The sequence below is a fragment of the Paramisgurnus dabryanus genome, chromosome 12 (assembly GCF_030506205.2).
Source record: "Paramisgurnus dabryanus chromosome 12, PD_genome_1.1, whole genome shotgun sequence".
Taxonomy (NCBI): Eukaryota; Metazoa; Chordata; class Actinopteri; order Cypriniformes; family Cobitidae; genus Paramisgurnus; species Paramisgurnus dabryanus.
In genome coordinates this window covers 22044606-22188784 of record NC_133348.1, presented here as the reverse complement: position 1 = coordinate 22188784, position 144179 = coordinate 22044606, and the positions used below count along the sequence as shown (strand labels likewise).

The following is a 144179-nucleotide window of genomic DNA, read 5'->3' as shown; positions in this document are numbered from 1 at the left end:
GCTGCATGCTAATTTATGTTTATCTGATCATTTCACATTTTATAAAAAGTATAAATTCTGTCAGTCAGAATTTTGCGTACAATGGCTGCTAATATCAGATAACAATTTTCATTAAATACGTGGGTAGCTCTGCTGATAAAAGTACAAATATGCACTTTATCATAAAACCATTTGATAAATATCGGTAGATGTAACACGGGGGGTTTACCATATTGTTGTTGTTATTTTTCATACATAATGATTTAAAGCATTCAAAGTAATTGTTTCATTTAAAGAAACGAGACATGATGAGACACGACAGCTAATCGACTAAGTCATTGAAATAAACAGACCTATTTTCGACTTAACAAAATACCACCCATGAATTATGGAACTGGATCATGGTTTTAACTCTGCTAAGAAAACATTTAGCCACAGGCTGTAGGTGACCTGGCAATAACACTGCAAATGTTACTGTTCATATTTGTGTGCTTGTTAATCTTAGTATTGATGCTGATACATTGTCATTGAGTACAATATTGAAGTTTCATTACAGAAGAGTTAACAAAGCTTGTTTGGTAGCAATTGTTTATTAATAATAGAATTGTCAGTGTGCGGAAATTATGTATTTTTTTCTGTAGCAAATTGGAACTTTTTGTCCTAGTAAGAGCTTTGCTGAAGGGCATACGTTTGATGAGGAATGTCTACCTCATCGAGGGTTTTAAGCAAAAACTTTTTGCATTTTACAAGACTTACTCAAAATACGCGCATTGAGTTATTTTTAAGCATGTTAGATGCATTTTACTGTAAGTGGCGGTAGCCTTGGATGATGATGGATAATGTGCATTGTCAATAAATTGGTTGATTTTTTTTTTCAACTGAAATTACTATGTTGGCTAGTAGTTCTTATATAACCTTAATAATTGTCCCAGTTTTAGACCTTTTTTCTTTACTATGTCTCTGGGCTGTCTTAAACACAAGTGCACTTGGACAAAGTGAAATCTTGGCTTTTTATGAAATAAAGGCATTGCTGTATTGGCACAGACAATACAAGATAAAAATTTTGAATGGGGACTTTGCATAACACAAACCGGGCTGTAAAGTATATCAACCAAAATAAAAAAATAATAATCAAAAGCCTTATCTAACTTAGCCTTCATTAAAGTTGACATAGAATAATTGAACGGGGTATTTATCCTTGTTCTGTGATGTGACATGTAGACAATTAAATTTTGGTTGGGTCTGCAATGTCTTAGAAGCTTCCTAAAAACCTCAATTAAAAAGCTTTATTAGGATGGGGGATTTTAAATGCATGGTTTTGCACCGATTTGGCGTCCCTTCGGGCACTTGACGCTGATTGGCTGCTTTTGCTGCCACTCAAAAGAATGCAAACTTCGCCGTCTTCAGAACACGGACAGACCAAACTTTGACAGATAGAAGAGCACACCTCGGAATGAGACTCGTCAGTTTGCCTTAAATTTGAGAACACTGCTGCAATTTACTTCCTGTTGGAGGCGAGAGGCCAGATGTATGCAAATTATTTTGAAGGGGAGGGAATTGAATGAGAGTGGGGGGGGGGCGAGTGAGATGCATTTTACGTAATATGCATCCGTTTTTCAGATTGGACCATTTTCTGGCGGACATTTCTAAAGGAGAATGTCTATCACTTTTCTTATGTTTGTGAATGCAGGTAGACTACCATTATTCAACTAAGACAATGTAAAACGTTTTTTCATTCTCCGTCACCTTTAAATTCAACTTCAAATAAAATGGTCAACATCTAGGTCCATCAGTGACCTGAACTTCAATATAGTACATATGATCATCACAATCATCTTCATCACTACTACAACTCTCTTTTTTCATTACTCTACAATTTATACAGGTACTCTGTGTACACCTCATGTCCTGTGATCCTTGAACTGCTTGATCCTTGATTCACTATTCTGCTTGATTGCTCCTAATGGCAGTCTGTGATGGCAATTGCCGTATGTGTATTTTGGTGCCTTTAATCTTTCACTACAATGCAGTACTTCCCTGCTGCCATAGCGACGGCCTGGCGTCAACCCTAGTGATGGACAGCTGGCTCTTATCCGCTAGAAGGCAGGTTGTGAATGAGAGATTCTGGGATGCATTCCTGGCACTGGCCTGTTTTAGACCCGTTCAGCTAAAAGTGTTATCATTCCCTTTCCCAAAGAGCTTAGCAGGCCTACTCTAGCATTTGCACCATTGCTATAATTAAGTTGTGAGTGTTTACTCGGTCACAGGTCATGTCGCACCTAGATCTTAACACACACAGCTCTACAGATACACAGTTCACCATCCCTGTCAGTCTTTTGTGCCCGGGATGCCCGTATTATGCTAGTCATCTTTGTGGCTTACAGTATGTGCATACATCCCTCTGTTTGATTGGCTCTCTCTTTCTTTCTTTCTCTCTCTCTCTTTCTTGTGTAGGTGGAAAACCCTCGTGTGGAGCTCACTCTCTCTGAGCTGCAGGAGATGGCCACTCGTCAGCAACAGCAAATTGAAGCCCAGCAACAGATGCTTGTCGCTAAGGTAACGCGCTCAGATGTGTCCTTTTTGATGCCGTTCTTCTTAAAGATCTTTGTTTTTCTTTGTACAAAATGTTTTACTTCTGTGTGCTCCCTAGCAAGTATTTGCTGTTTAAGCAAACATGATTTATTGAAGGTATTAGTTTTTTTTTTTGATTTGGTGCTTTGTAAATGGTATGGTGAATATGTGAGGTTTTCACAACTCAAATAGTGTTCAGCAACTATCTGTAAATATCTTGTTCATTGTTTATAGCTTAACGTTTATTCTTACTTGAGATAAAATGCAACTGAATAATTTTTGCAAAGATATCAGTTGAACAGCAGGACTGCGTCTTTGGCTAAAAGCCGGTATCGGTAACGGTAGTAACTTTACGCTTCGGCTCACTTAGGTTTGTTTTTCAGACGGGTTATGAAATGACACTTGGCTATTTGGTCTCAATTATGTAAAAAATTCCTGATTAACAACTTTTCAGAGATTAACTTTAGTTATGCTTGATCCCATTTACTGTAAACAAGCTAAAGCTGTTGTAGACTTTAATGCTCTTGTCATTTGTATCATAATCTGTATATTTTTGGTCACTCGTTTTTTTTTTATATCTTGTATATACAGTTAGGTAGGCAGCATTCGAAAGTAAAGTGTCACATGTTTGTGTAATTGGTGCTGCCATTTCTGGGTGTTTATTCTGAAATACACCTGGCAACCTTAGTGGTAATTTAGGACAAAACCCTTTATTATCTCAATCTTTGCATGGGTTTCTTAAGGGGGTTGTTAAAAAGAGATCTGTCACTAAAGATGCCATATTTAAACCTGTTTTTGTGGAAAAGTAAACAGTTTGTTTATATAAAAGGCCAGGGTATGTGTTTTTAGTATACATGTAATTAAAGGTACAGTAATTACTAGAATTGCACCAGCATGTCTTTGTTTATGAAGCACCCTAAGCTTTTTATTGTCAGTTGTGCAATGTGTATTATTGTCATTTAACGTAATGCATTACTGATGACATCAGCTTTGTGTTTTCCTCAGTGCCATTTATAGGTTATTACAGTATGTCATAATAACCATTATAGTAATGTCAGTCATGGGAATCACAAACGGGTATCAAGACCTCTTGCTCAAAAATGGCAACTATTTAGCAAACAACATTGTTATGCTTTGTATGTCACGACAGGCATTTCTCATCCACAGTTGCTAAATAGCTTTGTCTCTTCAGTCAACAAAGAGTAAAGTGTGAGATCTGAATTTGCCTAGTGCCCTTTTGATGCTTACAGAGACTCTCTTAAAATGACGAGAATACTGATCTCAGAACTGTCAGGATGAGAGGTCTGTTATTATGTCTGCCTCCAGTCATCGAAAGTCCACCATGTGCTATTTTTAGCTTTCTCACTTACTCAGTTGCTGTTTTCAATTCACTGCATTTGGATGTGTTTGTGCTCCCTGCAGATAGAGAGAGATGAGTTTGAATTTTGTCTGGTTTTCTTAATGTATCAGCGCTGTAAGCATCATTTGTAAAACACTTTTCCCACAGGTACCTGTATTGCTTGTGCAAAGTGCATTTCTTGACATTGACAGTAAATCAGTAGGTGGTCTGTCTTGGTTAAGCGTGATTGGGATCCAATGATAAGGTGGCGTCCTGAATGCACACTATTCTGAACTAAAGATGCCCTAGGGCTTAAACAGACCCTACCCCGCTGAAATGATGGCACTGACCTTATAGAGAATGAAGTACAATTATTAATGTTTCATTGCACACATTGATGATGTACTGCTTGATAGTTTATATGTCAAAAGTGCAGGCTTCTTCTGTTGTCGATGCTAAAATAAGACAATGATAAAAACAATGGTAATAATAATAGAGGCTTTCTGCAATATCAGTAATACCAAGTATGCTTATAAGTTCATGTTCTGTGAAAAGCACTTGGGTACAATATCATGGTGACTGTGCATGTGAAATTGCGAACTGTAAACTTGACAATAATGCTGCGTACAGACCAGAAGCGTATTTAAAGGGACACAAGGCAGCATTTTTATGTTAATAAATCATCTTCGTAAGTCGGTATATGGTTAAATGACTCATTACATGACGAATGAAGACTCTCTCGCCCGCCCCTACCGTCTGTAGGAAGAATACCCCACTTGCAAGTTCGCTGTATCCGACCCGGTGTCCTTCAGTCTCGTATAGTCTTAGATATAGAACGCATTTACTCCCAGACACTAGGGGGAGCTAGTAGAGAAATAATACTCAGACTTGCCTTGTGTGCCTTTAAAGGGATAGTTTCGGCCGAAAATGATATTGAACCCATGATTTATTCACCCCCAAGCTGTCGGAGTTGCATATGTCCATCGTTTTTCAGACAAACACATTTTCAGATATTTTAGAAAATGTTTTAGATCTTTCAGTTGATTAAATGTAATGTTACGGGGTCCACGACCTTCAAGTCCAAAAAAATTGCGTCCATCCTTCACAAAAAAAATCCAAACGGCTCCAGGATGATAAACAAAGATCTTCTGAGGGTAATCCGCACGGTGTTGTTGTAGAAATATCCATATTTAAAACTTTATTAACGTAAATAACTACCTTCCGGTAGCGCCGCCATCTTAGTCGCGTCCGCTTTCAGGATGAGAGCTTACGCAGCCTACGGAAGCTACTCTGCTGCTGCTCTGTGCCCCCGCCCTCCGAATTTGTCATACGTCACTAAGAAAAGTGCATACACTACGCACTAAGCAACACAATTTAGTGGCACTGTAACAACCACAGTACAGGCATAATGACAATATAAATGGTAAGTTGTAATTATTAATATCATAAATTAATTGTACTTTGTCTACGACGATGCCTAGCAGGTTGGTCCTATAAAACTCTGTGGCTATCATGTCTTGCCATATCCAAACATCCTTCTTGGATATGAAATTGTTTAACCGCCAAAAGTGCAGCCCTATGCTGCGTTCCAGAGCCCATCCAAACCATTGGGACGTGGGACTTTTCCTTCCTGAAGTGTTCCAGCTTCTACTTCAAAGCGTTCCAGGCAATTGAAGTGGAACGTAAACAGAAAACATGGACGACCGCCACGCTAAGCTTCATGCTAACAGATAATAACGACAATTTCACGCCATAATATAAAAACAAGTTGTGTTCAAATTACAGTGTCTAAAAAAAACAACAAGCAGAGAAGTACAGTTTATAGCCTATTCGTTGAAGCTTTACCTCTTACGACGCAAGACTCCATGGGCGCCGCCATTATCCCCCGACTTAATTTTGCGAAGTCGGGGTAGGTCGAACTCCCCGAGTTCGCCAGTAGGAGGTTCCACTTCGACAGGCATTCCAGTGCACTTTTCCTAGTTGGAGGTCGAATAAGTCCCATTTCCCACTGGTTTGTATGGGCTTAGGAACACAGCACTAGTATATAGTAGTTGTTAGTTTATAGTATAGTTTTTTCTTGCTGTGGTATCAAACCTGTTAATCCGGTTGTAATTTGCATTTTGCAACTGAAATGTTACCGATGTGACAACTCTATGCATTATTGCCCTAACAATTTACTATTTAACCTTTCTCTATAGTTTGTAATGCATATTGCTTTCTGACATGTGCTTTCTGTATACAGGAGCAGCGCTTGCGATATCTGAAGCAGCAGGAGCGGCGGCAGCAGCAGGCCGTGTCTGAGACAGAGAAGCTGCAGAGGCTAAAGGAGAGGATGGAGAGTCAAGAGGCCAAACTCAAGAAGATCCGAGCTATGAGGGGCCAAGTGGATTACAGCAAAGTCATCAACGGCAACCTGTGTATGTACTTGATCATCCACCTTTAGCCTGAGATGCAACAGACTGTGGCATTTATTTAAAATGTTTCTTTAACTGAGTTGGTACACAATAGGTGGAGGCTATTATGAATAAAGCCTGTTGAATTAGGCTGGCTTACTTCATTTATAAAAAAAATGAGTTTCCAACCTCACATACTTAAATACACATGCCACAGATGCTCTGTGAATTACTGCAGTCTTTTATTTTTTGCTTATTTAGGCTATATTACATTGTTGTCAATAATGATGTTGAGGACTGTATAATATGTCTGTTAATCATGCATGCATTTCATTCTGTTACCTAGCAACAGCTTAAAATCCACTATACAGCGATGCATTTTTTTATTGAACATGTGGAAAAATATATCCCATGTATGCAATCGTAAACCCATGCCTGCATTTGCATGACCCTTTGTGTGTGTGGTCTGTTAGCTGCAGAGATCGAGCACATCAGTGGGCTGTTCCAGGAGAAGCAGGCCGAGCTGCAGGGGGCTGTGCTGAGGGTGGATCAGCTCAGCCAGCAACTGGAGGATCTGAGGAGAGGCAAACTGAATGGCCTGCAGACTCTCGGGGGTCAGGTCACCGGCACCGCTGCACTGGAGCTCCGCAAACTCTACCAGGAGCTGCAGGTAAACACTCTCAACTCATAGTCCGCACAAGTGGATGGTGATTTAATATAGTAGCTAGGGTAGTCACTTAAAACAAATACTTTGAATGGCAATGGCCATTTTATTTACTATTTACAACCAGAGGTCTGAGATTTTACTCCATATTGATGTCATGGCATCACTCATTGCATATTTATTTATGAATGTGGTGACTGTGGAGGCCATTTGTGTCCACCAAACTCATTGTTATGTTCAAGAAACCAGTTTGATACGATCTGAGCTTTGTGACATTTACAAAACCAGCCTGTAAGGCACCAAAACCATGCCACATTCAATGTCACTGAAATCACCTTTCTTCTCTGTTCTGATGCTTGGTTTTAAGCAGATCCTTTTACCCATCTCCCCATGTATCCAAATGAGTTACTGCACCTTGATTGTTATATTACATGTTTGCATTAATGAGCATTTGAATATTTGTATTCCTCTGCTTTTGATATAGAATATGATTGTTTATGTTCATACGTTTTCCTGTCTTATCTCTGTCTTGTGATGCTTGACTTCCCTGTATCACATTTCCAAGGATTGAAATTTTATGGGACGTTTTTTGTCAGATCCGTAACAAGCTGAATCAGGAGCAGAACAGCAAACTGCAGCAGCAGAAGGAGCTGTTGAATAAGAGGAACATGGAGGTGACGCTGATGGACAAACGTATCAATGAACTCCGAGATCGACTGCACAAGAGAAAAGCTGAGGCACGTCAAAAAGAAAACCTTCCTGTAAGGCCAGGAGTGCATCAGTCACTCACAACTATTAGATTGATTCGTTTAGCTTGATTTGTTTAGCAAGCTTGTTCAAAAACCACTCACACACGTGAAGTTGGCAGAAATGTGAGAAATTCTTCAATATGATTCATTTCAGTAAAGCTCATTACTTTTTTACTTTCCATTTTGTCTTGCAGCTGAATCGAGTAAACGGTCCTCCTTCTCCTCAACCAGCTTCTGGAAATAATGGACGTGTGGCTGCTGTAGGACCATACATCCAGGTCCCAGTGCCAGGCAGGCAAGAAGGTTATGTAGTGCCCCCTGAACCCCTCAAACCTCAGTCACTGGGGGTCAACACCCCAGCCAACCATGGTCGTACCAAATCAGGTGAGTCAACAGTGCCAAATTTTATTAGAAATGAAACGCATGTCCTCTGTAGCTGGGTAGTATGTGTAATTTGTATATCCTATCACCTCCTGCTACGGGTTTCCTCTCTTCAGTTTGTTTATACAGTTGATTTCTACTTTTCTTCTAACCTCTTGTTTCATTTCTGCACTGTGATGTGTGTTTCTCTCTTCTCTTCGCTGTCCCTGTTCTTGCTGTTGTGGTTTTTGTGGGTGGGATTAGATGGAGCGAGAAAGCCTCCCGGTCCCTGGAAGGTCTCTGATTTAGACATCACAGTGGACCCCATTGCCCCACCCCCTCCAGAGCCCCGCCCAGGCCATGGGGCTCCAACCCCAGTCTCCTGCTCTCCAGCAGGGTCGAACGGCGCCTCTCGTGAGTGGGAAGGTGTCTGGCAAAGGGTGGGAGGAAAGGCCTCTGAACCTTATTCAGTGTAGTGGGCAGGATCAAAGCACTCTTAGACCCCGTTTAATGTATTCTCCCACTCAGAAATGACTTTGTACCTGCATAATAAATAATAAGAGATTGATGCAATTTACATTGGGGTCTAAAAGTCTAAAAATCTGGAATTTAGGATACTGTATGAAGCATTATCACATAAAATAACAAAGACTTTCAATTACTAGGTTACTGATTATTACACGAACACATTTTCAATGTTGACCACCTTGTTAGTGTTCAGAATGTCAGATTTCCTTGTGTCCATCCCATTGGTCCAGTAAAATGTTTGGTCTCAAAATCATTCTGGAATCAAATCAGGTTTTCCAAAATTATCATCAGTACCAAAGGTTTCAGAATTCATTCAGCTAATATAATTCATAATGATCCTCATTCTGTCTTAAACAGTTATTCCAAGCAAATTGAATATTGCTGTGGGATTTTTTTTCGTTGAGCAGCTGATTCTGTTATAGTTTCCGGACAGAGCTCATGCTCACAACAAGGATTTCATGACATGGATGCCGTACCTTGATAATACATTAGGTCTTACCTAAGATGAACCTGGTCAATTAAATTAAACCTTGTTGGTTTGTTTAATGTGGCACAAAGTCTAAACCTGCTGTTGTTTGTGATATGTGACACTGTCTTTAAAACTAAGGAAGAAATGTGATTTGAAGTGGGTTGTGTCTCACAAGTTAAGATGTGCTGGGATGGAAAAGTCTACTCTGATAAGGTTCAATGGGGTCTCAGCCTCCTCGTCCCTGCTTTGTGCATTAAATGCATTTCCTCAACAGGTCTTATGCACATTTAAAGACTTGATTTGAGCAGGAAGCATTTCGTTTTTCTAACATAGCTCAACTAATTGGGTGATTTAACACATAATGTACAATAATAGCTAATGGCTGGCATTGCTGAATTGAATACTGAAGATTGGTTGCTCTTTTGAAACCTAATCTTCAACTTGGTTTGGCCTGAGGTTTCAAATGAATCATCTTTTAAGGTCTTGCAAACTATCTATGACAGGGGTCTTCTGTCTTTCACAGGGCAATTTGTTTTTTGCTTTGTTATAGTGGATAGAAAAATAACTGTGTATTTTAAACCAATTCATTTGTATATTGTTTATATTGGAATCGAATAGAATAGGTGTATATTTATATCAGCTTCATGATACAATGCTTATAATACTTAACACATTTTTTGATGATCACGTGATGCAAATCCATTAGTATTACTGACTGATTTAAATGGATGTACTTTGTAATACCAATACTAATGTAATTATCAGTAGTTCATGATAAAGGTAATTTAGTACAAAATTTACCATAATTAAACATTTGAGGAATTCTGATGCAAAAGCCTTTAAGTGCATCTGACATGTTTTTTGTTGTTGTTGTTAATGAATGCAATTTGTATCATGCTCCTTCATTCAGATTCAGTAATTTCAATTGAATGGCAATGAAAAGGTTTTCAGACAGTTATTGAAATGCCTTATTTTCACAAAAGTCACTTTAGTAATTTCATTGGAATTTAACAAGTTATTTCACTGCAAAACCCTCTAAGTACACACAAGCTTATTTGGAAAAAAACTACACATCTAAAAAAAAATCCACATCTTTGGACAAAACATTGTAAACAAACTAAACCACACATTAGGGGGCACTGTGATCCATGTGACTGCCACATACAGGTTGTATTTAGGTCCAAAAGCGAACAAAGTTGGAATGTGATCCACGGTTGTTTTGCACGCCGTTGTTCATCCAATTCATCTTTTGTGCATTTAGAGGATTTAGCTGGCATTATATGCTAACCGCTATGTTTATTTTTCAACATAGTTATATTTCTAAATGGCCTAATGCTGGGATTAAGTGAACTTAAAGCGAAGGTATTTGACGCACATATAATACATGTCAAGAGCGATCTCTAAATACCACTAACTAATTTTGACGGAGGTGGAGTTTATCGGCTTTTGCATCTGAGCACCTCATTTGTTGTCCCCCTGCATTACCCCCACATAACCTCTTTTGAAGACCCCTGATTCATGATACTTTACAGTAACCTCCTTTCCATTTTAAAGTGCTGTGTCTTGGTCTTTTAAGAAAACCTGACTTCCATACAGAACAGTGTTATATTACAAGCCTCTTCACTCAAGAAGTTGCATCAATCATGCTTGATGCAAGCATAGGCTCTACCATACATTTATTTATGCGCTGTCTAATATACTAGCATTGATGTTCATCATACTGCCCTAATAAGTAGATTGTAGTTGTAAGGGGCTTTGTCTTGTGTGACCTTGTGTTAATGCATCCACTTTTCCTTAGTGAATGATGCCAGCTGGCCCACCCTTACCAAGGGCAACGCATCGCTCAAACCACCTGACTGGAAAGAATCTGGAACAGACACAACCAGTAAAACAGCATCACCTGCAGGCACTCCCTCAGATAAGGTATACATATTTAAAGCCACTTTTCTATTGTCTGTGAATCAGGAACTGTAGCAGTTTGCCCCCTAGTGGCAGTCCTGTGTATTTTTAATACGATTTTTTGCATCTCCAGTAAGCAAGCATTTACTTTCTGCTGATTGATCATGATAGGACAAATAAACATGCTATTGCTATTGCTATTATACATATTTATATTGTTATTCTTAAATCTTTAACAGTTTTTCCCCCTCTATAAAATTTTTATTCAGATACAAGATTCTAGTAAGTTGGCCCCAGCTCCTCCCAGTAAGCCCCAGCCTCCCCCTTACGGAGCCCACACCAGCAACCACCCGCTCTCATCCGCCAACTCTGGTTCCACCAGCTCTTTGGACCGCCGTAAAGACGTTCCTCTCCGGCCTGTGCCCAGCTTACCCAACAACCCACCTCCACCGGCCTGGCCCCGGGTTCCGCCAGCACCCACTGGCTCATCTTCTCAGCAGATCCAGCAGCGAATTTCTGTCCCCCCTAGTCCCACCTTCCAACACAGTCCACCATTTTTTCCCCCTGGGGAGAGGCCAGACCCTCCTCTGGCTGTAGCTGTAAGGCCCTTCATCCCAGACAAGGGCTCAAGACCTCAGTCACCCAGAAAAGGCCCGGCCACTATGAACTCGAGCTCCATCTATCACATGTACCTACAGCAGGCAGCACCCAAAAGTTTCCCTATGAACAGCAAGCCGGCAGTCAAAGCAGGTAAATTATAAAAAATGTCAATGTACACAAGAATGTTTATTTTTGATGTGTTGGGTTTTTGAGTATAGTTTCTATTCTTTGTCTACAGTATATGGTAAGCCAGTCCTGTCTTCCAGTTCCACTCCCTCCTCTCCTTTACCATTTGGTGGGGCCTTTCCTGCCCTGCAGGGTCCTCCTGGAGACATGTTTGAGAGTGAGCTGGATTTTGAGGGCCTTCCCGAGCCACCCCCGCCCAACGTAGACCACATACCACGTCCTCTCAGCCCCACTAAACTCACACCCATGGTGCACTCTCCTATGCGCTACCAGAGTGATGCTGAACTGGAGGCCTTGCGCAAGAAAATGCTTCACGCTCCACGGCCGCTCAAAAAACGCGGATCTATTACGGAGCCCGAGGGCCCCAACGGGCCCAACATCCAGAAACTGCTGTATCAGCGGTTCAACACCCTGGCTGGAGGGATGGAGGGGGGAATCGGAGGTGTGAACGGAAGTGGAGGAGTCACTCCATTCTACCAGCCATCTGTAACAACGGGTGAAGGTCTCTTTGATCCAGACAATGGAAATCCACCCTCAGATACACAATTTCAGCCTCATGAGGGCGCCGTTGCTGAAGCGGTTGTCCAGCAAGGCGATGCCAACGATAATGAGCCCCTGAAGGAAGCAGCTGAAACCCCTCCGGGACCAGAACCATCAGAAGATAGTAACAATAATCCCGCTGAACCTTCAGCTACCTTGCCGAGCCCAGTAGCTGAGGCCAGCACACCTGAAGAAGCAGACACCTCCTCCGTGCCCATGGTAGGTGTGCCGAAACATACAAACTTTACATACAAATGTAAAGGTCACGTTCTTTCTGTGTTTTAGAAGCTTTGAGTATGTTTATGGTGCGCAATATAGCATGTGTTTCACGTGTAAAAAAAAAAACATTACTTTTCACACATTTGACTTCTCTATACCGCTGTTTTCACTTTCCTAAAAATGGGCTGAAGTCTTCATTGTATGAAGTCCCTCCTTAAAAAATACGTAACGAATTCTGATTGTGTAGTTTGTTTAGTGTGTTGTGATTCGACAGCAGCTTAGCTTAGCAGTGCCGTTTGAGCGATTGACGTATTCCTGTGGGCTTTGAAAGTGGAATTCTGTTAAAGAAAATATATCGCCTGGCAGTGAACTTTGAGCTTTATCATTTTGCAGGTATTATGCTATTATAGCAACATTACACAAAAACTAAAGTTTAAAAAGGGGATCAGGAAGAACGTGACCTTTAAAGGTGCATTGTGTAACTTTCAAAAGGATCTCTTGACAGAAATGCAAGAATACAGATGATCTGATCCACTCGTTTTTTTGTGAACTTCTGAATCTTTCTAGCCTTTTTCACACAGAGATAACGGAAAATACACGGAAGATGGGTCCGGGATTTGTCCGGACCATTTAATTTTTATTTCATTTACACTTCCAATGATTTTCCAGAATCTGTGCGTACATTCTAGGGCTGGGTATCGATTCAGATGATCCAGATCGATCGATTCGATTTCAATTCATAAGCTATCGGATCAATTTGATTCTCGGTTCGATTCGGATTCTCAATTCAACTCAGTGAATATAGATTAAATACAAATACTTTATTTATATTAAAAAGTGGGTAATAAAAAAAAAAATTAAGAGCCACCAACCTGTATATTACACTTTTTTTTATTTTAGGTACACTTGGGTACATTAAAACAGAACCCATCTCTAATTTTCAAATGCATAAAATTATGTTAAATACAATACAATTTTGATGCAAGATGAAAAATCTATGCTGAAAAAAGTCAAAACAGTCGCATTCCTTGATCAAACAGGATCAGGTTTTTTCATTAAAAAATTCGATTTGTGGCCTTTGAGAATCGATTTTTAATCGACCACGTAAAAAAATGATTAATCGGAAAATCTAGTTTTTTGCCCAGCCCTAATACATTCACACACATACCGTAAAGATCCCGTAAAGACACGTGATGTATTTAAAGTCCACAGCGTCTGAAGTTTGCTAATTATCCATGATTTTTCTCTCCCGAGAAACCATGCGTGTGCATTTTAGTTTATAACAAGGTTGTGATACACTGTTCTGTCATGCTGGTAAATGATCTCAGCTTCAGCTCCCTGATCTCTGCCGACATTACTACTACTATGGAAAGAGTTTGCATTCACACAGAAGCCTCTCTGCCAATTTTACGGAAATTTTGTTGTGCTGTGTGGATGGGGTTTCTGAGTTTCTGTGTGTTCAACAGGGTAAGCGGACTAACCTAAAGAAACCAAATTCAGAACGAACCGGTCACGGCCTAAGAGTGAAGTTCAACCCACTCGCCCTGTTGCTGGACGCTTCACTGGAGGGAGAGTTTGACCTGGTGCAACGAATAATTTATGAGGTAAATACCTAACGCCTGCCCCAGGTAAAAAAATAAAAAACAATGTAAAAGTGTACTTTTTACATTTTGTACTATTTTCGTCAAATCTAAGTATAGTTAAGTGTATTCAATTATGTATTAACTTCAAATTAACATCTATTTGACTACACTTCCAAGTGTAAATAGTATACTAAAATGGAACAACTTTTTTTAAACTTCAAGTGCACTGAAATACACTACTGAAAATCAAGATTCATGAGCAATTTAGCACACTTACAGTACAATTGCATCGTATCGCCATTCTAATGAAATACACTAAAAAGGCATTGCAGTGCAAATTATAGTTGTGTTTAAGTACATTTTGTGCGTAAACTAAAAGTATACTTTTAAATATTTTTTAAATAAAGCACAACAAGTAAAAGCATACTTGTTTTATACTTCATGTACTTAAATCATATTTCTAATACACTAAAGTATACTGCTTTTTTACCTGGGGTGTAATGTCAGAAAGTCGACCAACCTCATTTTTTATTAACCAATTTTTGTCTCTCTTCATTTCGTAGGTTGACAATCCCAGCACCCCTAACGACGAGGGCATCACGCCCCTCCATAATTCAGTGTGTGCTGGCCACCACCACATTGTCAAGTTCCTGCTGGACTTTGGGGTTAACGTAAACGCTGCAGACAGTGACGGCTGGTGAGGGCTCGATTATTTAAGACAGTCATGTTAATAATTGTAAAAGAGATGCAACCTATCAAGATGTGTGTAGACAGACTGACTGAAGCAAAGGGTTTTTTGCAGGACACCATTGCACTGCGCTGCTTCCTGTAACAGCGTACACCTGTGTAAGATGCTGGTGGAGTCTGGAGCAGCCATCTTTGCTACCACCATCAGTGACGTGGAGACGGCAGCAGACAAATGCGAAGAGATGGAGGAGGGTTATATACAGTGCTCACAATTCCTCTATGGTAAGAGTACACATGCGCTTCTCTTTCATTATATGATTGAATTTGATAACTTTGGTTTTGCAATTATATACCTTTCTTATATTCTCTCCTTCTCACAGGTGTGCAAGAGAAGATGGGTGTAATGAATAAGGGAGTTGTGTATGCGCTGTGGGAATATGAGGCTCAGAGTGCAGATGAGCTTTCGTTTCAGGAGGGTGATGCCATCACCGTCCTGCGCAGGAAAGATGACACGGAGACAGACTGGTGGTGGAGCAAACTCAATGATAAAGAGGGCTACGTGCCACGTAACATGCTGGGGGTAGGTGCACACACACAAGAACGCAAAACTGTGCTAACACAGCTAAAGTCTTTAGAGAGTAAGGTCATGTCAAAGATTGAAATTAAAGGATTAGTCCATTTCCTTAAAAAAAAAAAAAACCATATCATTTACTTACCACCATGTCATCCAAAATGTTGATGTCTTTGTTCAGTCGAGAAGAAATTATGTTTTTTGAGGAAAACATTTCAGGATTTTTCTCATTTTGATGGACTTTAATGGACCTCAACACTTAACGGTTTTAATGCAGTTTAAAATTGCAGTTTCAAAGGACTCTAAACAATCTCAAACGAGGCATAAGGGTCTTATCTAGTGAAACGATTGTCATTTTTGACAAGAAAAATAAAAATATGCACTTTTAAACCACAACTTCTCATCTTCCTCTGGCTGTGTGACGCGTCAGCGCGACCTCACGTAATTGCGTAATGACGTGGAAAGGTCACGTGTTGCATATATGAAACACACATTTGCGAACCATTGTAAACAATAAACTGACACAAAGACATTAAAGAGTATCATTCCACATACAACAACTTCTGAACGGTCTTTTTTTCACACTTGTAAACGCTGGGGCGTAGTTTCGCATACGTCATCCTTGAACTCTTGACGTGATGACTTATTACGTGAGGTCGCGCTGGCGCATCACAGGACCGGAGGAAGATGAGAAGTTGTGGTTTAAAAGTGCATATTTTCTATTTTTCTTGTCAAAAATGACAATTGTTTCGCTAGATAAGACCCTTATGCCTCATTTGAGATCGTTTAGAGTCCTTTGAAACTGCCATTGTAAACTGCATGAAAATTGTGAAGTGTTGGTGTCTATTAAAGTCCATGAAAATTAGAAAAATCCTAGAAGGTTTTCCTCAAAAAACATAATTTCGTCTCGACTGAGTCCTTTGAAACTGCAGTTTTAAACTGCATTTAGTGTTGGGGTCCATTAAAGTCCTCAAAAAACATAATTTCTTCTCGACTGAACAAAGAAAGACATCAACATTTAGGATGACATGGTGGTGAGTAAATTATCTCAAACTTTGATGCTCATAATCACATAAATTACAAACAGGGTCACTATTAAGCTGTATTCAGTATTTAGCCCCAAATTTCTTTTGCATTGTGTATGCAGTATGCTTGTTATTTATTTGTGTTTGCTAAATCTCCATTTGTTTGTTTATCTCTAGCTGTACCCAAGAATTAAACCACGTCAGAGATCTTTGGCATAACCCTCCGCTTGGCCACGCCCCTTTCCTGGGTGATTGACTGGACTGATGACTTAGGGTATAGAGGCGCCGTCTTTCACCTCTATGTGCCACTTCGACTACAGAAGGCGTGAAGCTGCTAAACCCTAAACCCCCCCACCAGAGACACTATCAACCTAAAGCGCTACATACAGACACACATAAACACTAATATAACGGCCAAACACGCTGCCTCAGGTTTCCAGGTCTGCCTCTGTCGTCTCTATCACCTGTCCTCAGTGTAACCCTCCACCTGTCACACATGAATATTGTATCTTGATTCATATCAAATTGATCATAAGTCGTGGATCATAGCACTAATCGCTGAACGTAGGCTTTTCTTTTGTGTTTTTAAGCTTTGTTTTTTCTGGGCTTGGCTTTTACCCATAATGCTTTGCTTTGTTATTTAGCGCTCTGTCATTGAGGGGATTCTGTATTATTTGAACTGATGCAAGAGAGACGCTGTGAAATGCAAGTTCAGAATATACGAGTTGCGTGTGTGTGTGTGTGTGTGTGCGCGCGTGTGCATACATGAATTTTATATCTGACAAAACAATTGAACTGGAAGCGTGTAAGAGCAAAGAACAAACAGTTTAAAATGAGAACAAAATTATCTGTAGCATAATATCATCTGACCTATGACTGAGAAAAACTCATACAGTAAGGGGAATGTACATGGCATGGATCATAAACTGTGTGTATATGTGAGAGAATGTGTTGAATTTGGATTTTATGTACGTGTTTATGAGGTTGATTTATTTTTTCTTCCATTGCAAGAGAGGTTTTACAGCATAAGAGTGCTTTGAAGTGTGTGAAAGAGAGAGAGAGAGATTGAGACTGTGTGCGTGTAATAGAAAAAAGCCAAGCTGGTGCTTTAGAACCTTGAAGAACCATTATAAGTATATCATCGTAAGTATTTAGTCTCCAGAGACTGACACTTTATCTTGTCAGTTAAAGAGGGTTTGGCTGGACAGCTGTTGTGTTGAAGCGCAACACTTGGATTGAGTTAATTTTCAAGCTTTTCTCAACTAGCACTCGAAAGCGTATTTACTTTATTTTACTCTTTTTATTTTGCTTTATATTATTCAAGCCCACTCCACTCTTGTTTTTAGTCAAGTGAGATGATTTTTATATTCTGCCGTAGAGGCAGTAAAGAGCTTTATCGTGGAGTTTTACCCTGTAAATACTGTGAGGAGGATGCTTGACTCAATGCTGTTAGACTCAACTGCCCGTGTGGGCTTCTGTGAATACAGTGACTCACACCTTGTGTTCAATTCATGTGCACAATAAAAAAATGAGTCATAGCAAGAAATGATTGTATGTTTCTGTTCTTTCTGTTTAAATATATTGAGGTCCCGTACAGCAAAAAAAATTATCTGGCCAGAAATATTTTTAAATATATGCTAAATACATTTTGTAGAATATATGCTCAATTAAATATATATTTTGAAATATGGAAATATATTTAGTTTTAACCTTCATATATCAACATATATTTCAAAATGTATTTCAAGGGCAAGCAAAAACATTTCTAATTTTACATCCCATATGGATTTTTTTTTTTTGTTGGCATAAACATATTTTAAATATATGCTAAATACAAGCCAATTTTATAAAGAATTTTTTTGGAGATGAAAATATACTCAATTGTAACTTGTGCTGTGCATAGATTAATCTAGATTAATCTCATACAAAATAAAAGTAATGTTTTGCATAACACATATATTTGTGCTGTGTGTAATTATTTTGTATTTAAGAAACATTTACATGTGTGTGTGTATATATATTTATTTATATTTTTGAATATTCCATATTATATATAATAAATAAATTCTTAAATGTATGTATGTTTGTTTAAATATACATATTTACACACAGCACAAACTCATATATTATGCAAAAATTACTCTTATTTTATATGAGATTAATATATATTAATCTATGCCCAGCACTAATTGTAACCCTTTTAAAACTTATGTTGACAGTTTTGTAACATAAAGGTTTTCGTCCAATGCGACGTGAATATATTTCATTGGATTGAAATATATGGAGGGCTAAATATATTTTTTAATGCTTTCAAATGCATTTACTTTTAAAATATATTTAAAAATATACAAGAAATTGCCAAAAAATATATCAGTGAAAAATATATTTTTCTAAACATATTCCAAAATATATTTCAACAAATATATTTTGGGCCATTTTTTTATATTTTGAAATATATTTAAAATATATATTTAAAAATATAAAAAGTTTTATAACTGCTTTCATTTCAACGTGGAGGGATAGTTCCCTTTAAAATTAAAATTCTATCATAATTTACTCGTCCTCATGTTGTTCTAAACCTGTATGAATTTCTTTTTTCTGATGAACACAAAAGAAGATATTTTTTGAGAAATGATGGTAAACACACAGCAGTAAGTGACCGTAGACTTCCATAGTAGGAATACAAAAAATATGACGGAATTTTGGGTACCGTTTTTTACACTACTTTTATCACACTACTTCCAAAATATTGTTTTCCTACTATGGAAGTCTATGGTCACTTACTGCTGTGTGTTTACCATCATTTCTCAAAATATCTTCTTTTGTGTTCATCAGAAAAAAGAAATTTATACAGGTTTAGAACAACATGAGGATGACTAAATGATGACAGAATTTTCATTTTAAAGTGAACTATCCCTTTAAGTGTAGATAAATTAATAAATACAGAAATGAATAAGTGTAAATAAATACATGAATCAGAAATAATAAAAATACAGATATAAATAAATTGACAGTTTTGTCAAAAGTATCAACTTTTAATTGTATTATTTTTGTTCATTTGTGTATTACAAGCCTACATTTAATTCTGCATTTCTTAATTCGTTTTAGTCAATTTTTGTCCGCCATATTTCAATGTGGCCTTATTCAAAATCGAGCAGTACAGATCTTATTATAAGGGTACTGTTGGTCACAAGCTCTTTAAACACATTTGCCTATTTGAGACATTTTGTTCGAGTGAGGTGTTTGCACTTTATATCATGAGGCATAATTTCCCTATTGAAAACCACTATTATATTTAACAATGATGAAGCAAAGTGCAATTATGCCTAATCCAGGCCTAATCTCATACTATAAGGGCAGGAAGCGATTCAGATTCATTTAAATTATTGAATCCTTTGAATGATTACTTTAGTTTAAATACAGTGGGATTTTCTGCACTAATGGTTTTGCAGTATAAAGATGTCCCAAACTACAGTCCCCTTTAGTAAATCTCGGCATTCCACCACTTTTCTATTAGATTCATGGACACTTCTGTATGAACGACTTTTAACTGGTTTCTTGTATTGATCAAAAACTTGTCGGATCATATGTTTAAAGTCAGATTTGATCTGAATAATGTGTTTATTGTATATATATATATATATATAAAACAGTTTTGATGTTATTATTTAACATTTACATTTATGATGTAAATTACTGCAGCACGGCGAAGGATTGTCACGTGGTAGCTGTTACTTTTCGCAGCGCTGCTACCAATGTGGTTTGTGAATACTGCATAAGTTTAATAAAAAAAATTAACACGTCAGGTACGAATTTTGTAAAACTACACAAGCACGTGCTGAGATTTAAATGTCACAACGTAATTTGGCCTTTTGTTTACCGTGCGCCCTCTAGAGGACAACACGTTAACGTCTAGCAACGCTTACCAAAGTCTTTAGATTTGCTTCAAAACGTAATATTAACTATGGCAACCATTTATTACAGTATTTGTCGTTATTAAATCATAACGTTGGATGTTATCCCCCCATTTGATTGTCTTAGTGAATAAACAGATTTAGAATCAATGGTTGTTATAGCTCATCTTGACCACTGGAGGGCAGTACAAGATCGCTTTGACCGTGCGGTATAAGTAAATTGATGTTATACGTTTTAACAAAACAGGATGTTTAAGGATTTGAAAAGGAATTTCTAGATAATGTACATTAGGGATAGCAGCATATGCGGTCCTGAAATTATAATACTCATTAGAAAAAGGGATAGATCATCTTACACTAATCCCTCAAGTGTCATGCATTAACAGATGAATCCTACATAGACTCAAATATCAATCCCATTTAACAGCTATGGTACCATCTGCTGTGTGTCAAGCTTAACCAGTTGGACAAACAGAACATTAAACGGTGGCAAAGCAAATTTATAACTTCAATAAACATGCACGCAAGAAACTCCATGGGCCAAAGAGACTTTATTTCTGGTGTTAAGATCCATCTCCAACATTGCAGGACGTTTGACATACAAAATCCTTCACACTGATGGAAGACTCATCTAACTTTAGTGCCACTACCGTTTGGGTGGAGTGTATTCCATGATGTACTTAAGATTATTGGTACTGGAGAACTGGTGGAGGCGGGGAGGAGTTAATTTGGGAGTCATGAAGCTTCACTTCTGTTCAGGCATAAGATCGTCGATCGAGTCGCCTCCCTCCAGGCGTTTCTCCATCTCTACAAGCAGCTTAACGCCATCCACCACCATCTGAACCAGCTCGACCTCGGAGAAGCCCAGACGGTCTGCGTTGGAGATGTCAAAGACACCACCTACTGCAGCAGTGTCAACTCCACCTGGAACATAAATGACCTCATGTAACATAGAAATGCACTGCAAGTCACGTTATCCTAATAGATACGGTTCCCAAAACATACCAGTTCCACGCTTTTGGAGCCTCAGCCTTTTAAGGATCTCACCAAATTTCTCATGCTTGCTGACGTTGGGAAGTTTAACATGAACGCCACCACGCAACCCTGTGCCCAGGTTGGAGGGGCAAGTTAAAACATAACCCAAGTGCTCGTTCCACATGAACTCGTGGCCTTTCTCTTTAAACAAAGACTCAATCTGCAAAATGAACGGGTCAGAATGTAAAACATGCAAAGATACCTGCACATCTTAGTACAGTAAGCCAATGCTATAGCTCAAGGACAAACCTGTGTGAGGCCCGTGCAGAAACGGTTAAAAACTTCCTTCATGTTTCCACCTTTCTGCATGGAAATGACACGTAGGTGATCTTCCTCATTAACCCAGACCAGGAATGTCTTATTGTCATTGTGCCTGTAACAAAATCAAATAATCTGCATTAAAAAGAAAGACTATGAATTTTACACACTAAGACAAGCCCAGCAGCCCACTCTCACCAGATCCCTCGGGCATCGGGCCAATCACGAGCCATTCCTGAAGCCAGCAGCAGTGGGGACACGGGTTTATCAAACAGGAAGTGATCGTCAATCAGCTGCTGCTGCTCTTCCTCTGTCATGTCTTTAAGGGCATAGTACTTTCCTTTCAGGTCCCCATCAAGGGCTCCCAAAGCTGGAACACACACACACACGATAAGTCTTAGGGCACCACAACAGCATGGTAGATACCGGAACACAACTGCCATATTGACTGGATGGCAAATTACTTCAGGTATCTAGCCATCAATATTAACGTACCCTCAACAGACAGATTTTCAATGCCGCGTCGCTCTCCACGGCTGCAGTGGGGGGGCAGGCAGAATCCTCGGATGCTCCTGCCGGTTCGCACTCTTGAGCTCAAAACGTAGTTGGGATCAAGGTCGTCTCCGCCCTATCAAAACAAGAGCAAATCTTCAGCAGACCCTTAAAAATGTGAACCCCGATTAGATGCGCAGAACAGAGGTATTGTATACCTGGAGGTTGTCTGGGTTAAGGTCAGTCTTGTGTGTGTCTGTGGGTTTATAGCCACCATGGCGGTCCTCAATAACGGGGTCCAAAAGATCTTTGAACACCTCATATGTCTCCTCATCTCCAGCGACGCAGCCGACTGTCATGATGAAGGGATGGCCTGTAATACGGAGATATACGTTCAGCCAAACATTGGACTTTAATGCTTTTAGCGGTGAGCATTCTGGGATTGTAATATTCTGATGATAGACCAACAATGAGCTGACAATTGAATTATTCAGACACAATCTCCCTTTGTTTCACTTTAGCAAAATAACTGCAGACTTCCACTTAATCTCAGGTCTGAAGGGTTGTCGCACACTAAAGTGCATTACTGAAGAACATTGGCATACCACCAAGTTTACAGTAACGGGCATGAGCAAGCAGTGTTATGCAAAACTCATGCAAATCGTGCTACAAGAAAACGTAGTTTTGAGGGCATACCAGGCCCAGAAAGCTTTAAATGTGGCTGTCAGAGTTAGTTTGCATACTAAACAGAATTAAATGTAACCCTGAAGGTGCGCTTTTAAGACACCGATGTTTGCTACGTTCCCATAGCTTAATTGATCACTTTCACCAATGCAACATTTTGGGGAAACACAAGGCTTAAAGACCAAAGGGTTGTTTGACTTCATGCAGCGCCGCAAGAACCGACAGCCAGATGTCAAAGAAATAATTTGAAGTCTTTAAATTTCATCTTGCGGTACGGAGACGTCATCCGCCTGTCAGTTCTAGCAGCCCCGCATGAACTCAAACAAGCCTCCACTGAAGTGCCCAAAACGTGCAGCCTTGATTGATGCATTGGCACAATTTCTACTGAAACAGGTAGTTAGGGCGGGGCATGTTTAATTGCTCCTCCCCCATTTAAAATAGCCAATAGCATAATGTACAACTTCACAACCTGGAATCTAATGAGAAGCGGTGCAGAATGACATCATATATGAATGAGAATGTACATTTTGAATGATTTTCTCTTTTAAATGAGAAAAGTTAAAGTTTAAGCACACAAATGTATAGATATCCCTGAGGCTGACATAAAATGACGGTCAAAAAACATAAAACGCTTGGAATAAAAGAATGCGTAAAGCACATAAAATGTATGTCTAGTGCGTAAACCTAATGTTAAAAATGGGAACAGGTGGCCGGTTTCCAAAAGCAAGGACATTTAACGTTACCTGGGTTATCGACCCCTGTCTGGATGACGTCATCCAGGGTAAATCCGCTTGGGGTTTGTTTGTCCCGCAGGCTGGCGTACATCTCGGGAGTGAGCACCTTCGCCATGTGGTTATTGTGCTTGCTGAGGTCGGGATACTCCTGCTCCGCGGAGTAGTTCATCTTCAGCAGGTTGTGAGTGTTACCGAAAGGCATGGTCGCGTTTACCTGCAAGAAAACACGCACGTTCACATACAAGGCCACGAACTGAATTTCAATTCGGTTCAGACGCAATTACGACAGCCCCTCAGCTGCATTCATTATGATGTAATCGCATTAAAAGACAACTTAACCCAACAAACGCAATTTAAAATTTGCTTAGACTGCAACGGCAATAAAGACAAATAAATAGCGATGGCGCGAGGCGTCATGCTGGCAGTAAATATGATGGAATGTGTCGAGCGCGCGCCCGATTAACGATGGGACTTTAGCTATAAAACGCATGCAGATTTCCAGTTATGTAATACCTTCTGTGCAAAATAACGGTACTGGATGAGAATGCTTGGCTAGTCTTTGATGCACACGAATGCGTAATGCGCAGTACTGGAAAACGTCCTTGTAGATAAAGGAGGCTGACTGCAAGGTCGTCACTGATGTTCGGGACAAAAGCACCTTGTCATGCACATAACGTTATCCGCGTACTTTCAACCAATGTATGACGATTTAAATCGTTTATATAACGGTGTATTAAGAGCAGTGGGCTTAAAGCGTTGGGATAAATGAGATCAACAGCTTCTGATCGCAAAAAAAAATCTCAGTTATTCTCAATATTAACACATTGCTATACTAAATCAAAGCCACACACGTATTTTTCCCAGTAGATTTATCAGCGTGTCTTCCGAATACTAAAACGGCCAAAAGGTAACGTTATTGAAAACGTCAAATAAAACGACCATTTTAAAAGCAACATACCTTACACTGTTTTTCTTTGGGAAAGTGGTCTTAATCCTTCCTAAAGTCCAACAGATCCCACACAAAGACTGATAACGGTGTCCAGAAATAAGCTGCTTTGTGGGGTTTTTATACCCTGCACGAGCTTTCTTCTGATTGGACGCTATTTGAGTCCATTCATTTTATTGGAGAGGGAGCCGCATCATATCCACAACATCAAGTATTTGCTTACATTGATCACGTGATGCTTTCTCCTTGACGTCTCGTTATGATTGACACCAAAATTGAACAATGAGGAATTTGATTCACGCGCTTGTATCAAGACGTCTTTGATTAGCATACAAGATATAACTGAGGCATGGTTTTATTGTTGTGGCTAGACAGTTTGTTCTAGCTGTCTGCTCTTAACATATCACTCTAAGCACAAGCAGTTAAAATTTGCATTGATTTTTAGTGAATGTGGTGTTGTTGTGCGCTTGTATATTATTTACTAAAGTTTCTTTTGTGGTTTAATTCCCATGTGGATCTTTAAATTGCCATATGCTGCAAACATAGGCAAGTGCTTAATCATATCAAGTTGCCAGATTGGTGCTATCTGTACTGCTTTTTAAGATAGATAGATAGCATATTATCAGAGTCTTCTGGATTTGGGGGCTTTCTGGTATGGGAAAGAAAGTGATGGGGCTACTGGTTCCTAAACTGTAACCTTTCTGACCTTGTTGCTATTGACTGTATGTGTGAAAGTTTTAATGTGTAAATTAGTATTTATTCTATCTTCCAAGATGCCAGTGGTCTTTGATGTTGTGCCCAGTTTGGCCACACCCCTTCTTTTGTGATGTTGGGGTATACAGCCTTCACTTTAAATTTCGCTGACATTTTGAGTACAGAAAGGGAAAACCAGACAGGTAAAGCAAACACATCAATTTATCTTGACATTGACATTTCAATGGATGAGTCAGCAGAGATCTTGCATTAATTCGAAATACTCTTTCACCAAAACACAAAGTGAGAAAGAGAATGACTATGAAGCTCCATGCTGTCTCTGATGATTATTCATGATGGCAGGGTTTATTTTCCATTCAAGGCTATGGACTGGTTTGTTTCTCTCCAGTAGTTCACAGAGTTCACATTTTGACAGGGTGCGACAAAGGCTGGGAGTGCTGATGTCATAGGAGGCTACAGTAGTACGTTTTGTGTATGTGTGTGTGTGTGAGTATGTGCATTTTCTTGTCTTTATCTCCTACATTTTCTGAAATACAAAAATGTTATATGGATGGACATAACATCGCTGCTTGTATCCTTGCAGCTTACACTAGCACGCATTGGCAGGTTGGTTTTTGCTGGTTGGTTTGGAATAGCCATGTTATTTAACAGCAAAAACTGTTGGTCAGGCAGCATGGAATTTCTTATCTGGTTGACCAATGAAGTCAAAAATGATGCATAGTGGAGAACAACATCAAACATGGGTAAAATGCTTATGTGAACTCAGAATGCATTGGTAGAGTATAACACCAACTAAACCAGCTTTCATTTAAACATAGTAGACCCCCCTTCCATGCCATGTGGTCTGTCAAGCCCTTCTGACAGAGAGCTGTCAAAATCACCCTTTCCTCTTGACAAGTGTCTCATTTGCATTGCTCTCGAGAGCGTTTAATCCGCTCTTTTCCTCTTCGGTAACCTTGCTGAAGCTCTGTGGAGAGACAAATTCAGCATTTAGTAATTACAGATGGGAGGCCAGAAATTATTCAAATGCATTTTCGAATCTGTTATGTATTCCAAGCACTTTTGAAAAATGATTTTACATGCAGATGACTGCATGTTGATGGTCTCTAATTATTTTATTTACAATTTGTGACCCCGCCTGTTAAACCCCAGCTAAAGTAAGTTTTAAGTGATTTATTATAATGTATTTTGAATATTCTGTGAAGGTATACCCTTGATAGCTTTAATATTGACTGAGTAAGGTCATGCCAAAGATTTAAATCATGACTGAAATCAAATTTTCATGTTAATGAAAATAACTAATAATTATTATAAGATTTGAGATTATACCATGGATTTCACGAACTGGGTCACATTTCATAGTGTTTGCAAGCCTACATTTCTGATGTTTCTGTGCACTGATACAATACAGTGCACCATGCAGCTTTGCTATGTCAGTGTGATTTATAATATGCAAGCTTTGCTAGACAAAGTATGCTGCTCACAGTTGTATGTCTGAGTCACCAATCTTGTGGTTTTCTGTGATTACACTGCCGCAAAGGATAATTTGCATTATTTGTTTGCATAAAGATCACCAAAACTGACTGAATTCACAGTGATGTTAAGCTGAAGGTCATGGCTACCTCAGCTTGGCTGTTTCGCTTGTTTTCAGCTGACGCATACCAGCCGGTAAAGGTATCCATTGCAGGTGATCTGCCTTAAAACAGCCTTGCTTGTTTGAGTGACAGTTGTATCCACCAATCAGCAACCGTCTGTTATCTGTTGCCCAATCCGGCAGCATCACTTTAAGGACCAGATGATTTTTAAACCAATGAGAGAGCAGGAACTCTTTAACCCTGGTTGCAGACATAAGGGTGTTTGTAGGATCACAGTTGTTGATTCAGAGCCAAACGTTTCTATGAACTGCACTGGGATGTATAGACAGCTCATACTGTAGGTATCACAATTCTATCGCTACTTTAATATAGAGAAAAGCAATTGTGTCAAGCTGAATTATAAACCAAAAATAATACATTATTTAAGATTATAAACAAGAAGAAAAGCTGAGCTAGTGCATGACATAATAAAATAGTAGAAAACGACTGTACAACCATGGCGTATCGCCGAAACCTTTAGAGCGAAATGGCATACGCTATTGTACCCAACAGTGTGACGCAACCTATTTTCCAGGTCTTCTATTCAGAGGCCGGTAAAGATCGCCCGCCTCGCCTTTGCTCTCTGCCTATTGTGGTCAAAGGGGCTGGCAATGGTAGATGCCATTTAAATTTTAACTAGTCAAATGAATTTAGGTCAGCATCGGCTTTCATAAGAACTCAATTATCTTGAATAATAAATCTAGACTGCTCACCCTCCTGCAGTGAGAGAGCCCATCCATGAGTGAAGAGCCCTGCACCAAACAACAGTGCATTCAGCTTCGGCTCTGAGAACACTGAGCACACTGTAGGATTCAATACTTAACTGTTTATGGGTCTCATGGGTGCCGTGTATAAGTTGTAGGCTATATATACTGGATAATGCAATGCATAATTGTTAATATTCTTGCCACACACTTTCTAAAAGGTTTTTGTATTTACCTTTTAGAAAGTGGGAAGGTACAGCGTGTACAGTGCTTGTGTTACTGTGATCTTAAAGCTGCAACCTGAAAAGTTTTTTGTTTGAAAATAAACAAAATTCAGTCTGCAAGTAATGATTAAATGATAAATCATAAATGATATGCAAATGGAGCTGCCAGGTCGGATTTCAGGAAAAATGTTTTTTAACAAGTATTTAAAGTTACCTGCAATATAATGTTTCAAACAGATGGCGATAGAGAGAAGTTACAGTAACTATAGCAGGTTAAATGCATAGTTCACCCAAAAATAAACATTTGTTTATTTACTCATTTTCAGGCCATCTGATATGTTGGTGACATTTTTCTTCAGCAGAACAATAAAGAAGATATTTTTCTTCCAAAAGCAGATCCTTTTGACATATTGACGCCTTGCGAAGCTAATCAATTGTTTTTGAAAGAATTAAATGTTATTTACATTATTAGCGTTTAATGCAGAGCCTCTGCTAAACATGAGCGTGATCTTCTTGTGGTGGTTGGCACTCTCTCAATGCCACCTGTAGAGTGGTGGGTAATGCCCAAAGTATTCTCGGGCTGTCCGCCGACACCCACCGTCCACATGACGTAATGATGGTCGTCCGCACACCCAGTCCGCGTGCAGCCCACGCTTTGAGACTGCGTGGGTGGTCCTTGTACAAAATATTGAGACAGGACACTCCACTACAAACAACATAGTCGTATGCAAACGTTTGGGCACCCCTGACAATTTCCATTATTTTCATTTATAAATATTTGGGTGTTTGGATCAGCAATTTCATTTTGATCCATCAAATAACTGAAGGACAAAGTAATATTTCAGTAGTGAAATGAGGTCTCTTGGATTAACATTAAGCCTTGAACTTCATAGACAGGTGCATCCAATCATGAGAAAAGGTATTTAAGGCAGCCAATTGCAAGTTATTTCTTTGACTCTCCTCTAAAGAGTGGCAACATGGAGGCTTCAAAACAACTCACAAATGACCTGAAAACAACGATTGTTCAATATTATGGTTTAGGGGAAGGCTAAAAAAAGTTATCGCAGAGATATAAGCTGTCAGTGTCCACTGTGAGGAACATAGTGAGGAAATTGAAGACCACAGGCACAGTTCTTGTTAAGGCCAGAGTTGGCAGGCCACGCAAAATGTTGGAGAGGCAAAGGCGAAAGAAGGTGAGAACAGTCAAAAACAGCCCACAGACCATCTCCAAAGACCTCAACATCAACTTGCTGCAGATGGTATCACTGTGCATCGCTCAACAATTTAGCGCACTTTGATGCTAAAGAAGCCGTTTCTGTGGAGTCGCTTGAGGTATGCAAATGCACATTTGGACAAGCCAGCTTCATTTTGGAATAAGGTGCTGTAACTGATGAAACAAAGATTGATTTTTTTGGTCATAACAAGGGGCATCATGCATGGTGACAACAGCGTTCCAAGAAAAACACTTGCTACCCACAGTAAAATTTGGTGGAGGTACTGTGGGGCTGTGTGGCCAGTGCTTGTACCAGGAATCTAGCAGATTCTTGAGAATAATGTTGAGGGATCAGTCACAAAGTTAAGTTAAGCCGGGGCTAGATATTTTAACAAGACAACGACCCCAAAACACTGCTCAAAATCTACTCTGGAATTAGAGAAACAAGTACATTCTGATATGTTCTGGAATGGCCATCTCAGTCCCCAGACCTGAATATCATTGAACATCTTTTTGAATTTGTTTGCAATGGTGGATATGCTACTTTTATTTATTTTGAATGTCCTTCTTGTCGTGAATCAGTGCTGCCCTGAAGGCCTAGTAGAGTTATCATTTGAATTAGAAATCATTTGTACTGCGTATGTGTCGAATGTGGCCATCCACAGAAAAAAGTATACCAAACCCTTAAAGCACACTTTCTGTGTATGTATATCTAAGAAGTGCGCTTCCTGCTTTATAGATGGTGCTAAGAGGCTGGTTTGCCAACCGCCACCAAAAATTTTCACACTGTATAGTCAAAAATGGCAAAATGATTACCTGCTTCCACTGTACGTGTGTTTATGTCAACGTTTTTGTTGTTGTTGTGTAACAGAGGATAAAAAATTCATAGTAATTTTTTAGTAAACATCTGTGGTTTGCTTTTTATTTTTACCCAGATTTATTTTAATACATACAAAAACATGTTTACAGAAGTAGAAGTATTTAGGCATGAGTATTGATTAAAGGTGTGGCTTATCAGGTACCTGTACATCCAGCAGAGCATGATGGTCTCTTAGCCACATCATTAAGTGCCCAGAAGAGACTCTTATAAAGGCTCTTGGATCGAATCTGAGTATGGGTTTCAGTCTTTCTAAATTATGCTTGAGAGGGATTATGATAATGGTTGTGAAGGGCTCTGCAGCAATCTATCCCATTTCCCACAGTTTTTATGTTGTTTAATACTGTAGAGAGAAATATCTGCTTAATGCACAGAGCGCTTTGCTGACTCTCCAAAAACCAGATAGTATAGAGCTTGCGGTACACACTCTGTATTACATAATACACACAGTCCCTTCCCCACAGACATAACACACTCTGAGTCACACATTATGCGACGTCACAGTTTGTAATGAGGCTGTGGTGTTAGATTGGTGCTTCTATCAGAGCTACATCCTTTGGGAACCGTTGAACTCAGCGAGATCCATATTGAACACACGGCTCTTGTTTTGCTGGTGCATGAGAAAATGCATTATCATATTAGACTGAGTGAGGTGGGTGGAGTCCGCTTTGTCGACCGCTGATGTCTGCCGGTGTAGTTGCGCACATAATGCTGCATGACAGCTCTTCTGAGACACTGCGGGTGTGTAGCATTTCATTCTGACATTTACACAGCAGTTATGCAGCATTAAGGTCACATAGGCTCACCATTATGGATGCACATACAAATGCTTGAAATATTTTACATTAGGATGAGTATTTACCAGTTACTTTATGTGTAAATCTTACTATGAATTCGGCAGCCATCCGTTAATCGTCAGTTGAAGCATTGCGTTCCTAGAGATTTTGTGTCAAAAATATAAATGTATTTCTTGTTAAAAGCTGCAATTTGAAAATTATAGGTTAAAATAAACAAAAATCATTGAGTCATTGAGCAAGAACATAAAGAATCAGATATTTCCATTGTATAGTCATTTATCCGTGACATTCTCACGGATCTCCGCATTTTTCCGTGTCCTTACCACAGCCTTTCTTTTCCGTGTCAGTTTCACGTATTGGTTACTCAATTGTTTTTTAAACCATTGTCGCTTGGGTTTGGGGTTCGATTTGGGGTTTGGGTTAGGATGTCATTTTTCCAGACTTTTAAACAATTGTCGCCTGACGTTAGGCTTAGAGTTGGGTTTGGGTTAGGATGTCATTATATGTAACAGAAAGTTGTTCTAACCCCAAACCCAAGAGACAATGGTAAGAAAATAGGAAAAACAATTAAGTAACCAATACGTGAAACTGACACGGAAAAGAAAGTCCGTGGTACGGACACAGAAAATGCGGAGATCCGTGAGAATGACATGGATAAATGAGCCAAATATTCTGTGACTATAACACGGAAATTCCTGATTCACAATGGGAAGCTTATGCAGCATACACACCAGAAATGAATTCAACTATTTGCGCAAGTAGATTACAAACAAATTCAATGCAAAGATGCAAATAGATGCAAATTGGCGTGGTGTAATGCGCTATTCGCCGGCTCAAACGTGGAAATATTCAACTCCGGCGGAAAAATTTGCATGGCGCAAAGTTAAATCCCGCAAGTAATCTAGAATCTAAATGCTTCGCCTTTGAGTATGCAGCATTATAATTATAATTTATAAGTTTTTATTTTACAGAAAATGTTAGATGTTTGCCAACAAATGCAAACCTGTTATTTTATGTTTTAAACAGAAATGGCGATATAGAGGCAAATGATAACAGATTGCAGCTTTACATTTTTATATAAAAGCAATATCACATTCAGAATCATAATACTGCACTTGCTTATAACACTTGCTTAATTTGGTTTTGTCAAGTTTTTTAGGAAAGCAGATGTTGTGCTTTTGGCTTTCTCTGTCTCCGCCTTGACTATTTTGGCAGTGTAATGTTTGCATGATTTATGTCAACTTTAATTTCCATCATAAGCTTTGTGGAGGAAGCACAATGTCTAACCCATCTATATCTTTCTGTCCCTCTTTATCTCTCCCCCCTTCCCAGTTCTGTTAGATTTGTCTGTTCTGGAGGTGGGGCGAAAAGAAAGGCTGGTATATAAACCTATTTTGTCTTTACTTTCTTTAAAGACTCCTTCTACACAGCAAATTTAGCAGAGTTACAATTACGGTGTTAATGGAAATATAAAGAGTTCGGAGTTAATTTAACACTGGATTGAGTTAAAACTATTTTATTTAACTCTATAAAAATAAAGAGTTGGTGTCAAAACGGAGTGTTACCACTTTTTTTTTAAATCAACTCCTACAGTGTTTTGTTAGTGGAGTTTGTTAACTCTTAAATAGAGAAGACCTCCCCCTCTTTACGGCACACACTGAACCGTGTTTTTGGATGATGCAGTTCAAGCAGAAGGTCATCTCTTTCACTGTAAATGGTAAGTAAATGTTCAATAAATACAATTTTGATCACTTACATTTGAGAGTTGTGAGGTGTTATGTTTTATATTGCTGTTATCAAGTTTAACATTAAGAGTCATGTTTTATTGTCATTATATGAATGCGGCAGATAAGTTTAGGTCTTAGCCTCAGATGGAGCAATTCATACTCGTATAATGTTTTTGGGAGTTTTTTTGTTGGGTTTTTTGCTTTATATGCTGTTTAAGTTTAAAATATATATTTTTAAATCCATTAATGTGTGCAGGAGATTTGCTTTGGGGACTTAAATATATTTAGGCCTACATGAACATTTCTTCAGACGAAGAGCAATTTTATAACAAAGTGAGTATTTTGTGCAAAACATAAATGTATATGTATTGTTTTTTGCATTTTGTATTGTTTTTTTTTAATAATGAAAAAATAATTTTTTCCTTTTTATTTTTGTTTTATTAACAGAAAAGATCAATATCCAGTCTGAAGGTCTGACCGTCGAGGATCATATCACCTCCTTACAGCTACTGGTTCATCATATTTTGCTGTTATTATGTGAAGACCAACATGGCTTTTGGATTGAAATGAAGTCAAACTTGTTTGTATGAACTGAAGCATCCCATAAACTGTGCAAATAAATATCTGTACTGTTGTTATACATTGGGAATGTGCTTTGTTGTTGTCTCGAATGTTAATACATGTTAATTTAATGAACACTTAAATGCATGATACATTGAGGACAATTTTTGTGTCATAAATAAATGTTGATCAGATGACATTTAAAAAAAATCCTTAACAGTTTTATAATGATAATGATTGATTATACTGCTGTATTGTTACATAAAAAACTGTTTAAAAATAAAGTTTTTTTTGTCCAAAAAGTACGGTAATATGTTTTTGTCTTTCCATTTACCATATTAACACCATAGTATTAAAAACACTACATTGGAGTTAACAAATTACACCGAGGGAGTTAATTTTTAACAAATTAAAAATATTTAACACTGATTAGTGTAAATTTATAGTTAGATTTTTAACTCTGTGTAGTGCCAATTGCTAACACTTTAAAAGAGTCAACGTGCCAACACTTTCAAAAGTGTTAAAATAACTCTATTGGGAGTGGACCCCATGAGACACTTTTAAAGTGTTGAAATTAACTCTTATAGAGTTATTCTGAGGTTCCAGATTTTGCTGTGTACAAGGGCTAATGCTGTACGCTAGTCACCATTATTTTATTCCCCTGGTTCTGTTTGCCATGTGACTGCAGCAGAGTTATTTTCTCTCCCGTGCTGTGCTGTAATTGATTTTTGTTCTTGGAGACAAAATTGGACCTTGCGCCTGTGGCCTACATGACATTTTGGTTCTAGCCAGCTCTTGCAGATAAGCTATGATTAGAAACAAAAAAGCTCTCATCTCATCATCTTCTCATCCTCTTTATCCACCTGCTGGACTTTCATTCACAGATTTTCATTTGCATGTGAACGCGATGCATGGCTGCTGTATTGCTTTCATTGTTGCCATGTGAACAGCAGAGGGGATGATGTCATTGCACTCATCTCACCTCTCCACACAGCCCGATTAGCTTAGAGGACACAGCGGGCTGTTGAAAGTGGGTAATTATGAGTGAAGGCATGGTTTTCAGCCCCTGCACACACTGAATGCCCATACAGTTTCCTTGCCAACCGTAGAGCACAGTGGTAGAAAATGCCATGATTATTCAAAAGGTCTTGGAGAGGCATACAATATAGAGACTTTTTCGTTTACTTTGTTTTGGTTAATTGCTTTGTTTGGATTAATTTGTTTTGTACTGGATGAATTTTAAATTCAGTTTGGGCTTTGTTAAAGGAATAGTTGACCTAAATATGAAAATTATCTCTTAATTTACATCTATAAAGTAATCCAAATGACTCATTGGTTCTCACAAGAGGTCTTCATATACATCATGTAACTATACATTTACATTACATAAAACTATTAAAGACTTTTGGGTGACATACTCTAAATACTGTACAACATTAAACAACCAGATTTAGTCAGTTTTGAGAAACAAGGTCTCAACAGTTCATTTTCACTTAACATATGTACACACACACACGCACGCACACACGTGTGAGTTAGGTGAATTGAAAGCCTGCCTTGTTAAAATGAAAAACATGAAGCAATATGAATTTTCAGGCTGGTTTATGCTGGTTTGTAATAGTCTGGGGCTGGTCTATGTTTCTCTTGACCATGCAAGGAATACGAGGTTGATAACATTAGGAAATAATAAAGCATGTTGAATGTAGCCTATTGCTTAAGTACAATAGATATATAATAAGAGTTTAAAGGAGAATAGAGGTCTGCTTTATAATATTTAGCCTATATATTTTTTGTAAATACACAAAATAATAGCTAAGCTTGGCTAGTCTCTCTTGGTCTGTGATGCCGCATCAATATGATTGTTTTGTAATCATGTTTAATGTGTTACTTTATCTCTGTGTTTTTATAGCTCATTGCTTTTCGTCCACTCAGAGAATGCTAAAATGTTAGCAAGAAGAAATTATGTGAGCATGAAAACAGATGCAAAATAATGTATGAAATCTGTTTAATAGTTATTATATCCCCACTGAAGCAAATAATATAGTTAGTAGCTGATATAATAAAAAAACGTCTTCCTCTGTTTTCTTAGGTTTTTTAAAGAGGTGGACATTTCTAAATCCTTGTTTTCATACCATTCATGTTTTCAGCACATGTCACCGTGCTAACAACTTTCAAGGGCCTTAATTACCCAGAATTCATCACTGTCAGAAGGACCCTCCCTTTCTCTCTACAATAAGAACTATAAGAATTAAATGGCTGTGTTCTGTGTTCCTTGATTTATTTTTAAGCTTTGTATTTTCCTAAACATACTAACTGCTCAGAGAGTGACATTTGCATTCAATTTATGCATTTGGCAGATGCTTTTATCCAAATGGACTTGCTGTGCATTACAAGGTATATATTTTTATCAGTATGTGTGTTCCATATGGCAGTTCCCAACCTTTTTCATTTCAAGGACCCCTATTTGCCCACATCAATATTCGAAGACCTCCACTTGCTTGTTTTAGCTTATTTTAATGCTTGTTTTGTCAAATTTTTTATAATTTTAAGTCATCTTGCGCCCCCTGAAAATTTGCTGAGGACCCCTGGTTGGGAAACATTGCCCTACGGATATGGCCTTTGGCCTTTTTTAACACAATTCTCTACCAGTTGAGCTACAGGAACACTCCTGAGCATTTTATTTATTATATTACACTTTAACATTTAAAATCTCACTAAATTTGTTGTAATGCTAGATCTTGATAGGAATACGGTGATCATAATTTATTGCAGAGTAAATGAAAACAGCTATGTCCTGTGGGAATCCTTTCAAATAATCCCAAAATGTGAGCACACAAACACTGATTTAATGTAATTATTTGGCTTTTCACTGTCGCATCTTTGGAAACTAAGACCTCTGTATTCTGTATGTTTCTGTAGGGGCCATTTTAACATATTTAACAATTAACACATTACACCCACCATTACCAGTACTACATCAGCAGGCTTTGTCATGTTGTATTACAATGTAACTCTGTTCTGTTTTATCAAACCTCTCTCATCTGACACTTGAAAGCCACAAGAAATGCAGAGGATTTCAAAGAGTTTCTAAAATAAAGCTCATTCAAATCCTCTTGGATGTTAGCATCTGGTCTCATCTGTATGTTGCCTCAACTAAAACCTAGGTACTTTAATCTACAACCCCAAATCAGAAAAAGTTGGGACACTGTAGAAATTGTGTGTAAAAAAGGAATGGAATAATTTACTAATCTCATAAACTTATATTTTATTCACAATAGAATATAAATAACATATCAAATGTAGAAAGTGAGACATTTTGAAATGTCATGCCAAATATTGGCTCATTTTGGATTTCATGAGAGCTACACATTCCAAAAAAAGTTGGGACAGGTAGCAATAAGAGGCCAGAAAATTTAAATGTAAATATACGGAACAGCTGGAGGAGGACCAATGTTTAGGAATGGGAATGTTGTTCCATTCTTGTCTAATACAGACTTTTAGTTGTTCAACTGTCTTAGGTCTTCTTTGTCACATCTTCCTCTTTATGATGCGCCGCATGTTTTCTGTGGGTGACAGATCTGGAGTCTGGACTGCAGGCTGGCCATTTCAGTACTCAGATCCTTCTTCTATGCAGATTTGACGTTGTAATTGATGCAGTATGTGGTCTGGCATTGTCATGTTGGAAAATGCAAGGTCTTCCCTGAGAGACGACATCTGAATTGGAGCATATGTTGCTCTAAAACTTGGATAAACCTTCCAGCATTGATGGTCCCTTCCAGATGTGTAAGCTGCCCATGACACACACACTCATACAATCCCAAACCATCAGAGTTGCAGGCTTCTGAAATGAGCGCTAATAACAACTTGGGTTGTCATTGTCCTCTTTAGTCCGGATGAAATTGCGTCCCAGTTTTCCAAAAAGACCTTTAAATTTTGATTTGTCTGACCACAGAACAGTTTTCCACTTTGCCAAAGTCCATTTTAAATGAGCCTTGGCCGAGAGAAAATGCCTGTGCTTCTGGATCATGTTTAGATATGGCTTCTTGTTTGACCTATAGAGTTTTAGCCAGCAACGGCGATTGACACGGTGGATTGTGTTCACTGACAATGTTTTCTGGAAGTATTCCAGAGCCCATGTTGTGATTTCCATTACAGTAGCATTCCTGTATGTGATGCAGTGCCGTCTAAGGACCCGAAGTTCACAGGCATCAAGTATGGTTTTCCAGCCTTCACCCTTACGCACAAAGATTGTTCCAGATTCTCTGAATCTTTGGATGATATTATGCACTGTAGATGATGATAACTTCAAACTCTTTGCAATTTTTCTGTGTGAAACTCAGAAAACTATTTTTTGCTGCAGCATTGGGGGAATTGGTGATTCTCTGCCCATCTTGACTTCTGAGAGCCACTGCCACTCTGAGAGGCTTTTTTATACCCAATCATGTTGCCAATTGACCTAATAAGTTGCAAAATAGTCCTAAAGCTGTTCCTTATGTGTACATTTAAATTTTCTGGCCTCTTATTGCTACCTGTCCCAACTTTTTTTGGAATGTGTAGCTCTCATGAAATCCAAAATGAGCTGATATTTGGCATGACATTTCAAAATATCTCACTTTCAACATTTGATATATTATTTATATTCTATTGTAAATAAAATATAAGTTTATGAGATTAGTAAATTATTCCATTCCTTTTTTACTCACAATTTCTACAGTGTCCCAACTTTTTCTGATTTGGGGTTGTATAACTTGCTAAATAAAGTGAAGAAACACAGAAGGAGTGGTGGCGGTCCACATGCATTTGCTGCAAAGATGAAGGAGTGAAGAGTGTGGATTGTGCCCTTTCACTTTGCATATTGTGTCTCTCACCTCCTTGCAAATTGTACATTCTCCCAGCATCTGTATGTGAATATCTCCTTCTGTTTCTCACCTACAGGATCTCTCTTCCAGTACCAAGTGAGGCGGTCTTTAAGGCTAGTTCACACTACTCCAACAGAGTCAACAAACTGATTCAACAAAACTTAATAACTGTTGGAAGTTGGTTCTTGGCACTTATAAGGGCAGTGTGAACTACTGTAGCATTAAAACTATTAATATCTTCAAAGCACAATCTAATTAAACAGCTTTAGGCATGGGTGTAGAATATGCGGGGGACACGGGGGACACCCCCCCCCACTATGAAATAAAGATGATTCTGCTCCTCACACTTTTCAACTTGGGTTCAATATGGAGATACTGCTACTGCCAAATGCCATGAAATGTTGGGTTTAGGGTTAGGTTTTGGGGTAAAATTAGTATGAAAACAGCGCTCACCCAGCGAGATTTCAGTATTTTGGATCTGTGCATTTACTGTACTCTATGTCGCTTTCTAATGTTAATCAAACAATGAACAAAGAAAAAACCCACTGATCTATATAAATGACTGGATTAGTCACTAAATCTAAATATAAAATCTACTGACAGCCCTGCCTCCCCCCACTTTAAGTTGTTTACGCGACTAAAAATAATAAATAATTTTTTTTGCATTTTTGTGTTTCACTTAAAGATGACAATGGTTTTAGAAAGATCCCCATTCACACGGATTACAAATGCTATGCAAGCCACATCAGTAATTTGTGAAGTCACACAATGTCTAAACACTTAATTTGCATTTGTGAGGATGTCACCGTTTTTAGAAATGTGTGTTTTATTAGTTAACATAGAGACGTAACACCAAACTTTGTAACCCTTTTATAAAAGTCCCTAAAATGTAGCAGTTGTGTAAATAAACCAGTAAATAACAAAGTTTTCAGGTTTTTTTTCAGTTTTTCAGTGTTGTTTAAATGTCTCAGTGTTATGTAAAGTGCCTTAAAATGCGTTTTGAAAGTAGGGGCCATCTGTTCTCATTTCTCTTTTCCTCATAGCTCTATGGTAAAGGTTGAGGCACTGTACACAGATGAATTTTTTAGTTCAGCACTGCTTCATGTTGTCTGCCTTGAATTATGAATGATTTAACATTCTTGTAGGGTACATGTGTTATTTTTGTGTGTCAATGGGAATGCCTGTTTGTGTCTTATGGTGTTTCCCTCTCCTTGTGAATGTGCAGGCGGATGTGTGTGTGTTTAATGCATAAGGGGGAGGGGGGACCGCAGTTACCACTGCATTGCTGCAGTTTCCCATGATGCATTTGGGCATCCAACACACACACACCCATTTGGGTGTTATGACTTCACCTGTCCTCTGTCCTCTATTCGTTTCTTTAAAGAGTTGTCCTGTAACTCCACACCATTAGCTTTGCTGTATATGCTAAAATGTCAGCACTTAAAACTCTTGATTTCTAAATTGATTATCCAAATACTAAAATACTGTATAGCAAAACTCTCACCGAACTTTTTTCTTTTTACAAGAATAATTTAAGAAACCAGTCATTTTATGACTGCTATAGTATATAATCTCAGTCACAGTTACTGCTAACTGTTTGTGTTATGTCCTAGAGTTAAATATTAGTAAACTAAATATTAATTTCATATCTGAAAATACAGAACAGATTTTCTCAGCAACAATGCAATTCTTTAGACTTGACAAGAGGTTTTCCTGAGATTTTTCCTCTAATGTTTGAGACCTGACAGGGTCAGGATGTAGTTTGTCTAACCTCCCTTAAACGTTTCATCTCTCCTTTCTTCTTCTCTTTCCCTGCTTTGAACAAAACATTTCTGATGTCCATCTACAGAAGCCAATAATGATCGAGTCAAAATAATATTAGCATTATTATTTAGAAACTTACTTTAGTTTCGTTATGCTTTCATAAGCACTCGCGTGGCGTCACCTTTTGAATGCGGTTGTGCGCGGTGAACGCAAACGCTCGCGGCCATGGATACGTGCGCGCACGCGTCAATGCAAATGCTTCGTCGCTTTTACAAGCCTAAATTGAGTAACTACTTTGCATAAAGATCCGTTTTTGCCGCAATTGTCTTTGTAAAGGATTGCACTAGTTAACTGCTAAAATTTAAACTTGAGATTTACACCGGGGCACAAAAGATTTACACTGGGGCACGTGCCCCCAGTAAAAGGGGTCTAGCGACGCCCCTGGTGTGATAGATTGCTTTTGTCAGCGTGAATAACTCAGGGTCAAAACAACCTCAGTCAAAGCGATACACCTGACATAAGTCAACAATGAGGAGAAAAATAGAGAGTGAAATTGGAGACAGGGTCATTTCCCTGTGTTACAGTTTTTGTATCTCTATCTCATCTTTGATGCATGTCTGTGTTGAAGGCCATTCACTGCCATTCTTGCCTCTCTGATTACATTAAAGTTTAATAGGAATGTGACAAGCAAGAGTACTGCAGCCACTATCCTGTTACACTTGTTTATTGGCTCCACCATCAAGTTTTGATATACAATGAATTTGGTGTGTGACATTTTTTATACATTAAACACATCCTTCTATCACAGCTTTATATGCAGAGACCAATTTAAGCAGCATGTAGTTAACATGTAAACATTTTTGTTTTGTACCGCTGTACAAACATCTCTCCGTTTGACTGTTCTTACCAGCCCAGCAAACTTGGTTTAACCAAGTTTTGGCATTGTTGAAACATTTGTGATAATATAGGCTAAATATGTGAACAAAATATATAAAACTGTGCTATTGATTTTTTTAATGCAAAAATCTTACATATTGTGCCTTTAACATATCCTCAACCACAAATCCAAAGTGTATGTATTCATAAAGCTTAGACTCGGTTCTAAGACAACTCAGCCAGCCAAATAAAAACCATGATGAAGAAAGGGAATGGAGTTTGTTAATTGAAATGTAGGATTTATAGTGCATGAACTGGTGTCAGGCTGCGGCAGGATTGAGATTCATTGCAGCACAGAGTGGACTGCACTGCAAGCCTCATTAATTCATGAGGAAAAGCCTCAGCAGCAAAATGGAGGCATGAGGTTCAGGAGCACATACAGAGGGGGAGGGGCATACACTCCACACACCCTTACCTCAATCGAGTGGTCACCCACAGCTCTGAATTATTATCCCACATGCCTCATTCATATCAAAGGATTGTGGTCGGAGGTTTTCCTAGATAGTTAGTCTATGATGTTATTTCATTCGCTGAAGTATTGTTAATAGAGCATTTTGTTATTGGATACCAGTGATATTTATGTAAAAAAATTTTTTTTATTCAAACAAGAAGTTTGGGCTGATGAACAGTGGTTTATTTTCGAAATAGTGCTTTAGTTACAGTATGTCACAGTCATGAGCCATGTTTGTGTTAGGGGAGGCCTTGTCGTTCTAAAGTGCATTTAATTGAAAGAATGATTTGTGATTTGTCCGTTTCCTTAAAAACTTGAGATTGTTCATTTTAATCGTGACCCTGTCTATAAAATCAACGATATTTAATATTAACAAAATGCGTTACTGGTATTGAATTGATATAAATGGGGGAGAGATTGCAACGTCAAAATGGCCGCTCCCGCCTCCCAGTAAAAAGAGACAATCGTCAATCTGAATCCTCTGGGAGAGGGACTTTGCTCATGCACAGAATCGTCAGGTCTTGTTGGACCTTGTTCTTAACAAAACCTGGAGGCATACAGTACGGTGGCGGAGTGACGCAAATTCCTTAAAAGGACTGTGGTTTAATCCAGTCTCATAATCTAATTACATACTAATCTCATGGTTATAGTCACGAAAAAATTTATTAATTTATATGTGTCCATGGCACGAAATTCGAATGTCTTTTTCGTGTCAGTCGCACAAATTTTTTATAAAAAAAATGTTCGTGTCCGTGGCATGACTTTCTTTTTTGTGGCATTTTATGTATTTGTTTTCCCATAGTTTTTTCCTATTTTTTTACCATTGTCACTTGGGGTTGGGGTTAGATTCACTTTCTGTAATACATTTTATACATCCTAACCCAAATCCCAACTCTAACCCAACTCCAGGCAAGAATGGTTTTAAAAGTGTAAGAAAAACATGTAGAAACCAATACATAAAAGCACATCCTAACCTAAACCCCAAGCGACAATGGTAAGAAAAAACAATGAGAAAACAATACATAAAATGCCATGAAAAGTTGTGCCACGGGCATGAAAAACTATTTATAGAAATTCGAAAAAGACATTCGTTTTCAAGGCACAAAAAGCTGAATTTCGTGCCATGGACAGAAATAAATTTATCACTTTTTTCATGACTAGAACACAAATTTTATTGAGATTATGTTGTCTTATGAGAAAAGGAGCATCAAAGTTTAATATCAGTCATTGATTTCACTTTGATATCATAACCTTAACCAGTCAATATTAAAGATATCAAGGTTATGGTTTGTCTTACATTATTAATCACAAAAAAAAAACTGCTTTAGCTGGGTTTTCAAAGACAAATATTATGACTGCACTATCCAAGTTTGGACATGGAACTAAAGCAAAAAACTTCATGACCTCATGCAGTCTAAAAGATGCAAATAATAGTTCTTGTGGGAGGTGGAATTAGTTTATCTGAATGCGCAGAGGTTTTCCAATCTGCTTTCTCCAGACTCAAACGTCTACGTTTTGGAAGTGAAAACAAGATCTTGCAAGAAGTTCTCTCTCTACTTTAGGATCCGTTGCAAGGCGACCTACAGCCCATGCCTATGTCTGCATTGAGTAAGCTGTCAGTCCTCTTTTCAAAAGCTGCCCTGTTACCGCGGCAACAAGCTCAGTCTCTCCGTCACCGCCATTCAGGATTTCGCAGCCTCTGAAAATGCAGGAAGCAGGTCCCACACCAGCATTGTCTCTTATCTTACAACTTACACACCATCTTACAACACCAGTTGGGTTGTGCTGCGAGGACTTGCATGTATCATCTGTGTTGTTGTTTGTTGTTTTATTAGTTTCAGAAAGGACGTGTGTTTGGCTAGTCATTTAAAATCAGATTGAATTGCTGTTGGTATCCTGTTTACTTCTGTAATGAGACATATTTAATAATTTTATGACATCATTTTATCTGTCTGGAGGTATTGCATGTGACCCTGTCTGTGAAATCCAGTAAGTGTCTGATGATGTAGGCTAATTATGAGATAAGGAGCATCAAAGTTTGATTTCAATCATTGATTTTAATATTTGACATGACCTTACTCAGTCAATATTTAAGATATAAAGGTTGTATTTTTTACACAATGTTCATTGCGTTTTGTTATGTAGGATGATTTTATATAGCAGCAAAACCTTAAATCACAAAAATTGACTTTAGATGGGTTTTCACAGACCACTGAAAAAATGGGCTGTCATATTCCAGATTGCAGTCAGATCAAATGCGAGTTTGCTAAAGCAATGCCGAAATAGATGTGTGACTATTGGTAATAACTATACAATAGCTTAAGTGACATCACCGGGAAAAACGTTTTTTTGTTGTCAGAAAAACACAGAGAGTTAGTTTTTTATGTGAATTGATTACTAATAAAATGACTACTGTTTTCTCTCTTTGACATACAGTAAGAGGTATAGTAGTACCAGATATATTTGGGAAACACAATATGACAGAAAGCCAGGAAACCGATTAAATATTACACTGCCTGGCCTTTCTGCACAGCTGAACACTGTTCATTGTCCTCTGGCTGCCCTCTGTCCACTGCCTATATGTGAATGATACCAAACCAATTTCATCCTGAAAAGGTTTGACATATTTACATTGATTTTAGTGACATAATGAAAAGGCAGATAACAGTGTTCCAAAATAATCAATGACAGTGATCCTTAAATACAATTAGTCTATGTGACATGTAAAGCATATAATTTGCAGCACTGATGTTACATTTGCATAATTGAAAAAATCATATTTTTCCACCGGATCTGTCACCATCTCTCATCAAGACTCCTGCAGGTTATTTCCAGCATCACATTTCCTTTATAGATTTTTAAAGCACTTTGTCAAAGTCATTGATTTATTGATGGTTCAGTGGTGTGTGTGTTTCCTGGGTTATTTAGAATTTATTAGAGAAGAAAGATTGGTCAAAACCCCCAAAGTCATTGTGTATAAACATTGCTAATATGATAAGATAAAAGTGGTAATTTCCTGGGATTTAAAGATTAAAACGTCATGCTCAGTTGTTGTATTCATACATTTTGAGAATTCACATTAGTTTATTTATACCCACCACCGTTTTTCAATATTTTACTATGTTCTTACCTCAACTTGAATTAATTGAATATGTTTTTTCCATGCGTGAACTTTTAATCTTTGTACAGCCGTTCGTGAATGTGTTAGCATTAAGCCTAGCCCCATTCATTCCTATGGCTCCAAACAAAAGTTTTATTTTGGGCCACCATACTTACTTGTGTAACTACTCATGTAACAGTCTTTAAAGCAACACTATGTAGTTTCCATGTAAAAATGACTTACAGCTCCCCCATGTGGTTGAAAAGTGCAACAGTGCCTGGTATCAGACACTCTTCTGCAGGCAGGGGGAGGGGCGGGGCTGTGTGCTCTACCCTTCACCGCCACTTTCAGAGTGTGCTTGTAGCAGCTAGGAGGCTGCTCAGGTTGCAGCAACAGTACAGTTTGTCCAGTTAAAAGTTGTTCTATCACTGAAATAATTTTAGAGACAATATTTTAAAGGTAAAAAAACTACATAGTGTTGCATCAAATAGGGAAAACGTGGAAGTGTTTGGTGGCTTCTAAATTCATGCCTGTTTGGAGCCATAGGAATGAATGGGGGTAGGCTAAATGCTAACACATTCACAGCACACTTTACAGAGATTAAGTGCATGCATTGAAAAAAGATATGTATGTATTAATTCGTCTAAGTTGAGGTAAGAACATAGTAAAATATTGAAAAACTGTGGTGTGTTTTCCTTTAAAGTTGAAGTATGTAAATTTTTTTAATGTATAAATACTTTTTCTCCCCAAGTTAATATACTGAGATATCTTTAAGGTATTGTACTCCACGAAGTGTGAACACTCTTAGATTGTGCTATAAAAATATTGCTCTTTTGTTTTAATAACCAACCTGATCTCATAGCAATTTGTACACTATTTCGCTCATCGAAATTCATGGGTAATTTGTATGAATATGTACAACCAAATTTGTACGTTTTTGTACGATATGCTTTCACCCCTGTGACGTTGAGTTTAGGGGCGGGGTTAGGGTATCATTACTGATATCTTTTTTGCAAATAATCATATGTTTTTTATTCCCTTCGTACAAATTCATACAAATTAGCCGACTTGTAAAGTACATAAGAATTTCAGTGGGATCAGGTTGAAATGACCCAGAGCCCTTTAGAAATCGAGTTCTGACAGCGGAAGTCCAAAAGCTTGACTAGCATGTAATTCATGGCGACTTTAGTTAGTTCCTGGAAGCTTGTATCGAGCCACTAAAATACATTGAGTTAGATGCAAAGAGCTGTGATTTTCTTAAAAAAAAATGCATGATTTACAATATTTGTATATCATGTAGTATTTTTATAGTCTAGGCACTCACAATACACTTAACAGCTCCAAAAACCAAAATTTGGTCAGGCCAATCACATCGTGTGTAGCGTCTGTGGGGCGGGCTTAACATGATGACGACAGAGCTGCAACGGTTCCTACTTGAAAACAAAGAATGGCTGCTGCTGCTGGCGAACAGCTTTCTTTTGAAGCGGCTTTGGCCGCGACTCTGGAGGACTTAGACTTATGTTTTTCTTTGAGAGAAGAGCAAATAACCCTACTGAAGTCCTTTTTAAGCAAGAAAGATGTGTTTGGAGTTTTGCCGACTGGTTACGGTAACTACGTCACCTTCTTCGTTGCTCTGATTGGTCATAGCGCTATCCTATTGCGTGCAGAGGCATTTTGAGGGACAACCTTATATCCCGCCCCTTGCATTGAGCCGTTTGTGTGAAGAGTTGCCAGACCTTACATCTTGATGTAGGTCTGGCTAACCAGGCTAGTATTTTTATGTAGTCCCATCATCAGTGTTTTTTGACAATTAAAATCCACTAATATAGGAAGATTAGACAACTTTAATAATGCATCACAATGTGTAATATAATGTTTATGCATGTTTATAATAATATGCATGTCTTGGTGTGAAAAGGTTATATCTGCCTAGTACTGACAAATGAACTGACTGACACATACCCTTTTCACTTCCTTGTCTGTTCCCGAGAGGAACTGCCTGTCTACACTGCAGCATTCGATCATCATTAAACCTGAAAGAATTTTCTGTTCATTCTTCGCTCTGCCTTGGGGTGCTGATCACAATGTTGTTTACAATAGCAGTTGACATTATTAGACCTGCAGTAAAACAAAACATAATCTGATTTTTTTCACTGCCAAAAAATTGTGACTCATCTATTCATGGATGTTATGTGCCGAATTAACCTTACTTGCTTTTGCTCACTTTAATACCTGACACAGCAGCATAGAGGTGGGAGTAAAGCAGATTCAGATGTCTATGCTGCAGATCTGTTAGACCTCACCGCACCCTCTCACCGTGCCTTATCCGCTTACATAAAGCCTCGCTCCGTCATTGAACAAACACATTTAAACAGCAAAACATATCTGCCATTACATATATTTAAAAATACATGTGGAGTGACAGTTTTCACAGTCATTGTAGCCCTGCAATGTGTGTAATTTAATTTGAAAGACAGTGTTTTGGCACAGTGGCTATGCATCACAGTGTGCGGCTTTCATCGTAATCCATAAGCTGCTTTTGGAATGGAGTACTGTACGAACACACGACTGTTGGCACAAATGTGGTTTCAGGTTGGACATGTGATGAAGGTGACTATGCACCTGTGTTTAATTGTTAAATCATATACCTTGTAATGCACTGTATGTCTCTTTTCATAAAAGCATAAATGTAAATGTAATGCTAAGTCAGTTTTGTTTTCATATATTAATAAACTTAATATGTCTGCTTGTTATTTGATTTCGTCTTATTTAACCTGCATGATATTCTTTGACAGATGCTTTGTGTGGTAAACTTGTTAGTTTGTTATCTTGTTTAGTTTATGATGCTTTTTTTGATAAAATAGAAAAGAATTGATACCCATATCCTTCTTGCAAAGAGCAAGATGTAAAGCTTCTTGGAAACGGCTTAGTGACAAGACATATTAAAGAGTCACATCATGTGATTCACGTTAGACAGAAATAGCTTGCCGTAGCACACTTTTGTTTGTAGCCAGGTGAAATACTAAAAGAGAACGGAGATAAATGTCATTTAATAGTACTGATGGATACAACACAAGCTTTTCAAGACATCAACACTTCTCAACATATAAAATGGATGTGAGAGATGTGCATCATGGAAATGGGTGGTATTGTGTATGATGCACAGATGGTTGATTTATGTATAAAGATCACATGCAAAATAAATGCAGCAATGCAACAATTTTTTTATTTCGTTTAACTTAAAAAATTAAGGTAAACAATTTCAACTTGGTTTAATAAGTTATGTCAACATATCACAGGTCAAAACTTAAAATAGTGGGTTGAATTGACTTTTTATAGTGTAATGTGTGTAGTCTGGGTCTACAGTTGTGTGTACAGATGGACTGGCAGTGGGTGGGTTATCTAGTATGAGATTTTTCATAAATCAGAAACCAGAATGGTTTAGGGAATAAATCTGAAGGCTAAACTGTGGTTTTTGCTTTGAATGCTCTGGTGGTTCATCACCTCCTTATCAAACAAAAACATGTATCTCCCTCATAACAAGAGCACATATAGCCACCTTGTTTTGTGTTTACACATACCCGGTATTTCACATTACCACACTTTAATAGTTGCTTATAGTCCAGCTCCTCTGAAATATTCAGTCAAGAGGTGATAGGAGAATATTTACCACTTGAAAGTGAGGAATGGATGGCATAGTGTGGATAAGGAGATTGAGGTTATAGAGGAGATGTATCCATAAAAGGGTCTCATGGGCCCCTCCATTGAAGCCCAATCCCGCTGGGCTCCCTCTGCCGGCCCCTCTGTCCCCATATGGTCTGTGTTTATCAGTCTCAGGGGTCGGTACATTAAGTCAGAGTTCTTCTCCAAACATTGGCAGCTGAGCCCATGCTCTGTTTCATCAGAAATATACTGGCAAAGTTAGACCTGTTCCAGTCCTGTTGTTTGGAGATGGTTGTTTGGAGGCCTGCATTACCTTTTTGGAAATGCAGTTGTGTGCTGTTTTGTGGTGTCACTCACACTTAAGGCAATACAGTGAGTTGGACACAGTTGCATAATATTAGTGGCCGAGCTTCAGTCAGACATTTTCCCCCCTTTATCAATGTTTTATTTCAGCATGTAAGCTTTTGTTTTCCAATTGGAAAGGCATGCCAACAGTAAAAATACAGTAGACTTTTAGAAATACAGTATACTACTCTATAACCACTGAAAGGGTAGTTGCTTTTAAAATATTTATTGTCAAGCTACATTCAAATTACCTACAGTATTTAATAATGTAATTTCCATACTAGCTATTAGTCTACTTGTTATTATGTATGTATAAATGGACTGCTGCGTTTCTGAATATTGAGTTAGTTCCTGGTTTCCTCATGTCCAGACTGTCTGCTTCATCATCACCGCCCCCCCACCCCCGTCGCTCTCACTCCAGACACAAAGGATTTTTTTATTTATTTCATCAGCTTTTTGAGACCTCTCCACACGAATGAATAACAGATTCTCACATTTCATCCTAATAAATAGAGATAGTGGGATTGTTTTTGTTGTTACATACTGTATGTATGATACAGTATGTAACCTATAATGTTTCTCAATGTACACTTACAGGAAAAAAATGGCACAACAGCTGTCACTTGTATGGTATCTGCTACCAAATCAATTCAAAATTGCTTTATAATCTTTTTTAAATTGTATCCATAACAAAGAGTTAACCCAGAATAGCATCACTTTTAAAATCTAGCAATCACAAAGGTGAAGATTTTATTAACTATCTATTTTTCAATACATTTATTGGTCCCATATAAATCGTACAGCAAATGGAAAAATGGTCAGCCTCTTCTAGTGTGTAACCTTCATTCGCCACCTGCTCAATGAGCCATAACAATGTTCAAATGGTGCACTGTCACCGCTACCCAGACAGCTATTGATCACATCCAGAATGGCTGACTAATGCTTGGTTACCCTGTCTGGTTTGAGGCCATGTGCCTGATTCAAATATGAGAGTATTTATTGTCTCTGTCATTATATTAGATTTTAATATATTATATTATATAAGTATCAGTCAAATGTTCTTACCATTGAAGAATACTACATACAGTAAACATGCACTGTAAAAAAATTCAGTAGAAATTACAGTATTACTGGTTATTACTGGCAACTAGCTGCCAGTAATTTACTGTAGATTTTACATTTATGTTATTTACTGGCAACAGTTTGTTCAAAGTTAAATGAAATGGAAACATTTTCAGTCTTTATCTTCTACAGTAAGTTACTGGCAACCAGCTGCATAATTACAGCTAATATTTAACAGTGTGGCATGCCCTTCTATTTAAGGAGTTAAGACGAGCTATCTGCAGATAGGATAGTGCCTGAATGAACGTCTGAACATGGACACTAGCAGCACCTGAGCATGGAAAGGTCAGCAAATCTCGGGTTTGCTTTACTGCAGCAGTGAGTCTTCCTGGCTTGGCAGGTGTCACTAAGATTTATGTAATCACATGAAGTATTGCGTAGTTGTGTGTCATAACAGATTTGGGTCTAAGTAATCAGAAGAACTGTGCTAACAACACTAACTACAACAGCATACTTTTGCTATTTGTTTTAATAACAGTATCATGAATAGAAACAGTGAGGTACTTACCTATGTCCAGTTTTGTTTTCTATTTTTGTGCTGCTAATTATAATAGACATAAATTCATATTGTAGACAAAATGGAGCATGTGAAGACAGCTCCAGCTGGGCTCCACTTCTTAACAGCACCGTGTCCTCCAGGTATAACCTTCAACGCACATATGCACGCACACACACACACACACACACACACGCACACACACACACACACACACACACACACACACACACACACACACACACATTCTGGTTTCCATGTTTTGTGGGGACATTCCATAGACGTAATGCATTTTATACCATACAAACTGTATATTCTATTCCCCTTACCTGCCCCATTCCCTAACCCCAACCATCACAGAAAACATTCAGCTACTTCACATTTTCAATAAACATCATTCTGTTTGATTTATAAGCTTGTTTCCTCATGGGGACATCAAAATGTCCCCACAAGGTCACAAAAACACTGGTATTCCTATCTTTGTGGGGACAATTGGTCCCCACAACGTGATAATTACCAGGTACACACACACACACACACACACACACACACACACACACACACACACACACACACACACACACACACACACACACACAGATGGTCTCTGATGTGTCTCTGCAGATTTTTGTGCACTATCCCAAAGTCATATAGTACATAAGGGATTATCTAAGGAACATAGAACAGAACAAGCACAAAATAGATCAGAATACAGATGAGAGAGCCTTAAAAGCTAGATTCTTCAAGGTCATCTGGGCAGAAATAATAAAAGCAGTTTCAGTCCTGTACATCAACAGCTATATTCCGGAATAGGTGGTTAAATTTATTACGATGTTGCAAATTCTTCTTGGTTCGGTTCACTTTCACATGGCAAAATTTCCTAACGGACCAAACCATATTAATACACGTCACTTGGTCAGAATGCATAGTTTATTTTGCTGTTATATTACTATAATTGATGTCATAATCCAACGTCAGGCAGACGTTTCACTCATAATGCAATGAAAAAATTTATTCATTCAATTTACTCAATTCTTCTAAGGTTAGTGGTTGCAATCAATTTATTTAAGCTACATTTAAAAAAAAAGAAATAGTAAATTAAAATACAACAAAAAACTTTTGTTTAAATGTATAGCTTAAAGGGATAGTTCGGCCAAAAATGATATTAAACCCATGATTTACTCACCCCCAAGCTGTCCGAGTTGCATATGTCCATCGTTTTTAAGACAAACACATTTTCGGATATTTTAGAAAATGTTTTAGATCTTTCAGTTGATTAAATGTAATGTTACAGGGTCCACCCATAGTCCACGACCTTCAAGTCCAAAAAAAGTGCGTCCATCCTTCACAAATTAAATCCAAACGGCTCCAGGATGATAAACAAAGGTCTTCTGAGGGTAATTGGTTATCCGCGCGGTGTTGTTGTAGAAATATCCATATTTAAAACTTTATTAACGAAAATAAATACCTTCCAGTAGCGCCGCCATCTTAGACTCCTCTGTATTCAGGAGAGAGTATTAGCGTAGTGTACGCACTTTTCTTAGTGACGTATGACAAATTCGGAGGGCGGGGGCACAGAGCAACAGCAGAGTAACCTCTGTAGGCTGCGTAAACTCTCATCCTGAATGCGGACGCGACTAAGATGGCGGCGCTACCTGAAGGTATTTATTTTTGTTAATAAAGTTTTAAATATGGATATTTCTACAACAACACCGCACGGATTACCCTCAGAAGACCTTTGTTTATCATCCTGGAGCCGTTTGGATTTAATTTGTGAAGGATGGACGCACTTTTTTGGGACTTGAAGGTCGTGGACTATTAGTGGACCCCGTAATATTACATTTAATAAACTGAAAGATCTAAAACATTTTCTAAAATATCCGAAAATGTTTTTGTCTGAAAAACGATGGACATATGCAACTCGGACAGCTTGGGGGTGAGTAAATCATGGGCTTATAATTTTTGGCCGAACTATCCCTTTAAATAAATTGATTGCAGTAAATTGAATGAATCATTTTTTCAGTGTGGGTAAATATTGGACAGAACACATGCTTGGGTTAAAAATTACCTTGGTAAAAATGACCCAATGTTGGGTTAATGTTATGTAACCATAGGGTATAACAACCCAGCATTGGGTCAATTTTAACCCAGAAGTGTGTTTTGTCCAATATTTACCCATTATGGACTGTTGAATCATCCCTCTATCATCTGTGTGTGTGCACGTAAGCGCTGGAGCGCGCTGCGACGCTACGATAGCATTTAGCTTAGCCCCATTCATTCAATGCTGCCATTTAGAGATAAAGTTAGAAGTGACCAAACACATCAACGTTTTTCCTATTTAAGACGAGTAGTTATACGAGCAAGTTTGGTGGTACAAAATAAAACGTAGCGCTTTTCTAAGCGGATTTAAAAGAGGAACTATATTTTATGGCGTAATAGCACTTTTGGGAGTACTTCGACTCGCCTGAAAAGTCCGCTCCCCTTCTCCCTCTCATAATGGGAGAGGGAGGGTGTTACTGCGCCAAGTCGAAGTACTCCCAAAAGTGCTATTACGCCATAAAATATAGTTACTCTTTTAAATCCGCTTAGAAAAGCGCTATGTTTTATTTTGTACCACCAAACTTGCTCGTATAACTACTCGTCTTAAATAGGAAAAATGTTGATGTGTTTGGTCACTTCTAACTTTATCTCTAAATGGCAGCATTGAATGAATGGGGCTAAGCTAAATGCTATCGTAGCGTCGCAGCGCGCTCCAGCGCTTACGTGCACACACACAGATGATAGAGGGATGATTCAACAGTTCTTAGTTAAGGTAATAACATATTTTAATATTGAAAATGAGTAGACTATTCCTTTAAGCTCTAACGTTGGACAGGCACTCTGTTTCGGTTGGAAATGAAAATCAGGCTGACGTCAAGCTCTACTCTAATTGTAAAACAAAAAAAACTATTCATTGGTTCAACTTAAAATTATTAGATTAACTCAAAAAAGTGTAAAAATTGTTGTGTCAACTAATATTAAATTAATATTTAATTAATATTAAGTTAAATTGACCTTAAAATGTAAGGCAACCAAGTAACTTATCTCATTTATTTCTAAAATAACAGCTTAAAGAACTAAGACAACTGAAAGAACTGAAACAAAAACCCACTAAAACTTAAAATACCCCTTCAGCCATGAACTTTAAACACCCTTTTGTAATGAGAGTGCAGACTGAATTGTTTATTTATAACTTTGTTTGTATACTGCACATTGAGACTTTATTTGCATTTAATGCCAATAAAAATGTTATTTTATAAAGTTTTTGTTTTAATAAACTTAAACATATTGGGGCATATTACTAAACCTCACAAGCCTTTTTGCATTTTTATTAAGACATTATGCAGTATGTTTATTTATCCAGTTTATGAACCATTGGCTCTATTTGTTAGGAGGACACTTAGTACCCAGAGGGGCAGTATCCTGGACAAGGTTTAAATTAATCCAGGACTAGGCCTTATATTAGGATATTTAAGTTGTTTTTACAGACAAACCTTACAAATAACAACACTGATGTGCATTTGAGACTAAACAAAACACATGTTAAAATGTGTCATACAAGGTGTATTTAAATTAAGTGAGCTCAAACATGCATTTTAGTCTGGGACTAGGATAAGCCCTGTCAGAGAAACTTCCCCATTATAAGTATTATTATTGCTTTTAAGATGAGTTGTTTTTTCATTTGTAAATCTGGTTTTATATAAATAGGTTTTGAAAAGTGTCTGCTATTTGAATACATTTTTTAAAGGTTTTGTCATTACAAAATATTTAGACCTTTTACATTTCTTCATGGCAAAAACCTTTTTGGTTGTTTTTCACCCTTCATCCAACCAAACCTCAGACAGATCTCAGCCAAATATTTTCTTTTTCTGCTGACCAAACTCAAGCCAAAACGATGCCTTTTCAAGGTTCAAGGAGCTTTATTGTCATTTCCACCATATAGCTGATACAATACACACAGTGAAGCGAAACAACGTTTCTCCAGGATTCTGGAGATACAGAACAACAAAGAGTCACAATACAGAGCTGAAAAAAAAACAACAACACAGAGCTTTTGCTTTTGGTTGGTTAGACTCATGCCGCACCTGAGCCGAATGCTGTTTCGCACAAGGCTGTGAACAAAAGAGAGCCAGATTTAAGCCAGTAATGCCCCGATTCTGCCCAGAACATGTTGCTATCTGGGAAGTCAAAGCCAAATTGGTACAATTCAGACGATTACATAATGCTATTAGGTATATTAGGAACAGGTGGGGGGGTCAGTCTATGACTGTACTGGCAGTGCTAAAAACAGGAACTGTACTGAAATGTACTTGAAACGTTGACCTTCTGATTTAGTTTTGTTCTGCGTAGTCATGATCCTGCTGATGCAAAGCATTATGTGAGGAGCAGTAAATGATCTTTCTTTTGCAGAAAGTCAATTGCAATCATCAATAATTCATACCATGAGATATTTTATAGCTGATGTGTTTTATTTATTGCATGCTCACACACCAACAAACCCCCTGAATATATCCTCAGATTTACCTCCCACTGATGCTGACGATTGTATTTTATCCAGCTTGGCTTCCTGTTACCATGGGGATGGCTTCCTCAGCACAATACCTTTGCCTCATTACAGATTCTTCCCAAAACATTTCGGAGACAATGTCTGGTTTCGTCTGACAATTTAAGTGTGTGTGCAAGATAGAAAGCACAGTTAGGCTGTAACTGTGTTAAAAGTAATGAATATTTAATAGTTAATAAAGAAACAGGTTGTTGACAGTGTGTAAATACAATATAATGCATGATTTATTAATTTCTGGTTTCTTTATATAGATTAACGAATTGCTGGATAAAGTATTACTTTGCATCCATGACAAATGTGACCTACTTATGTGTCTCTGTGTGGGGAGGGTCCAGAGCGCAAAGCCCCCCATTTGACAAAATCTGCATAATGGGTCAACCCAGCCGGCTTTTCTGTTCCAGCTGAATAAAACTACTGTTTATCTCAAACAATCCGCAAGTAGACAATACTCCCAGTCACTACTTCACATGCCTGCTCCATGTGGCATTGCCATGGATTGCTTTTGTGTACTGGTCTGAAATCAGTTTTTTTTTCAATATGAATTGGTAGCCTATTTGCAGTTTAATTCAAAATGGGAGATTTTTGTAAAGACTGTACTGTGTCAAAAATAAATGTACAAAGCTGTCACTGGGGCAGTACCCTTTAAAAAATGTCCTAATATGTACCATTTAGGTACAAATATGTACATTTGAAGTACTAATATGCACTCTTTGGGTACAAAAGTGTACCCTTTTGAAAGGGTACTGTCCCAGTGACAACTTTTGTTTACTTTGTACACTTGAATGTTGTCTCAACTAGCATCAAGCCTGGAACCACTTTGAATTCTTGGAGATCCTCTAATGGCTCCAAGAGTCTTCCAGTCACAGATAGTCTCTATAGACATGAATTACATAATTCACTTGTAGCTGCTCCTTCCAGAACTGTGAAGCTACCCAATAGCCAAAAAAACTATGTTTGAAACAGGCTGGTACTCTCTATTACTAACATTTGAACTCACTGCTCCACCTGTGGTAAACATCTGCATCTGTATAACTAGAGATGACAGATAAGGACATGCTCCCCATCAGACAGTACATGCAACTCATCATACATTTCTCGCTCTCCTTGTTTGTTTACATTTACAAAAAGGTTAATAAACAATCAGCATTATCAGTATTTTTTGCTTATAGGACAGATCCATGATCTAAGCTGGAATTATCAATAATCATTTCATACTTCAGTTGCTTAAATAATGTGTATTCTATATTCTCACACAGACTGTCATATTTTTAGCTGGATGTTTCATGTTGCATGGCGGATGGAGTTAAGACCCCCCTGGAGAGAGAATTGGCATCACAGCTGGGACCAATGGGGCTGGACTAATCCTGGTTGCCTTAGCAACCAACGGCTGCCTGTCTCTAGTCATAAAAAACATTCATATTCTCTTATATTCATCATATAGGCTTCTTGCACATATGGGACCTGAACATTCAAATGGTATAATGCTTTAATGTTACTTAAAAAAAAAATGCTGTAAAGATCACACCACATCACAAATGTGCTTTTCTGCTGTAGGTAATGTAATAATAGCATGGCTGTAGCTCATATGGTAGAGATTGTTATGTGTGTTGAATTCTGTCTATACCAAGGTGTACAATACATGGAGAGATCAAATACATGGGCACTCAAGAGCTAACCTGAGCCTTAAAATGCCATGTGATTAATAACTTTGTCATAAGAGCTATAGATGACATGATAATCAGCAAAAATGCTGCGTTCCTCCTACGTGCTTCCGCTTAATTTTCATTTCGCTTCAGCAGTACGTCTGGGATGGCTCTATAGAGTTTCGTTTTCCCCTGCAAAAATCTGCAGGACCAATCAGCGAACAGATGGGGGTGGCTAAGAACGATGACGTTGAGGTCGTGCGTCAGTTTGAGTTGTAGTTTAGTAATGGCCGCGGAGAAAGACGTGAGCAAAGCTATTCGGTCCGTTGTTGCAAAACTGCCAAATATACAGAAGTTAAAGCCGGAGCAAGAACCAGGTTTGCTAAGTTTTGTTTGTCTGATTATTCTGACTTGTTGTTTCCGTCCGGTTTCGGTGCATGATATACGTCACGACCACACGTTAGCGATTGGCTTTGGCAGATCTTGAGTGACTCTGGGCAGATCCAATAGTTTTAAACTTCAACAATGGACCCTCCTTAACGGAAGTAACGCTTTGCAATGGAGCGTGGCCAGACTCTGTACAAATGAAATTAATGTACGAGAGTCTGGTTGGACCAGGCTAACAAAACCCAACCATCGGTTGAAATATCCCAGCATTTTTTTATAATGTGGCACCACAAAGCTGTAAAGTATGTCATTAAATGTAAATGTCATTTTTTCCCCAGGCATTTAACAAAAAAGATATGATGTTGTGTAGTTAAGCTCTTATCAACAGGTTCAAATGGTAACCAACTAAAACGGAAGAGCACTTTGGGTGTAGTAATATGGACGGAAAATTGAGCGAGGAGGGTAGTAAGGATTGATGCTGTTACTGTGCGCCAAAGTCGAAGTGATGCAAACTAAGTGCTCTTTCGTCATACAATAGTTCTCATTTTTTATCCGCTTAAAAAATCACCATGTTTTATTTTGTACTTACTTGTGTACTCATATAACAGTCTTTAAATAGGGAAAACATGTAAGTTTATGGTGCCTTCTAAATGTATCCCTGTTTGGATCCTAAGAAATGAATGGGGCTAGGCTAAATGCTAACACACTCACAACGCGCTGTACAAAGATTAAGTGCACACACTGAATAAAAGTAGGCATGTATTAATTTGTCTAAGTTGAGGTAAGAACATAGTAAAATATATAAAACGGTGGTGTTTTCCTTTAACCTTTTGGTCTTAATGTACACTTCAATGTACACCTCTACACTTATAATCTTTGTGTGTAACATCAAGTGTTTATTTATGTCATTCTTATATTAAACATCTTATCCCATAAACACACGCTCCACATTTTCTATCAGGTCTTAACACTTAAATCCGTTTATATCTCCTGTCTCTTTCCCAAGATGGCTGTGTGTGCATATGTGTGTGTGTGTAAGAGAGAGAGCTTGATGGATAAGCCTGCAGTCATTGCCTTGCTCGCTCCGTTTCTCCGGCTGAGACGATCAGACGTGGGCTGCATACTAACAGACGCCTGCTTGACAAATCAAGAGTCAGGGTTAAGACTGCTTTATGTGTGCATACTGAAGTATAAGGACCTCTCAGAGCCCGAGGGCTGTTTTGAAGATGGTGGCAGATATGCTGTGAATGTGGGCGGTTGTGCATTTATTCTGAAAGCCCGTCTGTGTGTAGTGTTAAGACCTGGGGTGTTACGTAACAAGGTTTTCATCAGCACAGCAGTAAACAGCTGAGAGAGAGTATGTGCATTCATGGCAGGAGGGGAGGGGGATTGTAATGGATGAAGTGATGGTTAGATGGTGAGGGGGCTTCTCTTGGTGAGGGTGGGGGTGGTCGAACTGGGACAGATGACCCATTTGAGCGTCGCCATGGTGACAGGATGAGTTAAATGGGGAGAAGTATGCCCCCCAAGAAGTACTGAATGTGTAACATAATGCAAAGTCTTATATCAACATGTTCTGTTGATCAGGTCTCATTTTGATTGTTATGTCTGACCCCCCAACTTTAGCCATGCGACAGATTGTGAATTAGATATAATCTATTAGGACATGGTTGGGCATTCCTGGTCCTGGAGGGCCACAGTCCTGCAGAGTTTTGCTCCAACCCTATAACCAAAGCCTGCGTCCGAAAGCTAAAGCAGCAGACTTGTTGCATGAGGCACTTCCTAATGAGGCAATGAGCTCTGGAAAATGCATTTGGACAGCCATCATAGGCACTTTAATGGAATTCTGTAAACAGAGAGCACCTTTGTGATAACTAACCGCATATTTGAAAACTACAATACTAATGTCTTGCTAAAAATGCAATCAAAAGGTGTAAAAAGTAAAAAAAACTTTATTATATATAAGGCCCTGTCCAAAATGGCGCACTTCATGTGAACTTTTGGTCTCGTGACTTAAATTGTGCATGCTCACTTAGTCTAAGAGTCCGTAGGGTGTCCCATCTGTCATTTTTACGCTCTGAAGTTTTCTCATCAGCACCCCCTTTGCACCCTTGATGCAGTCTTCGGCAAAAACTGCACTGCAGCAGGCTTCAAGCACTTTACAAACTGAAAACTCCTTGCGACAGGGCAATCTGACGAATCAGACGGATGGATGGGAGTCTGTTCACACTGATGGGCAACTTCTCCTCTCTGATGCTCGAGTCTGTCCCAAAATACGACTCCAGTGCGCACTCGTGGACTCGAGTCAAGGGTCCCTAAAGTCTGCATGATGTCATCAAAGTGTGGACTCTGAGAAAGTCCACAAGTCCTGAGTGTGGCATTTGGGACAAGGCCTAAATTTGTTCTCCAGTCACTTTCTCTGCCACCATTTTATTTTTCGACCAGGCTTGACCAATCAAACTTCCTGTGCACGCCCACGCACAGTATTGCGGGACAAGACAATGAAGAGCCGTTTCTCAATGTCAAGGATACTTCCTTGGCAGGACTAGTCCTTACAAGTCACTTCCTTCAGAGGCTAGGCGAGGCTCCTTTTAAAGGAGCATTTCACCCGTAGAAACATTAATCTTGATTGAAAGTGTGTCATATTTGTAGTCGAAATGTAACATACATTTAGCATTTGGTGTCTATCTGACCGAGAAAAGGGGTGTTTGTAGACACACCTTCTCAACAAAGATATTAGACTTCCTTCTTTCAATGATGCAAAATGATGATTTTTACATCATTGAAAGAAGGAAGTGCAACACTGAAATCTGTATTTCTCCTGTCTCAGCAGCAACTGAGATAATTATGCATGACCATTCAAAAACATGACTGCGTTTCTAACTATACAAAGCCTAATGCAAATGGGTGAAGTGTCCCTTTAAGCATTCGGAGAACACGTTAAATGGAACAGGCTAACAAGTGCACGTCATTACGTCATTGCGTGCTTGAAAGGTGTGCTTTCGGTGCTGCGCGCATAGGATTGTGGGTGATTTCAGCGCGTGAAGAGCGCGACGGATACAAATATGCATCCTTTCCTGTATATGGGATATTTCTCGAACAAAGGACTCAGTCCTTGGCTGAAATTTCGAGGATCCTCGACATTGGAACAGTCCTTCGACGGACGTCGATGACGTAGCATCCTCGAAATTCTAGCTTCCGAGGATCCTTCCTTGACATTGAGAAACGGCTAAGGTATCTCAGAAGACAGGAAGTAAACCAAATATGAGATTGGGATGTGCCTTGATGCCCTGGAATGCTGCCCCCAAAGGCGGCAGACAGAGCCAAAGTCTTATTACTTGCAAATGATGTTCAGGTGTGTTTGATTAGGGTTGGACATAAACTCTGCAAGACTGTGGCCCTGCAAGACCAGAAAATGCCACCCCGGTATTATGAGGATCCCATAAATTAGATGTGGCCAGCTCACATAGTTTTTTGTACCTCAGCGCCCTCTAGTGTTGACAATGGGTTAGTGTTGTTGTAAAATTGGTATAAAGGAGAAATATAACACTATTATTAATAATAATAATAATACTGTATTTCTGACATAATTCTTGTATTATTTTTGAGAAAAAAAATCACATATTATTGAGGTGGCTATAGTGCTCTAGTGCTGATCTAGATGCGCTACTGACTCGCTCATACCAAAAGAAAAACAATTTATACTGCGTGTAAACAGCATAATAAACTTTTAAAAATTATTTAAAAATATTAGATTTTAGTAGTCACTAATTTGTTTGCACTTAACACCCATTTACAAGATACAAGCAACTGATGTTTTCAATGTATTCATTTAAATGCTAAAACAATCTAGCCATTATTCACAAAGTATAGTCCATTTGAACAAAACCATTACTTCTCTTTCTATAAACATGTCCATTAGCAACTGTTGACTCCTATATTTCTGATCAACAGAGTCTTGTCATCAGCTCCATTTGGCTCTGTAAATGATTCATCGCTAACAGCTTTGTGGTTCTTGGTCATCCTCAAGAATTCCTCGAACTCCTTCTTCCCAAACCCCACACAGGCAGGCTGCTCGAGGGAGGTGTGGAGCGAACACTACCTCTAATTTTCGAGGAGCACTGCTTCGGCCTTCTGATATTACGCACCCCTCCTGTCTCCTTAGCATGAGTCTTACCATCACTTGGTTGGCCCATGCAATGCCCAATGCAGGAAGCACTTTACTGTCCACCAACCTGTGTATAGTAAGTTATAACAGACTTATTAGAGAGCTCCAGTATACAAAAACACTATGAAAGTAATTGTTGGGTGGTTTTAAAAGATTGGCTTATAGAAATAATGAAAGATTGCATGGTGCTCAATAACAAAAACAGATTTTTTTTCCTCACTAGCATGCACATTTCTATAAATACCTATAAAGAATATCTATAATAAAAAGATTCAAATGTTTCTGCTAATAAAATAAACAAAGTAAAATAATGAAAAATCCAATTCTGGCTTTCCCAATTTTATCTTTCCCTTTTAGCCTCTAATAGTATTCCTATGTACAAACTTATGCTAAACTATATAGGGGTGGTTTCCTGAACAATGCATTTCCTTTTAGTCTCAGACTAAAATGCAGGTTTGAGCTGCCTAAATTTAAAAACATTTTGCAGTGACATATTTTAACATATCATTGCCAATGTTTTGTCTCAATATGCAAAGGCCTAGTCATGGATTAATCTAAATCATATCTGGGGAAACTGTCCCTTTATGTCTATATAATGCACCCTGAAATTACTTTTATGGGTCAGTTTGTGGGTGCAGGTGTCTAAACTGGCAGACACACACTCACCCGTAATCACACCTGCCTGGGTTAGGGCCATCCACAACATCAGTAACCTGTTATAGAGACATAGTTTAACTACTATTATAACTGACTAACTGTAAGAAATGAAATATAATTGGTGAGATTAATAACTGACCTGATTGACACAGAGAACAGGTGCACCATAGTTATGACTCAGGCGGTGGAGGGTGCTGGAAAATGTCAGCAGGTGGCGCGACCTCTCTATAGCCTCATTGGCTTGAAACTCGCTACGGAAAAGAGCAGCCACCGAGTCCACCACCACCAGCTTGACCAGACCTTTCTCGAGCAGCACGGGCACACGCTGAGACACACATGCCTGCAGAGCCTCCTGCGAATATAACACCATTAGGAATTCTCCATTGTTTTCAGTTTAACTCTTAAAGTGGAATAGTCGCCAGTCTCACCAGGTCAGCTACATGCTCAATGTAAATGTTGTCACTAAAGCGTATGCTGTGGATCAGAGATGAAGGCAAATCTGGTCTGAGCCGAGGCTGCTGGGAAATCAGTTGCCTTAGACGTTTGATAGGAAAGGAATCTTCAGTGCAGATATAGACAGCTCCTGTCAACACGCCATATAAAATACGATTTGCATAAACGGTACATTGATGCTTTTATACAAAGCTACTGTAGCTACTTAGTGCATTCAAGATATATATATATATATTATCATAAAGCGTGTTCCCTGGGAACTATGATATTCAGACTGCTAACACAATGCTCTGAGTACTAAGTATAAAATATGGTGCATGAAAATAGTATATTAAGTGTACTAAAAAAGTGTTTTAGAGCACTTTTTTCACCTAGGTGCATTCAAAATCTCAATATGAAGTGAAAATGAAGTACTTCAACTCCTATAGCAACACATACTACATTTACCCCCATGAAAGAGAAATAATAATAATAATAATAATAGAGTAAACAGAAAAAAAACAAATATTTCTTTTACCTGAGTTCAACCCCCCGTTTTCCCGTGGATACTGAACAGACAAGCAAAGCTGCAGACAAAATTGAGTTTTCCCAGCAGCACTCTCGCCTGCTAGCTCTGTTATTCCTCGCAAGGGCAGACCACCGCGCATCAAGCGGTCCAGAACGGGACATGCAAAAGAAAGCCTGTGTCCAGGTTCCAAAACAGGACATTCCCCCTTGATCAACTGTAAAGCTGAGAAACCACTCAAATGAATTCAAATTTATATTTCTATTCTTTTAAATGATTGTAATAAGTAAAGCCAAACTTACCTGTGACCGCAGGGGACTTGCGGACAGCAACTGCAGCGGCACAATGTAAGCGCTTAACATCACTCTGTGACAAATGCGTCAGTCTCTGCAAATCTGGACCCAAAACACACAGGATCTCCTTTGCTGATCTAAAATTGGCTAAGCAATAAAGCAACATGAAACGAGGTAATAAAGAAAACGAGCAATTCAGTATTAGCCTGACTATGGATATCACGTCAACCTTTTTTAACAGCAGCAAGGATCCTTGGATTCAGCCCAAGTTGATCCCACTCCATCACCTCTCGTGGAGGTCCATTAAAAGTGCACTGTAACAGTTAAGTTAATTCATTTTTAGATTCGCACACATTTTGTACTGTACAAAATGTGCTTCCTGGTCAAATAAACCTGTCAAAATCAAAGTCTTAAGTCCGATCGATCTACAATTTTAGTTATGTTTATACAATAACGACATAAAAGCGATAAAGATGTAACGATTTATAATTTATTTTAAGCAAGTGAATGTAAAAAACAAAGCAGTTCGTAATCTCAACACACTTTATATCCTCGCGCTTTAAGTCCGGGGTCCTCAAATGGCTCTGTATGTTTAAAGGGGGGTTTAATTTTTTTAAGTATCTTAAAAAACGATTAACTAAGATATATAATAAAAGACAATTTATAATGAACATTTCGTTAATGTTATAATACAATTAATGTCAGTAATAAGCCTACAACATTCTTCATAATAACTAAAATAGGGAATGTGGCATGATATACACCCCTCCGTAATGCGATTTTAGAACAGTCCATCATGTTGTGCCTATCGCGGCAAAGCCATAGTTGAAAATCATAACAATATTAGTGTTAAGAATGAAATGAAACATTTTACCATAACGTAACCTTTACAATATGCTACTGATTGCTTGCAATTTTTTAATTGTTAAAACATCTGACAGTAAACAGGATTGGGGGATACTGCATTAAAGTGTTTAATCTTAATTCAGTCTTTAACGATACTTCCTTTGGCTGGTGAGTGTTTGTTATTAAAGTAAGTTAACGTTAAATTTGTATTTCAAATAGCTTATATTCATACGCGTTTAAGCACGAAATAAAGAATGAAGCGATAAAATAAATACAGTGGGGTTGAGTGATATATTTAGGAGGTTGAGCTGTATTTAGTTTTATGCAAGCTAGCTTTAACTAGCATGTGTGCACATATCAAAACCATATCAACATATTAGCTTAGCCAGGTTTATGAATATTACAAATACACATTTCAGTTAAACTCGACGAACGAAACCAATTTAATTCAAATGCAAACGTCCGGTCATATAAACACCGGATGCTTTATGTGCTATAGTGAGCTTTGGTTAGCCCAACTGTGTATGCGCTACGTAGCTGAGTGGAAGCGTTTGTGTAGTTGGTATTCAGGCGACCGGAGTTCAAGGCTCGGTGTTGATGATCTTTGAATTTGCAAATTTCATGTTGTTTAGAGTCAATTATACAATTTTCTAAAGTGTCTTTCTTATGTATGAGAGTCAGTAAAAAAGCTAGCTAATAACAAATGCTTATTTTCTCTACTGCTTTCTCTAATGCACTAACGTTATATGTTGTTGTATGTTCATCAGATCTGAATCTTCAGCCAGTATGAGTCGTCAATGTAAAAATTGTGGTGGATCAGACATTGACATTGATCCAGCCCGGGGAAGTGCTGTCTGCACGGCCTGTGGCTCAGTTTTGGAGGATAATATTATTGTATCTGAAGTCCAGTTTGTGGAAAACAGCGGAGGGGTATCTTCTGCTGTCGGCCAGTTCGTGTCTGCAGATGGTAAGAGCATTTTACCTAGACTTGATGGGACCGGTGGCACCTATTTGTATTTTGTATTGGACTGATACTTATGGGAGATTCTATAATTGCAGTTACATTTGGTGTCCACAATTTTTTTTTTTGATTTTCTGCTTTTTTTAATAATGTGCTTTTCATTGTCACTCATTTATAACAAGAGGGACATAACAGTATAATATTTTCTTATAAAGCTGAAAATCATGATTTCCTATTCCTTTATCAATTATCAGTTCTGCTTCCATCAAACTCGGGTTTCCAACAGTGTTGACAGTATGTAACAAAACTGGCAGTCATACACAGTCAAACACAAACACACACATACATGACTGGCAACACTGTTACTATACCTTGGTAACAGAGTTTGACACCAACAGAATTGGCACTGACTAAATCAGACAACAGGAAATCATAATTTACAGCTATACATGACACTATTTACAGCAATGTGGTCCCCTTGTGTACGGTGCATGCCTTTGTGGCCACCCAAAGAAAATTTTTAGAAAAGTTCTAAAACGTAACATTTGAATTAAACAAAACATATTAAATTATATAGTGTAGCTTTATTTTTGAGGTTTAATTACAAAGAATTTATGATAGATTAATGTATTTTATAAATTGTCATAAACTGTGGTCCCCCGGGACCCACAGTTTGAGAAGCACTGCTTTATAGTATATATTATATTGTTATGGTCTGTAACATCTTGTGGTCCATGACAGTGAGGACAAAATTATTAAAAAACTAAAAAAAATAACCATATGAAAATAGAAAAAGTGAATAACTTTGGACACCAAATGCACCTGCAAATATATAATCACCCTTATGTTGCTTATATGTAACTTCAAATTAAAAGTTAACTCCATCTTGAACCCTGGGCCTGTAACCGCTTCTGCTACCACCAGAAAAGAACGTCCATCTCAGTTTTTCAGATGATGGTTTTAATACTAAAGGCTTATGATTAAATTGAAGAGATTTTTTATCTTTGTCTTTATATGCCATTGTAAAAGCTTAGGTCTTCATGTATAAAGTTGTTTTGCTTGTCTGCTTGGTGCACAAGTCCTTCATGTTTAGCTACTTCATACTCTTAAACACTCTAAAAACAAACGGTGCTATATAGCACCAAAAGTGGTTCTTTGCTCTTAATCATAGAAGAACCATTTTTAGTGCCATATTGCACCAGTGAAGCACCTGTGAAGCACCCGTGTAGAACCATATAGTGCTATGTAGAACCATATGTGGTGCTATATGGCCCCTACAGTATATGGTTCTACACAGGTGCTATAGAGGTGCTTCACCGGTGCTATATGACACTAAAAACGGTTCTTCTATGATGATTACGCGCAAAGACCCACTTTTGGTGCTATATAGCACCGTTTGTTTTTAGAGTGTAGCTGTGCAGTACTTTCATTGTTTTTAAGTTTGTTTTTATTAATGTTGAATGTGGGAAGAATATAACTGCCCAGTTGTTTTTGTCTCCATTTGGTTATGCCTTCTACAAGTTTGTCCGAAATAAACTTTCCATCGCTATCAATAACTGTATTCTGATTGTTATTTGTGTGATCCACAAGTGAAGAAACTTAGGGAATATAGTTGAATTGTCTGGGGAATGCAGAAAACTGGTTTCTACATGTATTTTCGAAGATGATGTCGGTCACTTATTTAATTGTTATTTAGATTGTAGTCTGTTGGATTACTGGGAATTAGATTTAATGGAGACTGAGCAGAAAGTTTTCGTTTATGAAGCTGGATGCATTTTTTGATTGTGTGCTATCACCGATTGTCTCAGAATACTCCCCTGTTCCACCTCGTTCAGCCGGGGTTTTCTGTTGGACATCAATGGAGATTTGTAGCCTTCATAAAAATTCTTTTTATTTTGCATTGTCATTTTGAACAGCCCGTGGATCAGATTCCTTGAGTTGCGAGGCATGTTGTGCTGATGTGGGATGTTGTTGCCATGGTAACTATGATGTCTTCCTGTCTTCCTGTCCTTGATTCTGTGAATAGTGGGCAGGGTGTGGGACTCTTCTCTGTAGAAGTTGTGTGTTATCCTTATCTGTCACAGCACAGCTTCTGCTGTGCTTCTTTGGCCATGGGTTAGACTCAAACATAGAGGCCATGTGAGAGCTGATAAGGGTTGTCCTGTGGTCTTTATCAAATCTTTTGGAGATACAATGAAAGAACAATACATGCAATGAATCCATTAGAAGATACTGGCATTGTCTTTATCTGAACCTGTGGGGTCTGTAACTCCAAATTTGCTGAAGCCAGATCCTTCAAACAGCCTTGCTGTAAAATCTCTCTTAATAAAAACAGCTCACAGTGAGTCTGCAAATAATATTAAACGGAAGCAAGAGGTGATAAGGTGAAGTCGCTCATCATTGGTCATGTTTATTGACAATACAGAAGCTTGTGCTGCTTGGTGGTACTGTTGGTCAGGTTTTTGTTGTGGTTGCCACCACAGTCATTATTCCATCTGGTGAACATACTAAAACAAAAGAGGTTATTGGACCACCTGCATTGTTTTAGTTGAGTGTTAAACTTAGTTTTTAATTCACAGTGTCTTACCTGTAAGTTCATAAATCTGGAAGAGACACATAACTATGATCTTTCAGACAAACATAATCAGAGTTATATGAGAAAATGTTCTTGCTCTTTCAAGCTTCATAGTGGTAGTAAATGGTGCTACTGCTTTTGAAGCCCAAAAAAGTGCCAGAGGTAATCCACACGGCTCCAGTGGGTTAATAAAGACCTTAATAAAGTATTATATTTATTATAGTTCATACATTTTTAAATATGAATATCTTTATTACAAAATCACATGGATTACCCATACCATAAGAAGGCCTTTATTAACCCACTGGAGCCGTGTGGATTACCTCTGCCACTTTTTTGGGCTTCAAAATCAGTAGCACCATTTAGACGCTTTAGATGAGTCATTCTGAATGCTTTTTGTTGTACAGACAGCAGTGACTTCTACAGGGACTGAATTAGAGGAAAATAAATCACATTTTATTTCACTCATGCATAATGACTTTAAGCTGTTACGCCAAGTAATGACTACGTGCATCATGAACATGTGCCACAACAGAAACGTAGTGATAAAATATGATGTTCATGGTATAGTTAATCTCTAGAGAGTATTGGAGAATTCCTTCACCCAAATACTGTTATCAAATAGAGTTCACATTTAAGGATGCAGTTAATTTAGCTTGACTGCAATGAGCTGCACATCTGATGCAAAATAACCCAGATACACAGTAAACACTTCTTCATAAGCCAAAGTTTCAGTAATAAAAAATAAACATCAGATGATAGGAACAAACTTGGGGATATTAAATATATTCTTATATTGTTTAATTGGATGTGGAATAAGGAAATAGCCACACTAGTAAAAGAAATTCGAGAAACTAGTGGCGTCTCCAACACTCTTCACAATTTCACTACCATCTGTTAAATATGCTGATAGCAAAGAAAAACCATAACTCTCTTTATAAATATTATCTTCTACCAAACTCTGCAAAAACAGAAATAAAATTACTCAATTATGAGGTGCCATACAGAAGTAATTGCTTGCCATGACTGATAGAAGGAAGCTTTAAACACATACCCTTCTGTAGCAGCAAATGGCACTGATACAGACACCATATTCCCATCTTCTGCCAGCATGTAACCCATTGCAGCTCTGGCGGCATTATCCAAAAGCTGAGCTTCCACACCCAGTTCAATGTTCTGCTTACAAAGCCAGAAAGGTCCTGCACCAGCGGGGTCATGAGTTTGGGAATTCTTCATTGTAGACTCATCCATCAAAAAAGCCAGGAGCCGGTTAAAGATTGAGGACAGAGACAGAAGGTTGGCACATGAAATATCATTCACAAATGTCCATAAAATGCACATGCATTTTTGTCCTTGGAAATTTTTGATTGTCAAGGTTGCAGAAGTGGGATCACATTAATATCCTCTATAAATGACTGTACCACTTCAAATAAAAAAACAATATATGAGCCCTGTAATGTTAGCTATATTCAAATGTGACTCTGGACCACAAAACCAGTCATAAGTGCCCAGGGTATATTTGTAGCAATAGCCAACAATACATTGAATGGGTCAAAATTATCTTTTTTTTTTAATGCAAAAAATCATTAGAATAATAAGTAAAAATCATGTTGCATGAAGATATTTAGTAAATTTCATACACTAAATATCAAAACGTATTTATTATTTGCTAAGGACTTAATTTGGACAACTTTAAAGATGATTTTCTCAATATTTAGATTTTTTTTGCACTCAGATTACATTTTTTAAATAGTTGTAGCTCGGCCAAATAAATAAATAAATAAATGTCCTCTCCTAATAAACTATACATTAATGGGCAGTGTATTTTTTCAACTTTCAGGTAATGTATAATTATCAATTTCAGAGAAATTACACTTATGACTGGTTTTGTGGTCCAGGGTCACAAATGTTACCTATTGTACATGCCGCAGATGTGTCGAGCATCACTACAGCCCATTTCTGCCGAAAAAACTCTGCCGTGTGAATGACCTCCACATCAATGTCATCAATCTGAGGAAACATGATTGGTTAAAAATCATAATAGAATCTAAACATAACACATTACATGTAGTTTCTCCTGCCTTTGTAATTGTTGAATGTGGCTGATTGAATGCAGAGTGGAGGACCACCCTGTTTGGCATTGAATCCACCATGTATCCTCTTTGCATTGCGTCAGAGATGGACAAAGATGTCACATTCTCATTGTTCAGGAACATTATCTGCCATTCAGTAATAGCAGACCTTTGTGCATACAAGTAGAGGGGTGAAATTGACAATTTAAAGGTCATCCATTAAAGGTAGATGTTTGGCGGCATCTAGTGGCCAGACTGTGAGATTGCAACCAACAGCTCAGTCCACAGCTCACCCTTCCCGACAACACACAGTGTGAAGCTACAGTAGCCACCACAGGACAAACACGTTATCATCTGGGACAAGGTAGTGACAAAACGCGCTCTAGAACAGGTTGTCCATTTAGGGCTATTATAGAAACACAACGGTGACACCCAATGTACCGGGGCCTTCAGTGTTTGTAGATAAAAATGGCATATTCTAAGGTATGCAGTAATACATCTATGCAGTATTTTGCCAGCTGCTTGCCTGGTTTTCAGGCCCTAAGTGTCACACGACCATTTAGGTTGTTTAATGTGTAAACACACATGAATGCATGCTTCTTATTATTGACATAGACTCAAAACATTTTACTGACGGTTGTTTTTACAGATTCATGACAATCCATAGTGACATACAGCCTCAAACCTTGGCTCATGGCCAGCCAAGCAAAAATAACGGTCACGGCACTCAATCTCAATGGTACTTGCTACAAACAAAGACAGTCTTTAGATAAATTGACAAACTTTTACACAGACAACACCATACAGAATAAAAACACTTCCTTTTTGAATGTCCCTTAGCGTTTGGTAATACAACCAGATCTTGTAGATTAGTGTTTACATTTCCATGCACAATGCACATTTGAAAGCAGAGGATCATAAGTCTGTGGGATATCATTATATGTTGTATTTCCCATATATTGCCCTGTGAAACTGTGAAATGCCATGGTTTGCAAAAAATACCAAATAGAAAGAAAAATTATTGAGCAGATTTCTGCTGAGAAGAAATGCCATGTACTATTGTGGTTCATTTGTATCCAGTTATCAGTCTTAGGTCTGTCAATCAATGTCTTTTGGTTGCTATAGGAACACATGTGTGGAGAAAAATGCAGTAGGCCTTTGAGTCCAGTAGGGGTCACTGTAGTAAAGCACTGCGTTGCAATGTTTAAAGCTGGCATTTGCACAGACTGCCACTGGATGCCGCCTAATACAGATGCTTGACAATGCAATTGAAAACATTCCAACCTGTTATTACTTTTTTGTTATTTTAGAGTGTGTCAAGCATTATTATATTTTATCATATTGTCCACATTATTATTTTGTCCACTTTGAGTGCAGCTATGGTTAATGTGCTATACAAAGGCTTCTATTTAATCTAATTTGTGTTTTTGTGTGGTTTTCAGGTACCTCTAAAACTCCAGTCCTAAGCACCGGGTTTCACACAAGTCTGGGAAAAGAATCACGGGCACAGACGCTCCAGAATGGTGAGAAGAACTTTCTTGTACCCAGAAGACACTCAGATTATTTAATCAAATATATTACATTTTAAAGCATTGATATACTGTGTTTATACCATTGTATCTTAAAGGGACACTCCACTTTTTTATTTTCCAGCTCCCCTAGAGTTAAACAATTGCATTTAACTTTTTTGTAATCCATTCAGCCGATCTCCTGGTCTGGCGGTACTAGCATAATTCATTGAATCTGATTAGACCATTAGCATCGAGCTCAAAAATAATCAAAGAGTAGTTACATCGTGTACTAATAACGACAGAAAAAAGTTGCTATTTTCTAGGCTGATATGGCTAGGAACTATACTCTCATTCCAGCGTAATAACCAAGGACTTTGCTGCCGTATCATGGGTGCAGCAGGCGCAATATACAGTATATATATTTGTCCAGACATCATGATAAAACCTACACAAACTTCAATCACAGAGATGCACAGAAGCTGTGTTAGGATATTATCGCCTTCGTAACTTTTGATTGCTGGGGACTATTTCGGGCACTGCATTATATCCCAACACAGCTTTTTAATGCAACTCTGTGATTAAGTTTGTGTTGATTTTACCATGTTGTCTGGACAAATATATATACTGTATATGCTTCATATATGTTCTATGTATATTTAATTGTGCAAACATGCTTGTATGTAAAGGAGAGGGTCTGTTAAATGTTTATTTATCATTGCCCAATGGGTGGGTGATGTTATATACACACTTTACTTAGGTTTAGCTGTTCTGGTCCTTAAACAAACTGCATATTTCTAATGCATGTTCAAACCAACTACGGCATAAGAACAAAAGACCCCAGAGAGGAAAAATCTCCAAATGCTGTCAGAATCAAGGCCATAAACTGTATGATTCTGCCTCTTAAAGGTCACATAATATGGCAATTTTTTAAGATGTAATATTAGTCTCAGGTGTCCCCAGAATGTGTGCCTGTAAAGTTTCAGGTCTAAATGCCCAATAGATCATTTGTAATGTTGAAAATTTTTTAGTGTGCAGCAAAAAGTGCTGTTTTGTGTGCGTCTCTTTAAATGCAAATGAGCTGCTGCTTCCTGTTTACTTTTATTTATATCGAAAACAAACACAGTAATCAGGGTTCCCACGGGTCTTTGAAATCTTTGTGAATCTGAGGGAAATAATTCAAGGCCCTGTGAAGTTTTTGAAAATATGCATACATAGATACAGGTCATTGAAAGTGCTTGAATCTATTTTATGCAAGAAGCTTTCTGGAAAAAAATCCATATTATTCCCTGTGTAGTATTCTAGACTTTTTAAGCACACTTGCTAAACTGTTAGCTTTAAATGCTTATAATTATCTTCTGTATGCGAATGTTGATTCGTACCAAAATGCTTTTTTGCATAGTTGTGTTTAACACCTGAAAACGTCTCAGGTTACGTATGTAACTGTTTTTCCTTGAGAAGGGAACGAGACGCTGCGTCTCCCTTGTCATTCTTCCTGCGTCCCTGTAATGCAGTCTTTGGCAATATTTCAGATAGCGATATACTTCCTGGCTCCTGAGTCACCCTGTGTTTGTCGTTAAGCCTCACCATTGGTTGAATTTGATATTCACATTCAGACGCATTTACCCCTGGAGGCGCCCCCAAAGTGTCACCGCAGTGATACAGTGCGAGTTCCCTCGAAAGGGAACTGTAACAATGTATCTTAAAAGGTAACATGATGTAACCTTGCTCTCACTTGCAATGTATCCTCACGTTTAGTCCTTGAATTTGAGGGTATTGGACCTGGAAAGTCCTTGAAAGGTCCATGAATTTGAAGTTAACTAAGGTGTGGGAACCCTGGGTAATGCATTATGTAAAGAAGATTTAAAATAAAAATTATGACCTTGCTGTTGTCTTGGGGGTTGTGGGCGGGGTTTGCGTCAGTTTGGTAAAGAAAATGGCAACAGCTTGTCCTATAAGATGGTTAAGGTTTTACATTGATTAAAAATTAAAGGAGTGGACAGATTTTTATCATTACAGAGTGGTTTGGTACACACAATTACGTTCAAACATATAGGGGCAGATTCCCAGACAGGATTTAGATCGATCCAGAACATTACAAGTGTGCATCTTGAGTCAAAACAACAGCAATGATATGTTAAGATGTGTCAATGCTTTTTATTCTGGGATTAGGATAAGACCTATCCGGGAAATCGCCCCATAAAGTAAATTTCTCATATTATGTGACCTTTAAAATATTATTTACAGAAATTTGGCATAACTGCTTTAAAGACTTTTTAAATGATTTAATTGATACTTATCATGTGCACATTGATGTGTCACATTGATGTGTCAGGCAGCTTTCATACCGAATAAAAATCCGCTACCCATTTAAAAGTAATTTGCAATGTTGTAAGTCTCCCTGTGGTCATAAATACAACAATTTCCAGACTCCAGTGTATCTGCAATGTTGCAGCAGTTATGTAATTCCAGAAGGTCACTTCAGTCCTGTCTGCTAATCCATGATGTGTGTAGTGTGAAAAATGCTGTGGGATTAACCAGGCCTGGAGAAAGTAATGGAGAGAGAGCTAGGGTACAGTGAATCCAGAATAGAGGGATTACCCTCTTAAAAGCTTTCAGAGTTATTTTTGACCTTGGCTCGCCAACACAACACTTGACACTGCAGCTTTTAGTCCCATAAGCACCACAGCTGAGGGTCCACTTTATTATCTGGGGCTTTGTGATTATCTTAAAGGGGTACTAGTATACCCAAAATTTAAAAATGTGTCTTTTTTTACTCACCCTTATGTCTTTTTTAACCTGTGTGTCTTATTGTTACTTAAAATGACTTGAGATTTAATCCATTCGTCATGCAGAACATTTGAATGGTTTTTGAAGACCTAGGGCCCTATTTTAACGATCTAAGCGCATTGTCTAAAGCGCACAGCGCAACGTCTAAATGGCCGTGTCCGAATCCACTTTTGCTAATTTAACGACGGGAAAAATGGTTTTTGCGCCGAGCGCATGGTCGAAAAGGGTAGGTCCTATTGTAATGGGAGTATTTTGGGCGTAACGTGCAGTAAACCAATGAGAGTCACAGCTCTCATCCCCTTTAAAAGCCAGTTGCTCTGGCGCTATCTCTTATCCCTATTTAGATGACGGACTTTGTAAACTGAAAAACTAAGCGGAGGAAGAAGATCCCCACTTTAAGATTAATGTTAAATAATTATGTTGTTTTTCCACTTGTATTGAAATTGTTATTTTTTATTAAAACCTTTAAAACCAGTTTTCTTTTAGTCATGGAAGTAAAAAAGCAGGCTTGTAATTGCTTTAAATGTATGGCTATCCAATATCACCAAAAAATAATTTACAAGTATGTAAGATAAGGTTTGTACTCTAAAAATACTTTATTTGTAACAAACAGGAGATAAAGAATTTACAAACGGCTCTCCTCACGTTTCAGCACTTTGGACAGCGTTTTTTTTTAGCAATGAGTTTTTTTAAGCATTACTTAAAAATGTTTCTCATCTCACCATATCCGCAGGTACAGAGTAATCATATACAATAAATCCGTGAGGTAGCATAAAAAAAACATTTAAAAACAGATGCATTTGTTTAAAGCAAAGCATTTATTTACTTACCAGGCTGCAGGTGAAGCAGCTCTTTGCGCCTTCTAACGTCTCATAATTAGTCCTCATTTATGTCCAAGAGACTCAATAATAATCTTTTACATTCAATCCTTTAATCTTTCATATTTAAAAGCATTTTTGTGCTGCTGCGCATTCATGTACCTTGTGATAAGCAAACCCGCGTGGTCCTCCCGTGTATAGGCGCATATTACTAATGCGCTCTTTAAATAACATAAAACACATTGCGCAATTGACTTTAGACTTTAGACCAGGTTTTTGTTGGTCAATGGCGTAGTCTATTTTAGTTGCCTCAAAATAGCAACGCGCCAACAATGCGCCTGAACACACCTCGTTTTCAGACCAGAACGCCCATGGGCGCAAAAGGGGGCGCAAATGCATTTGCTATTTAAACAACGCGGCGCTAAACGTGAAAATTAGGGTGGAAACTAGCGAAAGACACTTGCGTCGCGCATTGCGCTGCATTGCGCCGGGTGTAAGATAGAGCCCATAGTCTCTATTCGCTTTATAACTCATATTTGGTGTTATAAGTGACATAAATACAGGTTTGGTTCCTTAGTGTGTGTAAATGATAACCAAATTTTCATTTTTTGATGAATTATGCCTTTAACTTTACACAGTTAAAGCCCAGGTTACAGGAGATAACTTGACGTCTGACAGATGATCTGTGCATCTGCTGTTCTCATTAACACATTGTATCTACACATGTCTAGAGGACAGATCGATGAAAGCATTTATTACATTTAAACACTTCTGCATACACAGTTTTGTCTATGATGAATGACTGAACGCGTGAAACTCATTAACTATATGACATACTATATATCTGCTGCCATTTGTTTACAATATGGGAGGACTTGTGCTGTCTGGGTGGACAAGCTTTGCTGCTAAATCACGTGTTGGGTAAACACTGAAATGTACCAGATAGCCTCTGGACAATTGTTTTAGATGTAGATTTTAATATGGTTAACACATCCACGCACGCCATGGGATTTTAGCCCAGACTGATGTCTAATGAATTACAACTTGGTCTGTTTTGACAGTGTCTGTTAAAGGGAGCAAACGGGCAAGCGACCATTAGAGAATAGAAAAGGAAAGATTACACGCCGCATAAAACAGCTGTTTTCCGCCCAGTTTTATTTCCAGTCTGCATTAAAACTGACTCTGTGCCGTTCTCATGACATCACTGCTACTGGAAAACCAAACACCTGCATGTAAAGTCATGCCTCACCGTGTGCGTGAGCGTGCACGTGCGGATCCATGGATATTTGCACAATCTGATGCATATGTGTGTCCCATCTCTAGGGAAACGACAGATACACAACCTCGGCAGCCAGCTGCAGCTAAACCAGCACTGCTTGGACACAGCCTTTAATTTCTTTAAGATGGTGGTGAGCAAGCACTTGACACGAGGGCGCAAGATGACACACGTGATTGCCGCCTGCCTCTACCTGGTCTGCAGGACAGAGGGAACGCCACGTATCCTTCCCACAATAATCGCTGGGGTGTGAAACTCAAGCAAAGCTGTTTGTCAGCCTTAATCCACATACAAATTATAGAAATGTGTGCAGGTCCAGCCTACATTTCAATACAGGAGGTACTGGTGCAGGTATTTGTGCAACAAAAAGAACACAAAATTATCTCAAATATCTTTTTAGTGGTTTGTAATGCTTACACTCGATTTGGAAGCACTATCAGTTGTATACTTGTTTTTATGACTTTTTATGACTAGTCCATGGCAATTACTACAGAATTATGAAATATGATATGTATATATATTTTACATGTATCTTTTAAAGTGTTTTTTCTCCTGAATGCATTTACATTTGGCTCTAATATACTGTAATTGCTAAAAAAATTTTTTTAAAAGGACAACTGAAAAGACCAGCATTGCTGGTCACTAGCTTGCATTTATTCTTGGCTGCTGGTTCTTAGAAAGCTTTATTATGCTGGTCAACCAGCTTCACCAGCACCAAACTAATTTTATTAGCCAGCATGGAAATGCACACAGATTTTACAGGATTAGAAAGTAAGACGTACATTTTATCCAATGTATACATGCATTTTCCATAAGAAAGCCCAGTTTGGATGTAAAGGGGTCTGAAAGCCTGTCCAGGATTTTTTACTGTACCTTTAGAAATCTAGTCACGATGCTTTCACAAAAAAAGGTAACGGGAAGTTTTTAGGGATTTGCATTTTGAGTCACTGACACACATTTTATTGAAGTAAAATGTATTTCTCTTTATTTGACGTCCATGCAGTGGCGGCTGGTGATTGCTCTTCCGAGGGGTGCAAATTCAAAATATGTGTTCTGAGTGTCATGTGTGTTGCTCGTGTTTTCAAAATATGTGTTTGTTGCGTCATGTGAACCATGTGCATCATGTGTTTTTTCAAAATAAGTTCCTGGTGCACACGCGTCAAAACCGTTTATGATTGAAGAGACGCTCACATTCACAAAATACACGCAAGACACTCCCTTAACAGTAAACTTTGATTACGCATGAGATTATGCAAGTATCTGGCAAGCGCGATCGTCTCTGTTATCATAAACCTTTTGGATGCATCTGAAGCAGGCATTTCTTTTGACAACAGACGTGATGCACATAGGTTCACTTGACATATTTTAAAATTACGAACCACACACATGACGGGCTACATACATGTTGTGACAAACTTAGCATCGTGCGCCCTCGAAAAAATAAGTCACCGGCCACCACTGTGTCCATGTTTGCTATCCTATACCATTTTGTGGTTTAAATAGTGTGATTGGTATGTTTACACTGATTAATGCAAAGTTTACACTGAGTACCCTGCCAAAAGCACTTTTTAAATCATAAAAACTATTTTATGCACTCTCTTTCTCTATGTAGTGAAAAGTGCAAGGCTAAACATGCTAAAACATGTTAAAACATAATCATAAAATAAACCTCAAATGCCTGTATTAATGCCATTAGTGTTTAATTTGATTCTACCTTTCAAACATCAATGCATTAAATGGCAGAGTACATAATGCATATGGCACGGTACATAATTTTGGAAGCAGTAGGTGATTGTATGTGAAGGAAATATCATTCTTTATTTTGCAATCTGTCACAAAGTTGTTTTTCCCAACCTGTCATAATTCTGTCCTCAGATGATATGTGGATGGGACATTGAGTCACCACACCTGTGTTACAACACGGTATGCCAGGATAGTGTTACATCACCGCTTTCTCTCTCTCCTTCTCCCAGACAGCCTCTTACTCACGCACACCATCCTATCCGCCTGCAGCCACACCCAGATCTCTCCTCTGCTTTTGTATAGTGTCAGGCTTGACTGGGCGCCTGGTGTGCTGTTTAGAATTACCAAAGGAGAATTGTTACCTGTCCGTGGGCGGGTCTTCAATTGTATGCTAAGATTGAGTACTTCATGCTAAAGCGCAGAAAGACAAAGAAGTCAGCCAGTACTTTACAAAACAGCCAAACCCATTGCAGATTTGTCCTATTTTTAAAATTACACTGTTCTTTTTTTGAAACATAAATCATATGCCAAGCAACGTGGATCTAGAAGTTGCATTAGCCTATGATGAAGTTTTTTATATCATTAATTCATGTTGTTTATTATAAGGCATAACACTCAAAACAGCCATATATAATCACACTAAATCTATTCAGAATGTGTTTTCACTCTTGTACATCTATGGTTGTAAATATTTCGAAACTTAAAGCTCAAATTCTTATTTATCAGCCCTGTAGCGTATAGGCTTCAAGAAATGACACAGTTATCAATATCCTTATTAGTCATAGTAGTATAAAAACTATGTTTTCCCCATCATGGTTTAGGCCTTAATTAAAGCCGTCAGACTCCTGATAGTATAGGATTATAGCTTGTCTTGTAGTGATGCTAATCACCTGCTAAAGGGGAATTAGTCACCATGGAGACACATGCCTCAGGTGTATGTCTAGGTAAGGCATGTGTGCCGCTCAGGTGAGGAGAAACAGATGGTCAGGGTGATAAGGACATGCTGCCCTCAGGCCTGTTGATGTGAAGATATGATCAATAAAACTCCCCCTGTGATAATTACAGAAGCTTCTGATTCTTAATAAATCACTGTGACTTGCATTGACTTGAGGGTTGGTCCAACTTATTATTATTATCAATGGACTGTATTAGAACAACAGTGTTATTTTTCTCAAATGTTTTTCCTCCTTAACAGAATTACAGACATGCTTTTGGACTTGAGTGATCTTTTACAGGTTGGCTGTCTTTCAATTACATTTTTTGTGAAAACTAAGTGTGAATAACTCCAAAATAAACTCATAGGGGCAGTTTTGCAGGGTTTAGGTTAATACAGGACTAGGCCTTAGTTATATTAGTTTTTACAAACATACCTTACAGAAACATTACTGGTGTGTATCTTAAGACAAAACAATGGCACTGATATATGTTTAGGTATGTCAGGGCAAGGTGTTTTTAAATTAAGGCTCAAACATGCATTTTAGTCTAGGACTAGGATAAGCCATGTCTGGGAAACTGCCCCAAAAACTGCTATGGTTGCATGGTGTTCGACATTGAAATAACTTATTTTATTATAATATAAACAAATGCTGTAAGTATGAGCAGAAACAATATTCATAAATGCTGTTTGGGTGTCGCATTTATATGTACAGAAGAGATGTATAATAGGTGTAATCTTTAATTGGCCAAACAAAAGTTTGATATTTACATGATTTGCACAGATGGAAGTGTAGTTAAATCTCAGTTATAAAATGTTTAGTTTAAACTTAAAATCTGATTGGATAAGCCTAATGCTGTTGTAAAATAGCTGATGCAAAATACACCTGTGACTGCAAGTAACATAAAAAATATTTTAGTGTGAGGATTATCAGTATAAACAACAATTTATTGAACGTTAACTTATTATATTGCTATTCCTGCTGTTAGCAATAACACATTATATTGCATTATATATATGTACATTATAAAGATTTTTACAGTTAAGTTGTTAAAACCGCTGTAATGCACGACTTTAATACTTTATTGCTATATAAAAAAGTTGCATTTTGCACATTTTGCTATTGTGTTTATGACAAGGTATGTTTTACAGTTTTTATTAGCAGTTATTTTAGGGATAGACGCTGCAGTGCTGGTGTAGTGTTATTTTTACTCACTCAGCTGTCCAGGGAGTATGAACAGATGCTGGAAGGTTAGGGCACAGGCTTAAATATGTCATGAATCTATAGCAAGTGTAGCCACTCCCAAATCTAACAAGACCCCAGTTTACATCTAACAGAGACCTGGTGCCGAGGTCATTGACCCATCTTCTTATTGGTCTCAGAAGTGATAATGGCTATAAAGAATAAACATATTTTGGAGCAACCACCTGCATTTTTATGTTCTTCTTACATGCACATGTTTTTTTTCTGCCTTTCACTTCTGTCACCCACAGATAAAGCATGTTTTCATTCATATTTTCATATAAATATTTATGCAAATTATTATATTTACAAATCTAGCATTTGAAAAAATAATTGACAGTACAGCATGGTGTCGAAACAATTTTAGCTCTGTTTAATTGGCACCGCTATCAAACAGAAAGTCTGCTGTTTTCTGGCATTGCTTTAGCTAGGACCTACTGTAGGGAGAGCCATTTGCTAAAAATTCACTTTTTGCTCTTAGTTTCACTAAGATGTAAGTGATGTGGTTGACTGTGAAAGATAAATAGAAGCATAAATAGAAATACCCAACATCTCACCGGAGCTTGTGATTGTTATACACAAGTTATATAATACAGAATCAGAATGTATAAAATGTTTAATACATGTTATTTTGTACTTGCAGGTGAATGTGTACATTCTGGGAAAGACCTTCCTGTTTTTGGCTAGAGAGCTCTGCATCAATGCCCCTGCCGTTGGTAAGTCTTTGTAATGACCTCTCTGTGTCTTCCATAATGTAATTTAGCTGACCAGGACACTACTTTCAGATGGACCTCATTAATAAAGCAAGCAGTACCTCACAACAATTCATTTGCGAAATTGGTTATCAATAATACACCACAGTTGAATCAATACAAGTATACCCAATTTGTTTATCTGATTAAACTTATAGATTACACATTTTTATGCACATCATTTTGATCTTCATTCTGTGCATCTTCTGCATACATTTTATAATTCAAACATTTTTAGCTACATTGCTTTACCCATTCGGAAATTGTTCTCTGTTAGGTTGCAGTTTAGCTGGTTGTAACTAGGGGGCGCTGTATCATGAGAAAACATGGTCTGTTTGCATCTCTTTTTTGCCTTGTGCACACACAAAGTATGAATCTTTTTAAACGGACTCATCAGATTAGAGAAAGGAGAGAAAAATGCCCAGTACACACACACAGAGAGAGAGAGCATCTCATTGTTAATGAACCAGGCGTGATCCCAGAATGCAGGCTGATTAGCAGCTCTCCATGTGTCATAAGTCCATATTCATCTGTTTTTGTTTTATTTTTTTGGGGTTAGAAATCTGCTGTTTTACCAGGCTGCATCTGCTGTGTGTTTACTAAACCCTCAATTAGAATGCAAACGGTGGAGGAGCGGATTCTATGGGCTCAATTCAGACAGACTCCCTATTCAGTTCCTCTTGCAGTCTGCTGGGGATAATAGGGTCTTTATGTGGCCTTTCAAGATGAATATTTCATCCACACTTAACAATCACTGTCTTATTTACAAAAGCCCACTAAGGTTGTGGTGTGCAAATATGGGTTTGTTTTTTTATTTTTGTATGAAAAAACTGATAAATCTCAGTAACAACTTAAAAACTTATTTATTTTATAGACTAAGTCAACCGCCTTGCTATTGATGAATATTGTCAGACAATACTGAAAAATGATGCAGCGCAGAATGGCAATAACAAAGGGAAAACTGTTGGATTGAGTCAAAAAACATTTATAATCTGCAGTTTGGGAAGCTTATCACTAATACAAGACACTTTATTTGTCTATCAGCATCAAGCTGAAAAAATAACCTCAAGTTACAAAACATGAAATATTAGTGGCTTCTGTCCACTAGTAGATCAGTACAACTATCGTGTTCATAGCATCAATAATTAAATCAAATATATATTTATATATATTTTGCAATAAATAAAGTTGAAGAACATTCCTTCAATCCGAATCTGGATCTGTTGTGGTATTGAAGAGTCATTACAATAGAGTTTCTCACTGCTACATTATAAAGGCACGAGCCCCATGAGACCCTGTATTCTCCTTTATTCAATCCATCTAAATCCAGTAAGCGAAATGCACTGCAATGCAGACATCCTGAGGACTTCAGGCATAGAAAACCAGTTCTGGAATCTGACCCCCTTGTACTCCGGTCCCATTGGTACTGTCTGAAGAACACTGAAACTGAAAGGTCACCTTTCCACATTGCACTTCTGTCATACCCTCCTGTCCAAAGTAACTAAGCTCATTTCCATCCAACACGGCACTGACTGTGTAAAAGGCATCCTGTTCCACTTGGACAGGATGTTCAAACCATACAGAGAAGGTGTTGCTGGATCCATCTGAAACAAATTTAGTCACGTTCTGGGCCAGGGTCACTCCTTGGCGCTTGAGTTCAATTTTGACACTGTACTCTGCCTTTCCGCCACTGGATCCGTATAAACCGAGTCCAGCAATGAAGATCCTCTTGTCCACAGCAAACTGGATGCTGTCGCAACGTCCGCGATACCGCCACTGGTTGCTACGGTAAGCCGAGGACTGAAAACGATGGCAGCGTTGTGGTGTCAGGCCCTTTCTTTTTTGCAGCGGGAATTCCAGCTTGGGTTTATTGGCTGCGGTGTACCACAGGAAGATGTCATGAGTCTCTTCCAGTGTTAAAACGTCTGACTGCGCAGCCCCGTTTGCAAACTCTTCCAGGGTCATGGATGGGATGCGAACCAAGTAGAGAGCCTTTCCCAGCACTGCTCTTTTATTAAGAGACGTCTGCCCTAGTCCCTGCCTTTTGCATTCGGCCACGGCCCATTCAAGAGCGGCCTGGAAGACTACCGCCTCCCGGGTGTTGAGAGTCTCACGCTTCAGTATGATCTCCAAGGTCTGAAGATCGATCTCACAGAAGCCTTCAGAGCGAAGGGCCAGCTCGGCTTGAGCATCGATGACCTCCCAACACCTCTGGGTCAGCTCAGGCTCCTCGAACAGCCGACTTTGCGACAACAGCACACAGGCGTTTTTGGCTTCCAGGCTGGTCTCCAGAAAGGTGACACAGGCCTTAGCCAGCGCAGGCACAATATATTTTTTGGCAGCGTACAGAGTGGCCAGCACTGTGTCCGCTTCAAGTTCAATCTCGTCACTGTACATGTACCTGGATGTGATAAAACGAAAAAACAACTTAGATACTGCAAGAATTTTGCTTACTAGGGCTATGCTTATTATTGGGACTTACTTTAAAAGGATTAAAAAAGCAGCAGGCTCTACGTCAGGAATATGGATCTCTGAATCTCCTTCAGCAAGATCACCGTAAAACATGGCACCAAAAACAGAACTCCCCACCGCCAACACATACTACAAACACAAACGTTACATAAAATTGAATAGGTAGTTCATAAAAGTACCATTTAAGGTAATTTTTTATTAAGCATGTGCTTACTTTATGTGCTGGAACTTTTTCCGATGCACCAGGAGGACCCACAACAAAATGAACATCTGCCATAAGTTCGTTATTAAACATCAAAGCATTCCTAAACAGAAATGTAACACAATATTAAGGTTTCGAACAGACAAGATGCTTTGAAAAGCGAACCAATCTTCCAGAACGTGCACTTACCTCTCACGCAGTGTCGGATGAGTGGACTGCCAGCTGGCTGTCTCTACGTTATTATTGTTGATGTTCTGCTGAGTGGCAGTCGTGGTCGGGGTGGTCACCGTTTGAGTGACTTGGACGATGGTCTTTTTGCTGGTAGTGGTTACGGCGGTGCTGTTGCTGTTTGGGAGGTTGGTATTTATGCTGGCTGGATATAATTCTGCAGCCATCTTCTTCCTCAAGGACAAACTCACGATTTCATAACATACTGGCAACTTGCTGAGCTGTTTGCCACTCTTTCTAGTCCTCTTTATGGTTTCTGGAAGTAAAAGGATAAACGTCAAAAACTTCATGATCCTGCCATATAGGCAATCTGGAGTTGTTGGCATCAGCAAGTCGTCGGTCGAGTAATCAAACGGCAGGTGTACCGAAAAACAAGCAACCTTTAAATTTGAATGCCCTGGTTATGCATTACTATAGTATATTAATATGCTGAAAACAAGAGCAAACCATGCACAATATCAACGTGTCCGTCCAGCGGAAATAATATAGCTCCAAGACTTTTTCCTCATTTTATCCTCGTTGCATCCTTGAATGGTAACAATATCTATTCAGATAAAGTAATAGAGTAATCCCGGAGTTTTCGTTAAATGATTAAAAGCGAGTCAAATGATCACGAGAAGCGCTATTTGCTGGTTGTCATCCTGCATATCTGCGGTGCCTAACGTCTCTCCACTGCGTTTCTACTCGCTATTGTAAAGCACGATGTGTGTGTAGGGAGAAGACGCCGCCCAGTTCTCTGTTGACCAATCAGAACTGCGACTGAGTTTGACGTTAGTCGCCCCGAGGCGCCGCCCACAGCCGAACGGCCCGCCCATCCATCGCGCACGCACAGGCAGAAATTAACCCTTTACGAATTGTTGACAATATGTGTTCACGTCATCACTTCCACAAACACGGGCGTTTAAAATCAAAACGTCGCTCTTTTACAAATTCGACCCGTGTCAATATTACTAAAAGAAAGGAATTCACGGTTTTAGCGTTGAATAAAATCCCGTCAGAGCTTTGAAGGTTTTTCATAAAGTAACTTTTCCAACAATCGCGTCGTAAAAAAAATCTAAATTGTTGCTTTCTGCAGTCTTTAATACGCTTCGGTTGCAGTTTTAGCTACACTGGATGAGTACAAATGCTGATGCAGCCTTAAATGTCTCAACAATCTGATGCTGGGTTACAATTTGCCTCAAGGGGGATAAACATCTGCAACGAAGTGCTCAGCCCACCGAGCAAATCTTTCGTTTTATCAGCACATCTATCATCAGTATTCACAATCAATATGTACGATCAATGCATACAGCTCAAGATTTTATCCCAAACCGGCTCGTCTAAAAGAGATAAAGTAGCTGCAGAGCAGAGCAGAACAGAGCCGCCGTCCGCCGAAACGGACTCTTCAGTCGAAGTAATATGAATCGTTGTGCGCCGTTCAATAAAGCAGTTGCTATAAAGCAACTTAAATATCATATCATTAGTCATGCTTTACCTTACTGAGCCGACTGAAGTGCAACTGCCAAGGAAATACATTCAGGTTTGATGTTTGAAAGCTCGCTGGCGTCAGGAGCCATGTTAAATCCAGAGTGTGCTGAGAGAGGGAGAGGGGGCGTGGCTTACGCTTTCCCGGATCTCTGGAAACTGGATCCCTTGCCTGCGTTAAGATCCTTACGTGTCTCACAAAATCTAGACAATGATGATTTTCAGCCAAGATCTGTGACGAATGTACACTTGTAGTGGAAATTGCACAGTTTAAATTATAAACCTGAAGTGTTGCTCTAGTGTAGTAGAGCACTTTTGGGATTAGAGGATCTATTTTATGCCTTACATTTATAACACACATCAGGGGGTTTAATGAAATTATACCTAGTTTAATGAGTCCGTGTAAGTATGACAGAATTTAAATTGGATATGATGAAATCATTTACACATGCACATAATTGTTTACCCTCTAACATATTGTGTTTTCTCATACAGTCTATGGTGCTGTATAACTAAATATTAAATACTTATTAAATATTATTAAATACTCATACACCATCTAATCTGAATTTTGTAATAATACAAAGCAATTAGAAAAAATAATTGCTTAGAATTAAAGGATCATTTTTTATTGTTTTAAAAAGGAATACGTTTTATTTTCTTAGTTTATTATGAAATTTAATGTTAACATGTGCTGAGCAATTCCATGCAAATATCTACCTTACTGTGAAAAAATTTAGATTTTACCAAACGTTTTAAACCATCAAATGTCAATATGTGGTGGCTCAAATATAACAAATGCAAGTGTTCAAGCATTATTGTAAAATAAATGTTATTTAACAGAGAAATATCACAACCATAATGTTGTTTCTTCCTCAAACACGCACACGCACACGCACACGCACACGCACACGCACACACACACACACACACACACACACACACACACACACACACACACACACACACACACACACACACACACACACACACACACACACACACACACACACACACACACACACACACACACACACACACACACACACACACACACAAATATTATTTGTTCCTTGAAAAGCCATCCCTTCTCTATGTGTTGGGGCATATTATTGCTTTTGGTTTGGGCATTTAAATTTACAGAATTCCTATAAAGTGTGCCTATTTTGTCACATCCATAACACATGCATATTTCCCTTATTTAAAATAAAAACACAAGAATAGACATATTGTTCTGATGTATTTGAAAATGTGAACGGATGGTTTACTAAGATTGCATTCTCTGAGATATTCTATTTCATTTGTTTGACTGAAAATCTCACATCCATAACACTGGAATTGCTCTGCTGCAAATTTGTGATGGAAGATCAAAAGTATAGTTGACACTTCTTCTATGTAATAATTGCAATAGGTCTTGATTACAGTTTTTTTCGATTGCTAAACGACAGTGGGCACAACTGGAGTCACATGTGCAAAACTCTAACTACAGTCTGCACAGCAGCAGTTCATGTGGACCAAACTCTAGTTCGTTTTTCATTGCTTGAACACAGTTTTCAAAACTTTACACACTTATCCCATGACTTTAATCGCAACCTGCACAACACTGTGGATTTACAGCACTTTGTTCAAATGCTAACACACTGCTATCAAAACTGTGAACCACACATTCAAAACAGAAAAGATTTCAGCCTTGTGCCTTTCAAACACTGCTGACTGCAATTTCATATAAATATAAATTTCAATTTCATATATGTATTTCATTTATATATAATATTACCTTTCATGTACTTTAAGTTTCTACCTTTTTTTCTCATTACTGTAATTCCATAAATTACTATAGACAACTGAAGCAAACTGCTAATTTTCATTTACCTTAAAAAAAATTATGGTGTTCTAAAAAATAATGTGATAAATCAATAAATAAATCATTCTTTAAAGAAAACATTATTTGGTGTGACATCACTGAAATTGTTAAAACTGTAAAGATATAAAGTTAGTATTTTGTGTATTGGTGTTTGATGTTAGTGTTTTTCCTCTCAGTGTGTTCTGAGTGACAGTGTGTGTTATCTCAGTGAGGGTTGTGTTTAGTGTTTGGCTGCACGGAGCTGTTTTGAGCCATATGTTAAGAGTTGTGCTCAGGTGACTTTTGGTAGTGCAGACTGTAGTTAGTGTTTTGCACATGTAGCTCCAGTTGTGCCCACTGTCGTTTAGCAATCGAAAAAAACTGTAACATGTTCAAATTGCACTCCCACTGTGTCAAAATCAAGCTTTCTTCCAATCGCTAAATTATAATTTGAACAATCACAGACATATAAAACAAGTGAAAGACAAGGTCATAGATCTTGCTCATAGATAAACAGACACTAAAAAACAACCATATGGTCGACCTTTGGCTTGTTTTGTTCCAGGCTTTATTGTTTTTGGGGAGTATGATTCATTCTGTGTTTGCAGTAGTTGGATATGTCAGATTAGGTAAAGCAAATGAAGTTACAATCAACCTAGATCAATATGGAAGTTAAAAGCTCATAAAGCTCAAATAGTCAGGAATTTGGTGCCCATCACCTTTGCCGTATGTTTTGGTAGTGTATGCTGTTCTTAACACTATACCTGACACTGTATATACAGTACAATTATGCAGCAGGTGGATTTCTTAAAAAAATTAAATTCTAGCCATGCTATTGTCCTATCACACTAGTGTTTTTTTGCAATGGCCATCTGTGGCCAGTGTTTTTTTTTTGTTAACCTTAAAATGCATTCCTGTCCGCCGAGCACATCAATTTGACCTCTCTGCATTCATAACTTCTCACTATATATATAAAAATATCACCTTAAAAGTTTCCTGTTTTACAGATGGCTTGGAATAATTACTTTGTTAAATGCTTTGCCCTGGTTATATGATAATTTGAAATAAAATTCATATTTTTATTGTATTGAAAAAATGACAGATAGAAGTTTTTCTGAAGGTAATATGTCTCCTAAGTGCAGATGGATTCCCAATAGTGTAGCTTTAGAAAAGATCATAGCTGACTATCTTTCTTAGATGAGCTCATTTCCTCCTTATTGGGACAGCAGTAATGTTTGGGCTATATTGGGGCAGCAAAATGAGTTTACCCAAGGACTTCGAAGTAGGTGGAAGTGAAGGATATTTGCTCCCACGGAGTGACTTCAAGCCAAGCCACTTTTTAAGGTCCCCACAGGGAGACAGTGTTCTAGATTTTTCAGAAACAAGATGAACCTTTAACAAATATGCTTTTAATCTTGAGAAAGGTCATAATCTAAAATGATTTAGCCTAGTTTACTAATAAAATTTTACAGTGACCAGTATCAGTTTGGTGCTGATTCTGTAGTTTGTGTATAGACATTTAATGGAAAATCACCTCTCAGATTTGTATTTTTCTGTCTATAGATCCATGTCTGTATATTCCACGATTCGCCCACATGTTGGAGTTTGGTGAAAAGACTCATGAGGTTTCAATGACTGCTCTCAGACTGCTGCAGAGGATGAAACGGGACTGGATGCACACTGGACGGCGGCCATCAGGCTTGTGTGGGGCAGGTAGTTAAATCCTTTAAACCGTGCTTAATAGTTCACCATCAACAAAAGTCATAATTTATTCACCTACATGTATTTCATGACAGAAGAAATGTTGAAGTGTCTTGGAGGCTCTTTCTTCTATAAAGTAAAAGTGAATGGGGACTGAGCCTGTCAGTCAACATTCTTTCTCTATTTCTGTTTCATGGGAACAAAAAATGGGTTATGAATCATAAGAGCGAGTGAATGATGACAGAAATGTCATTTTTGTGTCCATAACTCCATAGACTTAAATCAGTTGTTTGTTTGGATTATTTTCCGTTGTAGAATTTAGACTCTACCAATTGCAAAATGATTCTTTGTCGGCTTAAAATAAAAGTAGGTTTATTTCAGTCTACATTTCTGTGTATCTGTGCGACCACGAAGCAATCCCTAGCCCATAATGTGCCAAAAGTTTGACATGAGAATTGTAACAATGTTCCATAAAAACAACAGGACTACAAGTTCTTTACTACCATGTGGATCTTGGTGCCCTTTATTTAAACCAGAACATTCTGTCTTCAGCATGATGGTGTGATGCTCAGGAATAGAAAGCTGACTTCCTGGCTGCATCTTTAGTTCATCCTTCCCTGTTTCTCTCTGTGTCTCACTTTCCCCATCCAACATTTGCTGCTGCAATATTTGAATAATTAATAATTCATCATTAATCATTCACAGTGTTTGTGTGATGATACTATATGTAAATGTCAGTTTTTTCCCATTGAGGTTGATTGTTTTAGAGCAGGTAAAGTAAACAAATGTACACTTTACTTTTCTGTGCAAAGAGCAAAATATAAGTAAACAAAATAAAGATAGATATGGTGTGTGATAGGCGAATTTGGTCCAGAATGACAGATGACTTTTTATGTTGCTGAGTGAATATCTTTTTGGGATATCAATCACAAAGTAAAGTGGTCGAAAATATTATATAAATAAATTTAAATGTATATAAATTATAAAGTTCATTCTACTCTCTATTGAGAGTCTTTTACATCCATGCAATATTCTGGTTCTCAAATCTCATAGGTTCAGACTCAGAGTCTTTAACATTTATGCGATATTCCACCATTATTATGCGTCTCCTTGAAATGCTGGATTCTGATTGGTCAGTCGCGACATTCACAGGTTTGTAATTCCCAGATTCTCTGCAAATCATTTTGACAGGTACAGATTAATTACACAAAAATTAAATATAAAAATGTCTTTTAATAACATTTATGACACCATATTTACAAATGATTATTTTGTGTCCATATGGTTCGATTAAATGTAAAAGGGTTAAAATTTCTAAATAAATTTGCAGATTACTTGCATACATTATCTTTTTTAGGGACCAAAATTTCTGGTTTTATTTCATTTTGACAGAATATATGGGGGATAATTGCAAAAATGTTTTGTGTCAATTGGTGTAATTAGTATTTTTTTAAATGAAAATATAAATATATTCATAAATGTGAAATAAAATATAATCATTTAATTTAGTGTAATATGATTTTTTACATACATTTTTACATAATGTTTCAAAGATTATTTAGAAACAGAGCTGTTTTCAGCATATGTCAGGACAAATATTACAAAAACGCATTAAAATTGACATTTAGAAATAACTAATAAAAGTATATTTTAAAAAGTTTTTTATGATTACGCTTACATGCCATCTAGGTGGATAAAATATTTAGTGTTTCTCATTCTTTGGCGCAATTGGCCGTTACACCATTTGACATTTTTAGGTTCATTCAGTCTTAACTTTCAAAAAAATTGTGCAAACGTGTTTTTTTTATTGCATAAAATTTACATAAATACACTTTGTGCAATGAGAAAAACCAGATGCATGCTTTCAAAATAAGTTTTTTAAAAATATTTTTGAATTTCTCATCTTGCCAAACCGTTTTTGTCAATGACCCTTAAACCAAATAGCGTGTTCATGACATTTGAACATCTTGTTTTATCTTAAAACCAAAGTAAACGTTTTTCTTCGTGGAGGTCTGTATTCGTAAAAAATGAGCAAATAAAATATTTCAAAACAATATTTACTGTTCGTTACCTTACTTATGAGGTAAATAGTGCAAAATAAGCCCCTTCAGTGTGATACAAGACCCTCTGCTTCGCATTGGGTCCTGATCACACTGTTGGGGCTTATTTCTGTGATAACAACTGGCTGCCTATACATTATCACCTGTTGTATATCATTTGTATATCATCATGCAATTATAGGGTGTCCTACTTGCCTGATTGTATTTGCAATCTCATGGTAAGATGATTTTATTTATGAAAGCAAAGTCCTGAACCAACAAAGCACGGCACAAAAAAAGACATAAAACAAAGACAATCTTAGAAACGTCTATGATTAAAAAAATATCTGGATCAAGAGCTACTGTATCTAATAGCAGAGTACCTGTGTTTTCGTGGAGGCTTGGTTTGGAGAGCTTTGGCATTGGACTGTTAGCCTTTACAAAAATGCCTTTCCTACCTTTAAGTCTCATTCATATTAGTGTGCACATAACCTGCATTGTCCCTCATTTAGAATAATCCAGATTCATAAGCATCATAATGAAAGCAAGATCAACTACACATATTTGTTTACTATCCTTTATGCTATATTAAACATTGCACTTCAGCATCTACAGAGATTTTTCTAGTATAGAAAATGCACTCTCAACAGTTTTGTATGGCACATACATTGTTAGGCTTGCACATAGCAGTGAAATGTCATACTGGAAACAAGGTTTGGAAGGAAACATTTATCCTAATTTTTTTTCCTGTCCCCCTCAGCTCTGCTGGTGGCAGCTCGTATGCATGATTTCCGTCGCACGGTGAAGGAGGTGATATCTGTCGTCAAAGTGTGTGAGGCCACGCTAAGAAAAAGGTGAATATCTAGCCAATATTTGCTCGTGCTCATACATCACCGCAACTCCCATTGTTTTTTACCCTTAATCTTTGAATATCCAAAATTAGTTTTTTATTCTTTTACAGTTCATTGTATACATTTTTATGACCCTATCTTGCCTTATTATAAAGACCAGTGGTATGAAAATAATCTAATATGTTTTATTTTATTTTATCACACAGTATTAAAATACAGTAAAAATTGGGGAATTTTGAATAATTTCCTTATTGTTGATTTAACTGGGTTCTTTTACAGATAAAACCTGTCATTATATTAAGTGACTCTTTTTTAATTATATAAATTTAGGTTTTCCCTTAATTTTTGCTGTCTCTAAACGTAAAAAAAGGTTTCCTGTGAATACTGTAATTTTTACTGCACTGATACACAGGCTGACAGAGTTTGAGGAGACCCCTACGAGTAACCTGACCATTGATGAGTTCATGCGGGTGGACCTTGATGCGGAGTGTGATCCTCCATCATTTGTCGCCGGAAAGAAAAAACTCAAGATGCAGCAGGTATTTAAATGAAGCATATGTGTGACCAGATATGACTTTATGCGTTATAAATGAGTTTTTTCTTTTAATCGAAATTTCATTCTCACTTGTCAGCTGGAGCAGGAGTTGGCCAAGAAACTTGAGGAGTATCAAGGTTAGTCTGCCCTCCTGGAATAAGATATTGATTTTCTCTACTGACTTTAAACAAGACATTTGAATGCTCTCTGTGGTGTGTTTTGTCAGCTAAGTTAAGGGTTCAAGATTTTTTTCTGTGAATATGATTTGCAAATGACCTTGTGGTCTGGAGCAGCCAATTTACTGGCAGGAGCAGATTTACTGAATGGCCTCTGTATGCAGTGTTGGAAAAGCTGCTTTATAAACTACATCTTGACAAGCTACAGTTTAATCTTCTTGTAATTTTTGGTAATTCGTACAGTATAGTAAAGTTTATCGTGGTAAAATTAAATCCTTGAAGATGCTAAAAATGCAACTAAAATTATTAAAATATAACTATTACAAAATACATAGGAATGATAATACTGTGATGATGATAATATATATATATATATATATATAAAAACAAACTTTTATTTTAATACGATTAATTTATATATTTTTATTTTATTAATAGATTCTTTTGACAGTCCTACTAAATATGTTACTTTAAAAAAGCTATCACGCATGAACTTTAATGTAAAAAAGCTAATCATCTGACCAAACAGATTCACAAGAATCACACATTTTCTGGGATTATTTGATAATATTTTGACTAGGCTGTGCACAATACATCGTGATGCAAAAACACTGCTGTTCCTTGAAAAAGTAGCTTGCTTTATTATATTACTTTCACTATTTCACATTCACTATTTTTTTACAGCCAAAATAATGTTACCTTACAAAAATATTAACGTGGTATAGCGTGGCTACCATTAAGGCCGTTTCACACAGTACGCGGCAACCGCGAGTGTTTAGTTCTTTTTCAAAAGGAGATGTGCGGAAAGCGGCAAAACGGGGGCGGTAACAGAGGTGAAGTGGAGTTGGTCCACACGCCTTGCTCATGCACCCGAAATTCTGTCCCTTCTCCGGACATGGTATTCATGACAGTGGCTGTTGAAGATAAACATATTTGCACTAAATGCTGCGCAAAACTTTTCCAATACAAGAGAAAAGCTGAAGCCGCGCGGTGGTTTTGCCGCTTGTTGCGTACTGTGTGAAACGGCCATTAGTCATTTACTCCCCAACACTGTCATATGTTAGGCCTCTATTTCATAACTTTGCCTCCCATTAGCATACTGTAAAAATCTGAATCATGAACACACTTAACCCTGACAAACGTTTTATGTTTCATGCTGACTTTCTGTCCGAGAAAAAGAACGAACTGTCATTTGGAGTCATCTCATATATCTTTATTTGTGTGCACTCCTGTATGCAGGTCAGATCAACTCATACCGGGATGAGATTGAGACACAGCTGGCAATGAGCAGCAGAACCAAACTAAGAGGGGTTTATGCCTCCTACGCAAGAGAAGGTAGATCAAATCAAGTGCTCTGCATGTTTATTTAGTTTACCCAGACGTTCTGCACTTCCTCTGAGTATAATGCACTTATGATATTTGTTCTTCTTAGTGGGGATTATTTTGCAGGTTTTATGCAGATACGCGTTGGCACATTCGCCCAGCGTATACTGTAAAGCAAACACTTTATGAACCAACAGAAATCTCTAACAACCTTTCAGATGACGACTGTGTTTCTCTGGTCTCTGAGCCGGCCGGGGATGGGGAAGAACCAGAGGATGAAGAACTGGAGGCTGCAGCCGAACACCTCAACCAGGAGTTTATTAGTCAGGTGTTGCCTGAGCTAAAGCAAGGCCATCAGGGCGAGACAGAGGCTCAGGAGGGGAGTAAGGAAACAGAGCAGCTCTCCGGCCGTTCCCCTCATGTACCCCTGAAGGCCCTCCTTGGCCCTTTGCCCAGTGCAGCAAGTCTGGGTCTAACAGATACTATACGTGAATGCATCACAGAGGACAGAGCAAATGGTGAGTGAGATTCTTCAGCATACTGTGTATCCACTTAAACACTGATTCACCATACTTCTTTATCTGGTCATGTTGCTTTAATTCATAAAATTCATGCTAGGTTACATATTGGTAAATTACTTACATTTGGGTGATTCTCACAAAATCCAGACTTAGAAGGTGTCCATCATCAGATTTTTTTTAAAGCCCTTGAAGCCAATTTTTTTTGCACATATAAGATTAAGGTCTGAACTTACTATTACCATTATTTTTAGAGGATTTAAAAAATATTTCCTACAGAATTATAAAAAAAATGTGATTATCATCAAAAATGATCATAACTGCAACATGATATTACAGTACATTAAATATATGCATTTACAAACTCATGTTTCGGTAATGAGAACTTAAAAGTTGTCTAGGTACTATGACAAACAAAATTTCCACTTTTATTTGGAGAGAAAAATAAGAACTGCTTACCTGGTAGCCATCTTGAGTGTCACAGTCAATTATTTCCCTTCCAACAAATTTTTTTGAAAACGTTAGTTCCTTGAGGGCTTAAAAAATGATTGAAAATTGTTGCGAAGGATGAGAAAATTGGTCTTGACACATTTATATTTCTTATTATTGTCTCTACATTTATCAATGATCACCAAATACCACATGTTTCTTTACTGTAAATGTTTATAGTATAACATGCACTGAAGCTTTTTTTTAAGATTTTTTAATTATAAATATTTTCATGTCCAGTGTATTTCCCAAATCCAGTCATGGAAACGTTCTGGTAATGAAAATGTGGAAAAAAACTACAAAATTGGTTTGTATGATGTCATTTGAAATCATGTGCAAAATATTACATGAAGAGATGTTTGTAACTGTATGCTTATTATTTTGATACTTTTACTTTGCATTTACTTTTTTTTATCAAAATGTTTCATGACACCTTATAAGTCTAATTTCGTGAGAATCACCCATTTGCATCTGTTCATTTGCTCATATGCTACTATGAAATAGAGCACTTTGAAAGGCTGTGAGATACAGTGATTTTATTACAGGTGTTTTTTGCATGTGTTTTGAGGTAAATGTATTATTCATAATAATAAACAAATAAACAAATACATTTTCATTGGAGGTATTGTAGACCATTATTTTAATAGTACTGTAGTCTGTTTTTGCCCTACAAACAACACATCATAGGGGGATCCACTTTTACAAGGTGTTTGGATATAAATGTGTGTTGACAGTGTCCACCTTCTCCTTCTTTTGTAATCTCATTAGTCTCATTAGATGTGCTATTTTATTTTCTTGTTAATGTGATGTCACAAAAACAAAGTCTGACTGGTTGACCCCTTCATACCCTGCATCCACTGGAATGGACATCACATGTTTTATGGTTCAAACCAATGAACGAAGTGCTAATCAACCAATCAAAATAAGGCACATTGATTTGAAAAATCATGTCTGAGGGGGTTAATTTTACCCAAAAGCTTTTCTAAATGTGTTTGTTAGCACATTTTTGTGCTAATGCGGTTATTATTGTCGTAGACAATTCAGATCTATTTTTAACCAAAAGCACACGCAGCTGTTGGTAGGGGAGTAAGGAGCTGTAGCTCATTTGCATTTAAAGGTACACACATGAAAACAATGCTGTTTTGGACATGAAAAATCCTTTATGGGATTTGAACCTACAATCTTTTGATTGTTATTACATGGCGATTTAATCACAAAGCCATGCCACTTTATTTTTGCACAGTCAGTGCCTTTGGAGAGCTTGTAGTTTAAGTGCCTTGGATACTCAGCAAATTTAAACCATGTGCACATCTGTTTCCTGAGGTCTTAATTCAAACACTACGTAGACAACATTTTATTATTTATAATTCAATAATCTCTTCAATGTAATAGTTGTCCTAAATTAATTGTTAACCGTATAATTGTTTTACTGACAATCTTGATAAAGATTTTATGTTCTTATATCTGTCAAATATGTTTTTGGTCTATATTTATACACTAAATAAAACAACATTGTTGTGCTTTTAAGCATGAACAAAAATCTAGCAGAGTATATCTAGCCATTTTTTTCTATGCAATAAGATGGATGACCATATGAAGAATGGAGAATATTTAATCTTTAGGAAAGCTATACCCATTTGTTATTGCCAAAGTCATGCTCTACTGGAGGGTCTGCAAGACATAAGCACTTAGCTCTCTGTGAAATCCTTTTAAGACATTTAATAAGAGCTGCTCTTATCTGTCTGCTTCATGTTGAACAACAGGAAAAAGTCACAAATGCAATGAGATGCTTTTCCTCTGTGTGGTGTTTAGTATCTTGTTCTTAGATGGGTTTATAGAAAGCACACAATTTAAGCTGAAAAAGCATACGGCTTTCCTCTATAAAATCTATCTATATGTCAGTGTATCTTGTATACATTGCTCTCTTTATTAGTTGACATAAACAGTACACTTAGTAGACTTTCATTATCATATTACTTATTCACTGTACACCAATACCCAACAGGCATGTGGTTAAGCCGTATCGATCCACGTACTATTGAAGACAATCAGTTAAACCCATTAAGAACATCATCTGGCCAGAACACATTGACTGATGTGTCTGCTACAGATCACTTTATTTACTTAAGCATTTAAATCAGAGATTACTGATATTCATTGAATATGCATTTGGGGGCACAGAAAAAATATCACAGGATTCAACAGAATATCTTGCACATGACTGACCTCAGCACCTGCTCACAAGTTGACCCATGCCATTCCCTTTTACCCTTTAACCCTGACCTATGATGACCCAGTGACCTAAGTGTTTCCAGCAGCTCTGATCGACTCAGATTATCAGCGGTGAGTTTATCTGGACACAGCATTTGTGCCCCAGGCCAGTCTAGTCTATTAGACCGGAGCCGTTTTATTTTAAAGCAGTCCAGGCTGTGATCTGCTCTCTGGGCGGCTTTCCATGGTCTATTCCTGCAGTGCCAGTTTGCTGATATGTTTCTCCCACCGTCATTGTCCTGTGTTGATGATTCTGCAGGAGTCAAAGCCTCTTAGAGTCGCTGCTTTATGGGTCTCCAGCGCAGATAAATCTCAGCACAATACACCACAGACTACGAAGGCTGAAAATGGACTGTTGTTCACACTGAATGTTGGGTGTTTGTATATACATATTTGTGTGTGAGAGAAGAGTATTTATTGTATTTAGCTGGAAGGTTTTAATTTCTACAGTTATGAAAAGAATGTGCTGGTTTTAGCATGGTTCTTGTTAAAGATATGGCACAATATAGCACTGTTGGGTCATGTGAACCCAGGTTTGAGTAAACTATGCATTTGGCAGATTATTTCATCCAAAGCAATTTATTGTGCATTACAAGTTATGCATTTTATCATCATGTGTGTTCTCTGGAATCAAAACAACAACCTTTTGTGCTGCACACAATGCACAATGCTCTACCACTGAGCTGTGAATGATATATAGGTAGCATGGGTATTATACATAGGATTGATTATATAGGATAGATAGTGTGAGTATTGCACATAGAACGTATGGGCATTGTATAGGAAGTATTATATATGATAAATAGTTTGGGTATTGTTAATAGGACAATGAGTATTATATATAGAAAGTATTATATAGGATGAATAGTATGTGTATTGTAGGACGCATGGATATTATGGGATGGATTATATGAATATTATGACTATTATACATAGGAAACATAGGTATTATATCTAGGGTAGATTATGTAGGATGGATAGTATATGCATTGTACATAGAACGTATGGGCATTGTATAGGAAGTATTATATATGATAAATAGTATGGGTATTGTTAATAGGACAATGAGTATTATATATAGAAAGTATATAGGATGAATAGGATGTTTATTGTATATAGGACGCATGGGTATTATGGGATGGATTATATGAATATTATGACTATTATACATAGGAAACATAGGTATTATATCTAGGGTAGATTATATATGATGGATAGTATATGCATTGTACATAGAATGTATGGGTACTGTATATACGAAGTATTATGCGTCTTACATATAGGATTGATTATATAGGATAGATAGTATGAGTATTATACATAGGAAGCATAGGTATTATAGGATGGATTATATAGTATGGATAGTATGGGTATTATACACAGAAAGCATGAATTTTATAGGATGGATTATATGGGATGGATAGTGTGAGTATTATACACAGAAAGCATGAGTATTATAAAATGGATTATATAGGATGGATAGTATGGGTATTTTACATAGGAAGCATAGATATTATATGTCGGGTAGATTATATAGGATGTATAGTATGTGTATTGTATATATGACGATTGGTATTATATATAGGAAGTATCATAAAGGTTGACTATGTGTGTTGGGTTACACTTTATTTTGATAGTCCACTTTAGACATTCTACTAATTATAAATAACTTTGCAACTACATGTCAACTAACTTTCAATAATTTGCAACTATACGTCAACTAACTGTCATTAGTGTATTAGTAGACTAAGGGTTGGGGTTAGGGAAGAGGTTTGGGTTAGTGGAATAAGTTGACATGCACCTGCAAAGATACTTATAGACAGTTGAATGTCTGTTGAGATATCATCACAATTAAGTGTTAGTAGATATTAAGCAGACAGTCTACTAATTCTCTAAAGATTGGTAGTTGATAAGTAGTTGCAAAGGATGTATGGGTATTATAGAAAGTATTGTATAGGTATTGTATATAGTACGCATGGGTATTTTATATAGGAAGTATTATATCCTAAAGTGAATAGGGATGTGGTAAATGTTATAATAAATGGGCATTTTTCAGTTTAGCAGATCTGAATAAACACTGTGTACTCTAAATCGGGAACACATTGGGCAGACGTGACAGACAGTGAGAGAGGTAGAAGAGGAGTGACCAAGAATGTGAGACAGCAGTGTATTTGTGTGTGTGTATGTGTAGTGTGAGGTCTGGCAGATGCCTTCCACTCTCTGACAGGCTGTCAGTATTGGAGAGTCTCACTCTTTCAGACTGTCTGTCTCTTCGATCTCTAGGGACGCTTGAGATTCACTCTCTCACTTTCACGAAGAAAGCGTCTGGCCGAATCCGCAGCCTCCTTTCCCTGAATAGCATCTGTTTCACACAGTTTCACTTCCCACTAGCACACCAGGTTTGGGCCCAGAAATCTCCCTCAAAAAGCCTTGAATGAGTCCCGCTTATTTAATCAATATATATTTTTTCAGAGCACTGAGTGCACTGAAATATGAATTTTATCTGATGATGATAGAAGGGTCTGCGGGTCTATTACCAATTTTGTTTTTTACAATATAATATATTCCAATTCTAGACAGAGCTCACCACCAGATCTTGGAGTAATGCATTTCAGATTGACTGTGTCTGTGTGTGTGTGTGTGTGTGTGTGTGTGTGTGTGTGTGTGTGTGTGTGTGTGTGTGTGTGTGTGTGTGTGTGTGTGTGTGTGTGTGTGTGTGGATGAAAAGATGAATATACAGGAAAGATTTTCCCTGGAGCTTTCATGATTTATTTACTTTTTTGGCTCTGGTTTTATGAACCTTTGTTGAACTTTGCCATTTCAAATGGCAGACATTAGCCAACATGTCTGTAACTGAGAAGGAGAAGAACTTTCCTCAAAGGAGAGACCATAGCACCTCGTGTGCCCCGATTTTTTGAAACCAGGTCATTTTGATGCTCTTTTGAGCTTGCAAGGATAAAATCTTAATACCAGAGTCCCAGGTTTAGAAAGAAAGATGATCTCTCAAGCTCTTATTTTTTCGGCATGTACAACACATGTTCTCCATCATATTTTTTACAAGACTTTAAATGCAGTACTGGTACTATTGTGGTGCCATGGCCAAGCAGATAGCACACACACAGTGGCTCATTGATCTGTCAAAGCATAACTTTGAATGCGCCTTGTGACATGATTTCACAGTCATATTTTGGTATTTCTTTTCCTCGCTATAAAAATGTCAAGAGACATAATAATTGCAAAAAATGTAAATATTGATATACAGTTGTGGGACTCCATAGGTGTTTAAGCAGTCAGTATGTGGAGCACCGAGGTGGTCAGCTTACACAGATCTCTAAGGAGCTGGTCACACGGGACGGATGTCAGCAAGATGGAGCACAGCATGAAGAGTATTTGAATTAGATTTTTCTGGAATCGCCATCTTGAAAAAATGAGACTCATGTCGTAAGAAATTGAATTGGTCATAGTGGTTCATCTGAAATATGTTCACATATAGACGGTTTCAGCAGCAACAACATAAATAAACGGCTTTTGTGGACTAAATGCAGTCCTTTTAGAGTAGTTTATTTCTGATAACAAGAAAAATAAATGGCAAGTAAATTATCTACAATTATATATCATATCTAACTCGTATCAACTTCTACACTGAGGTAATGTTACTGTGTAAAATGAATGTATACAATATTAGCCACAGGTCCTTGAATTCATGCCTGGCTGCCAAACCTGTCCGCACAGTATCTTATGCTGGTCTTCTCCCCTCATCTTTAGCAACCCCCCAAAAATTTTCGTTTCAGAGATCAGTTTAGCCACTAGCCAGAATGATAAATAAATACAGACCAGAAGTTCACTTCGGTTCACACACGTAACTGCGACAACACACGTGCGTCCGATGAGAATTTCTATAAAAACAGACAGACACAATCATGAGAACAGCCCATAAATGCCTTTTAAAGGGATTTTCTCATGAACGTATGTCGTTCATTACTGGAAGCTAGTTATTTTAGTTTGTAAAGTTGTAAATATTGATATTTTTCTTACAAAATCACATCAGTTGCCCTAAGACAAAGTTTTTATTAAGCGCCCCTAGAGCCATGTGGATTACTTTTTTTGGCTACAAATCAGAAGCACCATTTACTACCATTATAAAGCTTGGAACAGCCAGGACATTTTCTAATATGACTCAAATTGTAATTGTCTGAAAAAGATAATCTTATACATCGAGGATGGCTTGAGGCTGAGTAAATAATGTAGTAATTTTTATTTTTGAGTGAATTATTTCTTTAAAATTCCTGTTTTAAAGACCATTAAAACTCATCATCATCATCACTGCAGCTCATGCAGATTTATTACACTGGCCTGCTTGCATACTGCATTGCTGCTTTACTCTGTATGCTCTCCAGCTCCAGCTCTGCTGTCATACGGCCCAGCTGGTTCTTTTCCCCTCTATGTTTCCAAAGGGTTGTGCAGTTTCTATTTGCATGTGTAAAGTATTGATCTAATGACCTCTATGCATTCATACAACTGTACCTAATTCAGAGTGATAGACCAATGGCTCGAGGAGAGAGGGAGATTGTAAACTGTGTAGCTGGGTTTAAAGGACCTCCGCTGAATGGCGCATGCCACGAGAAACCAAAAAAGCACAGCTTCTGCAGGCAAATGCAGCATTTAACCTTTCAAGAGGAAATAGATGGAACTGTTTGATGTTATCAAAACATGCTGAAGGATAGCGGGAGGCAAGAGGCTTCTTTGTAGTCTTGCCACAATTATAGTTAACTGCATGTGTAGAATTTTAATGCGTTGAGACAGGTGTGCAGTCTGATGTGAAAGATGCTTTAGCTATATGTGTACGTGAACCTAAGACAAGAATACACACTTTATACAAGTTTCTTTATACACATATTATTAAGGACATCTCAAAGACTCTTATTATTAAATAATATTAACTTCCTGGACATAATTTTTTTTTTGTTTGCGCAAATAATATTTAATTATGTGTAACTGGAACCTGTTGTACACAAATGTGGACAATTACACTGCTTCATGTTCAAAGAAAAATATTTGGTTATATTTATTGTTTCTTCATAAGTCCAAAATAGCTGGAAGAAATCTGGAAAAAAAGACAAACCAAAGCCCGGGTCTTAGAAGGTTAATAAAAATAATTTAACACCATTGCTTAGTATTTTCTCCTTCAAATTTGAGTTTTCCAAGACAAGTAAAGGCGGGGACTCATTTGTATATTCATGGTTCCACGTTTACTAAATGAGGAAAGGTTGTAGAGTTACATTCAAGCATGAAGAATGAAGAAATTACTGTCACACGAAGAAAACTTTTACATATGCTATTATGGTGATCAAAGATGAGTTTATTAATGTCTTACATTTTTAAAGACAGTGTTTAAAGAATAAAAGGGATATTCCAGCCCCCCCAAAAAATCCCCATTATTAACTCACCCTCAAGCAATCTGAGATTGATATGTCCATCGTCTTTCATACAAGCACATTTGGAGTTATTTTAGTAAATATCCTTGCCCTTCCAAGCTTTATAATGGTACAAAACAGGGATCAGGGAACAACTTCTGACTTAAAACCCCCAAAAGTGCAACCATCTAACAACGCCATCTTGAGTCACAAAAAAACACTGCGCATCCATGGCAACCAGCACTTACTACACTAGATGGCTTCATTACCGAAAGCTATTTATTACAGTTTATAAAGTTAGAAATATGGATATTGTTCTTACAAAACTGCATCGATTACCTGCAGAAGAGCTTTATTATTCCCTTGGAGCTGTGTGGATTACCTCTGTGAAGGATTGAAGCACTTTTTTGGGGTTTAAAGTTTTAACTGATTCCTGTTTTCAACCATTATAAAGCCTGCAAGAGCAAGGACACTTACTAAAATAACTCCAATGTGTTTGTCTAAAACAAGGGTGCCCAATAGGTCAATCGCGATCGACCAGTCAATCACAAAGGCAGATTGCATATAAGTTATGTGTATGCTGCTTCACGAGCTTTGGAAATCAAGTTGGGGGTTTTAAGTTGTGGAAGATAATGGTGGATGATAGCGGTATTGCGGAAAGCCGGAAATACTCGTCACTGGCAGGGAAGTGTTTGATCTTAATTGCGGAGATAACTCGTCAATGGCGGCAAAAGAGGTAAAGTTGGGTTTCATAAGTCGCCCACACATATATAGCCAAACCTGTACACGCACACATATTCTTTCTTCCTTGTCTTGTTTGCCCATAGCATAGAGAGCAGAAGCAGGTTGTGAGGTTGGAAAAGGCCCTTGGAGGTTATTATGGCATATTGCATGATTTTTTTCCCCACTGTGTCCTCCTTTTTGTTTATATAAGCGTGAAACTCTCACTTCTTTCAAATCTTCATGGAGAAGAAATGAGTTCACGTTTGTTTTATGGTGGGTGAAGAGATAACTCTCCCTAGATTCTCAGAACAGGTGCTTTTCTTGTTGGAATCTGATCATTTTTCTCAGAGGATAACATCATTGAATTTTAGCACTGAAATTGATTTGATTGAATAGAAGACCACAGGTATTGAAGATCAATGGTGATGTCTGCCTTTGTTGATCTTGATGGCCTGTAACCTGATTATACTATACATTATTCTAAAAATAGACGATAAAATGCAATTCTAAAAAAATATTGTTCTTTTCAATTGTAAGCGGTCACCAGAATAATGTAAGAGTTGTCCATTTATCTCTGTGACATTTAACAAATTTTAATCATTAAACATTTAATTAAAGCGATCTGTTTATTTGCATAATGATTCACATGATTCATTATGTAATCTGGATTATGTTCACTCAAGTGCAGTCATATGAGAAACTCATTCTTCTTTCAAATATGTTGGTGCACATTTACTGTACCTTTAAGCATGTAGTCCTCTGCTTGTCCATAATATCGCACAACCAACATGTTATGTTATAAAAAAGTTTTAAGGCTTTTTGTGTGCTAGTTTTTTTTTACAATAGACATTTTGAGGTAAATAGTTTATGACTCAATCACTTCTAACAGCTGGTTTGACAAGACTACCCTAACCCTAGTAATGTTGAATATGATTGAAGGTTGTATACCCAGCCGTGGACGATGCGTCAAATGCAAGTGATTTCAATGTTAAGTCAATGTAAATATGCGTTTACCCGAATCTGCCTCAGTTGCGCATCTCGTTTGCGTAAATGGCGCAAATTGATTTGCAAATGATGCAAATTGAGTGTTGCCATTGGTGAGTTTAAAATTTCTGAACTTTGCCGGAAAATCGCGCAGTGTTAACCAATCAGGAGCTTGCGCTAGTAATGATGTGTTTACAGGAAGCAAGCGGAGTCGCAGAAGCCCCTCCCATGACGCAAATTTCCACATGAATGTCTCGAATAAATAGACGGCTTTTACATGTGAATGAAGCGAGTAAACTCACAATGTTCAAGCATCCAACTACGTGCAATAGCACGTTTTTGCCGCCTTTACCGCGTTTGGTGTGAATCCAGCATTACTCCCTACCCCACACACACATATACCAAATCAGCCTGTGTGACCTCTAAGTCACTTATTTCTCCTGTCAACCCCTTTGAAACCAGAGCTCGTTATAAAAGACCACTACCATCTATCCAACCTCAATTGACGCACATGCTAACTTTCCGTAAAACAGAAAAACGATCGTGCCACGTTGTTTCTTTTTCACTCAACTTTCCAAGCTGGCTGTGCAACAGCTCTGGGGAAACACTGTGATTTGCTCCACTGGGTTTGATATGTGACAGCCATTGCAAGCTACCTGCAGACAAGCCGATTCCCTCATATACCAGCGTGCCCATGTTGGTCCATGCCTGAGCAAGTTTCCCATCTTCATGTTAAAAAGAGAAATCTGGATTCAATTACAACCCTGCTGGTGATGTAGAATTGACCCCCCCCCAATAAAAATTCTCAGGTGTTAAAGGTGCAACCAATAGGAGATATATGTAGATGCCAGTGTGCAATCGGCAGTGAGCCACAAAACATTCCCTATGAGACTCCGTCCTATGATTGACAAGGTACAAGGTCACTTTCTATTAGTTTTGATGACACTTGTCAAACTTTTGGATGTTGCTTTTCGAGAATGTGTGGTATCCATCTCAAATTATATTCATTTAAATGACCCTGGAGCCTTTGAAGTTTGGTGTGTATAAGACCTCACACATGCATGAATAAGAATCTGAGATGGGGGACAGATTCCAACCCATTTTATCTCATCTCAGCTCAGATATTTAAATCTGTTCATCCTTTTCAATTTCACTCAGGACTCCGTGTGCGCGAATGTAAGTTGGATGGCCATGGTAAAGACACCGTTCATATCTCCGTTTAATTAATGAACATCTGGTGTTCATCCACCGAGGCTCCGTAAATCCAATCACAGGTTGTCATTCCATTTTTATTTAGGAAATATTTTGCCATATACAAAATCAGCTTAAAGTTTTTTGAAGAGAAACACGAAACTTCATTGTTTACTTGAATACTTGTTATATTAAGATAAATTGCTTCCATGTTTTCCTAATTTTTGTAAGTCGTTTTGGATAAAAGCTCGTCAATTAAGGGAAAATGCTTCCCTGCCAATGACGTGTTTTTCCGGCAATCAATATTTCCCCTATTATCTACAAGGTGGTACAACTTATACAACTTATATATCTTATACAACTTATAAAACCCGGAATCTGATCTCTATCAAAGTCCTTCACAAAAACCCACTTATCTTATTTTTTTGCTCAAAATTTTGTATTTTTGAAGAAACCTTGATTTGAGGTGATAAAAAGATAACTAATGAAAGTAGAATAGAAACTTTTTTTAAGCAGAGTGTCTGTTCTTTGATTTCATATATTGTATGTTTATATATTTAAAGAACATTTTCTTTAAAGAAGGCATTATACTTTTGTAAAAATAATAAAAAATGCTGGCGCTGGATGGCAATTTTTTTTAACGGTGGCAAAGAGTTAAAAATTAAGCTACCTGGTCGACTTAAAATTTGAGTTAATTAAACTTAAAAATAGTAGTTGACTCAAAAAAGCTGTTTCAATTGTTGTGTAAACTAATATTTTTTAAGTTGAATTAACTCAAAGTGTTAAGGCAACCAGGTAACATACTTTATTAACTGTTTCCCTGCCAATGACGAGTTTTTCCGGCAATTCATATTTCCACTATTCACCAGGTGGCGCTCTCACCCAACTTATAAAACCTGGAAGTATTCCCTTAGTGCAAACAGTTCAATCTCTGTGTATGTTTTGAGGATTTAATATATATTGTATGTTTATATATTTATAGAAGAACATTTTCTTGAAGGCATTAAACTTTTATGAAAATCATAAAAAATGGCGCTGAGTGGCAACTTTAAAAAAAATGCTGGCGGGAAAGAGTTGAACCAACTTTTTCTTTTTTTACAATGTACCAATAAACCTGTATTTCTGAATGTCCTAAACCAGGATTAGGGGGATTTGAAGTGAAAGTATTTGACCAAATGCTGGTCAATATAAATATTTTGTTTTTCACAGAGGTGACTTTTAGCGGCTTTGCATCTAAGCTTTTTAAATGCAAGTGGAAAGTTGAACTCTAACTAAAGGTTTACATAAGTTATTCATATAAAAGAAAATAAATGATAATCAAAATCATTCCTCAAATGTGAATTCTTCTGTGTAGTTTACATTTTTACATATGTTTTTGATTCGCTTGCTGCACAGTCCAATTATACATGTACAGATGCTGTATTATTTTATGATTGTTTTCATCACGTCTATTTACAGTACAGTGCTCTGTTCTAACACTGGTCTCATTTATATTGATATATTCCTGCAGGCAGATGCTAATTGTATTCAGGTGATGTTCATAACTCTTACTGGATTCATTTGAATCTAAGGTTACAGCAGGTCATTGCATTCCCATACAACATAGCTGTTCTTTATTTTTTCGAAACATGTCACTTTAATTTAGATCTTAATAAATGTGACGCTGGATTTAAAGACAATTTGGGAGGATTGCTGAGAAACAAATTAAATCATTTCATCACTAAGCCTATTAATGGCATGTACACAACAAAGAACCGGTAAGGCGTGCACTATTAAGTGAACTTTAACTTAATGGTGCACTTGATCATTAAAAGAGAACAGACAGGAAGATTATCTTGAAACGGGAAATTTAACTGAATAACATGTATGCTGTATGTCATGCTGCATTACTTGGCAAGACTCCTCAGAAAATCAGATAATAAAATTCTCTGTCCCTAATATGTGTGACTGAAGACAAACCTGTTTCATGCAATAGCCTGAGCATTTTATTGATTTGTGTGTCTTTTTCTCTACAGCAGATGATAAATCAGACAATGGAGAACTAGATCTGGATGGGATTGATGAAGATGAGATTGAAAAGGTATGTGGTTTATTATTAATGGGTTAATGGATGAATTGAAAACAAAATTAAATCCAGTCAAAATTAAATCCTCACTGCTAAACATCCTTACTATTCTTCTTGTTTTCCATACGTTTCAATTAATATTTTATTGCATGGGCAAAACTATGTGCAGGATATATATTATGATCATTTGTAATCTGAAAGCTGATAAATAAGCTTTCCATTGATGTATGATTTTTTTTTACATAAAAAATATATAATTTTGACCCATACAATGTATTGTTGGCTTTTGCTACAAATATAACCGTGCGACTTATGACTGGTTTTGTGGTCCAGGGTCAAATTTTATTTACCCTATTGAGAAAATTGCCTTTGGCTTGTTAAACATAAAGCTTAATAAAGTCTAATTTACCGTACAGTATGCTTAAAACTAGAAAAGCTATTTCCAAATGGTTAAGGGAAAAAAGATAATATTCAAGATAGTTTTCTGGTAAAGTGTTTTGTAATTTTGCTTCACAATTAAGTTAATCATAAATCATGTATATTATGCTGTTTTCTTAAAGGGGACATATGATGAAAATTTGACTTTTTTCATGTTTAAGTGCTATATTTGGGTCCCCAGTGCTTTTATCAACCTAGAAAATGTGAACAAAAAAAACCCCAGTAACTTAGTTTTGGTAAACCTTTCTCCAAAAGCATGTGAAAAAATAGGTCATTGAAATTTGGTTCCCCTGGTGATGTCAGAAGGGGATAATACCGCCCCTTTATCTGCTCTATCCAACCACACCACTGCCATTTAGTGCAGAGATCAGCTCATTTGCACACACATTTTTGCTCACACCTACAAAGTGACAATTTTACCAAATAATTAATTATATTTTGAGCTTAAACTTCACATATGTACTCTGGGGAAACCAAAGATTTATTTGACATCTTAAAAAAGTCTTGTGCAATGTCCCCTTTAACAATGAAGAGCTATATCCAAACAGCTTTTAAATAGTAGTGGATAGTAGCATTTACATTTATACATGTGCCAGCCATTTTTAGCCAAAGCGAATTTTACAGTGCATTCCAAGGTATACAGTATGTGTTCCCTGGGATTGAACCCACAACCTTTACACAGTACTCAACCACCGAGCTTCAGGAACACTGTAAGGTCATGTCAAGTTTTAAAACAGCTGCGCAATGCCCACCATCCCAGAACACATTTTCACAAATTATCACCTCCCTAGTACTTATCAGTGTATGCCTGTTCTTCTCTGCAGTACATTTTGAACGAGATTGAGGTAGAGGCGAAAACCGAGCTGTGGATGAAACAGAATGAGGAGTATTTGAAGGAACAGAAAGGTAAGCGAACAGAAGAAGAGAAGCTCAATGGATTTATTAACAGAAACTCGTACACCCGACCTGTACTGATGTATGAAACATATGTCCTTATGAGGGACAAATTCTATTTATATTTATAATTTATATGTTTTATAATAAAAATATATAAGGTTTATAATGTTGTATGAATAGCAATTAGCACAAGACTGATTGAACCTTGCATTCTAGAAGATTAAGGATTTTATAAGTATTTTAATCAAACTTTGAAATTTGGAAAACTATGCTAGATTTTAAAAATATGTTAATGTAAAAATACCTATGATAACTAAAAGATTGAGCCGGTAAAGTTAATCTGCTGAAAGTTTAAATTTTTTTCCATTGAATCTCTCTGTCTGGTTTTTATGGATTGGGGTATTTAAGTATTGCCTACTTTTAAAATTGTAGTTTGATAAAAAGCTGAACTTAATGTGCTCCCTTTTATAGAAAAAGAGGAGAGAATAGCTAAAGAAAAGGAGCAAGGGACTTATAAGGAGAAGGTGAGTATTTGTGCTTATGTGTGGGTCCTACTGTACTTACAGCATTGACCTGGGCTTCTCTCCCTTGTCTTTAAACACTCGGCAGCTGAAGACCCTAGGAGACCACAAACTTTCCATTTTAACTTCATTTCTAGTTCAACCCCAGGGCTCTTAATGCCACGTTTCCTTAACCTGTCTGCTCTGAAATCAGTACCGCAGCTCCCGGTCGGATTTGGATTAGCCCGCCATGCTCTGCATATAATGAGGTGCCTTGAGCTTTATGGCAATTTCAGGTACACTTGGTGACTGTGTGGAGGCTTCAAGTATGGTGAATGATGTACACCCTCTGTACTGACTGTCTGTGGTGGATAGCTTTCACAGACTGCTCTAATGGGATTCTGTCACCTTGTTGTTGACAGCTGTTAGCCGGACATCATTATGCCGAGACCAAACAGGGAACACATGCCCTTCAAATGATACACCAGATGACCACAAAAGAAAGAAATATCTACAATAGTATTGTGAGCTTTGGTTGCATGAAACAAAAAATATAAAATACAAAGATATTAAGAAATAACATATAACACTGTCATCCAAAGCTATTTATAGTGGATTCAATACATTTGACTATGCAAAATCCGCTGAACACCACCTCTGTCAAATTTTTGATAATGATTGTAATCGAATTCTCTCAACACGTACTATATGTTCTTCGAATACTTTTACTTCAAACATGCTTCCCACCCTCAGGCCATTCAGAATGACCCTTTTCGCCTTAACAAAAAAATAATGCCAGACTTTTTTTGTGTTTGAACTCTTCATGTTTTCTGAGATTTGCTGTTTTGTATTGCAAGCACCACGTTCTACCAGTTGAGCTACAGAAAGCCACAGGACTCCATGAATGGGAACTTTCTAAGGACTGACTTTCCTTGAGTATTCCATCTGTCCCAGTTTATCTAATCGTATGCTTTTTGTGATACCTTAGCCAAAGAAGCCTTCCAAAAAGCGAGAACCAATTCTGGCCAGCACTGCAGGAGAGGCCATAGAGAAGATGTTGGAGCAGAAGAAGATCTCCAGTAAGATTAATTACGATGTTCTGCGAGACCTCAACAGCAAGGGTGGAGAAAACACCACCACTCAGCAAGCCGAAGATCCAGCCGCAAGCAGCTCCGGACGCAAGAAGTTGACCCGCCGCAAGAAACAGCCGAACAAGAGCAATCTCGGCCTGGCTAAACCCGCCAGCCTCATGGGCAAAAGGTGAGAACTTTATCAAGAATGATTGTGTTTTTACAATTGCGTGCATATATTTATATATATTTATGCCATTTATCCAAAGTGACCTACAGTTTTTATCATGTATGAGTGTTTCCTGGGACTCAAATCTACAACCTTTTGCACTACTAACTAAGCTGTAAGATCAACTGTATTTTTCCTGATGCACCTTTTGAGTTTTTTTATTACTGTTTTCTACCGTTCTTCACTAAAAGTCCATCTTTAAGTAGTAAACGGGCCCCGCTTAAAGTGGAAAAGAGCCTCTTTTGTTCCTCAGACAAAGGACATGATCAAAAAGGCTGTCCCCTTGGTCTTAGAGGATTACATTTTTCTTCTTGTCCGGCTCCAACATTTTGTCTTTCCTTTGCTCCTTTGGCTGACCTTCACAGTCATTTCCACTAGGAGAAAGCTTGTCATCAATTCAGTGCCAGGACTGTCTGTCTGCCATCACCTGGCACCCTGCAGTGCATGCTGGGAGTCTGCCCCCTCTCCAATTAATAGTCCTCCAGGGCTCCAAACGTCCATGTGAGAGAAGTAATGAATGTACGACAGACGGAGCACAAGATCGTGACTTCTGTACTTTGCCGTTGAAAGATAATTTTTCATTGTGCAGTGTCTTTCCTCAAGTCCATTTCGTTAATGATAATTACTAATTTCATACTGAATGGTGGGATGATGATGAATCAGACATATGAAAGCTGCCGGGGACCTCATATCCTGAAGCTTGGAAAAGGCAATGTACTGACCCCTTTCTTTTTAATCATGTACTCATGAATGCATTTGAAACAAACTTCGCAACATTAGCTTGCAATTGAATCCTTAAGATATAAATAGAGAGCTAGCTAGTGTTATTATTACTTGCTTTGTCTGGCGGAAATTAACTTTTAAGATGATCATTGAATTCTTTATCATTTCCACATTTCTTATTACCTTATTTATATTTTTTATCCATATTTATTTATGAACTTTCTTTAGTATTTCATACAGTACTATGATGTAATTTACATAATACTTTGCCAATTTGACAGCTGTAGGGACAAACTCCAAGCAGAGACCAGTGTAAAAATATTAAATCATCACAGGCTGATGACTGTGGAACCAATTGGACAATAAACTTGTATTTAGTTCCAGCTCCAGTTGAGAGAAGTTGTTTCCCTCAGCCCTGCTGGACCATGGGAAAAATTGTAATGAGCTGTCATGGGAGAAAACAGTTTTCAGTTTTGTTGTCTGATCAGAATTTGTTCACGACTCCCAAGTAGCAACTGTCGCGCATGACTTAATAAATAGTACAAAAAGGCCAGCAGCCTTTTTCTTTTCTGAAATTACTAAATGTGCAGAACTAAATGTAACTAAAGATGTGGTATTGTTTGGCATTCTCAATGCGTACAGTGATCTCTGTCGCACAACACACATTCTGATTGATCTGAACAAAGTATATAAACTAAATGTCATATACGTAAATGTGTGTATGTTTTTATATGGGTGACTTTATAATATATTGGACTTTTTTGTGTTTGGTGTATAGACGGCTTCAGCAGTAACATAGCATAAACAAGCGGCTTTCGTGGAACAAACGTAATTACCGGTAAATCCCGCAAAGAATCAATAACAACAGAGTACTTCTATAGTAGTTTATGTATGAAAACAAGCAAAATAAACAACGAGTAGATTACCATAGTTCAAATCATAGCTAAAGTAGAGGAGAGCAGGGCACAACCCTAACGCTTTTTGGTTTTGGCTCAATCATTCAAAAAATATTTAAGTTTGATTAATTATATTTTTACACAAGCAACACACACATCTCTGCTACAAATGAACATTTAAAGTTTGTTTTTAGTATTTAACATTCTTGGACAATTATGCCAAACGTGACAGAAGTGCAAACGTTACAACTTACCCCATAGGTGGAGTTAATTGTAACAGGTAGGGGGTTAGTTGTAACACTTGCTAAAAATTTAATTTGCAGGAAAATATTTCAATACTATTTTGTCTTTATACTTGAAGTGGATATTGTTTATATATCTGTCTATAATAGACAGGTATCCACACTGTATTCATTCATCCAGCCCTTTTCTAACAATAGTTCAATTATAAATGAATACAAATGTCTAAATATGTGAGAAAAAGCAGCACAATTATGACAAAAACATTTTTTTTAATGTGACCCAGTCTGTAATAATCATACTACAGTTTAAAAAATCTAATTCTGAGATAATGTGCATCAAAGTCTGATTTTAGTCATTCATTTCATTATGATTTCAATCTTTGATGTGACCTTATTCAATACATTTTAAAGATAAGAACAAAAATAAATTTGACACATGATTTTTGATAAGACAGGCACATTTATTTTGTTGGCAGCCAGCAATCATTCGTGTGTAGCCTATTTAAAACAACGGCAAGAATTATGCTAACGTTAGCTGTTTTGATATCGTAAGTGCTGAGGGGTTAGTTGTAACACAGCATTACAATTAACCCCACTGGGTCAATTTTCAAGCCCACCAAAAAAGTTGCTAAGAGCTATAGACATATTTCAAAACGATGCTATGTTTTAGTCAACAAGACACTGGTTAATATGACATAGCATTGGATTGGTATCTTACACACCCAACTCAGAAAACGAAAAAACATATGATGAAAAATTTTTACTTACATGCCACCAAAACACTCGTTCACCAATAACTCTCTGGAAAAACATTATACATTTTCAATAATTTGCGGGAGATCATCTTTTGGCATGGTGTGAAAAAATACCGGAAAAACAAAACGCTCAACCTTGTGCAACAATGTAAACAGTCCGTGTTACAACTAACCCCGCTTTAGTTTTTGCCCCGCGTACCCCTATTTGTTCCAGAGTTTGGTTTAGCCACTAATCAGACCATTAAACAAACAGAGACCGGAAGTTAAGTTTTGTCCACATGCATAACTGTGACAATGCACGTGCGCCCAATGTATATACTTTATACTACATAATTTTTGTGACAGAAACAGTAAAATGTTTGCGTTCACACCAGACTCGGAAGAGGCGGCAAAAACGCCCTATTCACGCATAGTTGGACGGTTGAACATTTTGAGTTTACTCGCTGCATTTGCACGTGAAAGCTGCGCGTGACACATTCTAGTCATTCATGACATTCACGCAAAAATTTGCGTCATGGGAGGGGCTTCTTCTGTCTCTGCTTGCTTCCCGTAATCAGGTCACTACTAGAGCAAGCTCCTGATTGGTTAACATGGGGTGAATATCCGCCAAAGTTCAGATCTTTCAACCCGCGCTGATCACGTGACAACGCTCAATTTGCACGGAACGTAAATCACTTTCGCAGCTGGTGTGAACGCTACATTAATGTGATACTCCAGCCAAATATCAAAATTACCCCATGATTTACTCTCAAGCAATGTCTAGCAACTCCATCATCTTTCAGACAAACACATTTGGATTTATTGTAGTATATGTCCCTGCTTTTTCAAGCTTTTAATGGGAGAAATCAGGGAACAACATATTGTAAGAAAAATATATATTTAAAATGTGGCAGAAAGAATTTTATATTTTCTTTAAATATGACATTTTTATTACAAAAGCAAATGTATTTGCTTTTAATCTGCGGTAATAGCTAGGAATTATATGCCCACCTTGCATTTCTACACTTGTCTAAAGCCTTACAGTTCTCAAAACTGGCAAAATTTGCCTTTTGAAGTGTAAATCTGATCTAAATGTGGGAGGATGACCTATCCATGGATCTCTTCTTCATATACCTCAGAGAAAGTGGCAGCCTGACAGAACGTTTTGCCTCTCAGCTCCAGTCTGCTGCCTGATCCCACTTCTGATCTTTGGTTTACAGTAAAGGCTCCTGCTTTAAAATCAGATTCACAGTTTGGTATGTAACGTCAGCCCTGGCAGGCAAGGCAGAAGAATACATATTTCAACTCTCCCCCTATCTGGTCTGGTTTTCCTGTTCCATGACAGCATAAGTGAATATTGATTTGTAAATGTTAGCCTTAGGTCAGCGGTCATGAGTTAATTCTTCCTGTATGGTGCTTTTTTACCAGGCAGGCTTAGTAAGCTGGGTGACCTAATGTGTTTCACAGACCCCCATTCTGGCCTTCCTCTCTCTATTTGACCATGACCGCTTTCCCACACTAAATGCCATTGTTTTCACCCCAACGTTTGGTTTTCACTCATTTTTACAGTGGGCCCTCAAAGTCCACAATGTTAGGACCTAGTGACTTGTGTGTTAGATGGCAGGAAACCAAGGTAATCAATTGTGGAGTGTGTCACTCGGTTGTTTCAATTGAGCTCCTTGTCGCCAAAAACCCTTCACTACCTCCTAGCAACAAGAGCAGTGGTATGAGTCATTTGGTTTTTTTCTAGCTCGGTCACACTGACCCAGGATCAGTGTGGTTACATGAGCAGTCTGAATGCGGTGAAGTTAGTCTCTAAGGGCTTTTGCAGCAGAAAATCTCTTGTGGAAGTAAGTAGGATAACACATCAGACAGGACCTCTTAGTCCTCAATGGCAGAATCTTGTGCCTGGTTACCGACCTCAAAGTGAAAAGGGTTTAGGTTGGGTCTCTCAGCATGGAGGGCTCCATTGTTCATTTAGTCATTTATCAGTGAGTTGAGATTTCAGGGTCCAGAGGATGTCTAGTGGCGGGAGTGCAGGAGCCACATCCTGCTGATGGGAATAATGTTCTGTGGCGAAGCATTTGGATTGTTTTAATTATCCAGTTAGATCAGTGTTTCTCAAACTTTTTCAGCCCAAGGACCACTTCATCTTCCAATATTTTTCTGAGGACCACCTAACAGAATCTGACTCTAACACGCCCCCAAAAAAACAAAAAAATAGGAAGGATAAGCTAAATTTAAGTTTAATATGCAACTGTTTTAAGTCAAAAACAAATTTTTTAAACACAAATGCAATGCTATGTTCAGAAATTATTATATGAATTTTATTTAATTTGAAAAAGTAAATGTAAAATGAGTTGCAGCTTAATATGAACAACATACTGCACATGTGAAAAAAAAACTGCAATTAAACATACTATAACAGCCTAGGTCCCACTTAATGTCATTCCAAAGAGCCATTAATTTAAAACTGAGGTGGTGGGTATGTGAAGTTTATGGTTGTATCTATGGTAACAATATAATGCTGAAAAAAAATTCCCCTTAATGTCCAAAATCACTGAAATTACAGGGATTTTACACATGAAACAAAAACTAGTACATTACAAAACTAATAGATCTGTGGATTTTAGCTGCTTTCAGTTTATGCTTGACATTAAGCTTTATTCTACATTTAAATAGGTAAATAAGATCCATATCACACTCATTGGGAATTTAACTCATTTACTCACTTCAGTGCACATATCAAAAAAGTTTATAACATGGAACATAACATTGTTTCATGCAGTTTTTTGTCAAAGCTAATTATTACAGTAGCCCTATTTCAACAACAACAGCCATCTTAATAATTAAACATTAGGCTAGCTTCTAATAAGACAGAATATGTTTTTAGATTTCGCAAGAGCAGTGAAATCAGGTGTATGTTTGTCAGCACGATACGCATACAGTGGTGCAAATGAACTGTTCGTTTAAATTGCATTATTGTGTGAGAACGATGCTTTGAATTTTGGAAAAACGGCAGTTTCATTTATTAAGACATGTAACGTAAATGTCATTGTTGATAAGCAAGTCATAATTGAGCAGACTTATCAGACAACAATTGTCGGAAAAGGCAGTGTTTTAAAGCTGGAAATACAACAAATAAAGTTAAAACAGCCATAGAGTCCGGTCTCTTAACTCACCACAGTCAGCTATCGCGTCTTGAGACGCGGGCGCGTGATGGGGAGGCGATCGCGTTGAACTTGTGGACCAAAGCGCGAATATAAACACGTGACACAGCTGCTCGCACCAGTCACGTGACTCGCGCTCTGCAGCTCATGCTGTATGAAACAGACGCATGCGCATCAACTCGTAACTGTAGGGCCCGTTGTCTAACCTACTAAATTTATTCTAGAGATATCTTTTTTACAGACTACATAAAGGGATGGATCAAATTACCTTGGGGGCCGGGTCTGACCCGCGGGCCGCCAATTGAATAGCCCTGGTATAAACACTTGCCTAATTTAGGTCATCTTTTGGCGGACCACTGGGGGGGTTTGGCGGACCACTAGTGGTCCGCGGACCACACTTTGAGAATTACTGAGTTAGATCAATAAAAACACAGATCTAAAGTACCTTAAATTAAGATGCAGTAATATGTGTACAGTCTTAGAAATAAAGTTTCCTAAAGGTTCTTTGACAGCTCTTTGCTAACTCTTTAATTGTTAAGTTCATAAGTGATGTCACTGATTTGAGGGAAAAAACACACAAAATTACTGATTTTCAATGTAAAAAGTGATTGTGGGCTGGATTTTTTTTCACCTTTTTCACAGTCTTGGGTATGTCAAAGATTAGTAAAAACATTGGCTTTGATGCATCTTTTGTTTTTGCGCAGCATCAGAATTTATTTATTCATTTATGGTTTATGGCCATTTTTGCCCCATTGACTTCCATTATAAAAAATGTTTTTTGATTGCAGAGCCATGACACCTTATTATCATGCATTCTTGATTGTTGGTAGTTTTACCTTTTGCAAAAAGGTAAAATTTGTCATTTTTACTGTTGATCACCATGTGGCACCATTAACCCTTTAGTAGGCCTGTGCAAAAAACAGAGCTTAATTTTTGGTTTGTACATTGAGTTATATGGAGTATAACAGCAGTACTGAGGTTGATTAACAGATTTATGCAAAAAATTTTTTACAGCAGTTTAATTTAGTGGCCTTATTTGGCCACTAACAACACGAAAGGGTAGTACATTTGCGCACAGTATATTGTTGAGTTTTGAAAAATTTCAAAGCATTTTCTTAAAATATGTGTAAATATAAGATTTGTCACCAAAAATCATTTCATTTGCTGAAACACAGAGAAAGTTGTGGCCAAATTAATCCAAAAAAATTGCCAAAAATGGCCCCAACAACACATAGGGTTAAAATAAAGGGCATAAAGTTGCTAACATTAACATCTGTTTAGTAAAATTAAAATGTTATATAGTATTTTAATATCTTTCTACCATAACCATAACAAAGCAGGGTTTCCCGCAGAAAATTTGTTAGTTAAGGTGGTAGGTTGGGCGAGTGGGCGGGACAGAGGGTGTGGCAATCAAAAGGGCGGGGCGTATGCTTCATGATGAAAATTAAAATATTTTTTATTTAAAACTCTCAAATAAAATTTAATTTTGAAAAACTATGACAGAAAATGAACACATACTAGATTATTAATGAATTAAATGTTTTTACAGATACCTCTAATGGAAATAGCTGCGTAATGAAATGAAATTAAAGGGTTAATAAACACAAACTAAAGCAGATGTTGTAGAACGTCAGGCGAATGATGATAGATGGCGCAAAAATGATAAAAAATGATTATTTCCCACTATTAATTCCATTATCTTAAAGGAGTGTAACTACTGTAGCATGTAAATAATGCACATAAATAAAGTGAGCAAGAGCGCTCAACAATTATATCTAATCAACAGGCACGTGACACCTAGATAGCAGGTTGCTTAAACAACAAAATCACCAGCTAACTTACTTTCAATTTGCAAGAACTATAGACTAATACAGTAACAGGCTTAAATAACTCCAAAACATAAGTCCACTTACAGTTCTCACGGACATATGTTTTATCAACTGGCTATCCTCCAGACATGATGGACCACGTCTCTCATTTCGGCCGTGTGGTGCGCGTGCACGCTCGCAGTGTTAAGCATGTCCGCGCTATTCTCCGAGATGTTTTATCAACTGGCTAGTTATCCTCCAGACAGTGACGGTCCGGACCACGTCTTTCTAATTTCTCAAATTTTTTTTTTTTTTGGACGACCTAGTTAAGGGGGTAGGGTTTCCAAGCTTAGGCGGGCCGCCTGAACTGAAATGTGCTGCGGGAAACCCTTCAAAGTATGTAAATCCAGTCTTAATTTGATACACTGTCAGATAAATGGTCCCTAACTGTTACTGGGGCGGTGCCCTTTCAAAAAGTACACCTTTGCATCTGAAGAGTTTATATTAGACCTCCAAGGTATATGCTGGTACCAAAGAGTGCATATTAGTACCTCAAAAGTACATATTGGTGCCAAATGTATGTATATCTGTACCTAAATGTTACATATTAGGCCCTTTTTTAAGGTGCTGCTCCTCTCTATCCATTAAGTGGTCCTTTAGCACCTCTTTTTTTTTTTTTTTAAAGTGTAGGTTGGTAACACTTGATGATTTTGAGTTAAGCATTCAGGTTAGACAATTTAAAGCACATGTTACCACCTCTACAGTGTGTGCAGTTGTTCGTGTTAAGTTCTCCTCATTAGTTTACTGTTGCTCGTGAGCTTGTCATATGCTTTTCATTCAGAGTAGACATGCTGTGTGTAGTACATTCAAGGACAGCCTCCTTGTCATGACCTGTGGGCCACAATTATAACGTGGTCTCTCAGGAACCCACAGTTGACAGGTCTCCCCCTACCTCGAACTCTACTTGCTACAATTCCAATACGGCTCAGACCCTTAAGCAATAGGCCAACCCACCTCTACACCCTTCCCTCACCTCAGCAGATGCTACATGACCAAAGTTTTGCAAGTAATACTGAGATGGTCATCTCAAAAGCTTCACAAGCCCTTCTTTACCATCTGCTCTTAAGTCACGGAGTCAGGTTGACTCAGTCACATCACTCTTTTTGAGCGGTCTCAGCAGGAATCTTCTCCCACTCATCATGCCTGATTGCCTAAAGTACTGATCATGAAAATGTATGTCTCCTAGTAGCATGGAGCAGGTATGCATGTGCAGATGTTACTGTGATTGCCGGCGATAGATCCTCCAGTGCACTCTTCTCAGCACTCGCTGTCGTAGACGAAGCACCACCGTTTTGGCGAAAGCTGTTACTAAGCAGCAGTCTCTTTGATGAGAAGAAAATTGCTACTTGCTCCATGGAGGCTCAGCATTATGTCAGATTCTTGGTGTGTGTGATCGGTTCAGGGCGTTCTCACTCCCACACACTGTTTTGTTTTGGTCTTAGGCAATGATTAAGAAATGGCTTCTGGAGTTCAATGGATGGTGACTAGGAATTATGGTACACTGGCAGAAGAAATTGTTAAAAAAAATTACAAAAAGTACACTTTTGCACATAAAGATCTTATATTAGTACCTCAGAGGTGGTGCATATTGGTACTTAATAATGCATATTAGTACCTCAAACAAAAACCCTGTCTGAAACAGTACAGTGCAAAAAAAATAAAAAATGACCCAAGCTGTCACTGGGGCAGTACCCTTTAAAAATGTCCTAATATGTACCATATACACATTTGGTACCAATATGCACCACCTCTGAGGTACTAATATGAAGTCTTTAGTTGCAAATGTGTACTTTTTGAAAAAGTGCAGTACCATCCAAGTGACAGCTTGGGTACATCTTTACCTTATTTTTGATACTGTTGAAACAGTTATGTTGAGTTTTGGGGATTTTTGTTTTTGTTTATTGCACATTTTTGTGTTGTAGTGTTTATTTTTCTGACTTGGTCACACTAGTAGTTTAAAGTAGATGCACCGATATGGCATTTTTCCACTGATGCGATAGCTGATTATTCAGACTGATATCTGTCGATGTTACATTAACTTGCATTAACTTAATTCTGAGAAAAATTCTAAATGTTTTTCATTCACCATTAAAGGAATAGTCTACCCTTTTGCCATATTAAACTATGTTATTACCTCAACTTAGACGAATTAATACATATCTATCTTTTTTCATTGCATGCACTGTACAGCGTGTCATGAATGTGTTAGCATTTAGCCTAGCCCCATTCATTCCTATGGTACCAAACAGGGAAGCCACCAAACACTTCCGTGTTTTCCTTATATAAAGACATATATATTACATGAGGAGTTATACCAGTAAGTATGGTGCCACAAAAGAAAACTTTTTTTTGGTACCATAGGAATGAATGGCTAATGCTACACATTCATAACGCGCTGTACAGTGCACGCATTGAAAAAAGATTGTATTAATTAGTCTAGGTTAAGGTAATAACATAGTTTAATATGGCAAAAGGGTAGACTATTCCTTTAATACTGAACATTAAACTAGTGATGTTTCTTTACATTTTCTATACACAGAGCTAAAATTTGTTGCACTTTCCTGTTAAGATTGACAGGATAGTTCGGTTATGATTATTGTCTGTTTTTAAACTGTAGGTCGATAGTGTGAAAAATTGAAAACTTTTTTCTCTCATTTTCACTCTAACCTTTTTAGCAATCCCCACAAAAAGAAATTTTTCTTACAAAAACAAATGTGTTGGGGTTTAATCTGCAGAAATAAATGGAAATTATAAAGCAGACGGACAAATTATAAAAGCTATGATATTAAAAGAGATCTATGTTTTTAATATGGGCAGACAGATCAAAACATTGGTATGAAATTATAATTATGACCCCATAGGAGCGCTATTCTGACTATAAAGACTATAACAAGTAATATATCTACTGTAAGCCAGCCAGCTAAATAACTTTACTCTGGCGACATATTTAAGCACAATTTGCAACAACAAATTTCATAAGCTTGCAAATGCATATCAACAAATGCATAAGCTTGCAAGACATAAAAACATTGTAGCATTACGCTAGAATAAAAGTATCAGACGTGTTCTCTCGTTCAGTGTCTTACAGCAGAGTTATCCAACACAGGATACTGTTTTGACCATGAACTGACAGAATAACAACATACACCATTTCTCACAAATTTTGTACACATACCACCCCTCAAAAACAAAGAAAAAAGGTTTATAGTCCCAGGAAGGCTAATACACCATTACATTTTAACCTTAAAGAACTTCATATCACTAACTCATATCACTTATTAATTAAAGATGTAATGACAACACTGAACTGGCCAGATGGGGAAGTTTTAAGGAAAATGAGTAAGGAAGTAAGGAAATGTTTTGTAAAATTGGCAGAGAGGCTTCTTTGTGAACACAAACACGTCCCCTAAATGTTCTGGGATCACTCCCGTAAAGAGGACCTAGTAAAATTGCCGTAACACAGCCTATGCCTTAAGAGGCATGACGTGCTCTTTGACATAGGAATTTAAACGCAGATCAACATTCATGACGAGATATGTCGGCAAAATGGATAAAAAAGCCCCCCTGAAGATAAAATCATTCACCAGCATGACAGAACAGCACATCACACGCTTCTTATGATCTTGTCAAACAAAAATCCACACACGTAGTTTCTCAAAAGAGAAATCACGAATAATTAGCAAACTTCAGACGCTGTGGAAAAAACCTACTGTACCAAGTGTAGGACTTTAAATACATCACGTCTTTACAGGATCTTTACAGTATGTGTGTGAATGCTTGCACAGATTCCGGAAAATCATTGGCAGTGTGAATAAACCAAAAAATCAAATGATTCCGGACAAATCCTTGACGCATTTTCATGCATTTTCCATGCATTTTCCGTGTATTTTTCGTAATTTCTGTCTGAAAAGGGCTTGAGTGTGCCGAGTAATGAACTCAGAACAGTAAGAATAGTGAAGTCAGGCACAGATTTATCCTTTTCTCTGTTGAACTGTACTGCTGTAGGGACAGAAAGAAGGATAATCATGTCTTACTTACACCTTTGTCTTTCCAAGCTGTGTTCCCTATTCTGGCCCCTGGAGGCCTTTCTCAGTAGCCTGCAGGAAGTGTGATAAGATGCCTTGTCACCAGAAGGTGTGGAAACCACTGGGACCTTAATGGTTCCCTCCTTCGGGGTCAGATTTCATGCCTTCCCTCCGTATCTCCTCCATCATGCCAGATCTGTAAGGAGGAGCTGAATGCATAATGGCTTTGTCCTTCAGGATGTGAATGCTCTTTAAGAGATTGCCCACAAGTTTTTTTTTTTTTTTGCTTCTTCAGTTTCATTACTGTTTTATACAAGATATTTAATACAATTTCAAAGGGACACTCCACTTTTTTGAAAATATGCTCATTTTCCAGCTCCCTAGAGTGAAACATTTGATTTGTACCTTTTTGGAATCCATTCAGCCGATTTCCTGGTCTGGCGGTACCACTTTTAGCATAGCTCAGCATAATCTATTGAATCTGATTAGACCATTAGCATCGTGCTCAAAAATAACCAAAGAGTTTGGATATTTTTCCTACAGTATTTAAAACTTGACTCTTCTGTAGTTACATCGTGTACTAAGACCGACAGAAAATTTAAAGTTGTGATTATCTAGGCAGATATGGCTAGGAACTATACTCTCAAATTGGCGTAATAATCAAGGACTTTGCTGCTGACCATGGCTGCAGCAGGCGCAATGATATTACGCAGCGCATTAAAATAGTCCCCTTGGTTACTTTCAATAGCAGGGGACTATTTTCGGGCACTGCAACAAACATCTTGTTGATATCTTTTTGTACTTTAACGTTTTTTTGTATTTTGCCTGAAGCGATTTATTAAATACGTAAAGGCTTTTAAAATGAGTATGGATTAATGAATTAATTTAAATTTTGTCTTATTCATTCGCCATTATGTGATCTTATCCAAGATGAAAATTTGATGAAAGCATTACAGCTTTTAACCTGTCTCTGATCACCCCTACAACTTAAACTCTCATACACCCAGCTGGAAAACGGATTACAGCTGCGTAGTGGCACCAGAAGCCCCTCTCCCCCCTTAGATTTATTTACACAAAGCCAGCTGCTGTGTGATATTGGCTCAACAGAAATATTACTTCCCCCCGTCAAGTTTCATCGACATGCATTATTGACAGACTGGCATATGGGCCCGGCAGAGCAAGAGCGCTCCCACTGAAATATTTGAGATTGGGCCAGTTTTTTTTCATTTTGGTTTTAAAAGAGATCCCACTGAGAGCCGTTTAAATTTGTTGCCTAGCTACAAAGCTCATATGAACACATCAGTAATGGTGGAAGTGTTTGATTTCCGTCCTGCAGCTTTTAATATGTTATATATAGACCATATGTGAGTAGACTGTTTGCTTTGGTACTCAAATAGTCATGCATACTTTGTGGCTAGAATTACACATGTTTAATGCACAGTTGGTGGATGAGGAAACAACTGTATAAATTTAGACCTAAAGTTTCAAAGCTTTCATCAAAAGTTTAAGAAGACCATGTGTTACAATGACAAAATAATGTAATAATCACAATATTCTAGATCAAAAGTAACAATCCAATATATTTAACAATAAAGAAGGTATTCATTGTCGTTTTCTTGAAAGCATGTTTCACACTACATATTGAACGATTGTACTGTATGTGCATTTGTTTGGTCACATGTTTATTTAAATCTTCAGTCTTATCAGTCACAGTCCTGAAAGATGATGCCTGCATCGGTAATTCAGTCTGCCTTTGAAAGAGTCCTGAGAGATCCTGAGAAATTATTGATGACAGAGGAGTGTTGGGATTGATTGTTAAGTGGGCAAATTTGTCTTGCATGGATACGCTCCATTAGCTAGCTCATTCACCATCTGGCCCCGGGCGTGAGCATGGGGCCGGGGGGTGGGAATGCGGAGCTCGGCATAGCGGCCATGGGCGCCCTCACCAGCTTTGCCCACTCAGCCCTGCGGGCACCCCATCTGACCTGTGGATTGCCCCATTTTTACCTCCCTTTGGGAGGTCACAAATGGGACACCCCAAATGTAGCATTCTATTGAATAATGCAGGTTACCCATCTGGTTGTGGTAATTTATTATCAGTAAAATTGTCACAGTTGTGTTGTACGGATGCACTGGTTTTGACTTCACACTTTCGCCTGGTGTCAGACACCTGTGAAAGTCCTCTGAGGGGGAAGCGGTGCACAGATGCTACCTGATGTTTCAGCTTGTGAATGTGCCAACAACCTTACTGCATATTTGAAGTGTTGTGTAGGCTACTGTTTTGAGAATGCACTGAAAATAGAGCATTTAATTTTTTCTGCTTTGCAAAATGCATCAGATAATGTTAATGCATCACACCTTATGGTAATTCACACTTAGCTCATAGACTGTTTGCATCAGCACCCATAAACTACTATAGTTGCATGACTTTATACACACTTTCATATGCTGACATCATACTGGTTATCTGACTTCCTCCTCACTTTTAATAGTATACACACAAACAAACACACAATATTGAAAACATCCTAGGCTCTGACACTACACTGCAGACAAAATGCTTTTATATTTTTTAATCTTATTTTATTATTATTATACAAATTATATAATATATATATATATATATATATATATATATATTTAATGTAAATATAGCAATTTGACAGAAAGCGAAAACTTTCTTATTATGTTCCACTTTTATTTTAGTGACAGCTTGAACTAAAGCCTCCATGATCTTACAGGTTTGTGCAAGACCTGATGATCCATGTTATCCCAGTATGATTATATTTTGAGTGTTCCAGTTAGGATCTTGTGTGCTTCAATGGAAACAAGAAAATCTGACCTTAGTAACATGCATAACTTGCTTACTGACTACTGACCTGGAAACAATGCAGCATCGTAAATATTTATTCTTCATTCTTATGTTAAAAATTTACTGTTGTGTTAATTTTCAGGTCAGGGCTTTTTTCTAATTTACTGTTTTCTGCATAAAATCATCATTATTATGCAAAGAACATTCTGTGAAAATATAACCTTGATATCTTTACTATTGTCTGAGTAAGGTCATGTCAGTGATTGAAATCAAACCTCGATGCTCATAATTAGATCGAGACTTTAGCCTTGATTTCACAGAATGGGTCACATATACTGTATATCATGGCATCTCTTATCTATGCACATATACAGGTCACATGTCAGTGGCCGTTTGACTTGGTGTCACTCTCGGTCCTCTTTTAATGTGAGTATGGTGCCCAGCGGCTTTATAGGGGATTGTGTTGTTGTGTTCAGTCCCTAACAGACATAAAGGGCAGTGCAGTGGAAACAGAGACGGATAAAACAGAGTTCAACAGTCACATTTAGAGCTTGTCCTCGAGATACACTTCAATCTTAACTGTTTTGTTCTCTTGCTGGCTTTACCTTTGTCTTTCATTTTCCAGTTCTGATGTCAGAAATCTTTTCTGGACACAGATGCCTGCTATTAAACACATGAAAGCGCTCTTGAAGAATAATTGGGTGTGTTTACAGCATTTTCCCCATCGGACGACGGAGATCCTGCTGTTAATTCTGGCCAGTTAAAGGGTCTCAGTGCCGCCTGTGTGTCCAGCAGACTGATTGTAATGGGTTTAGAGAAGAGCAGACGGTCTGTCATAAATTGCATCAGTGATTTATAGAGGATGGTGTGGGAGGGTCAGTATTTACAGTGCACGGGAGCCAGTGTAAGTGTGTCTGTGTGAAAGTGACAGTGTCTGGCCATTTACATCAAACTGAGAGATAAAGGCTCCGTTCCAATCCCTAGTGTGCTGCCTTGCTGTCTTCTGTCTGAAGCTCCCTTTTAACAATTTGCCCTAAGCTAATTTAGAAGCGTGAGTATTATTATTTATTTATTTATTTGCAGATTTTTATTTCATTTTTACAAAAAAAAAAACAGGATTCTGCACAATTCAACGCTTAGCGATGCAATATCATAGCTGTGTCCCAATTCGAAGGCTGGGACGTATTCTAAGACCATACGCATACAGACCAATTGCATCACAGCAGAGCGACTTAAGGCTAGTAAGGCCTTCCCAATTTGAAGGATGCTTAAAACGAAGCCTCAAATTGCGTCCTTATTTCCCCGTGCAACAAATTCGTAGAACAAATGTATCCTTCACAGCCTAGGCTATCCCAAGATTCATTGCGCGCCTGTAATGGCTGCATATAACGGCTGGATATTTTTAAAAAAACATTTAAAATCTTTTTTAAATAAAAGTGTGTATTTAGCAGAAAAAATGTTGTCACTGTTTTAGTATTATAAGCAGGGCTTGACATTAACAGCCACCAAATGCGGGTAGATTTGGGCTAAGACAGCCAATCCCAGTAGCCACTTTTGCTGGTGAATATATTTTTTTTATTGTCATTTTTTAAAAAGTTATGCGAAATTATAAACAATGCGCAATGACACTGGGAAACTATAACTTCCATGAGCACTCCCTGCACCCAGCGCAACGTACTGAGACGTCTGTTGAGACGCGCGCGATCAGCGAAGGCTCGCTTGGCGGACCAAAGCGCCACCTTTTTACCAGAGAGAGTGCGAGAGCTGATGGATTTGCGAATGCACGGTACGCAGTCTGAGCACACACACATACACTTCGGGAAAGATAAAACAAATAGCATGTAAGTGATTGTTTTTGTGTTTATCTTTTCAGTTAACCTTCTACACCCCTGCTCCGCTCTTAATATGTTCATTAGAAGTTAATCTATCTATGCGTTTCTAGCATGTTTTTCAGGCACCTAAATATATGATATGATCTATGCTGATATTACCAGCTAAATAATGTAGTCTTAATTTTGGGTGGTCAGTCTGCATTTGAAAGTTAATCTGCATTTAATTGAGCTAAATCGAGTACAATTACCCAAATTAAAGTCATTTTAGGATGCCAAAGCCAAGTTTAATCATATAAAATTTATTTTAACAGCAACAAAATTTTGGCCAGTGAAAATGCTGAGTGGCTAGTAACTTTGGAAAACAACAAGCCACTTTGGCTGGTGAGCAAAAAAGTTATAAGTTATGTTTTGTATTAAAATTATTCTGTTTATTTTGTGTATATTTCTAAGGTTGATTAAATTTGATATACTGTTGAAAAGTTTTATATGCATCAACGTGTCATATTTTCTAAAATAAATTAATATTTTTCTGGTTGCATATTTATTTTAATTAGTCAGAAACGTTTTCGCTGTGTCCTGCTGACAAGCGCGGTGGGAGCATACAGCAGGCGACGCAAATTTTAGGTTCTCCAAAGGTTAGACCGTCCATTTCAGTTCTCTTTGTAAACTTCTGAGGCTGTCACTTTGGGACACAGCTCATATCAAAACATACACTGATCTGTATGTTGCTATGGAAACACAACCAAGCGATCGCTAAATAAGGTCAAAATATTAATTTCTAAGACATTTATTAACTTACTGGAGTCAGCTGTATTATTTACTATTTTGCCCTACAAAGGCTAAGTGTAGTAACTACGCAAACACTATAACTGAGAAAATGCCCTTAAAGTTTTTTACACCAGCCAGTCAAACATGTTACTGAAATTTTGGCACACACGTTTCTCTGAAATGGGACAAAATTTAACCAGGAGACTTTGTCACAAGACACATCAGATCTCACAAAACCCATTTGAACCCTTAACTCAATTTTGACCAAATACGTACTGCGCTTTGGCTGTGTAGGGCAGTATTGATGGATGGATTTGGTTTTATGAGTTATGGAGCCATATTGATCTCCACATAAAAAGATAAAAGGACAACATTTTAATTTAAAATAATGTTTTTGTGTTTAACTGAAGAAAGGAAGTCATATACAAAGATAGCATGAGGGTGAGTAATATATGTGACAATGTACTACAAAACCAGATCACACGGTTATATTTGTAGCTTAAGCCAACAATACAGTGTATTGTGACATTTTTATGCCAAAAATCATTAGGTTATTAAGTAATAATATGATAAATATTTATCAAATTTCCTAAGGTAAATATACAAAAAAAACTTTCATGGAACATGATCTTTAAAGGTGCAGTGTGTAATTTTTAGAAGGATCTTTTGACAGAAATGCTAAATAATATACAAAACTATACTATCAGGGGTGTATAAAGACCTTTCATAATGAACCGTTATGTGTTTATTACCTTAGAACAACCTAGAATTACCTAAGAACCTTTTTATATACATACACCGAGGGTCCCCTTACATGGAAGTCGCCATTTTGTGCTGCCATTTTTCTACAAAATTGCCCTTAACGGACAATTTTTTTTACTAAGTTGTCTCCCAGTTGTCTCCCATTTTTGTCCGGTGGAGGCTACCGTAGCTTCTCTATGTGTTTCAAAAGCGAGGGGTGAGCCGTGGACTAAGCCGTTGGTTGCAATTCACAACCTCACCACTAGATGCAGCTAAAATTTACACACTGCACCTTTAAATACTCTCAATATTTAGATTTTTTTCACCCTCATATTCCTGATTTTCAAATAGTATCGGCCAAATATTGTCCTATCCTAAAACATACATCAATGGAACGCTTATAAAATGTATACTTGATATCTTTAATATTGACTGAGTAAGGCCACGTCAAAGACTTGTTATCTATAAATAAGAATAAGAGACGTTAGCCTGGTTTTCATAGGCAGGGTCACATTTTGTTGAATTATACCTTTAAAACAAGTAAAGTAACAGTAATTCGAGTGTGATTTATTAACAGACACTTTAAAATATATGTAAAGGTCCTATAAAATCTCAGTGATTTCTTCCCCCTCAACTGCCTCTGATGAAGTTAAAACAATCTCTTCAACTTTCTGTCCAGTTCTTCTGTAGCAGTGTCCCCACTCACTTCAGTTCAGGCTGAGCCCTCATGCATTCAGTATTGTAAGACTATCTACATTTTTCAATCCCCGCAAGCAGAGGCTTCCAGTACACACCATGTGTTATAGATTCAGCTGGAGGCCGTTCCACCTCCACGGCTAAAGAATTTGTAAGTGTATTAGTCACACTCGGGTTATAGGATCTTCACCTTCTCTTAATACTATTCACTCTGCGAGGCCGCTCGGGGGTGATTGCGTTTTCCAGTAAAGTGTTGGAAAATCTTGATACGAAAGTGATGTTGAGGTTGTGTACCGGAACCAGGACACTGGTGCATTGAACAGATCTGTCTAGAAGAGACAAAGCTCAGCTCTGATTGGACAGCAGATGGCTAATGTAGGCCGCCACTCCTAATGAATTACGACAAAGGAAGCCCCAAGACACATCAAGCTTTTCTATCTATCTCTCTCTCTCTGTTCCTAAAGCAGATTAATTAGTAGCATGTTCCCTTATCGGCCAAGAAAGCATTTTCCTCAAAGCCCTGGAGAGATCTCACCAGGGTGCCACATTTTGCTGCTTAGCTTTACTGCACTTTAGCTTGTGTTTTATTTGTGTGTGCATCTACATTTCCTGTGGGTTGGTTTGTATATCTAGGCAACGTTTGGATGCTTGTCAATCTGCATTACCATATGCAAAGTAGAGCAATATGTTTGTCAGTATACTATAAATTAAGACACCACATTTTGTTACACCACTACAGCTGCATGTCATGTTTTGACAAATTCGCTCGGCAATTTAGATCATGCATGCATGTTTTGGTAAAGCTTTCCAATAATTATCTGCAGTCTTTACTGTAAGACGCTGTTTATATGATATTGAGTTTCCTCTAGAGAGTACAGTCATACAGTAAGTGGTCAGTGGGCGAGACTTTGTTTACACCTGGTGGTGCGATGTCCGTGTCTCCTTTAACCGCCTGCGATCAGATTTCAAATGCAAAATCTTTGACTTTACAGGAATATACATTTTTTCACACACTGTGTTAGGAACAGGTCACACGAAACGGAGCCTAAAAACAGGTCTGAGCAGGGTTCACCGCAAATCTTTTGAAGGCAGCTCTAAACTCTGCACACAAGACGGTCCTCACTTTCTCTCTCCCCTTCCCCCATAAAACTAATTAATGATTTATGCCAGTCTCTTTAATATTAGCCCTAAATACTGATGGTGTTTGATGTTTAAATCCGTTCGTCAGGAAATGTAAGCTAAGCATTTCATCAATGCCACAGGGCTTCTTTAGCTTCAACAGCACAGGTCTCAGTGTGGATCTAGTGCTTTAGATATGTTTAAGTAATCTGCAGTCGAGTGGGATTGAGAAAGGAGACATGATGTATTGTTCACATTTTGCTATTTTTAGAAGACAAATTAGGCTGGTTGTGAGCTCTTAAAGCTTCTGTATAAGTTGGTGTGGAAAAAGATGAGTTAATTATAAAATATTCATTACAGTTTTTATCTGTCTACCACCTTGCTGTCTTTAGGCTCCGCCCCTTGATTTCATCTGTTCCCAAGAAGAAGAGGACAGAAGCTAAACCGGTAGGTTAAATTTGCACACTTCATTATTATTGTTAATGATAGAATGGTGGATTTTCTATTGCATTGTTTTCTATTATCCCACCTACAGTTTTGCCCCAAACACACAGCATTTGTTAATAGTAATGCATTAATTTAAAATTAAATGTAAAATTACCAATACATATTTAAAATATAACACTGTGTCTAAACTCTGTGGACCCAGTACAGGGTCCAAAATGACGTCATCGAAATATTTGTTTAATTTTCTGGGTCTGTCATGGACCCAGAACCCCATATGTGAAACTGTTTAAAAGCTTAAAAAAGTCTATTTTCTGCAGATATGCATCAATTTGACATATGTTTTACTGTAAGAACGTTATTTATACTTAATTTACACTACCCCCCAATTTGTATATTATTCAATATTTATAGTTTCCATATCGCTGAAATATGACACACATGTGGAAGTCTTTTATCAAATGAGAGCTCTCATTCCCATGATTCCCAGGAGGAAAGCGCCTCTTTTTTATATGTATTATAACACAGACAACATATAAAATAATTGTTATCACTTTCAACAGTGGTTTATGTAATTTCAAAGGGTTTCCTGTAAAATGATACCAAACTTTTGTATGTACACCTCTTCCAGTCCCTCCAGAAAAACGTGATTATGCGATCGCATGATTCAATGCATAATCAGCCAAAGTCTGCATATTTATGCAGGGGCTGCATTTTTTTAAATACGCCGCACTTTCGCTGCATAAATTGCAGAATTCCGCATGCAAAATATGCGTGGCTTGCATGATTTCATAATCCCTGCATTTTTGAACCAAAAAGTCACATATATCTTAGCAGAAAGTTGAAAAATGTCGCATTTACTTCACACAAGCGCAGCCATGCCCTCTGTTGCCAAGGGAACGTTATGAAGTGATGTAATTACATGACGTGAACATCATAGAAAAGCTGCAAGTTCCCGCAGTTTTTGCACGTTCTCGCTATTTTTGCAAGTTCCCGCAATTTCATCACATAAATTGCATAAATAACCTGCATATTCCATCACATTTTTTAAGAAAACGTGCCGCGAGATCAAGAATTTTGCCGGGACAACACCCACAAAAATTTTTTTTCGGGAAGCACAGCTCTTCATGTGAGTATGGGAAAGCCAAATCGGGAAATCCCCAAAATAGGTATTGTGCTTAAGGGGTTAAAATAGGTTAATTCACGGCAAACTAATGTAAATAATAATAAACACTGTATTAAATAAGATTAATACATTCTAAAAAATACACAGCTCGCTGTTAGTTCCTTAACTAATGTTAAAAATATCTTTAAAAAAGAAAAACTAGGTTCAACCTAAAAAAGTAAGTAACCTGGTTGCCTTAAATATTAGGTTAATTCAACTTAAAAATACTAGTTAACTTAAACATTTTCAACTAATCAACTAATATTTTTAAGTTCATTTATAGGAATTTAGCAGACGCTTTTATCCAAAGCAACTTAAAAAGATAAGGAAACAATCAAGCGATTTGTCATAGGGAGGCAATAATACAAGTTCTTATACCAAGTTACAAGTTTTCACAATTCCGAAATGATACCTGTTGAGAGAGAAAAGAGAGTTATTTATTATTATTATTATTATTTAAGTAAGCCAACTAGGTAACTTACTTTTTTATATTGAACCAACAAATCATTTTACAATGTGCATGCTTGCAGTGTTAACTTACAATGCATTCAAATATTAAATTTGTCTTAATTGAGAAGGCTTACACATACTCACACTGTAAATGCGAAGCCATATTTGTTGCTCACCATGTCCCTTTTCAAAATATGCCATTGGCTAAAAATGTTGTATGATCTTATCTTCAAATGCAATTACAAAGATTAAATCAACAGTGTTCTTGTATGCACCTCATTTCATAACCCAAGAGCTAATGTGATTACACATCAGTAGAACTGCATGCGGTCTATTTTCTCATTGACCTAATGCGCAATATTTCAGGAATACATATTTAGTACAGGTCAAAATACATTCACTCGGTTCAAGCATCATGAATCTAACCCTACTTAACCTGCAGCTTTAAATCAGCTTTCATGATAATCAAACAATTCATAGGTAAATGTCATGGTGGAAAATATTAGAGCACCATATTACCCAGTACAGAGTTTATATGGCATATACATTTAATCTCTAAATCAATACATGCTGCATAATTTGATGGATTGGTGCTGTGATTTCTGGGTCTTAGTGCCCCACTGCATGTTAAGGTATAGCAATAGCACACCCTGTATTAACCAAAGTACTTTTAAAATAAAAACCCCAGAAAAATGTAGTATCAGGTTTTTCTGTCTCTATGCAACTGAACTGCTGTCACTGGTACAGGTCGCTGTCGAGCGGCTTTTGTTATTGGCTGCTGGGACATTCTGATATTAATAAGGGTTGTATAATCTATTATGCATTTCTGAGAGAAATGTGGAGGAGAGTCATTTTAACAAAGAGTCGTTAGCAGTACTCTCTTATTTCCCACAAAGCAAGAACAAAGGGCACAGTTTCATGCGGTGCTTGAGACAAGCATAAGGGGCTCTTAGTTTCTGTCTGCTGCAAAAACTCAGATTGTAATACAGCTATGAAAAAACAATTTATACTGGAATATATAATGGACTATACAGTACTGTGCAAACGTCTTAGGGGCCGTTTAAACGACAATGATTTCAACCCGTAAATGGGAAAGTTTATGCAGTTTGGCTGTTTGTTTACTTGACAACAAACTTTTGATAACGTGTTTTAAAGTACGTGTAAATCAAAATGGAAAGATTTTGATAGTGTTGTCTCCCTCCCTCATGAGAAATCGTACATTTTTTACGAGTTGGCTAATTCGTATCAATTCATATGAAGTTAATCATGCAAAATCGTACGATTCTAATGAAAAAAACAACAACGAAACCAAACCCCGCCCCTAACCCCAACTTCACAGTGGTCAAAGCAAATTGTACCAAAACTTACAAATGTGGTTGTATGAATTAATGCGAATTAACCAACTCGTAAAATATGTACTAATTCCCGTGAGATAGTGTTGTCTCCATATAACTTATTTGCAAATACACATGCATGATAGTGATGATGTCATGCACATGCGTTAAATCAGTCTATTGTCGTGTGCGAGTATAACCAAACCAAATATTTAGAAATATTTCAATTCATATTTCAATAATTTAATAGCATGTTTGCATGTTTCACTTCAAAAACAGTAGTATTTTTCATTGGTATTGTTACCTGTTAATGGGTTAACCTTTTTCTGTTTTTTTTTGTACATAAAACGTATCTGTCCATTTTGGATGAGTTCTTAGTTTTCTGATATACTGTAGTGTTGTATATATGTTATATATATATAGAGAGAGAGAGATTAATCGCATACAAAATAAAAATGATTTTTTTTTTGCATAATATATGTGTGTGTACTGTGTGTAATTATTATGTATATTTAACCAGACACACATATTATATTCATTTCAGATTTTTTTTATATATATAATTTTTTTACATTTATTATATAGAATATAAAAAATATAAATAAATATATATAAACATGTACATGTTTCTTAAATACATACATGAATGTGTGTGTATTTATATATATACATAATAATTACACAAAATTTATTTTGTATGCGATTAATCGCGATTAATCTTTGCCCAGCACTAGATTAATTGCGATTAATCGCATACAAAATAAATTGAATTAAATTAACTGAAGAGGTTAATTGTTTTTCAACACCTCACAAACCTCCTGGACCTAATGAACCCTAGTTTGACCTAAAGGAGATTATATATTGACGATATATTAACGCTTCTCCAACAAAGTTTACGAAATTTTGCCACTTTATAGTCCAGGGTCACTTGTAGTGATGAACCTACCTCATTGTCTATCTAAACAAATTGCTCAATGCTTTTGTCATCTTGATTGTTTGTGTTTATCAGTCTGTAGAAGAATGCATGTGTGTGCTGGCATGTGCTGCTTCTTTACAAGGAAGCATCGACATTTATGGGCCTGGCATATGTGTAATGAGCAGGAGATGTGGAAGCGGTGAAGAATCCAGATGCGGGAAGTTTATTAAATCAACAAGGTCAACAATCCAAATCAGCAGGCAAAACAATGTAGTCGAAGGGCAGGCAAATAAAATCCAGTACACAAAAAGACAGTCCAACCAGGCAAAAAGAAATAAGGGTAATCAATCTTACATAATCAAGGGTAATGTAAGAAAACAGAAAATACAGGAAATATACCCAAAGTGTACCCAAAAAGTATACCCAAAAATATAAAATACACATAATTTTCCCAATTTAAGACTCTTGATCTTAAAATATAAATTTAAGTGATGAATATATATATATATATATATATATATATATATATATATATATATATATATATATATATATATATATATATATATATATATATATATATATATATATATATTGCTGAACTATTACTGATTGCAAACACATCTCTTCTTCTTAATGAGATCATTTATGAACCAGACTTTCCAGCCATCAGGCGTTTGCATGTCTCTGCAATGCCAGCCCGAGTGACCCACTCAGGGTGTTGCCCACAGGTGAGCTGGAAGCCGTCTTATAGGCATCTGCCAAGCTTAGCAATCCTGCCATTACAAAACCCCACTGCTGCTGTTTCCCGTTAACTGGCAATGCCTGAAGAGTGGCCTCATGGTAGAGCAGCACGTCTGTGCTATAATTACCACTGAGACTTCCATGCACTTCCTGTATTTTCGTGACACGATAATTGATTTAGGCCTCTGCCTCCCCTGAGCAGTACTTCCTTCCTCCGATGCCTGCTGGGAAATGTTGCCCTGAATCATTTGTACCCTTTGTTATGAAGATTTACTTTGTTTTCTTAAACTGTGATATGAAGAATTGAAGGATGTTGCAGGTCTGTTTCAAACAGTTATTGCCCACATGGGCACTACATACTAACCGCTAAATCACGGTTCCAACCAAGAATATGTATCTAACATGTAGTGGCTTATGTTTATGATCTTTAATTGTTTTATAAACAAACAGATTAGGTCTTCACATGCATATTGACTCCCATTGTTTTGTAACATTACATCTTTCAGGTCTCCCCCAGCATCACCACCATGTTGCCTCCTGCAGCCCCAGAGCCCCCAGTTGCCCCCACTCCTCCCCCTGTGGTGGAAAGTGGCCCTGTGGCATACGAGGAGCCTGCAGAGGAAGAGGAGGAGATTGAAGAAGAGCCAGAGGAGTCTTGTGTTAGCGCCATGCAGCTGATAGGTGGAAATGGTCAGTATGTCACAATAAACCATAGCTGTGGATAATCAAGTCACGGTTCAAGGGTTGAACGATCAAGATTGGTCCCAAGATCTGGCTCTCTTTATTTTGACAAATTGTTTAATGTTAAGTGGGCCGTAACTCTCCAGCCCTTTGTAACAGACTGCAGTTGGAGGTTTATCAGCTTGATCAACCGCACCTATCTTTTCTCCTCTGAAAGTCATACAGTACATCTACAAATACTCGCTTATCACAGAAGTGTCCTATTGTAGTAGCACTCTGCCATCTAATCTAATCTTCTGCTTTCATCAAGAAATCCCACAACTCATTTACATTTTTGTTTTTTTACAGACTATGGCTGTGAAGCTGAAGAAGAAGAAGTATTCTAGTGTGCAAGCGGCATTCTTTTCAATAAAATGTGTAAGGGAAAGGACCAAGAACTTGAGGCACATGTGACAGAGCTGCAGTATGTAGGACACTTAAAAGGTCGCCCATCCTCATCATTCTTTATATGACTGCCTAAACTGCAGTATCTTCATAATGATTCGCTATGTAAAAAGGTGGACCGGCAGCTTAAGACTGAAAAACAAGTGGGTAAGACCATTTTAGCACTTTGCTAATATTCAGCTAGACAGAAACCATTAGTAGTGGTTTGGATAATAAAGGTAATACCAGGTTTGTAGCTGGTATTATAGGATTTAAATGTGTACAGGTAGGTAATTCCTGGAAATAAATGTATATTTTACATATATACTCTAAAAAATGCTTTTTTTTTTCAACCTGGCATTGGGTCAAAGGACAACCCCAACTGATGGGTTAATTTTACCCAGAAAGTGTTCGTATTTGACCTGCGCTGTAGAAAGTGACAGGTTAACTTTAAAAAATAAAAATGTAAAAAATAATTAAATAAAAAATGTAATTAAAATAAAAACAAAAAAAAAACTCAAATGAAATTTTCTCACTTTAAGTGAAACCAGTTGAAATATATTTTTAAAGTTTTTTTAATTAAATTTCCAATTGACGTAATTATATTAAAAATAATTTGTTTAAGTAGATCTGACTTTCACTTTTTACACTGTACAAAAGGGTTAAAACAACAAACATTTAGGGTTGAAACAACTCAGCATCTTTTGGAGTGTAATAGGAAGATGAGCTGTGAAATGATGCTGTTTAATGCTATAGGAGGCATAGTGAAGTGTACTAAAACAGATGCACATATTGTTTTTAAACAAGAACTCTATTTCTTGTAATGTTAGCTTTTTGGTTTATATTTAACTCACATCTAATGGATTTTTATGTTTTTCTAGTGCTTAGCTTTTTATTGTTTACCTAATTTTATTCTCTATTTATCTGCTGGGACCAAATGATGTCTGTATGACATATGTCTGTATATATGTACATATAACAGTATTTTGTCAAGTGTGGTGCTATATTTCCCATGAAAATGTAAATTATCCTCTTTTGTTTTTCATTGAATGTAACTGTAATGTTATTATTTTTATCTCAGTGTAGAATTATTGTCATTTAAATAAGTTGTTGGGATCATCATCAGTGGATTTCAACACTGCCTACATTCTGGGATGGGAGACGAGTGATTAGAACATTATAATGTATGTAAATAAATTCACATTGTCTTTGTGAAGTCAATTTTCTTGAAACTCCTCCAGAATATTTTGTCTGCAGGTATTTGTAAAAAGTCTGACTGTATTGATTCACCTCTGAAGCAGGCAAAATGATTCAGTGACACTTGAATGCGTTTGACCTTACAAGTTAGTTAGTCTTGAACAATTGAAGAGCTTCTGACATGTTTTCTTAAATGAGCACTTTTATCAGGCTCTGTTCTTTGGGTTCAGTAATTTCACTTTAATGGCAATGAAAAGGTTACTAGTCAATAATTAAAATGCCTAGTTTTCACAAATGTCACTTTAGTCATTTCATTGGTGTTTACAAATTTGACTGTCTTTAGCTGCAAAACCCACATTCATGCAGGCTATTTTGGCAATAATCTTCACTTCTATAAAATCTCAATTTCTGAATAAAGATGAAAGTAGGGATGCAACGATAAATGCAGATATACACTAATAATGCGTGGCTGATAACTATTCTGAATCGCACAGACGATATTATGCACAGCTATTTCATTTACTATGGCTTTTGTTCAGTAAGTCCTTATAGATATTTATTACACGGCTCTCTGGAATGCTTGATTCTGATTGGTCAGTCGAGACATTTGCAGGTTCGTTCTTTTTAAATAATAACCGCTCCAAAGTAATAACGCATAGCCGGTACTACTTGTACGAGTAAAATCGCTCCGCGCCAATAAAGATCAATAAAGATTACTGTTTGGCGCCATCTTGTGACAAACACTGGACAACCACGACAAGACACAGACAGCTACTGAGACTGAACTTGACAAAATAGAGCATGACAGCTACGAAGCCAACACACAAAAAAATACAGAATGGGCATTAAAACTTCTCAAAGACTGACTAAAAGAGAAAAAATGGAGACAGACAAGTATGAAGCAGAGGATCTTAATAAGGTATTACGATCATTTCATGCATCTGTGCAAAGTTTCGCGGAAGGATAAACATGTTAATTTAAAACAAATATGCCAATAAAATGTTTCAAATTCATATTCATGTCCAGTTTTTTTCTTATGTGTCAAGTAGCCGTGTAATAAGCGGGATAATGTAGAGGCAGCCGGTAGTTATCGGGAAATAAGCCCCTTCAGTGTGATACAAGACCCTCCGCTTCGCGTCGGGTCCTGATCACACTGTCGGGGCTTATTTCCCGATAACTACCGGCTGCCTCTACATTATCCCTTACATACTGTATAAAGCGCAGTCCTTATAGTCGTTTATAAAATGCATTTAAAAAAGCATCACTCGTCAAACATAATCATTATACATATTCTTTATTATCATGAGAATACCTGAAAAGGTTTGAAGAACAGCAATATAAATTTAGCTTAAGCCATTTCCTGGAGCGGCGTGTGTATGGTTCTTCTTCTCTGGCCCATTTGAGTTTCTGCACGAGAGCGCCCTCTGGCTTTTGGATGTAGCGTCATTTCATTGAGAAGCATAGCAAGCATCATTGCACCCCTAGATGAAAGTATAAAAAGTTCAGTCAATTTCCTAATATATTCTGTAAACCTCCTTAAACACTTGCAGCTCGATGTAAATATGCCGTTGGTCGTCTAATTGTTCTTCCGTGCACTTAAAGGACTTTGCTTATCATGGCGTTTAACGGATTCTGCACACAATTTTTGTCCTGAGGCTGGGATTTAATGTTTGATAATATGTGCCAATAGCATTTGGTCAATATCATTATCTCATTTTTGACTGAGGTGGCGTTTAGCGGTGTTTGCATCTGAGCTCCTCAATTTCCATTTACCTTTCAATGTTTTTGTAAATTTTTCAAGGCTCATACGTAAAATTTGCGTTTCTCAGCAGGCTGTTACAACTTTGTTTATGAATTACTGCCTATTTTTACTGCTTTCTTTTTGTGTATTTCCTCTCTTTGTATATATTCTCAGGCTAACGTAAGATAAAGGCACCCTTGCTTTCTTAACAGTGCATCATACGTCAGTTTCTGATATCATTAATAATGTCTCAAATCAGATTTTTTTCAGGAGCCATAGTCGAAGTAGTTCAAGACTACTATTTATCAGTCTGAATTTCATTATCATAATAAAGCTTTATGCCTTTGTCCTCAAAGCGGCCATGTGGCCTGAGCAACTGCAACTGCAGCAACTGCAAAGGAACCACTGAAACGTAGAATAAGCTTTTTCATTTGCAACTACCTTAATGGCTAATGATATTGATTTTTATAAGCCCGAGGTCAGATGAATGTAATGGGTCTTGACTGTGGCTCGTATGCTACGATGCAACTTATCAACAGATAGCTCATTACAATTGAAGACTCCAAAGAGATTCAGCTGAACCATTTGCCCCTAAATATCCAAACAACCATTAGTCTCTCTGTGTGAAAGGCTCTATTCATACACAGCAGAGCAGTACTTGGCTATCTATAGAGAGTTAAAGGCCTTAAAGTGGGAGATTCCAGTGCGTGTGTTTGCTTTTGAAAGCATTTGTTGCAGGCCATTTAACTCGCTCTAGTGATCACACCGAGGGGGGTAACAGGATACCATAATGGTTCGGTTCTGCAGCGCTGCAGCCTGTCACTCGCGTTTGATTTGATTGGTCCACAGATGCAGGTTCAATGTGCTTATACTTCAACTGTATCAGGTTCAGTTCTTCAAAGCATTGAGGTCTAATTGCTTCTCACTCTGTCTGGCTCCAGACCTGCAGTACTCTGGTTTCAGGTGGGCTACTATAATAATCATAAAATAATCCATAAGATAATGTTAAGGATTACTTTAGTTAGTGTGTGGCAGGTGTGACATACTTAAACTGTCATTGTCGATTAAGATATGTAGACCACATGTGTCTATTGCAGATGATTATTGATAAAGCAACCATCGGTATTACTACTGCACATGCTTATTTGAACAAAACTGTAGGTTTAAGTATTAAAGTGAGTCATCCCCTTTATACTATAAATGGTCATAGAGTCATTCTGGCCAGTTTGATGCTTCATCCCACCAGTCTTTGAGTTTTTAGTGTCTGCCTGTCGGCTTGCATACAGCATTATGCAATAGCTTAAAGATTTTAGTTACACTATTATGGAAATTTCATATCATCACTCCATCTGATCTACTGGCCTTTCCTTTAATGTGATGCTCAACCGCGATCTAACCAATGATCGCCAACCCATCGCAAAATCTGATATATATTGTGTTATTCTTTCATCTTTTCCTCCGTTTTTTCAAACCGCGACGAATGCCAGTCTTCCTTCTCTGCAGAATGAAATACATCCGCTTAACAAATAACCGCGCACCAGTCCACACATTGTAAACAATAATGGTGGTGGCGCGTTGAATACACACAGAATCCTAGTTTTCCTCATCTACGTTGTACTTTGTGATCAACAAACAAACAAAAACCCCTATGGGAGTCAGCTGACATTGGCTAACTTAGAACTTTCTTCTATACGTTACATTATTACTACGTTTGCAAGTACGGTTTAATCTTAGCCGCAATACCCTGCTAATGTTGTCCACTGATTCTTCTGTGTTTTCTCCTGCTTTTATTAAAGGTATAGCGGAAGATTTTCCCGAATTTTTTAAAAGAACCGCGCCCTCCAGAGAGGGAACGCCTATTAAACGTGTGCATGGGGGAGAGCGCATGCAGGAGCCTAGTTTTTCTCTTCGCTCTGTTTACAATGTCTGCGTGGTTCATGACTTGTGCCAGGGCTAGCATCGCTAAACATAGCTTATATCAACTTTTACTAGCAGTGATTTTAAATGGATTCAAATAGCATGACAAACTTTACCTGTCGAGTAGAAACTTCCAACATTTGCTTTTAGCGCATGCCCGCATGTGAAATAGTCTCCAAAAAACACTCTGGTCTTGTTTCTTTCTTCAGATGCCTTTCTCTTCTTGTCATGCAATTTTTCTTTTTCTCTTGCAACCCTTAAGAGCCTCTTTCACACAGTTATTCTGGTAAATTACCATGAATTTACCAGAATGAATTTACCAGTAAATACAAAAATGTGCTGTTCACACATGCAGTGACGTTCCGTCTTTTTACCAGTAAGACATCATTCACACATCAGTATCAAAATACCGGTAAAGTCGGAGAGAAAGCGGAAGTTACCCTGTGGCACGCGACCGGCGTGCTCCGTGTCGTATTTGTAAACAATGGCGGGTTATGACTTAATATCCACGGTCCGTATTTTGTTGTTTTCATACCTGTGGCAAACGGTCGCGAAGTTGCTTGTGACCAAACACCATTGCGTTAGGGGGCGTCAAACGGAACCTGCGTTTGCACATTAGGCTTCACAGAGGGTGTGCTAAGGACGTTGGCAATTTGGCAAATAGATGGTAAGCTGTTTTAAACAACTTTGAAGAAATGTGGATGTTAACTTCAGGTGCGCTCGACTTTTAAGCAGCATTTGTGTGGAGACGTCTGTAAACAGTTCGGGGGTAAACGCGTCACCTGTATAAAAACGTTCTGATTGGCCCAATCTGTCAGTGCGGTCTGACGTTGTCCGTTCTAAATGCCGGTAATCCTATATTTTTCGTTCATACATAGCGCTCACCAGTAAATTACTGGTAATCTTACAACCTGTCTTACTTGTAAATTGTGAGCACTGATTTACCGGAAAGGTTCTGTTCACACTAGACATGTTAACTGCAATTTACCAGTAAATTACCAGTAAAGACTTTTTGTGTGAAAGGGACAAAGGTCAAGGTTTATTTATATCGCACCTTTGCACAACACGAAGGTTGACCAAAGTGCTTCACAAGCAAAACAACAATGCAATAAATTATACAAATAATTAAAATAAAGTAAAACCAGAACAAATCGTAGTCATCATAACACCACAACATATAGCATTTAAAAATTACCTACAATATAAAAACCTATCTATGAGTAGGCCTTAGAAGAGAGGTACATTTTAATTGATGCTTTAAAAGCGTTTAATGTGGGAGTGGCTTTAATTGTGAGAGGAAGTCCGTTCCAAAGTTTTGGGGCATAATCCTCAGACAATTTGAAAAAAAACAGGGTGAGAATGCGAGCTTCAATGAATGGCTGAAACCGTAGACCACCACACATACACACCTGAAAGTGCGCATGTGCAGAAAGCGATCCTAGGGTCGACCAAGTACGATGGCCTTACGTCAACATATCACCAGAATGATTGACAACTGGGCTGACCAATAGTCTTGATGATGATCCACCTGGAAAAGGAAAATCTTTCGCTATACCTTTAATGTAAAGCTGATTTGAAACAATTAAAAAAATGTGAAAAGCGCTAAATAAATAAAATTGAATTTAATTGAATATTTACTGTCACCCATGATTATTTAAAACAGGGGGTTATTCTATAAAATACTGAGTTATCTTTTAGCATTTTGTCAAAAGATGAAGTTAGAAGGCTTAGTCCCTTTTTACCCAGCGCTTAAAATAACCCAGCATTTTTTAGAGTGTAAAGTGAATTGATCTTAATGTCTCAATGTACTGCAGTGTGAAACTTTAGGCCACTACTAGGGCTGTGCAAAAAAATCGCCTGCGATCAGTAAACCCAGTTCCTTGATTAGCAGTAAATTGCCATCACCTGCTTTCAGATGGAGCGCCATTTACTACACAGAGTCGTATTTCACAGAGTAGCTGGGCAAAATCGCGTTCAAGTCTAGGACAGGGATTCCCAAAGTGTGGTACGCGCACCCCCAGGGGTACGCGAGCTGCCACCAGGGGGTGCGCGAGAGGAAAAATACAATGGCGGTCTGTTTCTTTAAGTGGGATTTTTCCATACAATAAATAAATAAAAAAATGAACAGTAAACATTTCCTTTGTAATCGCTTTTATTTTAAATAAAAAACTATAATTTATTAGTTTTTGATCGAAACGTAGAAGACAGCTGCTGTCTTTTTCTACGCACTGCTCTTCTGTTATGCACTGCAGCCACTATATGCATGCCAACTCGTTTCATTCATTCCATATATATTATAAATATGCTTAACTGACTGAAATCAGGGAAACTGTCATGTGGGACGTCTTATGATAAAGTTGTTATTCACGAAGGAGGAGAGGGACCAAGAGAGAGAGACTTTTTTATGGCAAAAATAGAAATAATGAAATGTGACGAGACATGGGCACAGGATACGCGAGCAATGTGTTTTCATGCATGGTAAAGAGACCGCCAATGAATTATATAATAAAATACATAAATACTTACTGTAGAGAACTTATTAAAAGCTTTCATTTAATTTTGTTTGAAACTTGAGCTGTTATAATGAATCTGCAAACTATTATACACCTTTTGTGCGAACAGTAAAGGCTTTCGTTAATGTGTTTGATGGGTCTGCACGTGACGCACTGGTAAACATGAGGAAACTTCTCATATGTCATCTATTAGCTGACGGCAGTAAGTGTATGTTTTTTACCATAGTAAACTCGAATGGCGTCTAAATATCACAGTGGTTAAACGCATACACGGGGGCGCGCATCATCTACGCTGAGTGTAGTTTCAGATGGTGCAATAGGCGTAAATATTTTTCACAATGTTGGACGTAGCTAAGCCCGACGTAGGACTATTACACCCGACTTCTTAACGTCCGGCTAGTGCAACCGGCCCTTGGTTATTTGCGCATGATTAAACATGAGTATTTATGGTGAGAAAATAAAGCTTTTTTGGATTTTTTTTTAAATGGGGATTGGGGGTGCGCCAACCCGGTTGGGACATAGAAGGGGGTGCACAGGAAAAAAAGTTTGGGAACCCCTGATCTAGGAAAATCGACTCTGATAATCAATGCGATTTTGCTTCTCAGTTAACTACGGCTCTGTGTAGAAAATGCCGCTCCATCTGAAAGCAGGTGATGGGCGATTTACTACTAATCAAGGAACCGGCTTTACTGATGAAACACCCACGAGAATCGCAGGCGATTTTTTGCACAGCCCTAGCCACTATGTGGGTAAAATGTTGACAAATTCCACTGTGAAATTAAATCAACTTGTGCTGGGTAATTTCAATCTATTGTTCTAATTTCAATCTATGGTTTAGTTTAGTTGGTCAACTCTTAAGGGTTCAATTTAATTCTTTATCAGTGGTAATCAGCAACATTATGCAGATGCTCTCCATAGACATCAAGTGGAAAATAATTTATGCTAATGTCTTATAGCTCTCATTATATGAGATGATGGCGATGGTTGAGTAAGTAATACAATTTCTTTGTTTCAATATGCAATAGTTAATGCTGTTAACTAAGTCTCCAGGCTGATTTCTGCTGCTTTAAGCTAAAGCAAAGCATGTAGGTTGTGAATTATCATCTTTATTTGAGCCACAGGCCAGCTGTGTCCTGGAGGTCGAGGCCTATGTGAATTATACATGTTGACTGTTCTCATGTAAGCTGTGGGCTGGCAGATAACTCATCTGTCCTCTATGACCAAACACACTGCAGTGGGCTCAGGTGAGCGCACACAGACGTCGTGGCCAAAGCTAACATGACCTCCCTAAATCTCAGTGTGGTCAGGGAGAAGCCAAGCATTTATTGTGCAGCTCTTTATATAGGTTGTGCGTGCACATTACAGCAAATGGGGAATACAAATCACAAGATCTTGGAGTCCAGAGTCCAGTCCAGAATCCTATCCTTTCCAAAATTCTATGAGCAGTCCAGAGTCCAGTTTTAATTGAGATTTTAGTCTTAAAAGTCAGATGATTCATTATGAACCCAAACATTGCTTATCAAGTAATTTCCATGGCTGTAAGTTTTGCATTTACATTTATGCATT

General features: G+C 37.7%; 5 protein-coding genes and 2 long non-coding RNA genes across 17 annotated transcripts in view; 3 read left to right on the top strand and 4 right to left on the bottom strand.

Moving 5' to 3' along the window:
• ppp1r13bb (protein phosphatase 1, regulatory subunit 13Bb) overlaps nt 1-17908 on the top strand; it is a 40084-nt gene extending 22176 nt beyond the window's left edge. For 3 of the 5 annotated variants that reach the window (XM_065257190.1, XM_065257194.2, XM_065257193.2), the window contains 14 exons: nt 2434-2535; nt 6132-6306; nt 6756-6952; nt 7543-7707; nt 7890-8079; nt 8320-8469; nt 10851-10975; nt 11221-11701; nt 11790-12496; nt 13963-14100; nt 14643-14776; nt 14882-15048; nt 15147-15346; nt 16540-17908. In XM_065257190.1, the coding sequence (XP_065113262.1) occupies nt 2434-2535; nt 6132-6306; nt 6756-6952; nt 7543-7707; nt 7890-8079; nt 8320-8469; nt 10851-10975; nt 11221-11701; nt 11790-12496; nt 13963-14100; nt 14643-14776; nt 14882-15048; nt 15147-15346; nt 16540-16581 (2973 nt within the window). In that variant the 3' untranslated portion in view covers nt 16582-17908. The remainder of the gene's footprint in view (nt 1-2433; nt 2536-6131; nt 6307-6755; nt 6953-7542; nt 7708-7889; nt 8080-8319; nt 8470-10850; nt 10976-11220; nt 11702-11789; nt 12497-13962; nt 14101-14642; nt 14777-14881; nt 15049-15146; nt 15347-16539) is intronic. The other 2 variants (XM_065257191.1, XM_065257192.1) reach the window with 2 other exon arrangements.
• A 2900-nt stretch (nt 17909-20808) lies between these two features.
• On the bottom strand, nt 20809-24595 carry ckbb (creatine kinase, brain b). 2 transcript variants are annotated; one of them, XM_065257188.2, is made up of 8 exons: nt 24438-24595; nt 23489-23693; nt 22280-22434; nt 22065-22197; nt 21768-21939; nt 21561-21684; nt 21282-21471; nt 20809-21200 (listed from the first exon to the last, which is right to left on the bottom strand). In XM_065257188.2, the coding sequence occupies exons 2-8, from the start codon at nt 23679-23681 to the stop codon at nt 21022-21024; spliced, it is 1146 nt and encodes a 381-aa protein (XP_065113260.1). In that variant the 5' UTR covers nt 23682-23693; nt 24438-24595; the 3' UTR covers nt 20809-21021. The 2 variants fall into 2 exon arrangements, with proteins under 2 accessions (XP_065113260.1, XP_065113261.1); XM_065257189.2 differs by having other exon boundaries at nt 24443-24554.
• A 667-nt stretch (nt 24596-25262) lies between these two features.
• On the bottom strand, nt 25263-27545 carry LOC135738672 (uncharacterized). The gene is made up of 3 exons (XR_010528745.1): nt 27487-27545; nt 26762-26974; nt 25263-26106 (listed from the first exon to the last, which is right to left on the bottom strand). It is a non-coding gene; the product is annotated as an uncharacterized lncRNA (long non-coding RNA).
• A 2775-nt stretch (nt 27546-30320) lies between these two features.
• LOC135738667 (uncharacterized) lies at nt 30321-33063 on the top strand. The gene is made up of 5 exons (XR_010528744.2): nt 30321-30532; nt 31921-31967; nt 32182-32305; nt 32572-32648; nt 32763-33063. It is a non-coding gene; the product is annotated as an uncharacterized lncRNA (long non-coding RNA).
• Nucleotides 33064-59137: 26074 nt separating this feature from the next.
• xrcc3 (X-ray repair complementing defective repair in Chinese hamster cells 3) lies at nt 59138-62883 on the bottom strand. The gene is made up of 7 exons (XM_065257187.2): nt 62551-62883; nt 62331-62468; nt 62041-62253; nt 61499-61653; nt 61210-61422; nt 61080-61126; nt 59138-60480 (listed from the first exon to the last, which is right to left on the bottom strand). Exons 1-7 carry the CDS (start codon nt 62603-62605, stop codon nt 60243-60245), a joined length of 1059 nt encoding a protein of 352 aa, XP_065113259.1. The 5' UTR covers nt 62606-62883; the 3' UTR covers nt 59138-60242.
• A 251-nt stretch (nt 62884-63134) lies between these two features.
• brf1b (BRF1 general transcription factor IIIB subunit b) lies at nt 63135-137362 on the top strand. 5 transcript variants are annotated; one of them, XM_065257183.2, is made up of 19 exons: nt 63135-63335; nt 63935-64134; nt 70218-70298; nt 75215-75388; nt 78114-78145; nt 79731-79803; nt 87612-87761; nt 90549-90642; nt 91052-91178; nt 91272-91311; nt 92590-92685; nt 92892-93191; nt 106282-106343; nt 107591-107672; nt 108135-108187; nt 109152-109423; nt 129481-129535; nt 134648-134831; nt 135171-137361. In XM_065257183.2, the coding sequence occupies exons 2-19, from the start codon at nt 63954-63956 to the stop codon at nt 135206-135208; spliced, it is 2094 nt and encodes a 697-aa protein (XP_065113255.1). In that variant the 5' UTR covers nt 63135-63335; nt 63935-63953; the 3' UTR covers nt 135209-137361. The 5 variants fall into 5 exon arrangements, with proteins under 5 accessions (XP_065113255.1, XP_065113252.1, XP_065113251.1 ...); XM_065257180.2 differs by having other exon boundaries at nt 63135-63354; nt 106279-106343; XM_065257179.2 differs by having other exon boundaries at nt 106279-106343; nt 135171-137360.
• btbd6b (BTB (POZ) domain containing 6b) lies at nt 80809-84355 on the bottom strand. 2 transcript variants are annotated; one of them, XM_065257186.2, is made up of 5 exons: nt 84216-84355; nt 82703-82997; nt 82526-82616; nt 82322-82440; nt 80809-82240 (listed from the first exon to the last, which is right to left on the bottom strand). In XM_065257186.2, the coding sequence occupies exons 2-5, from the start codon at nt 82906-82908 to the stop codon at nt 81208-81210; spliced, it is 1449 nt and encodes a 482-aa protein (XP_065113258.1). In that variant the 5' UTR covers nt 82909-82997; nt 84216-84355; the 3' UTR covers nt 80809-81207. The 2 variants fall into 2 exon arrangements, with proteins under 2 accessions (XP_065113258.1, XP_065113257.1); XM_065257185.2 differs by lacking the exon at nt 84216-84355 and having other exon boundaries at nt 82703-83609.
• Nucleotides 137363-144179: the final 6817 nt, after the last annotated feature.

What these genes read in the sequence shown, in the direction of transcription:
- btbd6b (XM_065257185.2), bottom strand. Translation starts at nt 83,067, where the DNA reads ATGCCAACAACTCCAGATTGCCTATATGGCAGGATCATGAAGTTTTTG. An exon ending in AAAAAGTTCCAGCACATAAA is followed by an intron (nt 82,441 to 82,525) that starts GTAAGCACATGC and finishes TTGTGTTTGTAG; the next exon opens with TATGTGTTGGCGGTGGGGAG. An exon ending in GCTTTTTTAATCCTTTTAAA is followed by an intron (nt 82,241 to 82,321) that starts GTAAGTCCCAAT and finishes TATCACATCCAG; the next exon opens with GTACATGTACAGTGACGAGA.
- ckbb (XM_065257188.2), bottom strand. Translation starts at nt 23,681, where the DNA reads ATGCCTTTCGGTAACACTCACAACCTGCTGAAGATGAACTACTCCGCG. An exon ending in GACAGGGGTCGATAACCCAG is followed by an intron (nt 22,435 to 23,488) that starts GTAACGTTAAAT and finishes TCCGTATTACAG; the next exon opens with GCCATCCCTTCATCATGACA. An exon ending in TGAAAATCTGTCTGTTGAGG is followed by an intron (nt 21,940 to 22,064) that starts GTACGTTAATAT and finishes TGTGTGTTCCAG; the next exon opens with CTTTGGGAGCCCTTGATGGG.
- brf1b (XM_065257180.2), top strand. Translation starts at nt 63,954, where the DNA reads ATGAGTCGTCAATGTAAAAATTGTGGTGGATCAGACATTGACATTGAT. An exon ending in GGCACAGACGCTCCAGAATG is followed by an intron (nt 70,299 to 75,214) that starts GTGAGAAGAACT and finishes TCCCATCTCTAG; the next exon opens with GGAAACGACAGATACACAAC. An exon ending in GCCAGCCTCATGGGCAAAAG is followed by an intron (nt 109,424 to 129,480) that starts GTGAGAACTTTA and finishes TGCTGTCTTTAG; the next exon opens with GCTCCGCCCCTTGATTTCAT.
- xrcc3 (XM_065257187.2), bottom strand. Translation starts at nt 62,605, where the DNA reads ATGGAGTGGGATCAACTTGGGCTGAATCCAAGGATCCTTGCTGCTGTT. An exon ending in AAACGGGGGGTTGAACTCAG is followed by an intron (nt 61,654 to 62,040) that starts GTAAAAGAAATA and finishes GCGTGTTGACAG; the next exon opens with GAGCTGTCTATATCTGCACT. An exon ending in CCAGGCAGGTGTGATTACGG is followed by an intron (nt 60,481 to 61,079) that starts GTGAGTGTGTGT and finishes TACTATACACAG; the next exon opens with GTTGGTGGACAGTAAAGTGC.